Raw genomic sequence first — 141,827 nt, forward strand, 5'->3', positions numbered from 1 at the left:
CCTGCAAGGTAAGGAGAAAGCAGCTTTCTGAGGCTGTTAAAAGTGCAGGCAAAACTCCTCTCTGTATCCCCTCTCCCCTTGCATGGGTAAGATGTCTCACACATAATATATGTTGCACATGTTACTGACTCATTTTCCTTCTCTTACTAAGATCACTTTTAAAGCAAAATTTCAGTCTTTAAAAGCCAGTCCCTGCCCTTTTATATTTAGCAAAAGTAAACGACTTCTCTAAAATCTGTCTGAATTTCTCTGCAGTGGGTTTGTGGAGATTATATCACAGATCTGACAGTCATAGCGAAAGAGGAATATGACCTGCTCCATATATGAACCAGGAAGTCTACTCTTTTATGTAGAGTTAGTGAATTTCAGATGAAAGATCTGAATAACTTCCTTTTTCCACTTCAAGCTAAAAATAACATAGCCCAGCCCAGAAGCCAGAGGGATACAGAGGGATGGGGATGAAGTAGGAGACGGTCAATCCTATGGCTCAAGAGGTCAAAACACTGCAAGAACATCATATGCTGATACTGTAAACCAGACCCAATGAAAGTCTTGCAAGTGCTTATTGTGCTATTTAAACATACTCTTAAACCTTTCTGCACTGTTACTCTGCCTCTGTCCCACTTCATGTTGGTTCTTTTAGCAATATATTTTCCAGAAAAGAGGTCTTGATGTAAGAATTGTTAATTAAATGATCTGTGCCTGGTGCTATAAAGAAGCATAACTATGTCATTCTTATTGAAGTCAGTTACATTTTGCCTGCCCTTCATGCCTAGTTTTGAGAGATCTCATATTGGAAGATGAAAAGACTGTGTTTTTAGGCTATTTTCTCTCTGTGAGCCATATGGCTACAGTTTTGGGCCTCTAAACGAGTCTGAATGACTCTCTGGATATGTTTAAATCGTAGAGCGGGTACGTGCTGTGAAGCACCTCAAGGCTGTAGTTGTCCACTTCAAGTACATGGCTGAGCTGTGTGTTGGCTCCTGCCTGCCCACGAGTCCCTCCCAGGAGCCGGTGGGGAGACAGCGAGCATCTGAATCTCACTGAACTGCGACCTGGCCTGTGGATGTGCGGGTCGACATGCCTTTTGCACGGCTGGGGAACATATGTCTCATATTTGTGGGCCTTTGATGAGAATCTCAGAGACGATTGATAACCTCATTGATTATTCTCTGCCTCTTAGCAGGAAGGTGGAGCTAAGTGGTGGAATTCAGTATTTAAAACATCAACCTGAGAAGACAAGTGAGCTGCCTAAAAGTTTCTGTACTTGGCATTGCTTCAGTAGCTCTAGAATAGTGCAGTTCTTGTTTTTGCCATTCAAGAACGATCTCAAAAAATTGGAGAGAACTCAAAGTGGATCCACAGCAATGGTAAAAGAACTGGAGGACGTACAAAGACTCATAGGAGCTCAAGCTATGTATTAGATAGGTGATAAAGTTAGGGGAGAGTCTGGAAGTCATGCTCATTGAGGAAGAAACAATTTGATGATAAAGGGCTTTCCGATCCAATAAACAAAGTACAAGACCTAGTAGATGCGATCTGAGGCCTCCCCTAAAAGCCCAACCGAAAGGAAAGTCCTTCCCAACAGCTCCACTTTGGTCCAACTAAGGTGGTCGTGGAGGGAACTGTTCCTTCTTCTGAATCCAGTGCAGGTGCTGCCTCCAGCAAGACAAGCTGTGGTCATGGCCCTGGTTCGGCCTCGGTGGCAAGGACGTGCTATTGCATCAAATGCATTGTGCATTAGAGAAGAAGCCAGGCAAGATAATGGCTATATAGCTGACGGGTCACCTCTGAATTGCTGAGAGATTCTCAAGAAGCCTGGATTGATTTTAGTATCATGGACTGTGCCTGGTAAAGCAGTCTTTTTAATGTGTATTAGGATTGAACAAACAGGGGCAAAAGGGAAATAAATCTCATTTTAGCCCTTGGGGAAAGAACTTTTTTTTTTTTCTTCATTTTTGGGTGTTCCTATCATTGAATTTGGCAAAGTAGGGTCAGAGGCAGAGACACGGAAATCCCATGATACAGCTTGCCCCCCCAGATGTCTGACAAATTCTAGAGCAATAAGGAAATTATTTCTGCTCTCATGATAATTCAGAATCAGCATTTCAGGTAAAAGTGCGTTAGAGCATTTCAGATATCTAGCCAAACTTAGAATAAAATGTTAAAGAATCTTCTATCACATAGCACTTCAAACTGATAACAGGTCCTGCCATCAAAACTGGCATTGATCACAACTCAGGCAGCAGATCCCAATGGCTGCAGGAAGTGCTGGGCTTACAAAACTGGCTGAAAATTTTCTTGTACAGTAAAGAAAGAGGGCCACTTACTTTTGAACATTTTCCCTCCTTTTCTTGAAATGATTAGATTTGGTGATGAAAAACTTACATTTAACTGAGTGTACACTGGAAAGGTTTTCTGGAATAATGCAAGAACTTTTAGAGAATGGAAAAAGTAATCACAAAATCTTTAAAGGAACTCTATAACAGCAGCTCTACTGATGCATCTCTTCACTCTGGTTGTCCTAATGTAGGGTAAAGCAGGCTTCCAAAATTATATTCTCCATATCAAGGGAAGACTAAGCAAAACCAAGTGCAGGATATTTATTGTCATTAAATTTTCTCCATCGGTTTTTGGAAGAGTAACTTTTAACTGGTCAAATTCCAACCCATAATTAAATTCCACCTGAAATCCACCTCTTGCCTAAACTGACACCATCATACCACTTCATACCTCACTGCGTTCTTTTATTGAATAAAATAATTCTGATGTGCAGCTGGAATGTTTGTATGTTTGTAAATTACTTTTGAATTCTTTAAGGAAAAAGTTGCTTAATGAAAATTATAAAGGCAGGTACACATAGAGTGCATAAATTCCTCAGTTTTAGTTTGATGCAAACCTAGCTTATTAATAAAATAGTCACACAGAACTATTGTATCATCATGATAGATATTGTCTCATCAAGATAAAATCTATGGAATGAATATGTCACTTCATAGATTATTATAAGTGCAGCAGTTTACTATAAGAGCAAGACCCTTAAATTATAATGGATTAACATCTTTAACAACTTAATTTTTATAATGTGATTCATAATCCATTTTCATCAGCAATAATTTACAATAGTAAAAAACTTGAAACAGCACATTTTTTTTTCTAAAAAATAAACTTGATCCTGAAGTGAAAGTGAAGCCATTTAATAAAGGACAGTCCATTGGAAAAATTTTCTATATATATCATCAAAAAGTATATGTTACTTTGTATATCCTTGGTAGTAGGAGCTGTTTTATCTCCTTTGTGTGGCCTTAAGAAATAATTGGTTTGGATGTTAAAAATTAAGAAAATATCCTTGGTTCTGGATAGGATGGGGGAAGGGACAATTCCCATACATCATAGATATGTAATTACAAATTTTGTATATCTATATATAAAATTAAGGGCCAAAAGTAATGACCAGAGAGGCCCACAAACAGTGTATTTAGCCATTATTAGAGGAAAATTAGAAACAATGCAGAAAATCCAAAAATGTTCAGTAAGTGGTTTTGTTCTTTTCTAGGGGACAGGGAATACGATACTGTTTTCACATAATCTATTGACGAGATACTTTCCACCATAGCAGTTCTCAAAAGGCATCTCTATTCAACATATAGAAATGGGAGCTTTTTGCTGCTCATTTATCCCACCTGTCTTGGGCTCCTCTCTCACTAAATCACTTTCTGAAAGTGCCTAAAGACAGAGGAGGTGTATTCCACCCTCTGGGTAAAAGAACACGAATTTATGTTGTAAAGTGGCATTCCTCATCAGGGCACAATTAAAAAAAAAACGAAAAGGCTTGTCAGCCGCGGGATGCAGTCAGGGGAACAAAGTGACCTGAACGCAAAAAGGGACAAGTAATCTCAGGATGAATCAGGTGAGGGAAGTTCTTTTTAAAAATGGGAAAATATTAATGCTATTTGCCAAGACTATTGGTAAGATGTTATCTGGAAACTCTGTTCACTCATGTTTGAGAATTCAAACTTGCGCATGGGTAGAGCAGGCACCTGGACGAAATGGGGAAAATTGCTCTTGTAGAGCAGGCATGAAGGAGCTTGTCTTGTTTACCATAGCAAAAGAAAGGCTGGGATGCGATATGATTGCTTTTTGGAAATACATCAGAGGGCTGAGCACCACGAGAGGAGAAAGATATGTGAACTAACAGCATATACAGGAAATGGGAGATAAGTAGGTAGATAGATAGATGTACAGGTAGATGGATAGTCACATTCAAAGTGTCTCTTTCCTGTGGCAGTCGCATCAGAGGCTCAAACAGTTGGAAGCCGAAACAAGAAAAATTCAAATCAAAACGAGATGGAAATTTTAATTGTGATGCTATTTGTAGCAATTTATCAGTTTGCAGTAGATTCTGTCTCAATGGAAAGTAGCACATTTTCTCTAAAAGATATATTTTTGTTCATTCATCGCACTGGTCTTGAATCAGGAACTGATTCATGGAAATCATATGGCTCCTATTTTGCTGTGTGTCAACTAGGTAATTCCCATAGTGCCTAAAATCTTCTTGCTATCATTCTACTTACTTAATTTATAGCTCCTTTTAAATTGCAAGAGCAGTGTAAATCAGACTCAATGGAAATAAGAATTCGGTCCCATGCTCTAGCACTTCTGTGAAACAAAAATCCATTGTTTTATATGTCTTTAATCTTTCTTCTTCAATGGTTTTATTTCATACATGGTGATAGCTCAGCAGAAGGCTGTTGTTAGCTCACAATAATAGATTATATTCCAGTATTTTTTATGCAGCTTCCTTTGCTGAGGAGGCCAGCCTCTAGGTTAACTTCTGGAAGTAACTTTGGAAACTAATTTTCAGGCAATGCTCCAAGAAAAAGAGGCACATGTTGAGGAACTGACATAACTTTTTAACACCACAACCAGCATATTTCTTCAGGCAAACCCAGCCAAAACAAGTTGCCAAAATCAATATTGATCTAGTCCTTCATCCAATCAACAAATGGCATTGTTTATAAGATATAACTTTTCTTGGTTAAAGTTCAAAGCTAAACGCCAAGGATTTTCAAAACTATTAAAATGAGAGGATTTAGGTTTTCAGAAACTCTGGCTTGCTCTCAGCCTCAGTGGGTATTCTGAGCCATCAGAAATTATCCAAAGAACCTCCACAGTTTTTATATAGAACCTAATGGTGAAATGACAGCAAAGGAACGTCGGTGCGTGCACACGTGCATGTGCGTGTGATATATGTACACAAAAAGGTGCTTTACAAATCTTGTATCAAAAAATGGCACTTCAGATTTTTCTGGATCACTGAAATTTAGTTTGAGGCTAAGAAAAGAGAACTATGCAGTAAGATTAAATGAAATCGGCAGGATCTCCTGTGTGTTGATAAAATGTCTGCTCTTCCAATCCAGCAAAATAAAAATTGTGTTGGGTTCAAAATTCCATGAGGTTGGGTTTTATAATCGTAAATCCATTGAATCATTGCATAGGCATGAGATTTATTTAACCTTTTCTTTAAGATGTTTCTTTAACAGAACCAGTCAAATATTCCTGAATTTTCCATGGTAATAATATGTCCAGAACTACACAAACCCAGAAGAGCAAGTGTTTATCTCTCTTAGCAAGATATTTGCACAATTCCAGTCAAGGATTATATTCCAGAATATGGGCTTCATTTTGTGAGACACCCTATAGGAGCTTTAGATAACATGTAGACAGGTAGGCCACATGGCAAGAAGCCAAGTTTTCAACTAATCTTCAGAAACCTCAATAAGTGGGAGCTGCACTTTTGAAAGTTTTGAGTAATAATCTGTGTTCTAAATAGCAGTATCAAGGTGTTCTTGAAACATTAGTGTGTACCGCTACCTAGCTTTGGCAGGCCATTTAGGTAATGATGAAGCCTCTTGCTTAGATATTGAATTGTAAAATTGGGTTTATTTTTATAGCCTTTAAATTCCTGGAACCATAGCATAGACATCTGATTTTTAACAGGCTTATATGGTACTCTGAGGCTCCTGCTTTGCTTTTTCCTTAGATTTAGGATTTTTGCTTTCCTAGCTTGAGGGTGAAGTGGTTGGAACCGATTATAATTTCCAGTGTTAACTCGCTCCTAAAAAAAAAACCCCTACGTGCCTATTTGCTAAAAATTCTGGTTATTCATTGCGCTGAGTGGAGATAATGCTGCCTTCTCCTCACTTTTACCATTTCAGTGGCCCAAGACAGTCTAAAGGATCGTAGCAGTTCCTTTTTGTGCCTCTGCATGCATGGGACTTAAAGTTTCTATCTTGTGACACAACAGACAGCAGTGGCTTAAATTCCCCCTTACTGAGTGTGTTACATGGTAATCCTGGATGTGACAGGGCACTGTGCCATTTTCTTACTGTCTTCTTAAAACTCAGAGGTATGTTTTTGTAAACAGGAATGCCCCTGATTATGACAAAATGAACGCAAATTGCATTAGTTTCACGTAGCTTTTTTGAAGTATTCTCCCTAAAAAATAAAAAGTGGTGGGTGATATAGTCTGGTGTCTGGTAATCAGGCTGTAAAAGGAATAACCTAGCATATTACAGAGTGGGAATTTGGTACAAAAATACAAAAAAGGTATTGCCTATTTAGGTATTCTGAGAATCCTTTGGGTCTTCTTCTAAGCAGAAAAAATGTGCTGTGCTGTTTACTGATGAACACTCATAGAGGATAGGTCTAGTTCTTCCAGAAATTGTGCATTATTGTGGTCTTAAGCTATGCCACGCTTTAACTTTTGGGCTTCATAGTCCTGGCATAGACTCAGTGGTAGGACATACATTTCATGCAGCTAGTGCCACAATTTACCAAAAAAAACAAACCCAAGACCCAAAGCATTTTCTCAAAGAACCCCCCCTTGTCCCTACGTGCTGGGTTATTAAACTCCGTCAAACTAACTTTTAAGTGTAGCTTCAAAATGAGCATCCCACTTGGATGTTATTAGGCAGAGAAATACCTACTTATCCTTAGTCTTTACCTGCAGGTCAATCATCTTTTCTTTATTAGGTGTAACTTCTTCTGGTTTTATGGCAAGCAAAGATAAGGACCTCTTCCTCTACCCCACCGGCAGAGCCAAGCCCTCCCTCCGTCTGACAACGTAGGCATTTTCTACCAACCTCCGCCCAGAACTCTGACCCATCCCACAAAACGAGGAGTAGGGTGTAGTACCATGAAAAGCTCTCAGCAGCACCTTGGATACACCACCACCAAGTATTTGGTGGGGAAGGGACAGACGGGAGGACAAGCTCCTACTCTGAACAGGTCAGAAGGGGCATTTCATAGCAGGAGAGGGCTCTGATGGCCAGCCTGGTTGATAGGGGGCAATCCAGTCTTCTGTTGCGGTTACATGTGCTGCCTTGCAGATTGAGTGGTTTGCACTGCGGTGGCCTCGTCTGAAAGTTTCACACGGTTGAAAGTGATGAGGAGACACTGCTGTCATATTTCAGCCCTTACGGTTGTGAGGTGCTATGAGCCAGTTGGACCTGTGGGACCTGGGAAGCAGTGGTGGACTGGGTACATACCAGAGCGTGGCTACACTTCCCACATTTATCTGCTAATAAACTATTATTCTCTACCTGTTCTTACTTGATCCAGGGTTTTTTAAAGGGCTCCTACATAACGACTTCACTGTGATGAACAATGATTTATACAGCTACATTGGGTTCGTTTGCTCAGTGTTTTAGGATCAACTGTGTCTGTACAGCAAAACCAGAAAACCCTACCCTCCTCAGCCTTTGCTCTTTTGAAAATCTTCCTGGATCTCACTTAAAAGTAGGTGTACTGTTCACTTTTTTCTCCTCTCAGATACAGAAGGCCATTCTGGAGTGGACATCCAGTGAATGACGTATTTTGTTTTCAGGGAGATGTTTAAAAATATTTGAAATCTATTGCCAGTAAATATTCATAATATTCCCTGCAGAAAAGCTTGTTCCCAGAAGTTGCCATAGGTGACATGGAAGTTCAGGAATTATAAATGTTTCTTTTTGCTGACGATTTCACATTTTCTTCTTGCTGCTGACATTTAGACAAAGTTTTCTGCTGACATTAGAAAAAAAAAATTATTTTCCCTGTCCAGACGTTCCTGGCCAAAACATCACTTTTGTGCTTGCTTTTACATTCTTAAGTTCCCAGTTGTCCTGAATGAATTCTTTTTTATTGATCTAATGATTACTAGGTTCAAATTCTCCCTGATTATTCTTTCACTTTATGCCTTATATCTGTAGTTGTAGCAGGAAAGCTCAGCTGTTTCATTTTAATACTTTCAGTAATCTTCCTTTCTGTCTGTCTAGCCACACTATAACTTTCACTTGACTTTAGGTTAGCTAATGGCAGGTGGCTGCACAAATTCACTTGGGGTTTTTTCCATCTCTTCTGCAATCCGAATTAGCGATACTTTCCTTCACACACAATTCTCGAAAGTGCATCTGCCCCATCTGTTTGGTGCCTTTGTTTATGTGTTGTTTTACAGCAATATGGTTGCAATTTCTTCACCGCTCTTACATTGTCAGGCGTCTCTGTTTCCCTGATCACATCTAGCATTGTCCATCCTCTTGAGTTCTGGGCTTGGCTTCTCTCTTAACATCATACATAACGTCCCTCAGTTCTGTACAAAGTCAACTCAGGCCAAAACTTAAGGCTGCAATGGCCACAAATGAATACATTTTGAAATGGCCTTCCTTTCTAGAACTAATATTCAGTACAAGCCTTATTAGTTCCAGATTTGCACAGATTTTTAAATGCTGCTAATTCAAAACTTTTGAATTTACTTTTATAACACTCAGACAATTAAAAGCAGGCTGGACAACAATGAACAAATCTGGGACTTGTTATGAAACCATTATTGTTATAACAGTTCTGGTTGTTTGTACTTTAAAGTGAGAAAATTGAAAGTTATTCTGAGTAAAACCAATGCTTGTGAATGCTAAACTTTTAAACTCAATTTCACTGCCTTTGGTTTTTCTACCATGGAAAAAAAATATTCCTAAAAAAAAAAAGTCACAAAAAATCAGTTCTTGAGTGTCATTATCTGGCTGCCAATCAATAAGCAAGCAAGAAGGGCACAAATCTGCAATAACACAGGAAAAGGAAAACAAAACACGCAGGCCAAATCCTAGCAGAGCTGAGAAATTAAACCAGTCTTACCTCAAAAGCCAGAACAGTTGGGGAAAGGCAATGAGAACGGTCTGTATAAAAGCCCACTGCACCTTTGTAAGTTGGAAAGATTTGTTCCATCTGTTGCTGCCAAGGGAGAGGGAAGGGAGGACATGCAGAGTTTTGCAGGAAACACACGCTTGTGCAGGGCTTTTTGATACTCTTCTTCTCGTTTATCACTTAAAACGACAGGAACCTGTACACAGCTGTTCCTGACGAGCAAACCTCGTATAGTGGTAGTACAGACCAAGAAAAATACCTTAGTTTGGGTTCGTACCTTCATTCCCTAAAGAAAAGCCACAGCACAGACACCTGCTGGTTGCTGTTTCTCGGGGTTCTGGATTCCTTGGATCCGCACCAGTAAAACAGTACTTTGCCCATGGAGCCAGATTGCCCATTTCCACGCTTGCACCTTTGTAAATTCAGATGCAGTCTGTGGCAATGGAATTGCTTTGCAGTAGGAGGATCCACACTGTACTTTCTGTCCTGCTACTCCAAACACCCTGTAATTGCCTTCATTCTACTGATGACACAGGGATGGGAGGTGTAATGCGTAATGAAGACACACTTGCCAAGAAAATTAAAATATTAAAGAGGCAGAAAAAATAACAGGGTCTCCTAATTTTTAGCCCCATCATCTCACAGTGCCAAATACCATTCCAGCCATACCACACTGTTCTCTTCTACCTTAACACGCGAAAGAAGTAATATTCTACCATGTCTTGTTTACAGCCTTGAAGCTTTAAATATCTGCAAGGTTAAAGGCCTTATTCCTGAAGGCTTGGTTAGAGGCAAAGTAGAGAGCTGAAAGCACATGCAGCATGTTGAAGGTGCATTACGTGAGAGACTCTCTTCCCCCTTCACAAAATTCCTTTGGATGAGAACTTCTAGCAGAGAACAGTCATCCCAAAACGTCCTCATTTTGTTCATGCCACTTTTGCCACCTTTTCTGTTCGTGCCACTCCTAGTAGTGCACATGAGAATGAAGCAACGGAAATGAGAATTGCTTCAGCTTCATGAAGGTATAATACTTGATACATCAAATTTCAGTTAAAAACTTGACACCCTGCATTAGGTGACAGGACTACATAAATAACAGGAAGTTTCCTGCTAAAGCAGGAAGCTATTTTTAATTTTTTTTCCAGAAGCCCTGCAGAGAGATATGGTAGTTACCAAGTGATGCTTTGCTCTCTTTTTGCTACTATCTGACCCAGCACAATGGCTGCAGGGGCTTCCTGGTTTGGAAACCATAGCACCCCACCGTCATCTAAAAATATACATTGTTAACTGCAGAAGGTAGCTAAAACCAGTACTAAAACTAAGGCAACACTAGATGTTCAGGCAAATGCCAGCTTTGGAGCCTTCTAAAACTGCATTTAGGTGTATCCTTAAATGACGGTGTAATCCCAAGCTCAGACAGGTACCACTGGGAACGTGCTTTCTTTCTCAACACAATTCTATATTGTTCAGCCACAGGAGCACAGGAAGTTTAAGAATTAGGAAGGACTTTTCCTTATGCATCGACATTAACTTTTTTTTCATGAGCAATTAGGCACTTGTTTGTCAGCCTTAAAAGGAGATATTTTACAAAACAACCCACAAAGGAGAGCATTAAAAATTACAGCTGCTGTCTTCACAAAGGCTAGTGAGGGTTCTACAACTGGGCAGAGACCTTACCAGAGGTGCAGAGGGAGCAAAAATTGCTTTTCTGAATTTCCAGGTCTTGTTCAGCATAAAGAATATGGAAAACCAAAGAACCTGGCTACAATCCCTTCATGGGGTGAATTTTCTCAAGTTTTAAACATAAAGAAGCTGGACCTTGTCAGCAGAGTGCTACTATTCCCTCTGCTAGGGTAACCCTGTGCAATCTGCTACATTTTGAGAGCCTCTCCCTTTGAATCTATTAAATCTTTCTTGGGATTTAAGTACCAACATTTACACTGGAGGTGGCCAAACCCCAGCATATCTGAAGGGATGAAATTTTGGCATTTTGAAATTTGTGTATGTGCAGATTAGAGGGTAAAAAAGCCTGCAAAATTTCCCATTGAGCAGGCAAAGTGAAAAAATAATTCTGGAAATACCAGCACACATAATTTCCAAAATGAAGGGTGCTCTCCAGAGATCACAGCAACAGTTTTGAGAAAGCAGCTGCTAGTCAGGGTAAGCAGTAGTGAAATCAACAGGAATCATGTCAGCATCTGCCACGGCTTCGAGACTCCAGGCGGGCTTGGGCAGCCTAGAAAGCCAGCTGGACTGGGAGCCTGGAAACCCTGGGACCCTCAGCCCAGGTCAGTCTGAATTAGCAATAAACCTCTGCAGCCTCCTCCATGGCAGGACGCCTGGCGGGCAGGCAAATTTTGGCTTGAGCTGGGTTGCAAGCTGACTGCTACAGAGAGGAGGCCAAAATAAAGTTAAAGCCAGAGCTTCCAAGGCTTCCTTGCTCTTGGCTCAAGTAGGATCCCAAACCCCCCAGCCCCTGGCCCCAGGACTGCTTGTGCAGAGGTCTGTTCGGGAGCTGCGAGCTCTGGGAGCGCGGGCTCCCAGACGGAAACCGCACAGCAGTGCCGCCGCAGCCCATCAGGACCAGGAGGGAGCACTTCAGGTTTGACAGATTTGTAGAAAAATTTTGTAACTTTTTTTTTTTTTTTAAACTGACGAGCTAACCTCTGAACCAATGCTTCCATCCTGGCCACAGGGATGTCGTGTGTAAGAGGAAAATACAAATGTCTCAATCTCTATTGTAATTTCACAAAGTTAGTAAATGTGTCTCTAAAATGCCAGAAGAGGTGTTTGCTGTCATGCCATCGATCCCATGGCTTTTAAACCTACAAAAGAGGATAAAAACTCTTCCTTCTCATCTTAATTATCTTGCTGAGGCCAAGACTGGGATTTTCTTTCTAATAACTGGGTCATAGCACATTAACAACTATCTATACATCACGTGTCAGCTGGAAGTGAACTAGTAGAAGGACAACATTGTAAAAACTTGCCTGAACCAGAAACCTCTCTGGGTCATTTTGCCTTTGACTTTACTACCACTATAATTATTTTTTTTCAATGTCAGTGTACAAAGGATCCAATTAAAGCAGGTCTGCACTTTGACCTGGGAACCAAGTACAACCTGAAGAGCGATTGTACTCCTGAATCTAAACTGCAAAGTACGTTGGCGCACAACACATCTTGTTCTTTAAGATGATAGAGTTGTACCCTTACACTGAGACAACGAAAGCTGTATATCAAAAACATTATGAAACATCACACTGAAATACAGTGATTCAATTTAAGACCCAGATTGGCATAAATAAAAAACAGATGCTAAAACTGCACTCTTGTGGAGAAGGCTAAGCTAATGCTCTTATCTCTGAAGGTAACCAATACCACTTTCTCTGAAGGTATAATACTCTGCTGCTTCTAATTTCATACTTCTGTAAGTAAGAGAAGTTTTGTCTTCACCGAGCTAGGGATCAGCCTGTGAAGCAGGACTGATGCTTCCAGAGTCTCTCCCCAGCTGGTAGTGTAGCAGTGGAGACAGACGCAAAGACATTATGGAACGTAACATCCATCAGTTTATTGACTCACCTTTATTCCTTTGGTTTGGTATATGAACAAATATACAAGAAACATTGCCCTTACAAACAGAACAAATAATTAGCAGGCAAGAGGAAAAGCTGAAGTTCATATGCAATCATAGTTCCTTTTTTTTCCCTTTCCACAAGATACATTTTGTTAAACATTGACCAAGCTTATTATTCACACGCAGCGTGAACCCCACGCTGTAGTCTCTCTCCCCCCTTCCCCATATGCCTATAAAGCACAAAGTGGTGGGAAAATACTGTGGCTGCTTCTTACTGATTACTGTACATTTTTGTGATAAAATGGTTTGTGGGACTATCAGGATGAACTCCAGCTGACTGCTTTCAGCCCAGCAATATTCCATATAGCCCGGAACTAACTCTTGAAGCATTTCCTTCTTTCCTTGAGCTCTGCAGTGAGGAACACTGGCTAGTTATCTGTACGTCTTGAGTGCTTCTCTGTATTTCTTTAAAGCAAGACAAAGAGGCATTCAATAGGAATTTGCCTGTATTATATAGCTTCTACTTCTGTTTTTGCCATTATCACGTATCAGCTCTGTTTTTGTTCCCCAGCCAAGTTCTTTTCATATTTTCCAGATCATTCAAGTGCCTGCACCCAGTGCCCCAACAAGGTTTAATGAACAAGTCAGTATTCCTTTTTAAGCGAGCAATTATTTTTGATTCATTTCTTTTCAGGTCTGTAAGGGAAACAGTGAATTAAAGAAACTAATGGAAAGGAGTTCTTGCTGCCACTACCATGTGCTGGCTCTGAGACTAACGTTTGCAGGAGAGGTTGTGAAATGAAGGTGGACAACAGCTTTTCTGTAAAATGATTAACAGTGTTGGTCCTCTTTCACTCTTCTCATGGAAAGAAGTCAGACAGTTCTTGCAGAAGAGCTAAACTCAAAAATATTCCCCGTTGGCCTGCAACAGGGAACCAGGATATCCTCAGCCAGAATTAGCTCATCCAATCTTTCCCCCTACTCCCAAACGTGTAAAAAAATTCATAGATGGGGGTAAGTTTGGGAGTCTGGCACAAATGATTGTTGCCATCTGAAGTAGCTCTGATCAGGATTAGGTCTTCTGGATGATGTTTTGGGCACCAAAGTCCATTTATTTCAAGGTTGTTTTCTTTTCCACTTCTGTTGGTCTAGAATGGCTCCAGATATGGAATTTCTGCATGCCAATGTCCTACCACTGTCAGTCTTTAGGAGAAAACATCTTCGTCCCTCTCACAAGAAAAATACATCAGAAGCTGGTAGTTTCCCACCAAATTCTGACTGAATAACATCACTTTTTTGGTTTCCGTTTCAGCTATGCTTTTCATCATCTCTCTGACATCTCAGCCTGCTTTGGTTTTCCTGTGTCACTGACAACTTTTTATGCCTTGCACTGGTGTATTGGGGCATGTGATCTAACAGCCAGAATCTCTGACGTGACTGTATCTCTAGCGGCCGTGGAGGGCAGTAGCACGTGCTGTAACCTGTAGGCAACTTCATCATCTGACAGGGGCTCTTTGGTCTTCCCTTATCTAGGGATGACACAGTAAACCTAGGATCCTAAATGTAGTCTCCTCAGTGTATCTCATTTAGATGTCAAAAGCAGATAGCTTTTGTCACTTTTCTACGTTCTTACAATGACAGAAGATAATCCTTGTGTTTTGGTTTTGCATCTGGAATCTGACACTGGACGTGAAGTGAATTCATCACTGCCCTACTGCCACTGCAGCATGAGAGCTGCCATCCTTGTGCTCCTGATGACTACGATGTCAAAAGAAATGCTGATGCTAATAACATACAGAATTTGTGCTAGAGGTCTTTAGCACTGTGATTGCTTGCACTTGAACTTCCTTTTTTTTTTTCTCTCTGGATGGTGCTGGTATGAATGCCTAAGACTTATGCTGATACTAAAGTTTGCATTTTATTTTTGCTTATGTTGTATCTCTTCAGGCAGAGTTAATATTAAGGCTGTTATTGGCAAATGAGTCAGTACTTTCAAAAACTGCAGTCTTGAGTCCCCAAATGCTTAACCTTATGGGAATAGTTTTATATTGAAGCCCAAGGACTCCCGAAGCTTGGGCCTGGACTAGCTGGGATTGTAGTACTTGAGATGCTGATGTAAGTTTGCAACTTTTATTTCACCCTCATAAAGTTTCCAGTATTGCCTGTACATGTGAACGGGCACAGATCAGCTGATACAACACAGATTTCAACACATTTCAGAGAATCTGAGTTAGACTCTAATTAAACTTGCTTTGGTATCTATTCCCTCTAATATTTTATTTTCAAAAAAGCCATGAGCTCTTCTGGCTTAGCTGGCCAAGGACACATTCCCTCTGCTAAAGGCGATCCGTAGATGCAGGCAGCTGGAGTCCCAGTCCTCCAGCACTCATCCTTTTTAGTCCCATTGCAGAGCTTGACCTGAAGATGAGAAACATGCCTAGGTCCTGAACTTTATCGCATTGTTCCTTCTTCTTTTGGCATCGATTTCTATTTGCATCACAAGTCCCTTATTTCATTATCATTAAAAGGCCTTTACCACACAGAACCGTGATCACAGCTCCAAGCAGCATTGCATATTTTGAACTTGTATAAAGCACGGCATCTTACCACACCTTCCACTTTCTGTCTGGAAGCATCTCCTGACGTTGCCTGCTTTGGTCGTAAGGACAGGAATCATTGCAAGTATTCCTCTGCACTGACTGCAACGGAGAAAAAAGAACAGTGCAGCAACTTTCTACGAAGGGCTTTTTTTAAAATGAAAACAAAGCCTATTGACTGGAAATGATCTGAATGTGATTCTAGCCACTGCCAGGTCTCTTGGCAGCGTGAGCTGCCAGCTTTCCTTTCCTGTTTTTTTTCCCTCTGATAACATATGTAAACAATCAGTAGTACACATCAGAAGGTTTTTCTTAGGCTTACGTAGGACCTGCAGCATAAAGCACACACACGATACGGGATGGCGAAATCTATTCCACCAGAGGTAGGACTCATTCTGTCATAGGGCAAATTTGCATTCGTAGGATAGTAAAACATCATGATGGTAATGGAACTATTTGCAATTCGGGGAAACAGATGCTGAGGACAGGGTCAGATGATTGCAAGCCTCTGCCCAAGGCACAGCGTGACATGAAGATTGCGTGGTCCTGGCTTCTCACGCCCATCCCACGGTTCATTCCCATTTGCCCCTCATAGGCTGACGGGGGCAAAGAGGTCATTACTGCAAAAGCCAAGGTTTTGGGGGGTTTAATAGGGTCTTCACATTGGCACGTGGAGTCATTTGATAAAGTTGTCAGGGAGCCCTGAAGGTACTGAACACCTCTCCTTGAAGTATTAACTCCGTGATGCAGATCAGCATCGCTCACAGCTATTGTTTCAGACTGCACACTCAGGCATCAGTATGGGCATAAATATTTCTTCACAGGGACTTATTTTTAAATGGAAACTGAGACTGTGATACAATAAATGAATCTCAAGAGGTTTTGGCTCTATAAAAAGAAATTATACATACACTGGCACGTAGGTCTTTCCCATCTTCTCATCTTAAATCCTCCATCAGTTCTACACACACTCTTAACTTAGTTGAAGTCCTTTAAATGTCTGTGCTTGCCAGACTACCTATTTGGAGCAGGGAAGGAATCTGATATAAAAAGACAGAAAAGACTGGAAATTAGAGGTGAAATACAGAAAAGAATAAAAAATTGTAAAAAGATGGGCAAAAGGAGACCCCAAATCCTTCCCTTCTGAAATGAAATCTAGGAATCGGGGGACAATGAAACTTGAGTTGGGTAGTTAAGCCTTCTGCCCTGGAAGCTCGACCTGGGAGGCTCCAGGGTAGTCCTGGAACTTACCGGGTTTGATCACTGAAAGACTTCACTGACATCAGAGAGTGTGAACAAAAATACATTGTACTGCCTTGTTTGTTTTCTCCACCAATATCTATCACACAGAATTATGCCTAGTAAGAGTAATTTCTTGAATTGTCTGTTCTGTCATTGAAAGTGGTACCTCGCACAGAGCAACACTGAAACGTCTGTTTCTTAGCTCCTGTGCTGCAAGGGCTCCCAGAGACTGTAACATGTGCCAGCAGTGGAATATATAGCACAGCACAATAACAGGCAAACAAGCAGCTTCTAAGCAAGATACACTTGGGAACTTATAAGGGATAAAATAAAAGTTTAGCCTTTTCACATAAAAATAAACATTTCTCCTATATACTTTAAAAATCCGATTCCTTTTAACTAATGGTGTCATTTAATGGAGAAACATGTTTGGCTTTTTTTTTCTGAAGGTACTGTGGATGTTAAAATTGGCCTCATGACTACCACTTCCCTATGATAATGCATAAAGCTGGAGAAGGACACTTTTAGTCTTCTAACTCCAAAATACAGATTTCCCTGTGAAGAGAGGGGCTGTTAGCCATAGACAAACCCACTTTTTTTTTCTGAGCGTACAACAAACATTCTATAGTCATACGTGTAACTACCTCCTCAGAGATGCTGACCTGGTGAATATCCTTGATATTAAAGGAATTGTGAATGATGCTATCAAATGAACCCCTGGCTCAAACAGCCAATCCTTCATTATCTTAAGAATTATTTAAACAGAAGTGAACCATACCATTTTAACACAGTAGGAAGTTCACTAGTATCCAGATAATTCTCACTCACTGAATTATTAAGCAGAAAAATAGGTTGCATTATTAAACGTCATTTGCCAGAATATTTAACACTGTGATGTCGGACAGAGAGCAAGGCGAGTACACGGCAAAGTGATATGCAAGTCATAAGTCACGGACAAAATATACTGTCCCTATACTAAGAAAGTAGTATATAAGTCATCCACCACTTCATCCTCCCAGCACCTCTGTATTGTAGGCTGGAAAGCAGGGGTATAAAGAAGAGGCTTGAGCACCCAAAAGGACACGCAACATGTGTTCTTCTCTCTAAAGAGCTTTGAAAACATTTCACCCACTAGCTGCAGAGCACACCTACTTTGTAATTGACTGTAGGCAGCAGTAAACGTGATGTCCACACGGCCATGCTGCCCCATATTCAAGTCCACTGTTCCTGGTCACTAAATCTTTGTCGCAAATTGTAAAGCCAAGCTATCCACATGCACACCTTCACTCCTATTTTAAAACCTAGCAAGCAATCAGGTTTCTGCTGCTCGTTCTCGATGGCCTGCTCTCCTCCATAAGGTAAGAACAAGGCAAAGTCACTAAAAGCTGGGCTGTTTTTATTTCATTTCTTCAGACTGACTCATACTCTCCAATCCCTTGTCCTTAGGGAAGATACAAGGAAATGATGTAATTCTTTTTTTGGTTTTTTTTTTCATGCTTTGGACTTTTTCTTTTGGCATCATCTGCACTGGGCCTGTTTTTTAATTAATCTGTATGGACTGAGCTAAAGTAAAAGCCCCCACCGTCTGTCTCTGTGTACTCACTTGTAATAGGGATGTAATGGTTGAGGATAAGAAGGATTGATCTCCATGACTTATCAGGTGACCCATTAACAATTGCTCAGGAGTTCTGCAAGCTTTCTTTAGAGATCAAATTTAAAAAGGCTGACCAAATTTAAATTTTAAAAACCTGATCAAATTTTAAAAAACCATCTGTTTGAGAGATGCAGTTGTTATAACTCCTGCAACTCTAAACTTGTCGTAAACCTGGGGTGGAAGGGAAGATACTTTACATTTCTGTGTTAAATTGAGAGAAGAAAATCAGAAACACCTGGGAGATGTTCAAAATCTGGATGACGGTTTTACAAACAGCTCCTGGTCTTTTATCAGACTGAACTGAGACCTTATCTCTGAACACCCCTGTGGACCACCTCCAGTCCAGATTAAAAACTAAATCTAAGGCTATCTGTAGTGTCTGACTATGAGGAAACTTCTAATTTTGCAAAAAAGAGGTGGAAAGCTTTACAAAAATACCTTCTGATCACAAAACAAATACACTTGGGGTCTTCCAGGACCAGAACTAGAAAGGGAGATAAGGTGCGCTGAGGCAGAGGAAGCCCAGGTTTGAGTCCTCTCAGACTCAGAAAGGAGCTGAGCATGGCTGTCTCTGAAAGTTTCCTAAACTAGAATGACATTTCAAGGCATAAGTGCAAAAGACATTCTAGAAGCAGGTTTTAATTAGCGTGTGACGTGCCAGGAGTTTGGAGCCACAGCTGACTGACATCTTAGCTCCCCAGGAAGCAGCATCTCCCAGCTCCCTGGGCAATTTTAGCCTCTAATCTGAGGATAGGAAAATTACAGCTTGGGACACTATCCTCAAAATATTATTGGCAGAAACTGGGTATTGCACAAAAGTGGATGGCAGCAATTCCTACTTCTGCCTTTTACAAAGAGAAATCTGTCCTGCTCCTGCCGCTCATACCAAACGCAGCCCTTACGAGAGCCCCGGTGTCGCTGCACCGAAGCTGGTCAGGTCTCGATGGCAGTAAGCTGCAAGTTGACAGACGCAGCTCTGCATATGTGCAAATGCAAAACCACAGGTGCCAAAGGAGCCTCCAGGTCAAAATAAGGAGGCCCTCAGGGAGCTCGGTCACCTCCATGGCAGCGGAGCACGTTTGCCTGGATTTCCTGCATTGCCCATGGTTTTAGGTGCCACCATTCCCTTTGGCAGCTAGCAAAGCAACCAGGAAGGCAGGTTGTGGGTATAATCCGCGGTGTAAACGTGGGTGGTCTCTATTAAGCTTAAACAGAAGCTGAGCTGAAGTTCTAACAGCACATACTCTGAACTTTAGGACTTAATTGCTATTTTAAGTGACCAAATCCCTTTATGGATCAGACCCCAGTGGAAGAAATTAAGGAGTATTAGAGCAAAGCCAATAGAGTACACTACTGTAGGAATTCTCTTTTTTAGCAGTCAAATGCTTTTTCACTATTCACTTTACATTCCTTTCTATTGGCTTTCTGGAAACATGCATTCACTCAAAATGTGCCTGATCATTTGTTGAGAGCAAATGTGAAAATCATATATGCAAGAATTAACTGAAACTAGATCTTGTACTCGTACCAGCAGCTGCACTAGAAACTTGCCTGAGCTCTGGCAATCCAGCCAGGGAAGTGAAATTACACAAATGAATGTGACTAATCAAAATTAAAACATTCAGTGCAAAAAGTTAGCCAGCAGTAGTAAGTGAAATTCAGAGCAGTGTTTTAAGAGCAAAGTAATGATTCATTCAAATAAATAAACTACAAATCAGAAAGGTAAATTGTTAAGTGTTGAACTCTTTCTTCTGCTCCTCGAAGCATTCATATTCCTTTGCTCGGGTGGGAAACTTCAAATAGTAACGACTTGACAAAAGCTAAAAATCATTGACAAAGTCAGAATTAGCATTCAGGAGTTCTGACTTCTAATCTCCTGATCAATACACTGATGTACTGCATTGTATCTGCATTTCTAATGTTACTTGTAATCACTTCTGGTGAGCTAACTACTATTTTCAGATTTCAGAGCTGATTCTTTCCAGGTTTTGACTGATGCTTTTGGTTAACTTTTTCCTTGAGAAATGTAGAAGCAGAAGACAGAGGTTGCTTTTCCTGGAATTTTAGAATGTATCAACTTGCTTTTCAAGTTTAAGTATCAAAATAAGTGAGTTGAAAAGAAAATTCTCTTTCGTTCTCTTTCGTTTAGATGCTGAAATATATTTATGTGCTGTACTCATTGCTTAAAACAAAAATGAAAAGAGAAGTCTATGATATGAGCTGAAAGATATGATCCTAGCAGCAAAACCAAACTTTTAATGTGGGTGAAGTTTTAAATATCAGCTGCTTAAAGATCCCAAGAATCATCATTTCGAGTTACTACATCTGTGTCCTTTTTCCCACAGACTGCCCGAAGTTTGTCAGCTTAGGGGAAGCAATCAGTATTGTGGGGTTTTTCCAACTGAGAAGACAGAAGGGACTTACTTAATTTATTTTAATATCCAACATTTAAGTGAATGAATTTTCAAGCACATTGTGTTAAATGAAGCCTACGTGATGCCAGACTTTTTCTTTTCCTTCACCCTTTATGAGTTCTCCTGAAATCCTGTGTAGAGCAGGACCTTCTTCAATCACAGACAGTTAGTCTCTTTTCCTGATTTGGCAAACCCATCACTTTCTCTTTTTTTGAGAATTGCAGTAAAACTTCCTCAATTTACATTGCAGTTATTTCATCACGCAGCTTGGAAACCAGTTTTTCGTATTGTTTATGTGAGGACCACAATTGTTATCACTTGATAAAATAAAATCTGTTCTTCTTGTTGCATGTGAAGTACATATGTAAGGATTTCTCTACTTACATGATGATTCAGTGTAGCTGGCTTCGGTCTTTGCATCGTTAAACACAGAGAACTTACCAGAGGTTGCTGGCCATAGAAGTATACAAGCAGATATACAAGCATTACCATGCAAAATTGCTGGGTTTGCATACAACAGAAAAGTATGCAGTGTCTTCCCAAAGCCACAAAAATATATATGGTTGCCTATACATTAGCATTTTGGTTCAGAGCAGTAGCGCAGTTTTGAAACAAATCCCATCCCCTGACCATCCACATTTATTGCACGTTGGTTTGGTTCACGGAGCAGTTTTGGTGCAGAAAGCACTGAATTCCCTTCGCAGGGAACTAACCCAGAGGCTCTGCCCAGTGCACGTGAAATGCACTCCAGCCTCCAAGGGGGATGTAAGAGTCCAAACCGACCAGTGGGCCTTTGGGCAGCTTTAAACCACTTGCATGGTGAGAAGAGCCAATCCAAGGGATCACGTTAAAGGTAGCCTGAAGTTCAAACCCTTGAAGTGCTCAAAACAAACATCCTGATTCTCAGCACTAACTACTTCAATATGGTGATCTATTTCTGTTATGAGGAATTACTTATTAATGTAGACACAGCCAGCCTGTGAGACACCCAAAAAAAGAAAAAAAAAATCCCTAAAAGTATCAAATAGGTTTTCGCACAACATTTTGAGAGGTATCTCTCTGTATGTTTGTTTATCGTGCTGGTGGTCCCTCTGCAGCCCTTGCTGTCACTTCTTCCTTCGACATAAAAGGTACAGCTAAGATTTTACAGATGAAGCAAGATACCTTTACTTTAAATTAACTTACAGTTCAGATGGAAAAATCTTGAAATGGTAAATTTGAAAATACGGTATTAATTTTGGTCTACTCTATGTGAACCGAAGAGGTGAAATAATAAACACTACCCCATCCTTTTAAACTACTATACAATGGGGGATTACTGATGAGAGAGACGTGATGGTGGTGTAATTTTACAACTGCTAAAGCATCTTTCTCTAGGTTCTTTCAAAATTGTAACATGCAGTAACTCGCTAGTATAAATATCAAAGAAAATCAGTTCCATTCTACACTGCCCACCATTCCTACAGAGAAAGACAAATTGATCACTGATCTACAAATTGGGGATTATGTAGATGCCATCTGTCATGCTCAAATAAAGTTTGCTTTGGAGAAGCAGACTATTTTTTTGACCTAAGCAGTAACCTACTTTACCAGAGTAATTTCTCAAGACTGAAAGTAACTGCCAACTTACAGAGCAAATAGAAGCATTTTCTTTTAAACGTGAATGATAACTGAGAATTTTTTAAGAAGGCTTTATTAACTTCAAAACTCCTGTCATCAGGACAGGAGCCTTCCTTTGGTTAAAAAGAAAAACTCATTTAAGATGATGACAGCCGGGTGCTCAAAGGCAAATGCAGGTAAAATTGAGCTTACCCACTTCCAACTTGGGCAATATAGAATTTACCCTCTTCTCGGTTCCTGGCTGATATGCCTCTTGAAACTAACAACAGCATTTCTATTCTTCTATCTCAATTTTTACGGTGCACTTCTCTGACCTTTCAGAAAGTACCAAGAATTCCCAGAAAATCTGTAGACATTAATGCTCTGTCCCAAGGAATATTCTCTTTTGCATGTCTACATTGCCAAGCTATTCCCAGTAAGAGCAGCTATCTGGAGTGAAACCGCTGGTGATGAAGACCTTGCATTCACCCTGTATATGTGTCAGCCAATTTTACGTTGAAGTAGCTCGAGCTGGACCCGTGGACTGAAAAGCCATGAGCCATGTGAGGGCATTTGGGGAGCTCCTTCCGATTTAGTTGCTTTGTAACAAAATTCAGCTATTGCATCCCCAGACCACCCTTCACCCTGAACAAGCACCGCAAGCGGGGACAGGTGGGAGATTACAAAAACGCTACCACAGGCACATTCCGTGAGCTCTTGGATGCCCCTCTTAGATGTCCCACCACATGGCCGGGCAGACAGTGGTAAAAGAAATAAAACCTAGCCATGCTGCTTCGGTCTGAGCTATCGGTGGTACTTGGGTTTCTACTCTCTTAGCCGACGCAGTGAAGTACAAGGGAAAGGAGAAAATGAGCCAGCATGGCTTTGTTTCGGGCAGCATTTGTTTTCTCTCCCGGTTGTTCTGAGCAACAGAAAGACATACCGTCCTCCTGGCTTCCAGGGCTCTTTAACTCTTTCTGCTTCTCTCTGAAACGGAGGATGAGGATGTGAACTGTCCTGTTTGCAGCGCCACATGGTCCCCGGTGTGGGACCTGGCGTCTTCCAGTCGCTCTGTACTTCCTAACAGCATTTGTGAAAGCGGGGGACTAAAGTAAGCATGTCTGTATCTCAGAGAGGCGGTGAGAGCAAACATTAGTAAAGTTTTACTTTGTCTCCTTGAGTCTTGCTATTGCAACTATATTCTTTGATAAAGCAGTGCAGAGGTGTCGAATATGATGATGACGATTTATTTTTATCACCCCTTTTGCAGTGATTAGCATATTTTTCTTTTGATTTTTGTCCTCCTGCCTTCGGCTTGCTCCCACATTCCCTTTTAATTCTTCGCCCTCCCTCTTTTCTCCCCCTTCCTTGTTTTGTCTCCCTCAGGTTCTTTCATTGTCACATTGTGCTCCTTCAAATGCCGCACACATTTTGTCAATGGAGCCTCTGTAGTGGCTGGAAACCGAGAAGACCCTGTACTGCTGCTTGCCAGGCAGCAGGGGACCAGGGTTTTCTCAGTTTCCAGCTGCTTTTGAAGCAGCACTGATTGGTTTCTCTCGCTGCTGCAGAAAAGGCTGGCACACGGGAGCAACAAATTCAGCATGTCCTTCTGGCCTGTTTTCAATAGACGCGCAAGTGCCAGAACAGAGATGGGGAGCAATTTGATGCTGTCTGCTCAGCCATCCCTCTCTCTATTTATCGAAGCAACAGTCTCTCCCTTTTTCTTTCTACCCCTTTTTCCTTCACTACTTCTGTGATTTCTCTCTCTGCCACATCTCTTTCCCACTCGGCCATTAACACACTGCAATGGCTGGAAAGGTGCAAGTAAAATGGAGTAATGTCAGCTGCTTTTGTAAGCAACATAAAGGACAAAACAAAAGTTTACTAAGTTGACTAAAGCAAGACAACCCTTTCAATAATCCTTTCAGAAGATTTCTACAACTACAAAAAGTAACACCATAAACAATGGAAAGAAATATATTTAAATATTAAAAGCTTTAAATATATTTGTCTCCCTCCTGAAGTTTTAAGCATCTCCAGTATGCCTGGTGAACCTCCTGCATTATATGCTTAGGAAATACCACTGCAAAGACTTATTCAGTCAGGCAAATTCAGGGAACTAAAATACAATGCTGTAAGTGGGTAGAGCAAGCAGTGAGAAGGGATGGAGGACAAAAGCAGCAGAAGTCCACAATAACTGTATGTGTGCCCTAGGCCAGCTGCAAATCACTAAAATATTGCTTTCATAGAGCTACATAATTGTATTTTATGAATCCATTATTTCCTAATGGTCATTTACCTGGCCATTAGGCATTAGAAGCTTCTGGCAGACGTTACTGCAGAAGCCATTCAGAGAAAAGATTTGGAAGAAGATAGGTTAGTAGATTTGTAAATGAGTTCAAGGCAGACACGTTAAGAAACAGCATATAAGTGGTTTGGGGGTAAAAATTAGGCCAAGGCTCCACCAGGCAGTAAATCCAAAGTTACAGCAGTTAATCCCGAATCAAAAATGTCACCGCCACTTGATGCAATGTACCCAACTGGTACAGCTTAAGGTAATAGATTAAAAAGGCAAAACCTTGCCGCTGTGCAATTTGGGTTTGATCAAATATCACCTTTTCTCCGATAGTTGTCACTGAGGCAGCACAAAGAATAAAGCTGGCATAAACAGTCATTATCTGTATGTATTATGAGCTCTGGCTGATTCAATATACATTTCATTGTGCCTGATCTGGACTGAGTATGTATTGCCCAGAGATCTGGTAACTCGCAGAACTGGTCTTTATAAAAACATATGTACAGCCTCAGAGATAAAGGGTGATGTTGATGAAGTAAAGAGGCAATATAAAAAATAAAACTGTTATTCTGGCCTAGATTTTCCCCACAGCTCGTCTCCCACTTAAGTACCTAAACAAAAAGTTTCCAGTGCAGCCCCTGGATACTGTGTGGTTTCAGCATTAGATTCCTAAACTGTGTGCCTAACTGGATACCCATTGGGCCGGGCACTATATAAATTCATTTCATCTAGGCAAAAAAAAAAACCCCTGAACTCTTTTGTTCACACAATGACAGATTTACAAAATAGAAGTTAAGAATACAGTTTATCCAGGGCACCATTTTTTTTAGGTATGCCACAAATGGTTGAGGAAGAGGGAGTATTCCATAAAAAAGCATGGTTTAGCAGAAACGTGCCAGAGAACGAGAGTACCAACACGGTTATTCAATTGCTCGTCTAGTAAAAGCTTTATTTTTACCAGAAAAGTTATTTATTAAGCAGAATGTATCTATTCTTGTGTTTTGCATTTGTTAGTAAACACAAGACTTGTAAAATATCTCCTGAATACTGAAGTCCCTTAGTTATCTGCAGAAAACATGAAACTAGCCCTAAATTTCCCCAGCATTATTTGAAGAATATGTCTGAACTGTGCCCAGACGCATGACAGAAACCCAGTCGATTCCCCGTGCTAATCTAGTCACTGGCCGCTAGAATAAAGCTGCCATCACAGGTGCAAGCAAGTGCCAAAAGGGATGATTTCCACGACGTAGCACCTGTCTATTGTGGACCAGACACATAGGACAACACATCACTTCTCTTGGACTACTGATGGGAATGACTTTCAAGTCCCTACACATTTGGGGTAGATTTACTTCAATTACCTACACGTTACAGGGTCTTTATCCTTTCATTTTATTACTAGTGTCCTGAGAAAGCCACTCTGCCAGCTTCCCATCCCCTGCCTTCCCCTCTCCAAAATTAGAGACATCAAGTTATGTACACTTCACATACATTTTAATATGTATCTAAACTATACATTGACTACTCTTCTGCAAGTTTTTGCTTCAAACTCAGTTCCACAGCACTAGATTGGGAAAAAAAAAAATCCTTCTTTTAGTTCTGATCCGACACAAAGGCTGCCTGGTTGCAGTACGAACCTGTGCAGTTCAGCTCCGTGCCGAATGGCTCAGGGCAAGTGCCCTCCAAGTACAAATATGTAACCGAGCCTGGTGACGTTTCCCAAGGGAGCATGGCAAAGGCTGCTCTGCATGTCCCCGCAGGCTCCAGAACCAGCTCTGCGGCTCCAGCAGCTGGGGTGTCCTGGTGCCAGCAAGGCCGGGGAGGTGGAGTCTGGAAGGCATGTGGGTGCAGCTACCTGGAGGTCTCCTCTTCCATATTATGTTTCAGGCAAAGCATCTGAGAAGGCTGTCAAACGTTACATGGACTAGAAAGGCTTTATGCAAAAATGCCCAGAGTGGAGCTTAGTAAAAAGCAACTGAGTATAGGACCTAACAAGATCGGGTTTGCTTGTGCCAAAGCCTCTAATTACCAGATGAAATGTCAAAGATTATGTATGTGGTAGTGCTGTGACAGACACTGCAGCTATGTGAGGCAGGGAGTACAGCAGTCCTTCATGTGTTTTTGCTAGTACAGCACAGTTTCTAGTTATTTGGCAATAAGCCTCACTTAAAAAATATTCTGGGTCCAGCTCCACCTGCCCTTTTCATAGCTTTCCAGGGCTGCTGCCCATTCCTCTCACCCCATGCTGGCACTGCTGCCTGTATTAACAGTGCTGACGCTGAGACAAAACTAATAAACTCAGCCGAATACCCCTGAGTTTGTCCCAAGCAATGCAGACGTCCTTGCACTGGGCTCCATTGCTCCCCTGCTTCCATTGTGATGCAGTGCAGAAACATTGGACTTAGCCCTGCAGCAAAGATAGCCCAGATCAAAAAGAAAAGTTGTGCTTTACCGCTATGCTTTAATGTACAGCAAGGAGACCTACCTCCAGTTCTAGGCACCAAAGGTGTCATGTCTGCTTATGTTCAGCCAAGGGTGCAGAACAGCACTAAGTGAAAGGTTTGCAATACCCTACAGTAACACCTCATGTGTCACACTGGTGTTGTTGAAGCAGCCGTTTTTAGCAGAAATGCATTACTCACTAGTTGTTGTTTGGGCCAAAGAGATGCTAAAACTGCTCATTCGGTTTCAACATCACAGTGACACAGTTGTACTCGTCCTGTTTCCAGGAACTGTTCAGTTTACGTCAGTCAGGGCTCTCTGCACCTCGCTCCAGCACATGGCACAAGCCCCGTAAAAAGAGATATGCACGGACAAGCTGGGGTAAGTGGCAGAGATCATCTTGCTGCTGTTACAGAACAATATATCCAAGTGTTTAACATTTATCGTCAAAGCTTTTCCCATTCAACTATCTATCTTCTGCAGAGGACTTTGTAAATAGGAAAAGGGGAAACATAGAGACCTAGGCACTGTTTTAGCGATGCTACGTCAATTACAAATACAATGATCACTAGGTTTGGGCTTATTGGTGACAGTTTTTCTTCCCTTCAATTTGTGTTACGGCCTGAAATCACAAAGCTGTGATCCCCGAGAACCTCCTTTGTAATGCATATCAACTTTCGTTGTGCGCCTTTGTTCCCAATGTGACGGAGCATTGTGGTGCCTGTGTCCAGGGAGCAGGTTTGCTTTATTGTTCTTGTAAATATGTACTGCTGGGCGCAGCTCGGTGGAAGGCATTGAGTTTGTGCATGACTGACGCCGACCCGGACAACTGCTCTGACCCCCAGCAGATGGTGGTGCAGGGACTGCAATGATCTGGAAGTAATAGCATGTGCCATTTCTTTTTGTTTGGAACAGACAGCCAGACCCTGCGTTTCCCTCCCCTGCGCAGCAACAGCTGTATATACAGTACAAACTGGCGAAACCCTAACTGTCACTCCAGCCTTCCTCCTCTGCCATTAATCAGAAAACCTTGGGCACTGAGACTTCATCGAGATTAAACACTGTATGAATGCCACATGGCTCTTTCCAACGTTAATAAAACTGTGTGCATTGGGGCATAGATCAGTTGCTTTCCTAGAAAAAAGTGAGTAATAGTTAAAGATATCCACCTCCCCCAATATTAGAGTCGGTAGTGGTGGATTTGCTGGTTTTTTAACCTCTACCGAGAAAAAGCCAGGGTACGGGAGTCAGTATAAACTGAATATCTTAACTTTTAGACTACAAATAGCCTCTACTGTAGCTTTAACAAATTTTCATTGTAATTTGTATTTGTTTTTATCAGGGAACAAAATAAGTGTTTGTTTTGAAAGGAAGGTATAAAATGGGTGAAAGTCCACAAGTGATGTTTTTTTCCAAGGCCACAGGAGATTTATTGCTTCAGAATGATAGCGGAACAGTTGGTATTTGTTTTTGTAAGTGAGAGGCCAGATTTTTTATAATTCATAGTATATGGGGCGTCTCATCAGAGGTCAAAAATGACAAATAATAGCGTGTTGGAGTTAATAATCATCCACTGTGTGTTTGGCCTGTGTTACCAATGGCCATAAAGTTGTCCTGACGGTCCAGAAGGGAACTTCCTTGGGATGGATGGAATAAATGCTCCCTGCCCCTCCTCTCCCAGCCCCAGCCGAGACAGCTATCAAAGAAAGGGGCTGAAAACCAGCTGCGCTCTAAACATTGTATTTCTGGCTGCTATAATGCTTCTGCCAAGCTTTCAGCGGGCAGGTCAAAGAAAGGCAGGCTTGCAGTGCTCAAAATGAGGAAAAAGGTAGGGCAGGAGTACTGGCAAGGAAATGCATTTATTTTTCCACAAAAATTCTTCAGACTTTTTCCCCACTCTATACCGGCATAAACACCTCTTGAAGGTTTCACACAAAAGACCCTCGACCTATAAGCCCACGTCCAACCTGTCAGGCCATTCCTCTGGGTCAGTGGGCACCTTTACATTGTTTCATTCAGAGCAATCTCCCTCTTTCTGTGCAGGGGAAACCTGTCCTGGGTTTACCCCTCTCAAACTCCCCACGTTAATGAAATATTCCTCGGGGGGACCCAAAGTCTCCCAGGTCGCAGCATTGCGACATTGCTGTCAGGTTACAGTCAGCCTCTGCTGCTGGGCCGTTGGCTGAGATGCATATTTCTCACTATCTTTCATTTAGAAATTTCATCCTAGACTTGAGAAATGACCTCATAAAGTTTGCTGAGACCAGCTTCAGTTCTGACAAGCCCCCATCTTCTGAAGAAAAAACAATGTTAGAAAATCCCTGTTTGCCTCCAGTGTGAAACCGCCTTGTGTTCATCACCCGTCAGGGTTGGGTCAAGGGAAAAATGTTTGAATTCCTCTTTATATGACTTTTAATGAAAATTATTGTTCAGTCTGAATTCCTTCCAGACTTTCCTGATCTTGTTTCTAGTCGCGCTACCTCAAACGACAAACACTTAAACAGAAGTAGCTTTACTTTCTTGACTAATCCCATTAGCTTTAATGAGTCTAATCGCATGAGTAAAATTATGCATGTGCTTAGCTCTTGGCAAGGTCAGTGCCAGTAATGAGCAGAAAAACAAACTGATAATGAAGCCATGAGTAATAAGAATGGCTGGATATCTGGATTTTTAGGAAAAAGATATAGCTGTCTGGAACATTAAAAATGAAACACAGCTTCTTAAGATTACAGAAGAGAGAGTGAATTCTGAACCGAGACTGACATAAATAAAATCATACAGAAATACTCCAATTAATTAGCATCCATGACACGTCGTCAGTTACCTCCATAACAGCTATAAGCTCATTACCTTAGTTATGACTTATCTGTTCATCCATTCATTTATACAAAGCTCATCAATATGATATCCAAGCACTAATGAACTTTAGCATTAAAAGGTCATGTGTAATCCCCTAAAAGGAAAAAATTCAAAAGGTTATTTTATTCACAAGTGTCAGCCACCCTGGATCTGAGCAATGAAATATTTTCAGGCAATTTGTATGGAATTTATTTTCATTAATTACTGCCAGAAATAGTCTTTCTTTTTTCAGGATGAGGATTACAGAAAATGGGCTACAGAACAGCAGAGGTTCAAAATGAGAATGGTATGAAAGTTAGACTAAGTCCACAACAACTAGAATTTGTGCAACTGTTCTTGACAAAAGAAATAATTCAAATAGATGTCAACATGGCAGTATTCGAAGATAATTATTTTTTAGGATTACGTGTTCTTTGACTATGTCTTTAGACTACTTTTAAAAATCTTCTGTTTCAGGCATGTATAACTTCCTCAATATTTTAAATAAAGAAACAGCCCAAATCCAAGTATTATCTTCATAGCCTGAGGCATGGACAGCCTCTGTAAGCCACTAAACACAAAAAATTACTTTGACTTCTTCATACAGGACCAGCATGAGGCTTAACCGTCACTAAATTCTTCAAATAGTGTTTACGCAGTACCTAGCTTTATACTTCTTGTGAAGCAATTAATTTCTTAACTCCTCTCTCTACTCATAACTAGGAAAATTCCTGTGTGCACGTATTTGTATGTAGAATTACAGGTTAAGGATTTCTGCCTGTATTTCCTCCCATTCAACATAGTGTGTGGTTATGACTGGGACCTAGACTTTCCTAGTACATAGAAAAATGGGCTGGTTTATAATGTCAAATAGGTTTTTAGTGGTAGTTTTATCAAGGGGTTATGTGCAGTTTGTGGTTTTCTTTTAGAGGAGGCTGCTGAGCTCTTTTTTTGTACCTTGTTATACTTAGTCTGAAATTCCCTTAAGCACTATATCCAGCAGAAAAATGCGTACAATCCAGAGTGTGGGTTTCTCTCGTGTTTTGCTGAACCAAATGAGTTTTCATTCTTTGGAGGCTTTTCCAAAAACACATTTTACTTGCAGGTAAAAGTGAAGCATGTCAGCATACATTTTTTCAAAGAGCCTCATGAATGGGAGAGCAGACTAGCTGAAAAAATCGGCTCTAACTCAGTCACCAAATTACAGGCTTGGGTGTGAGACGTCTCTGGCAGTGTAGATGGTAAACTAATATACATCATGAAAACAACAGAACTGAGACAGCAGCTCTGGTTAAATAGTCTTTCTGCAGAAAGATATCTGTTTTCACATTGGTTCAAAACTGTAGCATTGCAAACTCAATTTGTACTTATATATGAATAAAATTGATAAAACATGTGGAGCCATATCATAATCTTTAAATCTTCCATTTGCTTTGTTAATTACTTGTGATAATTCACAGTCTAACTGACTAGTTCAATCTTTCCTGTCCTCTTGATTTCAGTGGAATGCAACTAATTTCCTTTGGCGTACTCTGCTACAGGGAGACAGACTGAAAAGGAGCTGTATCGTCTCCAGCATGTTTTGGAAGCGCGGAGGAGATTTTGACAGTCTATCCTGCTGTACTCCCTGTCAGTAACGACTTCGTAATCCTGCGTACTGCAGTTTAATCTAAGAACTGGTTTGGTGGGTACACACGCTAACCATGGCACGAGGTCAGGGCGGCGCGGGAGCCATGCTCCTGGCAGCACCAAGGTGGGGCCCGGTGAACCTCCACTCCCACCGGTGTCTGTGGTTGTGAATGCTGGGGTGCAGTGGCCGGAGGTGCCTGGTGGGTGGTGGGCAGGCTCTGCCAGCCTCCAGGACATTTTGCTCTCCAGCTGATTCACAGGTTCACTGAAGTCTGGTGGCACCTGCAGGGGCACCCTGAGGATGGGGAGGCTGATGGCACCAGCCACGGCTGCAGAAGAGGGCTGCATGTGGAGAGCAGGGCTAAGGGAATGACCTGGTGCCACACGTAACTAGTGGACAGGCACCATGTGCATGAGTGGAGAGGAGAGCTGTGTACGAGAGGTTCAGAGATGGATAGCTGTTTCTTTGAAGAGCTCTTTGAAAACTAAGGAGAAGAGCGATGCAGGATAGTTTACATGCAAACAGAAAGAAAACTTCACCTAACAGAAAACAACTGAAGATACTTTTCTGGGGTAGGGTGAGGAGCAAAATTTAATATAATGCAATATGTCTTAACTGTGTTCTAGAAAAGTATTTAAAAATAAAAGGTTACAGAAGTCAGTCATCAAGCTGTTCACACTGTTAACCTACATAACCACATGATGTTATTACTGTTAACCTCATCTTCCCTCCCCCTCTTCCTTCCTATTGTTCGCTGTACTCACTTCTTGCATCTTGCCTTTACATTATAAAAATGCTCTGTGAAGGGACTCTACTTGTTTGCAAGGCACATTAGAGCGAGGCCCAAGCCCGACTGTAGCTTTTGAGAACTATCACACTAAGGCATACCTACACCTTAACTGGCATAAAGATGCAGATTCAGATTTTTCTTTGCGCTACCGTCCTCTCTGAGGTTGTGACACACAAGCAAAAACTATTTAACAACACTCCTGCTGCAGACTGCTAACTAGCCTATCCTTTATCTCTATCATCCTCAAGACAACGTTGCAAATCCTCTGAGCTATGTTGAACAATAGCTTCCATTTCAAATAGCAGAGGCACTTCTGACATCGAGTTGTCCAGCCAGCAGCTGAAGCGATAAGTTTTGTTGGCATGTACACTGAAGTTCAGATGTAAGATATGTTCTGTGGGCAACTGCCTGTTTATTTTCTTTCCTAGACACGCGGTTAAACCACATTGTACATCCTGTGCTTATAAAATTCCAGCAGGGTTGTATCACAGTACCTACTACTAGAATGTGTGATTTACACCATCAGATACAAACTGCAACATCTTGAGATAAACCTGCTGCTTATAATGAAGATGCAGATAATGGTGTGGTTCTACTACCTACCATGCTTTTTAAGGTCACTTTTTTTTTAATTGGATTTTATAAATAGCTAGAATTTTACAATACACACTATGAGTTATTTTTTATAAAAAGACACTTAGCTGGGAAGGGGACTCTTGTCCCCTTGCGTGTCTCTTTCTTACATGCTTGTGCTAAGCACGTAAGAGACATGGGGTGCTTCTACACAAATGAGTGCAGGTCTGTTGTCTTCTCATCTTTCTCCAAGCCAGCGAGGCGGGAGGCAGTTGCCAAACAAGAAGTCAGACAGCACGTTAGCTAGTGCTGTGCCCAAAGGAATGAGCTTAGGGGAAGTCCAGAGCCAAGGCTGAGCTGGAGAAAGTTTGGTCCAGACTGGTCGAACAAGCTGTTGAAATCTTCAGTCCAGTTATCACATCTTGCATCCAGCACTCCTTACTCCCATCTGCCCTTCTGTTCCAGAGCTGGGCTGCTCGTGCTCTGCTGGCCGGCAGTTCCTTCAGCACCATCAGTGAGACAAAACTCCGGGCCAAAAGACCTCCTCCCAGTCCACATAGAGGGCCTGATCCCTAATGACTCTGTGGGCTCTTGCTAGGCTCCCTGTCTTTTCTCCTCTTTCCACCCAAAGTAAGATCCTGACAGGATGGGGGAACCATATGAATCCCCAAATGAAGCTGCTGGCATCCACTTAGCACAGACGTGCGGACCTGGCTCTGTCCACATCTGCACGTGTCAGTGAATCCAAAGAAGTAGATCCTGTCCGCCAGTTTACAAGTGAGAGTAAACTGGATTTCCTTCTTTAACAGCCTTCCATTTTCGAAGGTGGCTAATGATTCTGAGCACCCAGCTGGAGTCACCTGGCAGAGCTCCTGCTTGGAAGAGCCAAGCCCAACATTTGTTGAAATCACGTCCTTCAAAGGCGCCTCCAAGCCGTGCTTCGCCAAATCGTCTCTGAAGCGCCGGGCCTGATTCAGAATCCTTCCACCAACCTCAGCAGGGCTTAAATCAAAAAGTCAAACTACCAATTTGCATAGCAAAGACAAAATTTTAAATGGTGCAAACCTTGTATTTAAATTTGTTTTTCTACCTCAGCTCTGGAAGTGTTTACATTCATTACAGACCAGAAAGCAGGGCCTAGTTCCCCGAGGTACTAGATGCTTTCAGTTTCCAATAGAGTCAACAGGAATTGCTCACACTCTACTACATGAAATACAAACTTTTAGCAGCAAGAAGAAAATTCAATGCATGAACAATATTAAAAAACCCTCTGTGGTTTTATTATCTTTCCTTCCACCAGCTACTCACATAATTTCAGGCTATTGTTTTTGATTTGAACAGTATTCCTGGCCTTTTGAACTACAGATTGATTATAATCAAAAAAAAAAAAAAATTCAATGGTTATTTGTTTTATGATGTACCTCTGTCAGTGACGGAAAGGACTACAATAGTTTTTGTGATTATTAATTCTTCGAAATAATATACCTGCTCCAGTATCCAATTAATCTGGTTATTGATCAAAATGCCTTCTTTGTATAATATTAAAAGAGTCTAGACACTGCAGATTATTGTGTGCTATATTTTTAGATTTTCCAGTTTGATTCAAAACACACTAAAAGAGGGGCCCCAGAAAATGACCATCTAGAGACAGTCCATGGCAAATATCCAGAAACCGTTCTTAATGCAATGGAGCTAGCACGAGCTGAGATCATTCTTTAGCCTTGGGAGGAGAAAAAAAAAAAGGGAAAAAAAAACAAGAGCGAGAAGATGTTTTTAGGAAGAGATTTCCAAAGGGATTATGAGTTGCTCTTTGCAAACAATACAGAGGATTTCCAGTATGTATTGTGCTTTTGCCGAGAACTGCGCCTATGAGGGAGCCAATCAAAGTCCTTTCATACCTAATGAGGAGGGGGAAATCACGATGGGGAAAGTCCCCTAATGACAGCAAACAATAGCTGTTTGTACAGCGAGTAGAAGTACAGCAAACTTTGTTGCCAAGCAATCTCTTAAAACATGATTTTACTCATCTGAGACATTATGCACTGAATTAGTATTAGCAGTGGAGAGCGTATGTGGGAGAGAAACCCAAAATCATATTCATGGGATTACCGAAATGTTATCTTTTTCCCTAATGTGGGAGACAGCAGAGGTACGGAGGTGAAGTAATGAAAATGATGCGGGTTTTGGAATCTCAGTGGATCTTTAAATCAATGTTGCATTTGTGCTTGAAGTTAGATTGACATGTTATACTAAAGACATAGAGGAAGTTGAACGGCCAGGACAGAAAGAATCCTTGATGTAGAAGGATCAGATTTCAAACAGTCTTCTAGTGGACGATCAGACCGTCACCTTAAAACAGTAATGTTGTTAAATGAATCCAAAAACTGGGGTCTTCTTTTTTTTTAATATCAAAACGTTGCAGCACATTCAGGTAATTTTGTTTTGCGGATACCTTCTGTTCCCGTGCCTACATTCATCCGTCTATCTGAGAGGTCACCAAAAGGTTCGCTTTATGGGTTGGAGTCTTAGACTCAACAATTTTTGTTTGGTAAACAAATGTGTCACACGCATTTTGGTTGCAGATAACAACAAAATTATGAAAACAGGCTTTTCATTTAAAACTAATTTTTCAAAAAAGTGATGTAACATTTCTATGAAACAAATCTAATAGATCTTTTTAATAGCTGTGCCTCTAGATCCCAGCCTCCTACTGTTAGTTTTTATTCACTATTTGGAAAAGAATTTCTTTTCCATTTCCCGCTGGTTTCCGAGCTCTGTATGAATCAATTTCTAAACTCAATAAACAGGAATGAAGAAGCACTTGGTCTGTACTGCCTGAGAGAGCTGTCAAAAGCAACGATCCAGGTTGCCTCCAGCCGGTGGGTCTGACTTTCTTCACAGCTCCAGTAGGAAACCCGAGCTGCTCAACAGTTACCGTTACCAACTGTTACCAACCTGTAATGTTTTTTTGTATGATTTCAGTGGTTCAGATAGAGCAGGCACATCACTTGCTGACAAACCTTCACAAAAGCTCCGGTTTGAACTCCTGAGAGAACGTTCGTTTCATACTGGGGAAAAAAACTTCTCCGTCTTCCCAGCACGCTCCCCCCGCCGCTGACCAAAGGCCCCGCGTCCCTGCTGACAGGGCCGGCAGCGGCCTGGAGACCTCGCGGGGCCCGGCCGCGGCGGGCAGGGGAAGCCACGACGCCGGGCCCGACGGCGGGCCCCGGGCCCCGCACCGCGGCTGGGCGCGGCGGGGCAGCCCGCACCCGCCGAGGCCGCGCATGTGCCCGGCCCACAGACAGCACGAGGCGGGCGGCCCCACACGCGCTTCCCGCGGTGTGTGGGGGGGGGGGGGGAAGGAGGCGGCGGCCGCGAGTTCCCCCCGCCGGCGCTCCCGGCCAATCCCGCGACCGCCCCGACCCCGCGCGCTGGCAGCCACCTCTCCCCGCCCTCCTCGCCCCGAATGGTTTCTCCCCCGCCACCGCCCCCCGCGTTAGTCCGTCCCTCCCCGCCGGCGGGGGCAGGAGTAGGAGCGAGACGCGCGAGCGGGCAGAGGGAATCCCTCGGTCCCCCCCCCTCCGCGCGCTCTGGTCTCGCGAGAGCTGCCCCGCGCTCCGCTCTGCCCGCCGGCCGGCGGCGCCCCGCTCTCGCGAGAGCGGCGCGGTTCCCACGCCTCGGCTGTTGTGTCTGAGGGGAGAGCCCAGGCGCTGAGTGGGCGGTGCGCGCCGCCCCCCCGCCCCGCGCGTGTCTCACGGGCCCGCGCACGCGCGCTCCGGGCGCGGGGAGGGGGGCGCTCTCGCGAGAGTAGGAGTTTTGGCGAGAGTTTGTGGAAGATGGCGCCTGTTGTGACAGGGTAAGTGCGGGGGGTTCGCAGCGCCGCGCCGGGAGCCGTCTGTTTCTGGGGGTGCCGGGGCGCCGGCCGCTCCGCTCCCGCCCGTCGGCGCCTCTGCCGCCGCTCTGGGGAAGTGAGGGTTGCCTTCCGGACGGCCCGGCGGCAGGCCCCGAGACGCAAACCCCGGGGGGCTGGGATCCCCCCCGGGTGGGCACACGGGAGGAGGCCCCCCGCGCCCCGGGTGACGGGCGGCGAGCGGCCGGGCTGTCCGGCGGCCCCTCGGCGCGGAGGTCCCGGTGGGGCCGGGCGCTTCCTTTGCTCTCCTTCTCTCCGGCACGGGCACACCGGTCGGGACTGCGTGCAGGGTCCGTGCTCATCCCCGCTGCTCCGGAGGGAGTCCCTCTTTGAGGGCTTCCTAGAGAGCGGCGGAGCCCAGCGGGGAGGGGGCCCGGGGCTGGCACAGGCCCTTCCCCCTTCTCTGTCGCCCCAGCTGCTCCTGCCGCAGGAGGGGGACCCCCGGGCTCCCTCGGCCACAGACCGGGAGCGCTCGGACAAAGGCTTTTGCCCCTCTGGTTAGGAGGAGGTGAGCGCAGCGTTCCTGCTGTGTCGCAGCTCCCCTCGCACGGCGGGGGCCGGCTGGAGGCCCCCGGCCCGGGCTGCGGAGCGGAGCGGCTCTGTCACTGTCGCGGCTGCGGTGGAGCGCTCTCCGTCGCGCCGAGTGCGGTCAGGCTTTCCACCCCTGCTAGCAGGACACCCGTTCTCTTAGGCTGGGGGACTGAGGTTCCCTTTCTCTCCTCCCTGTGCACCGTTGCCAGGGCTTTGTTGAGTTTTAGCTGCCTTCCGCTTAATATTGCATTGCAGTGAAGGCTAGCAGCCTCCCCACCCCACTAAGCCACGCTGGATCATAATGAATGGTAGTTGCCAGCCCTTTCAGCCACACTGGGTAATACTTAATCATGGCTAGCCAGCTGCAGCCTGTGTCACTGTAATAAGTGACACCCTCTTAGCAACCTACAGCTGACAGATAATAACAGATCCACTGCTGGTATACAATACGTAGTCTCACCTGCAGTGTTACATTGCATATTGCCATCCTCACCACATTTTGAATTCTGCTGCTTATTCTAAGTGCCGCATCCTTAATTTTGGACTATGCTGAGCATGTGTGACTTCCCTCTATATGCTGAGGGAAGGGACAGTCAAGAGAAGAACAGGCCTGTTCTATACTCCACCTGTTTGTTCCAAATGAAATCTTGACTGGTGAAAGTACTGCTGTGTCTTTCTAAAACGTGGACCTTATTTTATGATTTCACAGTGTGTCCGTGACCTTCTGTCTTCCCTCTGGGATTACATTGTCTACAGCATTGGCTCTGTGGTTAGAGAGCAACAGCCTGCTTGGGGGTGGGGTGGAGTTGGTGGTTGATCTTTTGTTCTCATGGAGAAGGTAGCATTATGGTATTTTGTTGTTTTGTTTGGCTGCAGTAGTGTTTCCAATTCCTCACTCTTGTTTGTCGAAAACTAAATCGAAGCTTTTGCTTGATTTCTCTCCTGATAAAGGCATCTTGCAGCTCATACACATTTTCCCAATTAAATGTTCTTTAGGGAAGCTGGGCTTGTTTGTTATGGTTCCTGGAGTGCTGTTTTAGAGGTTAGAGTTGAAGGAAGGGAATAAATGCTTTTGAAGTTTGCTATAAGTATTAGTCTGCGCTCTACTTGGGGATTAAGTTTTTCCACGTTTCTGTTAGTTTACTCATCTGAATATTTGGGCTTCATTTCCTTTTGTTTGTTGATTATTACAGGTTTGTCAGAAGTGTTTGCATGTTTGTGATGTTACTTTTATCCTTCTCAGAGATCTGTTAAAATGTTGACAATAAAAACTGTAGATTTTTTTTTTTTTAATAAATGATCAAATAATTTGAGCATTAGAAAAAATAGCATTTTAACAAGAGTGAAAAAAGTTTAGGATTTTAATGCTTAAATTTATTGTTCAAAACCTGTAAGTTGAATAATTCTCTGAAAAAGTAGTCTTGTTTTCTTATTGTTACATATTTTAAAATATTTTTAGCATTGGTAAAATGAAGTCAGTTAACTTTGGTTAATGGTATAGTTAGATTACATTAAGGAGCCTGATTTTTTTTTTATTATATGACCTGTTTTTGGACTACAGCTCTGATGCTGAGTTGTCTGTGTATATTAGTGTTAAAAATTGATGATACTCCAGTAGCTGAATTTTTTTTCAAAATAGTCAGTAAAGACAGTTTTCTTTCTAGGCTGTTCTGTAAAAGCTGACTTGCACAGAAAGAAAGTGCTTGAAATTAAAAAGCTGTAACTGAAGAATGTAGTGCCCAAATACCGCATTGTATTTTAATTGGCAGCTTGCCGTTCTTATGGGTGCTCAAACTTTGAGATAAAGCTTTTCTGCAGTCAGTGTAAGCTGAATGTAAAACCACAGTTTTTTCCTGTGAAAACTGTATGCCCAAGCCTAAATTACGGTACATAGCTTTATGCTGTGTTGGAATGGAATAGTAGGAATTTACTGCAGTAATTTTGGGGGGCAGTCAGAGTACATTACCAGTTTTTTGTTTGCAGCCTGTGGCACACTCCTGCCACTTGCATCACAGGGAACGTTTTGGTCAAAATTGCTTGTATGTACAGTATGACTGAACCTAAATTGCACAGTGGCAGAACTAGATATAATGTGAAAGTACACAGAAACGTGAAACAAGTAACTGAAAATGAATTATTAACTATTTGAACTATTATTTAAAATGAAGTGGCTAATTTATGGCTGGGATAATAGGATAGTATTTTGGGCTTTTGTGGAGTATTTTTGGTTTTGCTTGTGAACGGTTTAGGGAGACATCATTTTAAGATGACAAAATCAACGGGAATGTTATTTAATTAGAGAAGCACGTTTTGAGTGCAAAACACTTTGTTTTAAATAATTCCTGATACTATAAAAATACCCGTAGGCCTCAATTAGTTTGAAAATTGCTGTGCTAGGCCTAATATAACCATATGACAGAGAGAATTTCTAATCTGAAGAACTTAATTTTGTGTCATTGTAAAATGACATAAAATATGGAATGGTGTCTTCTCTGTAGCTTGGGACAACCTGATCTTTAAAATACTAGAAAATAATGTGAGAAGCCATTGCAAAAAACCCTTGCAAAGATTCCTATACCAGCAAACAAGTGAACGAAGTTTAGAAAGGGTAGATAAAAATGCTAAATGCTAGACATAGGGTTGACTACTTGATTAGCAGTGAAAACCTCTGTAATAGCAGTATACAAGATAGTATTTGGATTATTTTTCAAATAGGTTGAGAAGCCTTGAAAAAGACAAAAATAACTGAGTGGGCTTATCACAGGTATGATGTTTTCCATAGGCACTGTGAAGTAGAAAATTGTTTTAGTAACACTTTTTTAAGTATCAGACTATTTAAGTTATATGTCTGAATTAGTCATCCTATCTGTGGTTAAGAGGTGTTTCCTGACCCACAATACTAAACGATTTAAGGGTAAGAGAAGACACGTCAGATGTGTGATGACACAGGAGAATGTTTGGCATCAGTGCAGTGAATTTTAGCGTAGTGGTCTAGGTGCGCCAGCCGTCTGGTCATTTTTGTTTGTTTGTTTGTTTTTAATGAGAACTATGGAAAAACTTGTAGGAGGTGTTTGAAAGAAGAAGGTACTGCTTTATGGAGCTCTCCCAACCACGAGGGCAACAGGAGAGAAATTCAGAGATGAAAATATAGCAATTTATCAAAACTTTAACCTCATCTACATCCTGATCAATAATTTTAGGATAAGGACATTGGCCAGGAAGGGTCTTGAAGTAGAGAGCGAAGCAGACGCTGCTCAAGAGATGGGGGGGGGGAAGACTTGTGTGATCTGACCTTGGGCTAAAAAAGCTAGAGAGGAATGTTCAGAATAAATAGAACAGGGTCAACTCTGGATTTTGAAGATGAAGAAGGATGCTTCACTAGTTCAGATATGAACTGCTGTGGTCACAGGATAAAATTTAAGCTACTAAAGGCATGTCTTAGTGATGTGGTGGGCATTGCCAGGATCTCAAAACCAGGTTATTTCTAGGAGCTATAGAGAACCATGGTTTGAGAGCTGATGCGTAGTTAAGAGTCCTGAAAGTTAATGACTTGCAGTGGTGGGAAGGAGACTGAAGCAATGATAGAAAAAGTAAGACCCGTGTTTTGTCTGTGCTGAGACTGAGCTGAGAGTGAGGCATCTGTACGGAGAAAGAGAGACGCAAGCTGAGGTGTTAGCTTGCACAAACACAGGAGGTACGAAGTAGAAAGTATGTTTCTGATTAATGGCAGGGAATTAATAGTTGAATTTGAATCCTGTCCCTGGATAAAGTGAAGGAGAATGGAAAGGGATGCAAGACAGAAACCTATTAAATGATTCATAAAATAGTACAGGTGAATGAGGAGGCTTCTTCAGGAGGATACACTGAAAGAACAATTAGAATGATAAGGGATGAATCATGAGAGCAACAATGCCAAGGAAACCAGGGAGAATATTTCTGGAAAAGAAGCATTCCTGGTAGTCTTGGGTGATTGACAGGTCTAGGAAGGTAAGAATTACATATTGATTCTGAGCCTTATCGTAGGGTTAGGCTGCAAGAGATGTTAGTGAGAATGGTTTCAGTGAAGCTCAAGGAGTGGGAACAGGGTTATATAGACTACAGGAGTAGAATTCAAGGATGGGATCTTCAGGCTACAGTTTTTACTGTCACTGGAGGTTTAAGCATAGTCCTTATTAAGATTTGAGTAATAGCATAACTACAGCTCTTGTATTGTGTATATGCATATGATGAGTGTTAAAGGTTGGGAAAAACCCGTTTACAATCAAATGAGTAGATGGTTTTGTGTGACTAACATTTAAATCATTATCAAGGAGCATGTCAGTGTCTTAAGTCTGGATATTGGGAAATCTTTGTGAGCGCTATATTCTTGAAGGAGTCTTATGAGATGCTTGCAAATATTCTTTTAACCTTTTGTAGTTTCAGTAGGAGCAATTTTATGAAGTTAAGCTCTTGATTTGGATTTTATTTGCTTTCATTGTTTATTCGTATTAAGTAGCTCTTTGTCATTTCTGATTTATTCTGGTTGATATAGGGCACAAAGAAACTTTGAAAATAATCTTTTTATAGCTTGATTTCTCCAGAAATAATCTGTAGACTCTTTTATTAGGCATAATATGTGTGCGTTTTTTACTGCTAGTTAAAAGGCAATATCCTTTGCTGATATCTCTTTGCAGAGATAACTCTGTTTTAAGTATGCTATTCCCTACTATGAATTGCATAAATGATCATGGGTTTGTGAATGAGAGTTTCCTTCCTCTGACTTGCTAATTTCTACTTTGCAGTAATAATTCATTCTAGGGTTGCTTTCCATTATTTTGAACTTAAGCAATTTCTATATTTAAAAAGAATGTGAAAAGAAGCTAAAGTTAGCCTATAGCTACTTATAAAGCATTCCTAAAAGACCTGTGATGCCTTCATGGGCAAAGATTTTGAAAAAAGGTTTTATAGTTAGTAACTCATTTTTGGTGAAGAGTACAGTTAAGGTGCAATACATACTTATTCTACGCTCTGTTTGTTTTTTGATAAAATTGAAGAGAGAAATTGTAATTTTAGGTTTGTAACATACATACTTAATACAAACAAGTATTGCATCTTATGCAATACATTTGAATCTCTGTTGGGAATGAAGAATGTAGTTTATGCAAAATATTAGTTTTGCATTTGGAGAGCAAATCATGTCAGCAGAATTTTAAAGTTTCAGGACATCTTTTCTATGTTTGTAATACTTGTCACCCTAAATTCTTTGGATGTTAATTGCAAGCACATTATTAACTGACCTATATGGCGCTGTAATGTGCTGAATCACTGCCTCCCAAGAGCATTTCTCAGGGAAGGTGTACTTTTAAGTAGATTTTTTTTTTTTTTAATTTACGTTTTTGTAGTATTTTAAAAAATTGAGCAATGATGGTGTCTGCCTGCTTTTGAAGAGTTGCTTATTTTTTCCCGTGTATTTAGGTGAAGAAGGGAAAAAGGTAAACATCACTAGCTGTTCTGTCAGATGAAATCTTCTGTTGACAAAACTGGATATGCCTTTTAGATCTATAGTATTTTAAGTCTATAGTATTTCAAGGCAAGTTTATAATTATAGGGGTAAAATTATATTCTGAATTTCCATTATTTTTATGTGGAAATGCTTATAATGTTCTAATATTGTACACTTTTCATACTTGTCTTGAACATAATTGCAATAATTCAGATTATATGAGACAAGGAAATAATGTGGAATTATGGTCATTTCTTTCCAATGTAAAATCTCGGAGAAGGAAACAGCTGATAAATTTATTTGAAGAGAAAATTATTAATAGAAAGTAGCAATTTCCATATCATTATGTTCTTACTGAGTCTTGGAAAAGTAAGTGCTAAACTTAGAGTTTGACATTATCTCATTTCCTGGGGTTCTACTTATGTTGTGGTGCTCTTTACTCATAATTCGCGCGTGTGTGTGTGTGTATTTTGTGGTTGCTACCTTTTTTAAAAAAAAATGTGAAGTACCCTTTATAAACTAAAGAAACTCTCTTTCATTGCCTGTTTCTATGTGACATCATAGGCCACTTTTCAGAGCCTATGTATACTATTTAAAATAATTTCATTTTCTGAAAAATACTTCATACTCTTCAACTGGAGTTTAGTTAGCGAAGTAGTGATATATGGCCATGTATCTTCATGCTCTTTTGCTTGTAAATGCATAAACTACGTATTTGCAGTGGTAAACTTTTTTACCAAGAAAGGAAAGAAGGTAGGGGTTTCGGTATGTAAAGTGTGAGAAATCTCTTGATTAAAGTTGCAGTTTTACATCCTTACAATAGACAGAGGCTATAACTTTACAAAGATAAACACTATTTTTGTGTTCCATTTAATATTTTTTGTAATTTTTGAAAAGCTTGACTGATCCATAAAATTTTACCATAAGATATAATCATTATAATGTTTTACTATTTTGATTAATCAGATTATTCAATGAATAACATGCTGCTGGGGCATGATATGTTCTTTCTAAAGCAATCTGAACACTTCAGTCAACAGCATGTTTCTTCAGTAAGTTTGTGAGGCTCTTTTTTGAACATGTCATTTTGTGTAGATAAGTCTTGAAAACATTCTTGCTGAATTTAAGTATATATTTCTGTAATTATTTAAATAAAGTCATTTTCATTGCTTCACTTGGAAGACATGAAGACATTAAGGTGGTTGTGTTAAGATATAACTTTACCTCATTTGTTTCTTATTCAGGAACAAGAATTGTCTCCTTTTCATTGTAGTTGCATGACTGACTTCTACGAAGTGACATTTAATCAGTATATTCAAAATCCGGAACACTTGTAGTAATAGGCAACAAGCTGTATTGGCAAGTGGTCATTTTTGACTGCTGTGCGTGAGATTACACCTGTTACTTCATTTAATTTTTCTACTTCTGGTAGGTGAGATTCAAGGGTATATATTGCAATGGATCCTAGTCAGTCTTTTGATTGTTAATCTAATTACAGTTATTTGAATAGCAGAACGAACATTTATAATTTTCCCTTTATGAGTATGGACAAATGTAGACATTTTTCTGTATGTGCCAGAAAAAAGTCTTTCTACTGGTGTTCTTGATAACATTGCTTGGTCTGTAGAACATTTCATCTGCGCTTTTTTCCAGAGCTATGCTTGTGGCATATTTCCAGCGTGTGGTGCTTTGGGAGATTACCAGGAAACTTGGTATCAGAATGAAACTTGATCAGGCAGCCATGAAATTCACAATTTTCTAAGCCTGAGAGAGGGAATTGAATTGTGTAAAATACTGGTCCCTAATTTTTGCCGGACCATGGAAATGGCACAGAGTGAAAAATACTCTCTAGGCAATATCCTACTTTCCTTTTTGTGGCAGCTCTTAATTTTAACTCCATAATTTAATTTTGTTTGGGAGCACTGGCAGAGGATCTTGCAGGCAGTGTTTCTTTTGCAAGCTGTGGATTAGGAACTGCCGGTGTAGAAAATAAGGTTAAACTTGTTTGCTTAGCGGAAGAATTTGTGAAACTAAGCTTTTATCAGTTTTTGATACACTGTGGGGGGTCTCTCGTAATGGGTTACTGCTTTCACCAGTGCTCTTACATAAAGGGAACTTCAAAATGAAGGTCGAGAGAATCAGAGGTGCTTGCACTCACTCTGAATTTATGCCATTGCGGAAGAGTTCTAAGGCCTGGCATAATAGAATAAATAATAATTAAACTTACTCAGTTATTGTGTGTTGTTGTTGTTCCAGCCATCTGCGTAAAAGCCCTTCATGTCCTGAACATGAAAAAACAAGCACAAAAACCCAGTGACTTGCCAAGGTCAAATGCAGAGTCCATGGAGAGGTGGAAATAGAATTACTGTCTCCTGATTTGGTTCTCATTGCTCTGTGTGGTTACGGGCCGTTCGCGGTTCAGAGTTTGCTGGGTTTTGACAGGTGGCATCATGTCTTCTCTCCCTACTGCGACTGTGAAAGATGGTCAGAAGATTATCAGACTTACTTAGGTTTTTAATCTGCGTAACAGAAAGGTATGGTAAGGAAGACTAAGAGTGACTGTATTCATAATTAATGTATGTTGGTAATAGTGAGGGATGTTAGAATAGACACTAGAAAGATGCTGCTCTTACATAATTGAGACATAAAAGCAATCGATAGGGCATGACCAGTGCATAAATGTGGCATGAAGAAAAATGAAGTGGCGCTGCAGTGTGCTGTAGCCGTGTCTTTATAGTACTGAAGAAATTATTCTGTATAGGTATTTATTTTAAAAATTCAAAATATTTTACCACTTTCCAAATCAGCCAGCCAGTTCTGGCTTCAGTAGTGAGTGTAAGAATTCAGAAGAGAAAAAGCTTTATTGAAAGACTGGTGTTATTCTGCATGTGTGTGTTTCTTTTCACGCTCCCTTAGTTTGTAGTAGATATACAGTGATGACTAGTAAAATCCTTAATAATTTAATATCTTCCAGAAGTGAGGGGGATATGCAAAACTATTTTGGACGTGTCTTTTCTGTCCAAGTATTTTTCTGGCCAAATTTTTTTCTTCTGCTGTTCAGCACTTCTTTGCCAGCACTGAATCCTGGGGTGCTGGTTTTGGCTTTGTTTTTTTTTCTTTTGCATTCCAATTTTTTTTTTTAATATTACATGGGTGGTGTTGTTTTTGTTTTGTTTTGTTTACATGTGCATTACAAATCTCTCATTAATAAGCTATGCAGAACCGTTAATCAAAATAAGTATTTGGGATTGGGCTTCCTCTTTGGAAAAGGCTTGTAGCACGCTTGATGCATTGTGACAAACTCTTTCAGTCAGCACAGATGATACTAACTTTGAATCCTAATCAGGATGTAAAAGTTTGAGAGATCTTCATATAAGTACTAAATTTACAAGGGTGGCTTCCAATAGTAATTGTTTTGCTGCTGATTATGAAGGTGAATGTACCTCTTAGTTTGTCTGCTAGAGTGATAGAAGAATATATTACGTGGAGGTAGAAAATAGGGAGTTCTCTAGAACTGAAGTAATTTTTTGCCATAAAGGTCATCAGAAACAGTAAAGTTAAGGCATAAAAACTTATTCTAATATCTATTTTAATTAATAATACAGACGGCGAGGTTCATATTCAGTTTTGATAATACAATAAATAAGTGTTTGCAGTTCTTGCGTTTAGATAGCAGCACTCTCAAAATACTAAGAACAGTGTTAAAACAAATGTGAAAAGTACACTAAAACAAACGTCAGAACTTTTTGCATTTTTATTTGCAATGGGCAAAATACCTATATTTCACAAGAGTTAACAGGCAAAACAAAGGAGTCGTTATGAAAAAATGTTTAAAAAAGGTCTTATTGGGAAGTTTTGCTCACAATTAGCTTGTTGAAGTGATAAATCATACTTCAAATGGTAGCAAAGGAAAAGTGGACCAGGCTCTTGCAGTCATTTGCAAGTGTTAAAGGCTACTAGAAAGTATAGGACAACTCTTTTTATTGGATCCCTTGAGTTGTAAGGGTAATTGTTCTTCTTCTTGACTAGCTGCTGCATCTACATGTAGCTTTTGAGACTGCAGTAAATAAAAGGTGACCTCAGAAGATATGCTGAAGGTAGCTGTCAAGGCAGAGTTTGAAGCCAGTCCTTGTGTGAGTGTTCTCTGAATCTAGGATGAATTTCCATATGGAAATAAAATATATAAGAAAGAACTCTCTGGACATATCCAATGGTTTTCCAGTGTTTCATCCAGATAGTTTTTCTGTAAAAAATCTTAATTTTTTTTTTATATTGTTCAATACTTAGCAAGCAATTGGAAAAACTGAACTGACTCTTAGCTGTTCCACCTTATTGCTCTATGGCGCTTAAAGTTAGCAGTAGACTGGTTAGACTTGTCAGTTTGCATAGTGATGAAAGTTGTATTGCAACAGTTCAAATTTGAAAGTTTATCTTTTTCGGTTGGAACAGTTCTTAAAAAAACCCAAAAAGCAACAGACCTGTGTTTGCTAGAAGTTACTAGGCAGTGATAAGTATTACATCTGTAGAGATGAGAGACTTCTTCACTTGCTAGAAGTTTTCCTCTGTGTTTCTGGTGCATAGGATTCAAATTGTGAATATTGTTGTTTAAGGAACTTTCTGAACATAGATTTTACTGGTGGTACTTTTGATACTTTCTCTGTTGTATTCAGTATTCTACTTAATGTCCTGATTTTAGGCAATTTCCTTCAGTAATGATACTAATTTTTTTTTTTTTAATGGAAGATACTATTTTGCCAGTGTCCAAATTGTTTTCCTAACTAGTGTTTTCTCCTTTTTGTTTTGACATTAGTTGAAAAATGTGTATAGCCACTGCTTGACATTCCTTTCCTCTGATTCCAATTTAGATCCAGTCAATTCTGCTTCCTCTTGTTATATATACAGCATATTGAAATAATGTTGGGTTTTTTTATTTTACTTAGTTGCTTTCAGTCTTGTTCTTTCCTGAATTTTGTGACCCGCCCTCAATTAGTTTTGCATCTACATCTCTTTTTTTTTTTTTAATGAATTAGTACACCAGAATACTTTCTCTCCCCTTTTTTTCTGTGAAGTTTCTGTAGAAGCCCTATTCTCTTTGTTCTTGTTCAGTCTGTGTTCGCTTGCCTTTGTCTAGAGTAGTACTTCCAGAGTACTTCCCAACAGTGTTGCTCCTTACTCTGGATCTGTCATGTTCCTTTTTTTCCCCCAATTTTTGCTGTTACTAGCCCTGTAAGGCTTGTGGTGTGCTTACAGTATCACCACCATTATCTAGAGAATGGGGAAGTCACTGTTACTACTCAACCAATGTGATAATCTAACAACTGTATGTTTTAAGTCAAGTCCAAACCCTATTCCTTGCTCTTTGGAGCTTGGCCATATTGGTGTCTTTGATCGTGAGAGGGGATGTCTAATGAGCACTGGTATGCTGCTTGTCTCCCAGCTAAAGAACTGCTGAGGATTGGAGAGAAAATAGAGTCTAAAGAATTCAAGGACCCCAGATATATATTGTGTAACAAAAGACAAAACCCCTTGATACAGAGAGATTAAGAAAACTAAGTTATATGGGGAAAGCCAAAGAAAGATCCTAAGTGTTAATATTGTGAAGGCAGGAAATGTATTTTGGAAGGTGTAGGAAGAAGATTTAGTGGAGGATCCCTTTGTTTTGGAGGAGTTTTGTTACTTCCTTTCACTACCCTTCTCTCTTTTGACATGTTGCGGTCCTCTTCATCATCTTAAAAGTGTATGGGAAGCTATTACTATTTTATTATCCTTTTGCTACTCCAAGAGGGATGGATAAAATAGAACTTTGAGGGAATTCAGAGACTGCAATCTGTTGCTAGTGGCTTTGTAGGGAGTATATTGAAAGCTGTGAAGAAACAGGACACTTTGTTCTTACTAACATGGTTCATTTCTAAAGCAACAGAAGTGGGAGAAAGGATTGTTTTTGAAGTGATGAAAGCAAACAAAGGAAAGCTGAGAACAGGTTTTGAAAGCTGAATTCTGTAAATAAGCATTGCCCAAAAAGGGGAATGTGTGTGTATACAAATAAACTTCAGGTTGTTTGTTATACAGCTTTGTTATACAACTTGAATTAGTATTTATTATACAGAAAGTTTCTCCTAACATGAGATGGGTTAAAAGAGTACGTGTAACTTACTGCATCAAATTGTAACTTTTCTTTTTGCCTGGTTCAGGGATTGAATACAAACATTAGATTTGCTTTTCTTAATACCTTTTCAGAACCTTAGAGAAATAGTATTCATACTGGAGTGTTTTAATATAGGTTAAAAACTACCAGTTCGATTGAAATAGTTCTCTCCTACATTTGTTCTCATCAGAGGAGGAATCTTTAGATTAGTACTCTGTAGCACTAATCTACATCTTTGTAGATTTTGTGATACACTTGTCATGAACTTGTCTGCTGTTGTTGCGTCACAAAAAAAAAAGGTATTTGAAAGGTTAACATCAAGATATTCTTGAAGTAGATGTGTAATACTGATGCACTTTTTCTTTCAACGGTGAGCTTCAGTTTAGTCTCAGTGATTAAGCTGCTCATGTAGCCCTTTGGCTAAAACACTCCTTCCCCCTTCATTTTGCAACAAAATCTAAAAAGTCAAATAGGCATGTCCTTTGGATATCAGAATTGAACAATAGTTCCAGCCAACGAGGCTCAATGCGTGCAACCTTTCTCCTTTGGTAAAAGGAACCTTCGAACATTCAGTCTTGCAACACTTGACGGGAGAAACAGGAAGCAAGCACTTAGGCTTTGTCCCAGATCTTCATTGCTCCTTGTGTCTGTGGCCTCTTCCTTTTTTCAGCTGCTTTCTTAGTTTCTGTCTTGGAAGCCAAAAGTAACTTCATGCTGTTCTCCTAAGAGTTGAGTCATTTATCAGCTTCTCCTTTGCCAAATAATCTGTAATGGAATCCACTACATTTTCTTCTGCTGGAGGCCACTTATTGCATTGTCCACTTGCTTTTGCCTTTCTGTCTCAGTCCTCTTGATTCCTTATTCTGTCCATTTTCTACAGTGTCTACAGTTAATTGTAGTTGTTAGAAACATCTCCTTGAGGACTCTGAGTGCCCACACTCAAAGTGCACTAAGTCTTGGCACAGTATTGTTCCTGTAAGTAGCCTGTATTCACCTATAACTCATACTGCTTGCAAACTTTATCTGTTGGGTGGCATGCAGGTTCAGGGATCCCTTTTAACAGGGGCTCTAGTATACCTGAAAGGATGGACTCTGTTGGTTTTCATTACAAAACCAGTCGGGATAACTGGAGCTCTCGGGACTTCTCTGTACTCCTTGTGTATTGTGAAGAGTGGTGCCCTGACAGTGAGTATACTTTAGGTTTGTGCCAAGGTGTGCTGGCATGGTCGACCAGATCTTGTAACTATTAAAAGTAGCATAGTTGAGCAGCTGTTGGGTGCCTGTCATGGCATTGTTTGTGTAGTTAATGAAGATATATTTCCTAAAGGACATTGTGCTTTGTAGTTGCCAATCTCCAGGGAAAACTGGAAAATCCTTTCTTTGGGAAAAAAAAAAAAACTTAAATAAACCAAACAAAACAAAACCAAAAAACCCCCACAACTCCCCCCCAAAAAACTCAGCTGGATCTGCAGCTTCTTTTTTTGGTCTTTAAAAAACGATCTTATTTTGTTCTCCAAAGTTAGAAACATCTGGTAGCAGGGCTGTATTGCATGGTACCAAAGCAAAACTGCTTGGGACCCTCAAATGTAGAAGCTCTATTTTCTTATTTATTTAAATTAGCTTTCTGAAAAACAAATACATGAGTAGTAGAGATTCATTATGCTTTCCCTTACTGTTTGTAGTTAATTTTATTAAAAAACATTTGTATTATCATTCCACACTTGACAGCTGGCTTTCTGTGCATACCTTTGGACAGCTGTGGCATTCTGTTGCAGTGCTCGGGTCAGCGGTGAGCTTCTGTGGCTTCTGAGCCATGTGATTTGCAGGCTTTTCCAGTGTCATTCCAATATGACACTGGCTTGGCTGACGTCTTAAAACTGAATTTTAGTTCTGGGGTGGGGTGACCCTTCGAGGCTGATCATACTGATGATGCCAAGTTGCCTTGGGATTCCCTTGCACATCTAGTGTAGCCCTCTTCTATAGCAGGACTCTCCCTTGGTCTCTTCTCTGCCCCACTGGTCTCCAAAGCACATAGTATGTGTCCTTTACTATCCACAGTACGCTTGGACCATGTGAGGTCCAGTTATTAATAAAAGCTGTGTTCATTCCTAGCATCAACATTGGGCTCAGAAATCCCCTGAACTGAACATAGTCATAGACAGGAGAATGTTCAGGGGAAGTAACAATTTAGGCTTGTCTGGTTCTTACTCTTCTTCAGCTGTCTATTAATCCTGCTGTTGGAGGTGAACAAATGGGTTGCTGGAGCCTTGGCCTGAATAAGAATAACCTCTGCATCCACTAGCCGTGGGAGCAGAAGGCCCTGCACCTCTGGGTGGACTGTCTTAACTCTGCCCTTCTTCCTCATCGTTGCCTCACTTGCTTTACAGCAGCAATAGGGAGTGGAGGGGAATGGATGGACAGTAGTCTGGGGTTGGGGAAGAGAATGAACTCTCTAAATGTGAAGGTAGATGATGATGTGTGTATGTGTGTGTGTAGACATCCTAATCTTTTGTCTCTTGACTTTTCTACTACTGCAAAGACTTTGTTGTCTGAAGAAATTTTGGAGGTGGGAAAATTAGATTTTGCTACCTTAGCGTTGAAGTTTTTGTCTGATTCTGTAAATTTTTTTTGTTAAGGTGTGGAAACATTGAAGACTTTATGGCTTTTCTGTTTTACACATGTTCTTGTATTTAGCTGAAGGGAAGTTGGTCTTTCTCCCCCCAAGGGAGTTTTCTGTGTATATGGAAAAAATACAAAACAGAAGTGAAAAATACCTCAGGCTTCCAAACCTGCTGCTCACATTTCACTTCTCCCACTACCCTTCTCGTCATAGAAACAGTCCAGCAGTTCTTCCTCCATCCCCATAGCAATACAATCTATTTAAAGAGCTAGACACCATGATAGCCAATATGGTAGGTAACTTGGCACACAATTATTACAACAACCTGTGAACCACTTGGGAAGTGAAAAAAAAAAATTAAGTTACACAGTGAAATACTTTTCTGGTGTTTATCTTTAATTGCCAGAATGTTTTATTAGCTTTCTTCAGGCTAGTAAACATAACATAATTTGATACCTGTTCTAAGAAGTTTATAGTCATAAATAAATTTAGTATGCAACTCATGTTTTTTTTTCTTTAAAAATCCACTTAAGGCAGGGGCCCTAAAATTGTGTGTAACTCAACAGTTAAGTTGCATTTTGTGATTTATTATTGTCGTTAGAAATTCTGGAGACCCTCTGCTTATGATCTGACTGAGCTAACAGTTGGTTTCTATATTTCTTATGCCTGGGTGAACAGCATGCAGATAACAAATTGAAAGGACTTGTAAGATGAAATGCTGGTATTGTATTCTATAAGTGTGAATGCTGTTTTGACAGTATTTAAACTTTCCCGTAACCATATAAGAAAATTTAAGCACTTTAAAATTGACATTCTGAATTTTCTTCATTTGTTTACACTGCATTTTGCATATCCTATTGTCAAGTAACAGGGTTTTCTTTGGTCTCCAAGTTGTTCTATAAGCAGCAGGACTAAAGAACTGTACATTTGTGTCCTGTATGGTGAGGAAAGTTTACAGGACAATACCATGAGTTCCTTCATCCCTAATGGGCAAAGTGTAGCTGTAGTATAGCTAAGGCATATGCTTACTATCTATCCAAATGGCATATGCAAAGTGACCAGCTGTGAAACAGTATGTAATTTCCAAGTTCTGCTTGTCTTTTTCAATGACATCAGTACTTTGGAAATGTCTATCCAGCTTCCAGTTTTCATAAAACACATAGCAACTTAATTGTCTTTATAAACTCTTTTCTTCTTTTTAAACTTAGAACTGATTTATGGGTTCCAAAGTTATTGCAAGGATGGCTAATCAGTTTTATAGCATAAGCTTCAGTTTTTGGTAAACTGGGAAACTAAAGCGATTAGCTAATACTAAGACTGCTCTGTGGACACATTAGCGTGTCCGTATTTTCCAGAATGCATTAATGCCTTGGAAGAATAGATACCATCTCTCTAAAATGCTGAATTCTAAGCTATAACTTTTAATATAGGTCATCCCCCAATTTTTTTTAGGATAAGACTTTTTTTGTTCATTTATCTTGGCTGCACAGGCTTCTGCATGTTTTAATTCAGCAGTTCAGCTTACCTATCTGATTGCTGGACCTTAATGATCGCATTTGTCCATGATTTTCCCATTTTTCTTGGAGAGCTCAGTCTGCCCTGTTTGAAGCAGCAATAGGCAGGAATTGCAGGAAGGAAATCTCCGTATTGATTAGTGTGTTCCACATACTACACGCTTGGCAGTCCTGTGTTGGCAATCATTCTTAAACCAGTCAAGATACGAGTGAGACAGCGGTAGCTGCTAACTGAAATGACTTCTTAAATTTGGTTGTTTAGTACTTCAAAACAGTTTTGACAATTTACTTTCTCTTCTGGCCTGAATGTACTTGAAAGGATGAGACAATGTTTTGAAAAGAGGTTGGGTTCAGAGCTTAGCAGTTGGGAGTCTTCACAACACTGCTTAGGCATGCTTATCATGCAGTAAAATCCTTACGCAAAAATTGGTGCCAGCACAGGCATTATTCTGGGAAACTAGTGTTGTAGCAGTCACAGGTTCAAGATCATGCAGAAGTTAAGTGCTGTAAAACTTTCTTTTAAATTACTAGTTCCTTAAACACTTAAAATACCTAGGTCAAGTAAAATTTGTCTCAAACATTCTTGTTTTCAAGTTAGCTTCGTAGTTTATAGAGTACCTCATTACGATGCAGGGAGAAGTTTTACCAGTAATTTGCATCTGTGTGGAGTTTAAACTTGACAAACCTGAAAAGCAAGCCTCCTTGAATTAAGTATGATTCACACAATTTCCATTTAAAAAAATGGACAGTAATAACTGCTTTGCATTTGTGCTCTGCAGATTTTTTTTTTTAATGAAAAATGCCCCATAGAAGCTATTTGGGCACAATAGGAGCATGTGTAACTACGTAAAAGAACTGCAATATTATAATACCAGAAGAAAGGATGATAAGGTGTTAGCCTGCTGACATCCCAGACCCATAATCTAATCTTTTCATGTGGTTGTAAATATACTGTGATAAGGAGGAGTAAAAGTGTATTTTTGGAATGTCCGTTTAATTATCTTGTTCAGGGATCATTGACCCATTTACCACAACAGTTATTAAAATTATTATCGTATTTGATGATAGGCATTGTGGAGATTATGTTTCTCTAGCAATTTGTTTCTAAATACTTGAGTTTTGCAATTGAAAATAGCAGTAATTGAAAGTAACTTCTAGCTTATATCATTTAAACAGAAATATACTTGTTGAAATACATACCCTATTTTCCTTTTTCAGTAGTCAAGTATTGTTAAACGGGAATCTGAATTTCTGTGTCTGTCTTATGTGGGAATGCTCTATTAATTATTGCAGGGCTGTAGCCGAAGTATAGATTAATCTCTTAGAAACATAGAAATAATTTACTGATGAATCACTTCAACAACAACAACAAAAAATCTTTTAAAACATTTACTATTTTATTAAAACACAGATTTGTAAACTGCAGAGGGAATATCACCTAACTTTGCTGTCTAGTTATGTGACTTTAAAGGTTTAAGAATAATTTGCTTATATAAAATGGTCCCTAGTTGGAGACCGTTAGCACAACCACAGTGAAAAAGATTGATGATGAAGAATGGCCTCCAAATGATTTAGCTGTCCTAGAAAGTTGAAAAAGAGCCTTCTAATTCTCCTTCTTTTCTGGGATGTGTGTTTATTGCTACTGTTTTTATATTCATGGGATGATGTATTCATAAGCTTAATTACGAAACAATATACTTGAGATTGATTAATTCTAGGATACTGACAGCTCATTTTGCAACTGTGCCCGGTTAATGTTAGTGTAACCATGTAATTCCTGGGTGATGCAATAAGAAAACATCTGAAATCTAGGAAAACCTGTAATTTTGTAAAACAGGTTGGTATGTTAATATGGCTTTGTTAAAAAGTATATGTATTCACAGGTTTTGTGTCATCATTTTAATCTACTGAAGAGATGAATTTTATTTGCCAGTTTGGAAATTAATGTGTGCATGGAAACCTGCTTATGAGCTGACAACCTATTCTCTACTTACATACTGGTATAATTTGGGAATTGTTTTACAAGTCTAGAATCAGTGGATGAGACATAGTTGCAAGAAGTAAGCTTATATAAGTGTAGCAGTTTCCTTTTAGTGAATATAAGGAGCTGCTTCCATTTGCCTTGTGAAGGATTACAGCAGTATGGAAGTTGGAGGAAGAAAGGGAATGGAAGGAGAGGGTACAGACTGTAAAAATACTGTGTTTCAAAAAAAAAAAAAAGAAATATTCTAAAATATAAAAAGTTGACTCAACTGACTGAGTTGCTGGAGGAAAGAGATGATAGGGAATTGTTCCTATTTCCTAAAGGTGTTGTTCAGAAGTATAAAAATATAGGAAATATTTTTAAAAATGACTCTTGAAACTTTTGCTTTGGTGGGCTAAGCACTGTATATACTATTGCTGTCAGAGCTTACAGTTCCTAAAAAAAAAAAAAAATTAGTAAAGGGAATGTATTAATTTTTTTTTATTATTACATTATTTAAAATAAAATGAAGTGGGTCTAAACTGAAGCTATGGGTGCACCAGATTTCTAATGGTGTGCTGCTACTGAAGTGGGAGGTCACGTTCTCCTCTTGAGTGTTCCTGTTGATTGCATTGTGGTGGCGCTGGCACTCACTGGGTTCGTGACTGAATCAATAAAATTCACTTTCCTTCCTTCCTTTCATCCCCCTCCTCCCCAAAAAAGACAGTTTTTGTTCTGGGTTACTGATTTGAATCTCTCTGTGGAAAGGTCTGATGAGTGCTGGAGTTTGGTGAAGGGTAGGTCAGTTTAGCCAGGGGGAAGCTGGCAGGCAAGACCTGTGTTTGGTGGTGACAAATCAGCTCAGCTGCCTGTGAAGCCACAGTCCAACTGTGAACTGGAGCAGCTGGGACACAGACACGTTTGCTCACCCTGACCTAGCAGAGAGGTGGGAGAGGCATTTGAGACTGTGGTGACTTAAACTGTCACAGCAAGGCTTGTCAGAGTTGGTCTGCTTAAACCTTGGAGATGTTAGTGTACTTAGCTGTCGTTTTGCATTAAGTTCTGACTGCATTTGGGGTGACAGTCTTATAACTATCCTAAGCTAAACTGACTAAGGATGTTAGTCTGCTGGTAAGATCTCTTAATTACGCTTAAGACTTGTTTTTTGCAAGTCATTTTCCTTAAACAAAAGGAAACAACTGACTCAAGTCATTAAAAATTAGTGTAGTGCATACACTTTTTTAACTTTCTAGGTTACAGAATTCTTCTGTGTTTTATTTTCTTACATATAATTCTTTTCCATGAGAGTTACGGGCTCGCTAGAATGTAAGAGAAAACAAGCTTAGCTGCTCCTTCTGTGTAATCTTTTTTGGCTTCTGTTAAAGTTGAATTCGCTGAGGTGACCGAACAGCTTTCTGCAACCAAAACCTCTGGTTTCCCTCTCTCTCCTGCTTCCCAATGTATTAGTGATGTGACAGATTGATGGGCTGAGTTGTCTCCCTCTGAAGGTTTGAGCTCTGCAGGTGGTGCCGGGGAAGCTGGTTGAGGAGCTTGGAGCAGGACAGTAAGCCCCTTAGAGACAGATTAATACGTTCTCCTTGTTTTTCTGCCGATAGGAAGCAGTTGCTGTAGTAATGAAGCTCCTTTGTTTATGTGGGTATAGAGTAAGGAAAAGCACATGGAAAAGTGATTAACCTATTAGTTTAATAAAGCAGTGGTTAGAAATTTTAAGCTGACCAATGACTACCCCTGTCAAGAACCTGTTACCTCTTTAAGAGGTGTTCAAAAGAAATACATATTTACCTTTATGGTTAATGAGGTTAGGCTGGCTTTTTGAGAATCTTCCTCCTTTGCAAGTTCGGTATGGTTCTTTGTGACTTCCTTGCAAAATCATTCACAATTTCGGCTTCTATTATGTATTTTTGGCATTACAGTGAATGGTGGCAATTCAAAGAAAACCATGAACCTTAAGTTTTTGTGCTGCTTTTTTATTCACTTTTTTTTAAAGTTGCCTTCTGCACAGAAGATGAATGCTTATCTTCCAGTTAAGGATGGAAGGTATATTTAAAGAGGGGAAACTGCTCTCTAAACACTGCACACATTCAATCATTGAAAGCAAGGGTGAGCAAATCCTCAGGTACTATATTATAGTGGACGGTTCCTATATTGTCAGTGAAGTGGTCTAAAAAGTCTCATCTTGTTCCAATTTGTGACTTTTGTCAAGTAATCAGGCAACAGAGGCAACAATCAATAGGTTTATTAAAGTTGATTCCTCATGCATCTAAAAAAAATCCTTCTTCAGACTAGATCTTATTTGCAATTATGGGCAGATGGTAACCGTAAAAAGCACTGCTTTGTTACTCAATAGCTCTGTTCTTACCATATTTAGAAATTTAATTTCTTAAAAGGTAGCTGCTTGTTTTTTAAAGGCCCACTGGTACTTAAATTATGGTTTAGTAGGGGACATAAAATCACTTTCTTAGGAAATAAAAGTCAAGTTCACTTGTGAAATACAGATTCACAGATGATGTGCAAGGTGAGATCCAGGGGGAATTTACTGTGCTAGGTGGACAAGAAGAATCCTAATAACCATACACTGAGCAAAGTAGTTGTCACTGAAAGCTGTGAATGTGGGACATTACATGTCGAAGCATGCTTCAGACTGTTTTTATGTATTTAGCAGTTTACAATTATTTTAGTAACCAATTTTGTGAACTACGTGCAGTTGTTTTGCTTTTTCCTAGCAGTCACTCTTTTTTGGTTTGAGTGGATGTAGATAAAATTAATGAGCCTTATATTGCACATTCCCTATGCAGTTACAATAGCTGGGCCAAATTATATTGTGTTTTAGGGACTGAGGTTCTGTTGGCATGCTGATTTTTCAAGCTGATAACTCTTTCAGTTGCTAAGGTAAGCACGTGCAAATCTGCATTTTCCACTGAACATTCAAGCCAATGTTATTAGGGAGTCAATCAAAAAGAAATAATAGCTTCTGAATATAAAGGAATCTTAATAAATGGAGTAATTTTTGATCATGTTTCTCACATTCTACACCATTCTAACATTTTAATGGCATACTTCAAATTGACAATATCTGAGTTCTTTAGTATACTTAAGATCTTTGGGCCACTGTAGCTTCTTGCAGCAGGTACCTACAGCAAAAAGCAAAAGCAGGGAAAACCCATGTCCAGATATATGTTTAGGCACTTTCTTGTTCATAAATAAGCTGTCATTACTGACTTTCTTGCCTTAGTGTGGCAGAGTTGTGCGAGTTCTATCTGGATCAAAATTATGTTCATTTTGGACTAAACCTTTGATTTTTAGAATCATGTACAAGTATAGTGATTTACTGGATGAAGTTTTTTTCCAAATGTAGGTAGACTAGTATAAAGAAGTGAATTTGTTTAATTCTGTAAGTTTTTTAAAAGTGAGCCTATTTACTGATACAGTGCAAGCTGTATTTAAATTGCAGTTGCGGTTCTGTGATTTTCTTTTTATGGGGATTGGAAAAGAGAGAGGACAATAATGAAAGCAACGTGGGAGGATGAAAGCGGGTCAGAAAAGGGAGAGGGAGTTTCTAATTGAACCAGTGACTTCCAGTGAGAGGGCGTGACTAAATGAAGCTGAGCTTTTTCTGTTGTATTTATGTCAGTATTATTTGATATAGTGCCAAAAGTGTATATAGTGCTGTACAGTAGAAGACTTGTTTCAAACACGTAACATGTTTCCTGTGCTGGAGGACTTAAATTCTTTAAGTATAGGCCGGAGCAGTACAGGATCATGCAGTACAAAGATGTAATAGTGCATGGTTGGTGGCATTCACCCTGGAGCAGGTGGGTCTTTTTTTTTTTTTTTTTTTTCCTTGGAGAGAGGGAATGTTTTGTGTATCGATCAAAAACTTTCTGGGTTTGTGATTTCAGGGGTTGCTGTGCCCCCTACTTCCAAAGAGCCACAGTGCAGTTCACCACCCATCATTCGCTCTTTACAGGAGAGGAAAGGACTTTAGGAGTAGGAGAAACGCTAGCATTGTTCATATCCCTTAGATATTCTTGATTGGTGAGGTTTTAATTAATTTTATCTCCTTTTGTAGGATGGATAAGAAAGAGGGTGTGTGGGGTCAGTGGTATTTCGAAGCAGATTGGCTGAGGTTGGCTCTTTGTACATTACGTGTGGATATGAAAACTGTATTTATTTTTTAAAATGGGTTAGCTTTTAGTTCAACTCCTAATCTTCAGGACAAAGTCTTTATAGCAATATTTATTACAATAGACACCCTAACGAGAATCAGGGCCTAAGTGCCCCTGGCAGGTGAAAGTGAGAGTGAGTTGATGACTGCATGTGACTCTGTTAGTGCATGTGTTCATCCTGAATGATGAACCAGTCTGCGGTGTGATGGGTGATCTGGAAACTGTCATTTTGGTGACTTCATCAGCTCTAGAGGATCATGCTTTCAAACACAGTTGCACCTGGAGGAAGCAACAGGGGAGATAGGTGTCATTTATTCAGCAGTTTCCATACCTCAGGTGTGTGATATTATAGAAAGAATAAGAGCCTCTGAAATGCATAATTTATCTGTGTATTTAGTTGCATATGTCGTGTTACATAAACCTAAGTATGTTCATAGCAAAAAAAAGAACACTCCTAAGATACATATATCACTGCAAAGTAATGGATCTACATAATCTTCAGTGTCTTCTGCCCCTTTCATAGAACTGAGTAACGGCTACAGCGGGATTTTTATTGAGGAAGTAGCAACAACTTCTGTGGTTCTGCTAAGTGAAGGGAAATAGTAGAAGACCATAAAATGTTTAGGGTATGAGTAGTCTAAGGATTTAAAAACTCCTCTCTCTAAGATGCTACACAGATAAAGCCACAGTAGTTAGGGACACTCACAGTATAGGTTGGGTCATATTTGGCTGTATGGCATTAGGTTACAACTATAAAGATCAGTGAAGTACAAAGAAAAAGTATGTGTGGGACATGGAGGTGGGTAGCCTGAGAAAAGTAAATCTGCTCAGAACTTCATGAAGAATTAAGGCTGTGTGGAATCGTAGGCTGTGGAGTGTAGGGTGGCTGAGAGAAGAATTACTTCCATCACCTGTCCTTTCTTTTGACAATATAAGTTTGTTTATTTTAGTTCTTTCCATTTAGGTTGTGTTTCCAGTGTGCTGTTTGTTTAGCAATGGATGTTACTGGTAGTACAACTGTCTGTTTCCCTTAATGATCAGACCTGTGGATATTGAACCCATTTTTATTTTGGAGAAGATAAAATTTTCCTTTTGTTTTAGGCATTTGTATGGTTCATTTATTCATCCTCATCCATGGAAAAGATAGATGTGAAATGTTCTATTTGAGCATAAGTAATATTAATTGCTTGTGTTTACTTCCATCTTAATTCATATATCCAATTATATGTCTTTTGCATTAATCTCTTAGAAATTGTGTCCTTTAGGTGTTTTGGTTTTTTAATCATGTGTTAAACCTGTAGAACATCACTTTTTTGAGCTGTGCATTTTTGCCATTGGCAAATCATAACAGTACCCTATTTTCAGCTACATTTAAAAAATAAAGGATATCAGTGTGGAATAAGTTGCACTTATAGAAACCAAATGCATGAGTTATCTCCAACAGCAAACAAATTAACAGCTACATTTAATGTGTATTTCATAGACCAATCATAGCAGAAACCACTGTATGAAATTTTGTGGTCTTTTTTATATGCCAGCTCATGCCGGATCATAAATGGCCATTTTTTTAATATGTAGGAATTCTCTTTGTGTCTGTGAAACCACCAGATGGGATAATGTTTCCTAGTGATAGATGATCTTTTCCCTTGGGAGTTGTGTTCTAAAATGTTTGTAAGAGAATATGGTTGTGTACGTGAATGCACAGAAATATTTTCAGTATTTGCATCTTGTCTTCACAGAAATCTGTGCGCAGGAAAATATACTTACATTAACAGAAAATTCCTGTGTTTTAAAATGTACATCTGCTGCTTTGCTTTTACTGTTGATGTAACATGTTATTCTAAATGTAGAAATCTGCAAAAACAAAACAAGGTCGATGTGGAGTAGCTGAGTCTTACCATGTAGGTTGAAGTATACTGCATGAAACGTTTTTAACAAATGGAAGATTAAGGGATAGCTCCTGAGAACTATTAAGTGAGTCCTGTACATGGCCACTGTTGTATATATGTTGGCTTTGATAATTTTAAACATGTTTAAAGTCCATGAGTGTGAACTTTCCTCAGTGCTTCCAGTTCCTCACTAATTTGTCTGTGGTAAGCAAATTGAAGCTGGAAATGGGCAGAGGATAGAGGATTAAAAGAAAGAGAAAAAATAGAGTCCCAGCATGATACTTGAATCTTTCTTTTTCAGCTTTTCTCAGATGATGTCTCTGTTAAAGGCTGAAAAGGAATACTTCTATATTAATCCTCAAACTTTAAATATAAAACTAGAAAACACAGTATTTCACTTTCCAAGATCTTAGATAACCCCAGTAGGCAAACCTAGTGAGCTCACATACTGGTAAGCTTGTAGTACACCACGTTTAATAGGTTTGTGATAACTGATCACATAGCAAGTTGAAATGAATGCTTTGAAAAGTATGTTTGTTTTTTACGGTAGAAGCAATAGGCCCTGTTATGACGAGGGTCATCTTGTGCTAAAGGCTGAACATACATTTGAAAGACTTTCTAGCTTTCCAGATATGTAGCAGTTATTTTAAAGTTGAGGGAGAATGATAAAAAATACCTGTAAATGACTTGTCTTATTTTAATTTCTTTCTTTAAAACGCTTCACATTCTTTCACAAGTTTCATGGCTATGTAAGAGGTCTAGGAGAAGGTTGCATCTGACAGTTGACTGTGTTTTTGTGTTGACATAACTGTGTTTTTATGATTAAGTGAAGCACAGAGGTTTCTTTTGCTACACTCCTAACTACAATATACCTATAGTAGTTGAAATGGCAGTTTTTCTTCCTCTACAAGCCTGTCACACTTAATGACTTTTGGGATACCAGCTATTTGTTAGATACTAGAAATGTTGGAACTCCAGCCTCTCACCAAACTTCATTGTCACTTCATACTGTTGGAGAGCAGAGGTTGGAATTTCTTATGTTCTTTCTTTCTGAATTGCATAGTATATTCTGAAACTTCTCCAGAGATTATATAAAAATCTGAAATTCTTTTCATTAGACTCCTCCTGTTTAAAGCATTGTTTCCCTCAGACCTCCTCTGAGGAAGTAATAACTTTCTTTAGTCACTCTATTCTATATTTAATTTAGTATTCTTAATCATCTCTATCCCCTGGTAAGCCTATGCAAAGCACACTGTATTTGTCTCAAAACCCATTTATTTGACAGCTTTGTTTAAGGCAAGTGGGACTTGCCACTCAATCAGTCTCCAGGTCTTATACTGCCCTGGATTAGTGATTGCCATATCTTATTTCTGACAATGTTGAGAGGTTTGTGCTTCAGGAGAAGGAGCTGGAATGATTGCACTGAACAGTTATGGGATAACTTCCTTCCAGGGAAGTTTCCTTCTGAGTACTTGTCTGAGGATTGTTTCCAGAATCCATACTGAGGTATTACGGTCATCTCTTGTAGCTTATTAAAGAGTTCCTCTAACATGTTCTGCAGCAAGTACTGTGATATGTGCTGTCATATAACTGGACTAATAAAGAATTGGTTTTGCTATTCAGGAAAAATGTTAGGCCCTTGCTAGATCAGTCAAAAGCACTAACAAGTATGTAGGTCCAGTTGGAAATGATTCGACAGTCAGACATTTGGGAGTGAAACTTTTCCAATGAACAGGCACTCTGTGCCTTTTCAAAATCTGGCACTTGTTTCCCATGTAGAAAGCATCCGTTTTTCTTTCGTTTTCTCATTGTACTGGGTCTGGCTGGGATGGAGTTAATTTTCTTCATAGCAGCTGGTGTGGTGCTGTGTTCTTTGTGACCAAAACAGTGTTGATAACACTAATGTTTTAGCTCTTGCTGAACAGTGTTTGCACAGTCAAGGCCTTCTCTGTTTCTCACTCTGTCCTGTGTCCGTCCCCCCACAGTGATTAGGGGAGTGCACAAGAGGTTGGGAGGGGACACAACCAGGCAGATGACCCGAACTAACCAAAGAGATATTCCATGCCATATAATGTCATGCTCAGCAATAAAATGCGGAGGAGGGGGCTTTAGGAAGGTTACCCAGCTTTTGCTTGGGAACTGGCTGGGCATCGATCTACCTGTGGGAGCTGGTGAGTGATTGGTGAGTGTTTCATTTCTCCCTTCTTCCACTTCTCCTTTGTTTGTTAAACAATTTTTATCTTGACCTACAAGTTTTCTTGCTTTTTACTCCTGCTTTTCTCATCGCCTGTCTGATGGCGGGGGGAGTAAGCGGTTGTGTGGTGCTTAGCTGCCTACCCCCCCAACACTCATGATGATCTCTTCACGCTTGTGTAAGGCAAAAAGAAAATAAAGAGATCTCAACTCAGATCTGAACACATGGATATCTGCTATAATATGGTTTTGGATTCTTCAGGGTAAGGCAAGTGTTTTGGTTTTATTTTCAATGTTGAAATTTTTAAGATACCATGAAAACTTATATCACAAAAAAAGACGACAGAGAAAACAGTAACTGTAGTGTATTTTTACTAGTCTTTGTATAATCTGGAATTAATTCTGAATGTTTTGCCTTGCCACAGGCTTTTCTAGTGCCTCGTATCCCATGATGTTCTCAGGCCCGTTCTTCTCACCTAGCAAGTCTTAGTTTGCTGCTTATGTCTTCCTGTTCTCACTCCTCACTCTTCCTGCTATTCCCCCCATGTTGGCCTCTCTAACATGCTTGCTTTCTGCTCAGCTGTTATTCCTACTGTATTCAAATTTGACAACTCCCTTTTGCTTTTTGCCTTTCTGGAGAGCATTATTTATGGAAAGATCCATGCTATTCCTACTAGATGCCAAAAATTGTGTCAGTCTATAGGCCAGGTGAAGATAGAATTCTTAAGGCAATTTGCTAAAGTTTGCCTCTATTTGAATGTTGTGGAAATATTTTTTTTAAGGCTTCTGTGCTTGGTAAATAAAGGTGAATGGACTTTCTCAGGGACTGTAAAAAGGATATTCTTGGCTGAAGGTCAATACCGGAAAAATTTGAAGTTCATATTCCAGGCAGGAGGATGCTAGAGCAGTTTAGTGACTACAGATCTTCAGTCAAAGTTGAGGATGGGACAGCATGTGATTTTTAATTTCTTTTTTTTTAATAATTTTGTTCTTGCAAATGGCAAAACCGTCTTGGTTAATCTTAATTTATTTATTTTTGCTTCCAAAGTAAATGCCGGAAACATGGAAATTCATACTCCTGCAGCCATAGAAAACTATAGTATAGTACGTATTGTATCTGAGCTAGGAATTCCAAATACGATTTGGCATTCTGCTATTTTCTGAAAATATTTGAAACTTAGCCTATATGTTGTGTCACGTTTTTACCTAACCTGAGAATATTAAAAGTTTGAGTAAAACTAGTTAGTGTACTTGTTCATTTCCATAGTTACTTGAGGGACAGTAAAGAGGTAAAAAGAAAAAGAATAAGTTCACTTCCCATTGTGAATGGGGAAAAAGAAGTTTGAATAAAAGTTTGAATGGCAAACTGGAACTTGCTAAATGAAAAGGATGGACTTGAAAAGAAGAATGATTTGGGACATGATGTGGGAGAAAAGTTATTCCTACAGTGCAAAATGTGGAAGTGAAATTAATTTACGCAAAGCATCAGAAGACAAAATACATTAAATAGTAGCATACGAACTAGCGGCTGAAAAAAATACAGGACTGGGAAAAGAATTATTAGAACAAGTATAACTTGCTGCAACAGCAAGTGATTATGGTATGACTAATGCTCACACTCACGTTTGCAGTGCAGTTTGTTAGGGAAATACTAATAAAATACAGTTTGCACTGAATTAGTTTTGTGAATTGAAATGGCAATTGACTGGACATCGACTGTATGTCCAGAATTACAATACAGTACACCTGAAACACTGCTTAGTCTTGTATAGTAAAATAAAAACAAGAAAGGAAAGGAACTTGGTGAGCATTCAGAATGATATATAACTTATAATTAGGATTTCAAATTAAATATATATTTAGCTTGTTTAATAACCACTATAGGAATAGAACTGTGATACATTTTTAGTTTCCTCTCCTGTATATTTTTGTTATCCATCAATCTGCATATTTTCAAGATGTAAACAAAGAGGAGACATAGAAATACTGAATATAAAAAGAAATTCCAGAACAGTGAAACCCAGGGAAAACCTACGCAAGAAAAATGTTGCAGTCTCTGTCATCTCTGACGGGTAACCTTGAAAAGTCTGAACTGGCTCATTTTTCAACATGCCAGTCAAATACGAAAGTTTGAAATAGCAGCAATCATAGCTTGTACAATGTCTGTCATTTAGTACAAAACTATAGATAGTGTGTTTCTTGCACTTTCAAATGGGCTGTCTTAACATCAGAAAAATTAAAAAGCCTCAGTCTTTTCTTCTACGTGGTAGTTACTGATAGTTTTTGTGCTTCAGGTTGTGTTGTCAATACAGGTGTCCTACATCAAGTTGCAAATTTATGTAAAGAGTAAACTAGAAGAACCATTAAATGAAATACATGGGATACTTTTTTTTTTTAAATTTTCATGTCTTGTTTGTATATCTTGAGTTTTGCAATGTGACCGAAAATCTGGCATCCTGGATGCAATTGCCTCTGTGGAATATATCAGGATCATAGGAGCATACATACTGGACCGTGCCTGCTAGTCATCAGTAGTGGATGATTAAGGAAAGAATATGAAAGATAGGGTAAATGTAGACTGTTGTTTTTTCCTCCTGGTAACTTCTTTGCTGCTGGTAGAACATGGTTTAGGTTTTCCTGAGAACAAGGTTGTAAAAAATAGGTCATTATGCTTAATAGAAGCTAATGGAGTTCTGTACCAGACTTTGGTTTAATCTTTTGAGTCCATTTTTGCTTTCAGCCTCCACAATATCCTCTAGCAATATGTTTCACAACTTAGTTATAACAGTGTTTGTAGAGCAAGGAAAAAGAATTTTATTCTAAAATGAAATTTTCAGAAATTAGATATAATTCCCAATTCCCGTGTTTGTGTGAGAGAGAGAATAACCATTTCCTTTTCACATTTTGCGTATCTTTTATTAGTCTCTTAGGTCTCTGCCTTAGTTTGTCACTTTTCTCTTGTGCTCTCACTCTCACTAAAGGCTAAAGAGTTTTAGCCGATTGCATATGAAAGCTATTGATCAGCCATATTGACTTTTGTGGTATCTTTTATTACTCTGAGATAACTTTTTTCCACTACGTTTTCAGTGAACTTCAGGCAGTTTTCAGAATTGTGGGTGCGTGGCAGAATAATGCTATGACATGGTAATATTTGTGTTTCCTATTCCATTCTTAATCATTCTTAAATTCTAACTTCTTTGACTATTGCTATTGAGCTAGGGAGGTTTTTTACTGGATGTGTAAGAATGCAATGCCAATCAACCTTATTCATGTACATATTGGTCACTTATTTAAATAATTTGATTTATAGCATTCCTGTACAAGTCACATTAATTTTTCCTAAAATATAGTTACCCCTGTGAAAATGTCTACTAATCTAAGTGGTTTGTAGGTCAAGTCTTAGAGTTCTTAGTTCTGAAGAACATTTATGGGATCTTTGAAATGATTTTGAGATGGTACAGGAAAGTGCTGTTCATTGACACAAAGACTAGGGTATATAACCATCAGTCATCTGTAAAGATGACATTATTGAGGAAAAAGTAGCTGATTTTTAATTTAGAAACAGTAAAACATTGGACTTAAAGTAAATAAATATGAATATGTAATTTATTCCTATTCTACCTCTTCCTGTAATGTGTCTTGAAAGAATAATACAAGATCTACCAAATTTAGTTTGCATCATCTCTTTGGAAGGTTCATGTTGCTAAGAGTAACATTTAAATGTGTTCACAAGTTGATTACAGTGACATCATTAACTTTATTTTGGATGGAGGAGGCTAGGGAAAGCTGGCATGTGATTTATAAAGGTACTGCACTGAGCATGAGATGATCAGAGTTTACCCTGTGCATCTCCAGAATGACCTCAGTGCTTTAGCTCTGCCTCTGAAGAATGGGGATTTTGGTACTTTTTCCTGTGCTGTATATTCAGGATTTGACTAAAGAAAAAGATAGGGTTTATTTCTTTAAGTAATTGCAACTGGTTTGTGTAGATGCCTTGTTAATAAAGCTCTTTTTAGGCAGCAATAAGCGTATATGCAAGGGGAATGTATCTGCTGTGCTCAGGAGTTCTGCATGGGTAGATATTGCCTTAGGGGAGTGTAAGATTTTGTCTGGGAGGTTTCTTTGTGTTAATGCAGTTTCTGATGTACTAGTGTCCTCATTTTGGATTGGATCTGTTGGCCACAGTACAAGCAAGTGTGGTGTATGTAATGCCTCCTTTACTCCAAAATAGGCACCTCTTGATTTTTTTCATGGTGAATTAAAATGTGCAGAGGGATTGAAACAAAGACTGTAGTTCTACTCAGAATCAGGGAGCTAATCTATAGGGATGTTGTTTGTCTGTAGAGTATTGCTTAGAGGTAATCTGTTGTCTAGTCAGTGAGTCACAGACAGGTGAATCCTCTGCCAGATATAATGATCCTAGGTCTTCAGGGGAGAACAGTAACTACATAGATAGTACCGGGGAGGGTGGGGTGATACGCACACCTACTCACACTGTTATCCAAGGAGAATCAGAGGCACAGGGCGTGCTCAGGAGATGAAGCTAGGCAGATCCTGAAAAGATAAGTGGTAGAAGCAGAAAGGCTTTGGGATATAACTTTCCTGCTGCCAGACTGCAAAGCTGTTTGGGTTTTCTAGTTACCTGTCTGCATTATAAATATGACAACGCAGTGATACATACCACAGAGAAAAATATAAATGAAGTACGTGTGCAATAGACCTCGAAATTTAAAATATATAAAAACAAATCTTGCACCAAGAATTTTAGTTTCATTGTTTCATTTAAAGTTAAAATAAAGCCACACATGTGAACAGTATACTAACAACAACAAAGTAAAACATGAAAGGAACTTATGTCTGGTTGGAAAAATAAATTTCAATCTAATTGTTTAAATGGAAAAAAAAATTTGGCTTAATCTTGTTTATTCAATTCTTCTACGTAGAGTGGACTAATAGTACTTTAGAAGTCTAATTTCTCAAGTCTTGAAAAATAACTTCAAAATTTGCTGAATGTTCTTGTCACTCTCTTTTCAGGAGAGTGCTATTCTGCTCAACTATATAAATGGCAATAGCTGTGTATTTTTACTTTGTACATTTCTAGAATTACTCAAATGAAATTGGAAGGTATCACCAGTTGCTGTAGAGTTAGGACAGATCCACTGCACGAACAGGGGAATTTCTTGTCCCATCATTTAATGATCAAGTTCTTGTCCTCGGGAGCCTCCAACACTGTTGTAGGGCAATATTAGGTGAGGGTTTTTTTCACTGTCCAGGAAGCATAAAGGTAAAGATATGCCTGCTTATCAAAGAGTTTGGCAAGTCATAGAGATATTTATGAACACTGGCAGCAGAAGGACAATCTTTTATGCTTCAGTTTATTTTTAGATAGAAGGGTGTTAAGCTAAGCCTGTTTTTTTTTTTTCTTCTTCTTTGTCCTCATTTTAGCTTGTGGTTATACTTCCTTACCAGGTTGAGCAGATGTACATTGCAGATGTATGTTGCTGGGTACAACCTTCCTTTTTTCAGATCTTTTACCTGACCATTTTGGTTTAATCTGAAGATGTTTTTGTTAATGAAAATGTTTCTGTCCTGTGTAAATTCAGTGTCTTATGTAAATAAAGACTTTTGTGGAAAATCTTAACCTAGTGTAAAGCATGTACTTTCTCTCAAGAAGAGTGTTAAAGCACTGAAAGAAATACAGCTGTCTCAAAACACTTTATGGCTAAAAAAATGTTAAGTGTATAGCAGGCTAGTTCTGGATCATGCCTGCTTACATTCCATGAGAGAGATTTTTTTTATAATTCTGTACCAGCATGTATGAAATATGTTGTCATCCTTTTTGTAAGAAGTCATTAAGGAAAAACAGATTTCTGAGAAACTGTCCTGATGGGAAGCATTCACTGTGATTTGTCAACTCGGAGATAAGTCTGTTAATTTCTGTATGTTGATAATAACTGCTTTTGTTGGCACTTCTGGTCAATGCTATGGCAAAGATCTCCTAGTTATTTACATACTTGTGATATCTGAACTTTTCAAAAGTGATTCAGAGAGAAAATAAATGTGACTTTAGCAAAGAAAGTTACCTAATTAAAAAAGCCTCTGCTATTGTGGGAAAAGCTGTTGCAAGGAGGTGGTTGATATTTTAATAGTAATCTATCTGGGAAATTACGAAGAAAAGACACCAAATTCCAATACATTTTCAAAAATTGTAGAATTGGGATAGTATTTCACTGTAAAATTATGACTAAACACTTTTGTTTTAAATTAGCAACTACTTCTTTTTTCAGGAAATTTGGAGAGCGACCTCAACCGAAGCGGCTCACCAGGTAAGCATGAAAGAAATACTGTTTTTAACAATTTTCTAAAGTTACCCTTTTCATTCTCAGGATTTCTAAGTTAAAAAATTAGAATGCTTGCTAATCCTAGAATTTTAAATAACAAAGCTTTTCAATTATTGTATGCAGTCAGCAGCCAGAAGTAAAATTTTGAACAAGTGGCTTGTTTTTAATGAGATTCTCAAAATGCCTTTTTAGAAGTGGTATTGACTTGACATATCAGTTATTGTAGATTCTTCAGTAGGATGTGAATCTGCTTAGTTTTAAATCACCAGGAATGAACCAGATTACTTTTCTTGGGTAAAAGTGTCTTGTGAGGTCACGTGGAATAACACTTTTTACTGCCAAAACTCAGCTATTACATTACTGCTGTCATGCAGCAGGTAAGAGCAAAATGAACACGGTGCTGTCAAGGAGTGATCTTAACCCATTTTTGGTGAAACCTAAACAGTCAGAGATAGCATCAAATAGGACCATCAAGTCAATCCATTCTGAAAAGTGTTTAGAGTGACTGGAGTACCATGCCTGATTTGCTCCTGGTCTGCCTGGGAAGTATTTATACTAGAAGCTCTTAAGTAGTCACCATTTTTTCAAACTGTTGTAACACAGTCTATGCAAATATTTATTACTCTGTGCCACAAACTGTGCCAATTATAAATAGCTCCCGAGTCTAAAATCCACTGTTTGCTTGAAGTAGAAAAGATGTGCAATTTTTTTATAGTTTTGTGTGCTGCATAACGGCATGGAAACCCATTGTCACTCTGGCCTACTTCTGTTTTGAATGAAATTATGATGTCTCATGTAAAGCACGGGGTTGCGGGGAGCATTTACATTTTGTGTTGGGGATATCTTGTCTCATTGCATTTCTGGATAAGCTTCAGGTTAGCTTGTGTCATTGTCAAACTTCATTTCAATGCAAAATTGTTCTATACTGACATAAGTAATTGAACAAACATTGCTGTTTCCTGTTGGCCTACCTGTTTTCAGATACCAAGTTTTAAGTAATGAACTGTTTTCCATCTCGAGCAGTAATACTTGTTAGTATCACCCTGAAGTTACTGATAGAATTTATCTTCTATGATTTAAAAAGAAGAACAAAACTAATGACTATTCAGTGTAAGGTGTTTTAACGAAGTTGTCTATTAATTATAGTGATTCTAAATTTCATGTGCAGGATTTTAGCTACTAGATGTGCCAGGTACTCTTTCCTGTGAGTACGGGGTAGGCATCGGGGAACTGCTAGCCATCCTTCAAAGCAGTAGCTTGTAAACCTTTTCTGTACAGGTAGAGGCTGGAAACAAGCAACCTAACTTTTTTCCTCTGAAGAGAAAAATGCTGAAACGGAAAAACTATCACACAGATTTTTAGGAGTATGATTTGTTTAGGTAATGCTAAAAAATTTATCTGTAAACCTTAAAGGCATTTAGTTCAATTATTGGAAAATTATTCTGCTTTTTTGTGTAAAGGCAGTCCTGTTTGTCTAATTATCCATCGTCATGCAAGCTCCAGCGGAACAACATTACTTTGTTCATACTGTGCTAGTTGTTTTTAGATGTAAACTATAACAGTACTACCTTCGTGGAGAGTTTTAATATTTAATAATGAAAAATGTCATGTAAGAATTGCAATGGTTGTGTTTTCTTTATCAGTGGGAGGGGTTGGAGGGGAACATTCCTACTTCTCCTAGGATCTTGGATTGTACAAGTCCACTGTAGCAGCAGACCAGTAGAAAAGGCAGAATTTCTTCCTCATACAATGCTAAATAACCATTAGATAGTACCTAGCATTTTTTGCGTGGGTTGCTGGTTTTGAGTGGGTTTTTTTATGGTAGTCAAGTCAAAAGTTCTTAGTATGACACATGTTCTTAATTTAGTATGACAGTACTTTTAATAGAGTATTTCAAATTGTCAGGAAAAAAGTTTTTAAACCACTTGAATGCAGCTAATATATATCATAATGAAATGTGTAATAATAATTTCACAGTGAATTATGTTTTGTGGTTTAAAATATATTCTTAAACAATGGTTGTAAATAAAGTAAGTCTGTGTGCTTTGAGACAGTTCATGGATAAACATCTGTTTTACCAATGTCAGATGTAAATAGATCAAGTTAGTCCAAATTTAAAACAGTAATTCAGGTCTTTGCTCTGCTCTTCTATCCTGCTATTTACACAAAAAATCTGATGACCACGCTGATGACTGTCTTATGCAGGCATCTCAAATGCAAGAACTTAGAAAACATCATCAGCAAAGCTGGATTGTTGTTGTTGTCGTCCCCTCCCCCCTCCAGTCTACTTGCTTTCCTCTCTGAAACTTTATGTGGGGATTTCTTTTGGAAAAAGTTTTGTCAACAAAATACTGCTTTTTATCTTCCATCTTTTTTCACTGAGAATGTTTGGTTTTCTAGATCTGTCCAAAGGGAATTCAACAGTTGGGTGCGGTTCATTTTAAAAAAAAAAAAAAAACAAAACAAAACAAAAAAACCCAAAAAAACCCCCCCCAAACCCCACAAAAAACCCCAAACAAAACAAAACAAAACAAAAAAACAAAACCAAAATCCCTCTTCTGTAGGGTTTCATCTCTTCATATAACTTCCTGTTAAATTCATAATTTGTTTCTCTGGTTGATTACTTTGAAGATGAGGGCATTGGTGGGCATTCAACCTGCAAAAGATCCTCCAGGGACTGAAAAGTGTTCCTATCAGCACTCTGACACAGCTAAACCCTAGGGTGTTGAATTTGGCATGCTGTTTAATGAACAGTTAGATTATTATACAGAAGAATGATAGGGTATATTGTTCTCTTACTTCTCTCAAGGAATTGCTGTTGGTGTGTTTGAGGTAATTATAGCTTTTATATGACGTCTGTCATTACAGTGATGATCAACGATAGAAAATCTAAATTTTTTTTTTTAACCTGACTGTGTGCAGGAATTAGAGGCTTTCTCTAGAAAACTAGATGAAGAAGCTGAAGAATTTAACTTTTTCTTAGTATCTTCACAACCAAAAGAAAACTTTTATATAAACATTGCATTGATTTAGTTAATAGCTTAAACAAAATTTCAGAACAATTTGTCATTATCATGAGAGACTAAACTGGTTAAGGAGACAATATTGAATTAATAAAGTGTGTTCTAATCAAATATTTGTGGCACGGTACTTTATAAAATTGGGCTTTGAACATGGTGTAGTGATTGGCATTGGTACGATTTTACATCACAAGCATCTTTTTTTCTGGAAAATGTGGTAATTGTAAATGACCGCAGACCCCTACTGCTAGCTTCATGCAAGATAGTTGCTGCTTTTTGCTGTGAAATTGTTTTAAAAAACTCGTCTTGACCCTATTAATGGTTGCCTTTTTCAAATTTCAGGTGTTTGGGGGTTTTTTGTCCCAAAGCTGTCTTTGGATTACTATCATTATAAACAAAACCAAAAGAACTTTCAAAGCTTATTTTGTCTTTCAATTTTTAGGGAAGCAATGCGAAATTACCTAAAGGAGAGAGGCGATCAAACAGTGCTAATACTCCATGCAAAAGTTGCGCAGAAATCATATGGAAATGAAAAAAGGTAAGTCTCTATTCTTTTCTGGCTTCCCTTTACAGTTCCCAGCTAGGGAAACTATAGTGTGTAGTCTGGTGCATAGTACATTGCAGAATTCCTCAGATTGTACTGTAGTCTGAAGAAATGTAAAACAAAATGTGTTCTCGTAAATCATTTAATTATGTAACAAGTGCTGCAAACCTGTGACATTCAATGTAGCGATGCCTGTTTCTGCCAATAGGTTCTTTATCTGTGGGTGAAGTTTTTCTTCCATTGAACTAAAATGGCTCTAATTTTAAACCTTCCATTTTAAGTCTGGAGTAAACAAGGTGATTAATGATGACTATTTGTAGAAGAGTGTTTTACTGAGTAATTTTGAATTAATATGAAAGGGAAATTGCTAGCCTCAGTAAAATACTTTTCTGAATCAGATCTGTAATAGCTTTAAAAAGAATGACAGGTCAGTCATAACCATATTTATGATAAACATTCTCGTAAAAATCAATATAGTACAAGTTACAATAGTAGGTAGTTTTCTAAGGGACAGGATCTACAGGAAGATGTGAGGATGAATGCTTTTTAGGCAAAGGTGAATTTCCTGCAGTCTTCTCTATGTGATGTTTTTATTGCATGACTAGTAGAAGCAGATAGGATGGTCCTTCATATGCAGATTTCTAGTCCTCTCACGATGAAATAGAAGTATAAATGATACTTTTCTACTTTAAATTTCACTAAAATAAATAGCGCAGTATTTGGTTAGTTTTCAGGTATTTTGTATTATTAATATTCGTTCACCATAAAAGACCACATACTCAGCACATTAATGGTTTTGAAGTTTTAACCTTTTTTTCACCACTGTTGTGAAGTCCTGTTACATCATTGTTTTTTACACTTTTCTGAGATTTCAGATTTTAACATCTTTATGTATGAAAGTGTTAGAAAACAGGAATGTTAGAATTAAGCCTGCAAAGTTCTCAGTTAGTTGCTACCAATCTAAATCACACTGCCTGATGTCTGTGAATCACAGAGATGCAGACTATATTTTCAACTGTTCTTCAGTATTCTGTGCCTGAGTACTTGTCTTTCAATATGTGTCATCTTTTCTGTTAGCCAGTCTCAAGTCCTTTCTTTTGGGCAGTGTCCAGGTTCTGCAGCTCCATGGAATTGTTTACTCAAAGTGCTTTTTAGATTTTTCTGAAATTCTTGATGAGAAGCAAATGGGAAGTCAGTGAAAGAGGAAGGAGGAAGGGCACGGAAGCAGACAAATATGCTGTCTATCTGCTATATAACTATACAGCCCTCTTGCTCACTGCCATGCTTAAATGCAAAAGGGTTACAATGCAAGACCTTACTAGCAGTAAATGATAACTTTAACACTTTGCAGCAAACTCAACAGCCAAAAAGATTTATCATGACAATATAGGGACCTCTGATGGTTATCTTCTGTTAGTTAGCTCATCTCTGCAGATGAGTTAAGCTTACTCCCAAAAAATGAGGGGTGTGCCTGCAGATAAGAAAGTGACTTTCTAAACAGTGTATCTGTAACTTCAGTCAGTTTGTTCTCCTGGGGCTAGAGCAGTTCATGAGGGCAGGAACATTTTGCAAAGCTGTCCTGTGCATCATTATTTTGGAGAACAAATTGCATCAAAAGAAGGGAGAAAATAAAAAGATAAAGTACGTAATTTTGATTATTAAAAGTTCCATTATTGTTTGGAAAACTTACATAAGTATTCTGAAGAATACAGGGCAAAGCTTCAAATTGTTATTTGCTAACAGTTTCTGAAAGCTCCTATGTGCATTTCATAGCATTGCCATATATTGCTTTGAATATATCTGTATACTTCACTTGATGCTGTTAAAGTCACTGTGGCGCATACGTTACTGGTAATGTTTGGTACAGTAGTCATTGGTTTCTTACTGCTTCAAACAATTGCTAACTGGAATGAGGCATTCTTTTACCAGTTTAGATTTTGTGAGGTGCAGTTCAGTTGCCTATCTCAGCACAACTGCATTTGTTCATGAAAAGTATCTCAGATTCACCTCTAAAAATGGAAGCATGTCAAATGAGTGTAGAGAATTTCAGAGCTTTGCAAAAGACAACTAGGAATAAAAATGTTTGGATGTTTGTTATAAAATAACATGATGGTGAAATTATTGCCGTTCTGGTATGGGTATGAAACAAAAGTTTGGAATACATACTAAGATTTCATTTTTCAGTTTAAATATTTTAGTTTTTCTTACATTTTAATGCACCATTTAGACTTTCTTTGGTACTGTTCTGCTAGTTCCCAGACTGTTGGCATCAGTAATGATGTCCTGTTGTTATCAGTGTAAAGAAAAATGCCAGTTATTAAATCCTTGGATCCGCATGTGCCGTAAGGTACTTAGTGAAACTGGATGATGAATTAGCTGCTTTCTTTTTTTCCCTTTTTTTTTTTTAATTGCTTCTGTTTTATTCGTAGCAGAATGTACCCTTTGGTTCTTCTTACTATTGGACTGAGTGAAATTAGTAAAGGTTTAAGGCTGCTTTATGCAACTGGTCAATCAAGCTTTCACCATTTTTACATTAAATACCTTTTCTGAACTGAGTTGTTCTGTATACATCTGCTTTGTAGACGGAAATCTATTTCATACCTGTTTTTATTGAGAAATTTTGTTTTCCATGGGACTTCATTATGGCATGGATATAATCTGGTTAATTTTTGATCCATAAAGAAGAAGTTAAATGGCACTATCTTTGTAACTAAGAATTCAAGTTACAAAAGGAATTATTTCTTAAATTTGACATGTCTTTCAAGTAAATATAGAACCTAAAAAACCCCTAAATAACTTCCACCTTTTGTTCCAATCTTTAAACCTTGTTTGTTGTGAGGTCATGGAAAATATTTATCATTAATAAACTTTGCATAGCATAATTAAAAGGTTACACAATAACTACCTTTCAGTGTTTTGATGAGTCTTAGTGGATGGTGAAATACTCTGTTGAAAACTCACTGTAGTCGGCACAGATCTCGCGTAGTGTGGTCTGGTTTAAAATAGGCCTCACAGAAACACAAATCCAGGTTATTGCCACATGGATGGAGACTTTCTTGATACTTGTCCCCAAATAACAATAATGAAAGGAGGCTTCTTTCTTTTTTGAGTGGACTCTTCTTATTAGCCTTGCTCTTCCCAAAGTTAATGTTGTTTAGTTTAACGAAGAAGCCAGGAGGTAAGAAGCTCAGGGATGGACTTTAGTTGAATTTAAGACTTTTTGCCTGATGTTTCCTGTTGGATGGCTGTCATCTTTCAACGGCATTCAGCTGATAGAGACTCAGGTGATGTTTAGTCCTGATGAGCGTGGGTGTTTGGCTTGTGCTTCTTGTATTTTTTCCATATTTACTATTCACTGAGACTTCTCTCTCCAGAGTCTGAACAGTGTGAACATTCAACAGTTTAAAGGACTGAAGTGTTTTGCGTTCCAAGACATAGTTCATCAAAGACTGTGAGACAGATTGGTGTTTGTGGATTACATTCTGTTCTGAGTTTAAACATTATCACTACTGATTAGCCTGAGAATGGTCTAGCTGCATCTTGTTTTACGGCTGCTAGTGAAGGAGCTCCTGTAATTTCTGCTCAAATACTTCTCTTCACTGAACTGAGTGTGCCTGCCCTCTGGCTAATGCTCTTGTTATTGAGAGCATAGCCTTTTCCAGGGTTTACCCCATGGCTCCAATACTTCATCCTTAGCACTCTAGCACCTAATGATTTTTCATTTGTTTGCTGTTGTATTGAATTCTTTAGTGGATGTTGTTAGTTCTTTCAGCTCCTAAGAAGGAAGGAAGACTGCTGAGTAGTTTCATGCTCAGAACAACACAGGTAATTGACACACACACCTCCCGCCTTGACCAACTCAGAATTGACCAACAGGTACAAAGGAAAAACTTCCCTGCTAATGTCACCCTGAACATAAAGAAAACCAGCTGGTAGATGCTTCTAAATCTTCCTGAAGGCAAAGACTTCTGCAAGATGAACACAGGGGTGACTTGTATGATTTGTAAAAGCAAACTTTTGTGAACAGAAGCCTGTTGTTCAAAAAGAGCATTGAGTGCATCAGAACTAGGTAGCAATTACATGAGCTGATTTTGTTTTACTTTCTGCCCCTTGTTTCCTGGCAAGTTCAGTTAGGGTAGCTTCTGTACTTAAAGTACCATGTTTTCTCTGTATTGATTGGCCTGAATTGACTGAAGGGACTAAAGGAATATTGTTCTCTTCATCGGTGATTGTCTGATTTAAAACAATATTCCAGGTGGTGCCAAAGACTCAATCTATTCCACTTTCTGTTGTTGCAGTCAAGATTCAGAAACCACTAGAAATTATCTTGTTCTTTTCTTCAAGTCATTTGGAATAAAGGGGAGCATCCTTAGACAAATCTCAGCTTGGTTTTCTTGCCATGGAAAAAAGTTCTGTTTCCAGTTGTCTGACGGAACAGATCTGTCAGAGCAAATGAGTAACAGCTTGCTTCTGTTTGCTGTACTGGGTTACTGAGCCTGGAGTCTAACGTGAGGTTGGTCTAACATGAGTCTGTCCTCACTTGAGCGGCCCATGAAATTATAATGTGAGCAGGCACTGTGGGGACACCCTTTAATTTTTGAAGATTGATCCTCTGACCTTTCCTGGCTAGTATCAGTCCCAACGTTAGCTTCATTTAAAACTGTGCTTTTAATTACACTGATCACAAATTCTTGGAAGATGCATAGGAGGAGCATCACAGAGAGCCTCTTCTGAGAAACTAGGAGTCCACAACAAAGTGTTGTAGAAGTATGTTAAATACATGAAGTATTTGCAGAGACCCGGTATCCCAAAATGTTACCCTGGTTCAGTCACTGTGCTTTATATCAGCAAGTAGAAAGCACTGAATCTGCATCTCATCATGCAGCTCTAACAAGTGTGGAATAGGTTTTGTCCAGGAAAGACATTCCTGGTTGTTATACTTCCAGAATGAAAGAGCTCATAGTTATCCTAACAGATCTCATGTGTTTTTTAGATCAAGTTACTAGGTCTTTACCTCATGGAAGAATGTCCTGTGTTGTTTTACTGCTCATTCAGCAAGGAATTGCCAGTCTGCTCATGGCATAGAGAAGAGGTATTAAGAGAACATGTTACAAATCCAGTGAAGAGATTACATCCTACATGATTTTCCATCATTACTTCTTGTAATGAAAATTCTGAACAAGCTCAGAAGAACCAGCCACAGCTGCCTTTCCCTCCAACATAATTTTCTTTTTACTATAGGTCAGATTAATACTTCAGAAGAATTTTTACCTCCTACTCAGTCTTACTTTAGTTTTGTGGTTAAAGAAAAAAGAGAGGTAGGCCTTGTAAATCAAAGGTCGAAGGAAGAGTATTTTCATTTGTTCCACCAAACATTGTCCTACCTTATTTCCCATACATCAGTAATACTGGAAATTACTTTACTGAAATTACTTTACTTATTTTGGGGAGGTGATTTTCTTTTTCTCTTTTCCTCTTTATAGTTATCTGAAAGCCAGCCTCTCACATAAACATTTACATTCCTATTTACATCGGAAATGTTTTATTAATGAGAGAACCTGTTTCCAGCAGTTATTTTATACACATCAAAGACACTTACTTTAATCCTCTGTGAAAATTAGAAATATGAGGATACTCATGGTTTACTCGCACTATATTGGAAAGAAAATTTATATATACTCTCTTGTATACATGAGTTCCTGGGACTGTAAAAATGAAGTAAAAATCTCCCAGATTGTACTTGTCTATATCTGAAGGGTGAGTAAGAGGCTGACACATAAGAAAACCCATTCAAATTGTGAATGTCCAGACTCTTTCTTCTTGTATGGTAGTTTTAACCAAACTTAAAATTGTCTCAGCTTCAAAAGTTTCTTTCTTCGTTCAGTAAGTCATCGTTTTCCAAGGTGTTTCTCTGTGTTCTAATTTAGAAAGAGCACTTTAATTGTTGTGGCTTGTTTTCTCTTCATCAATGGGTTAAAACTTGTTTCTTGCAGGTCTTCATTGCCATCTAGTGGCCATAAGTATTCAAAGGACTTAGTTTAGAATAAAGCTGAAATGAAAAAGGATATGAAAAAAGTTTGGGATTTTTTTCTTGTGTTCTAACCAGTAAGATAAATACAAAAGAGTACACGAGGAAGAAAGGTAAATGTGCAATGTTTGTTTTATGGTGTTATACCTACTTGGAATACAAGGGGTTTGGTTTCTTTTTTGCAAAGCATTGCTCCGTTGATAAAGGCTGATATTAATTTTTAGTCTGTGTATAATTTCTTTGTTGGAAATAGCTTATAATTGTTGAGACGAAAATTAGTGGGATACATCCATTAATACTGAAAGGATCTTGTATTGTTATTTGAGTTTAAGAGTTCAGAAGCTGACTAGATAAGTGGTGTGCTTTTTCTGGCAATCTGAGTTTGTTTCCAGAAATCAACTCTTGAACAAATACATCTGTTACTTGAAGTTTCTTCCCCAAAAAATTGCATTTCCTAACCTTGGAGTTAGTTCATAACCCTCATTTGAAAAGTATTGTTCATAGAGGACCACCATTATGTTTCCCCTACCTGGGATGGCAAAGTAGAGTAGGCCTCCTAAACAGTACTTGGGCATGATCATTGCCCTCGCTTGACCCCTTGCCAGTCTAATAAAAATGTGACTCTCTCTTATCCTCTTGCTTCCTTCCCACCCACATATATATTTGTGTATATGTATATATTTTTTAAAATGTGATCACAGTTGTCTACAGTAAAAATTTTCTCAGTGTAATGCTAAAGCTTATTTCTTGCTTTGTGTTGGTTTTCTGTTTTCCTAAAACATGCCAAAAGTTGCAGCAACCAGTAGATGAGCCTCAGAATAGATTTTTAACAACAATTACGGTATTTACATCTAGATGTGGGGTGATATAGGGCATATAAATTAGACTGGTCATGTAGAAAGTAAATGTACACTTTGTACTTTAATATGAATTTTATGATCTTGACCATTGTCATTGCACTGTCTCCCTCACAAACATAAGTCCTCGTAAAATCATTTTTCCTTTACGGTAGAGAAGCATTTGAGGGAAATTAGGTCATGTCATCTGTGCTGTTTGAAATAACTGCAATGGAAAAGAAGGAAATGCATTCCTGGTTTTGAGATCAGAAATTTGTAGTAGGAAGGGGAGGATTTAATTGGCATGTAACAAAAACTCATGGTGTTCTTAAACATACCCCTATTGCATTATTCAGCATCTTCTTGAAGAAAGCTGGAACAGAGGTCAGGTAGCAGAAGATAAGAAGCAAAAGACATAATAGCAAGCAAAAAGGGGATACACAGTGTGTGCTGTTTGGTAACATTTATTACTGCTTACTCTTTCTATTCGTGGTGATTTTCAAATTTCAGAACTTCTGTTCTTACAGCAATAAAGTTATAATAACCCATTCTAATGTCAGATAACTATAAATTTCAGCTTTAAGATTCATAGCTGGGATAGTGGAAGTATTCTTTTGTGCTGCTACTGCGAAAGTGTTGAATTTTATTTTTAAGGTAGTTTATTGTGTAGTTTCTCAAGTTGACAGTTCCATCAGAAAACATCTGCTTTGCAAATTGGCAAATTTCTACCTGTTGCCTTGGTTCTCTGTGTTCTGCATTTTCAATTGGAAGAAAAGAATTCCAGAGCCTTCATATGACCCATAATTACCCCAAAGAACAAAATACAAATAATTAAAACTGGTGCAATAAGCACATGAAAAAATGTTAGTTGTTAAACTTTGCTTCTACAAGTTTGCTTCTACAAGTGGCTTTCTGTTAATTCATAATTCCATATTTATCAAAATTTCTATGCTTCAGAACAGTGTGAAGGCAATAAAAGGAGCAAATAATTGCATTTCTTTCTATTTCTTTAGAATTACTAAGTTTAAAAAGTAATCTGTAGGAGCAGTTTCCCAAATTAATTTAATGTGCTTCTCAAACATGCAGATCTTTTGATGTTACATAGCGAGCTACTTTCTACAAATTCTCTTTTGTAGGCAGTCTTTTTTCAAAGCAGAGCATGATGCTTTTGAAAGACGTTCATAGATATTTAAGCTGTGTGCATACTGGTGTATCATCAGTTTTGTTGTGTTTTTTAAAAAAGCTAAATTAAGTGAAAAATTTTCACTGTGAATTTATTGGCAAGGTAGAAAGTTTGATTTTTTTTTTTTTTTTTTTTGCCTGCAGGGGGTAATTTTTGCTCATTATCATAACCACTGAGACGTTTTGAATTGCAGTAAAACTTAAAATTTGGTTGGTTGTTTGTCTAACAAAGGATATACATTAATTGTGTGTAATGACTGAAATGATTACAAATCTTTGCATTTATATGGATTCTTAATATTTAAAATTTATTATTATGTGATTATTAACTCAGGACATCGGTTTCATCTATTAAGAATTCTGTTACTTAGAAAAGCATTTTATATCTGTTAAATAAAGGTAATTTTGCTGAATAGGTGAGATAAAGAAGTGTATTAGACTTGCTTTTATACTAAAGCTGACTTCCGCTAATCAAGGTTTATGTGGCATTTAATGGAAATAATCCATTAATTCAGTTGTCCCAAGCCAAATTTAAAAAAAAAATCCCACCTACCTACCTGTATAAGGTAGGAGTTGTCTTTGGATTTCAGAAGTGCCAAGTTAAGCACTACTCTCCAATTTGAAATAAATAGAATAATTAAAAACTTTTTCAGTTATCCTGTCCCTTCATGCCTCTTTTGCTACCTCACAACTAGGTGTACTCATTCTGCTTTTTTAACTTTGATCCTAACTAAATGATGACAAAAACACTGCAGCTGTTGGCTAAACTAAAACCAAAAGTGATTAGGATTTGTATTTTAACAATTTGCAGAAACTTCAAGACCAATACATTGTATTATAATGCTGCATTTAATTTTGAACATGTTGCTGTAAGTATCATCTAGGCTGATTTCAGTCAGTGCTGCTAAAGACTAGATCATATCTTACAGTTATTGATGAAGATGTAAAATCATCTATTCCATTTAAAAACTAAAGGGAGATTTATGCTTGGATGGAATAGACTTCCTTCTTGCTAATGATGAAACACTAAATGTTTAGGAATTGTAGTCAGCAGTTGTCCATTGAATTAGTTTGTGGAACTGTTCTGTGTATATTAATTGCTGCAAAACACTGTCATCACTTTCAAGGCCTTTTTACTTTCTTTGAGAATCTCTTCTTTGTAAGGGTAGAAAGTGTTTTAATTTTATAGAGATGCAGACTGTTACATATCATATATTGAACTGGAAAGATACTCAGTGACAGTGCATCTAATGCTGATTTTCCTTGCTTTTTCTCTTTTTTTGATTTGCATTTTAGAAAATCTTCAAGGCAAATGAAGGGCGTGCATGTATAAACTTGAATGCAAAGTGTGGGCTGAGAAGGCTTGGGGTACGCAACAGTTTCTGTCTCAAGAATTTTCTTGAAAGCTGTGTGTAATCTCATAATGCATTTTTCATTTTCAGGTTCTTTTGTCCTCCTCCATGTGTGTATCTTATGGGCAGTGGATGGAAGAAAAAAAAAGAGCAAATGGAACGGGATGGTTGCACTGAGCAAGAGTCACAACCTTGCGCCTTCATTGGAATAGGAAACAGCGACCAAGAAATGCAGCAGCTGAACTTGGAAGGAAAGGTAGAAGAGTTGTAATAAACCACTCAGATTACTGCCAAGGGTATTACAGCTACATGGTGCATATTTCAAGGAATACCCGTGCTTGTTTTTGATAACTTTTGTTACACTGTAGCAGATACTACATAAGTGGTTTAAAAAAATCCCTCAAAAATACCTAGGACAATTGAATAGGTGGATTTAATTCATGGGATCATAGCAGGGTACTAATCTTTCATTTGTAGGTTGTTGATTCAGAGTCAGTAAACTGTTAGGTTATTTGGTAGGCATCAATGGTTAACTGAAGTAAGGCTTCTGGCGCAAACTCCATGAGCCTCTCCCTGGCTTGCATGAATGGATAATCTCATCAAGGAAGTATCTGAACAACATCTGCTGCTAGAAGTGGTCTTTAAGTCCCTTTGCATAAAAAATACAATTAAAATAACATCTTAATAAATTTAGTAGATTTTTTTTTACAGGGATATAAATTGCTACAAGATTTTTTTTAAAGATATTTGTGATGACTTAAACAGTTGGAATAGAACTGGCAGCACGAGAGTGCTCATTTTAGCTGGTTGTCTTATTAAGCAATACTTTATAGCTACTTAGTATTACCAGCACAGTGTACTTAGGAATGCTTCATATGTTGCTGAATAGGAAAAGAATAATAAAACTTTGTTTTGAGATCTTTTTTTAAGCCCCTGTTGTCACCTAGCATAAACATGTAGCTGAAAGTAACTTTCTAGTGTTTTAAAACCCAAGCATCTCCTATCCTTTCAAGAAAAGTTTGGCACATTTTCTGTACAGGCAGCGTCTTGTGCACACCCAGTGCACTGCCTGTATAGCTCTACTCAAATGTAATTTTTAGTAGCGCTCTTAGCCACTTGGAGATGGCTCTTACACAGCTATAGCCTCTAATCATCTGTTTTCCAGTCCTGGTAAGGGTCTTTAGAAAGACACTGAAGTACTGAAATCGGGTGCTAAACTTCACAAAGCTAAACAGTAGTCATAAAAGATACCCATATGGAAGAGATGGAAAAAAGCAGTTTCTGATCTGTTTTAGAAACTGTTGCATCGGTTTTCCTATTTTGTTCATAATTAAATATACATAGTTTCTTGAACTGGGTTGACTTGAAAGAAGAAACAACAGTATGTTTTCACCTACAGAATTATTGCACTGCCAAAACATTATACATATCAGACTCAGACAAGAGAAAGCACTTCATGTTATCGGTAAAAATGTTCTATGGCAATAGTGATGACATCGGTGTGTTCCTCAGTAAACGGATCAAAGTCATCTCCAAACCTTCTAAAAAGAAACAGTCACTGAAAAATGCAGACTGTAAGTATTTTACAATTCTCTTCTTTATGTAGCAATTCCTTTTGCCTTCTGCCAATTTTTCCTTATGTATTCTGGGGTCTGACTACAAAGTAAATACAATGAAATTTTCAATTTCTTTTTTTTTCTAATGTATTTCAGAACTATACACATCAGTGTATTTTAAAATATTCCAATATAGATAGGTTACACTGTTGAGTTTTATGCAGTCACAGTTAATTATTTAGTAAATATAAAAGGTCCACCAAAAAAACTTTATTCAGAGGAGTGAATCCTTGTAAACAAATGCATAAAGAATGCTCTACCTCAGCTTTCTAAGCTGTTGGATCTCTTAAGCTGCCACAATCTGGTGCGTAGGATGTTTTGATCAGTATCAGAGATAGCGTTCAGATTGTGATAAATGAGGAGCATCATGTTACCTAAACTGCACTTTGTCACACCACAGCCACCTTCTTACTATCTCATGCCATTTTCATGTTGTTTTTATTTTTAATATCTTTTGCATGGTTCCTTTTAAGCAATTGGTTAAGAAATCTGTATGGTGATATTTCACCCAGATTTATTTGCTTACTGTGTTTTTCAACTAAAGAGATCTCTGGTGCTAATGTATAATTGGGAGCGTTTTTGCTTTTCCTCCGAAGTTTTTGCCTGCATACCACTGGAGCACCTCAAGAGATACCCTTTTTTGTTTGTTTGTTTTTCTCTCTCTCTTCACTAGTGCTTTAAAAGGCTCTTCCATCTGTGTTGGGCTGGAACCCATTCACCTATGGAATGTGGATCTCGGGGCCGCTAGCTTGCCACATGACTAAAGGCAATCTGTTGCTGTGCAGTTCACGCCCGTGGGCTCAGAGTATGCACTGTTGACTTTGTATTCAGACAGATAGTTTTGATGGACAGTGAATATGAACCAAGCATTCTTCGATAGTAAATATGAACCAAGTAGAAGAAATATGCCCATTTTGATGGCAAAATGCTAGTTGCTGTTTTTTTTTTAGGGGAGCAGACTTAGCATTTCTCTCTCTTGAATGATAAGTAAGTTCAGATCTGAGAAAATGTTAAGTTGCATGGTTGCAATTTTACATATTATGTCTGTCTTCCTTTCAATTGATTGTGATTTGTAAGAATAATTTTTCGTTATACTTCAAATAGCCTTCAAATGATCACTGAAAGTTGTCTAAGTACTTTACAAGGGCAAGCTAAAGCTTCTGCTCAAATAATCAGTTGTTGGAGAACTATGAATAGAAGGAGTTTTCAGCTGGCAAGCACTGGCCCATTTGGCTAAGTGGCAAAATTCTGTGAACTAGCATGCCTTTGGAGAACAACCACTATGTATGTTATTGCACTTGTAATTTTGTGATTGTTTTTGGTGTGTCACAAATATAAATATTTTCTAAATTAACCAATAGTTGAGAATTATTTCTTGATTTCCAGTATTCATCAGTTTATTCTATTGTATTTGTGACTTTTTGTTACTTATCTATGTAATAATGAAGTAATTTTATAATCTCAAGTCTGTATGTGTTCCTTGCAGTATGTATTGCGTCAGGGACAAAAGTGGCACTATTTAATAGACTTCGATCCCAAACAGTTAGCACCAGATATTTGCACGTAGAAGGTGGTAATTTCCATGCCAGTTCACAACAGTGGGGAGCATTTTACATTCACCTCTGTAAGTAAAAATGAAGCAATATATTTTTTCACCTCCCTCCCTCCATCCCCACAAAAAGAAGTCCTGCATTTTTTCCTCCATATTAATTACCCATATGCAGATTTGTTTTGTTACTGACTGTATATTTTATGTAATATATTTGATGTAATAGTGTGATGTTAAATGTTCCTGCTATCGAGGTAAACAGTGATGAAAACAAATAATGTGAAAATTCCTGTTTCATGCAGTGGATGATGATGAATCGGAAGGAGAAGAATTCACAGTGAGAGACGGCTACATTCATTATGGGCAGACTGTCAAACTTGTATGCTCAGTTACTGGCATGGCACTCCCAAGACTGGTACAGTTTAATTTCTCCAATGCTGTAATTAATTTGTAGATAGCTACTTAGTGTAATTGCATAGTTGGGTTTGCATTGTTTACAATTTTTGGCTTAGTATGTTTCCTTTTGGTAATACATGTTTTATATGAAAATGGCATTCATTTTAATAAAAGCATATTTTTATGTCTGCAGATTAATTCTGTAAGCAAAGAACAGCTTGTAAAATAAGCATAGGGAATTTTTCAGAATTGACACCTGCCAAAGTAGGTTCATCTGCAAGCTGTCCTTAAGAAAATGTCTATTTTAAAAACAGTAATGTAGGTCTCAGTGTAGCAAACTACTTTAAATATTGATATTGACTAGATGACTAAAGTCTTTGCAGCCAGTAGGACTATTCCACTTGTTGAGTTCATCACAGCTTTAAAAATGCTCTACTGATTTGAATCTAAAAGCACTTCTGTGTACTTCTAAGGATACGCAATTATACCAATATCAGCTTGCAAAAGCATTTTGGACATTTATTAATACTGTCTGTTTTAAATAGGAAATATTGGAAATGCCTTTGGAATAACTTTTTTTTAGAAAGAGACAATTTCAGCCCTTGTCTCTGTCACAGATACAAAATTGATTATGACCAGTTAAGGTTTGTGAACCAAAAAAATTACTTTATTGCTGGATATGAAATAATGGTTTTTAGAAATAAATTTAAGTATAATTATAGAATTTTTTCTCCTGTTTTATGCACTTAATGCCAGCCTAAGTGGAATTTTATGTGACTGATAATAAACAATGCTTCATGTGAGATCTTCTGTGAAATTGTGGTTTGTCAACCCATTACGAATTTCATACAAGGCTTTGCTAATGCCACTTCTAACTAGAAACAATTTTTAGAATGCGCCAATGTAAAACCAACCTTCCCTGCAGGCAGGTTTTTGCTCCCCTTCCCCTAAAAAAAGACTTATTTTACTAGGACTGTAATGAGAAATTCTCTCCCAATATCAAACTTAGCTAAAAAAGAAGATAGCCTGCTCAGAGTACATGGTAGAAAATTATCATTGAAATAGATCATCTTTTTTTTTTTTTTTTTTTAAAAATCACATTATTTGACAGAAAAATCCAGACTTGATTACTACTGATCTGGTTCAGTGCACATGAAATTCCGTAAAAGGATCTCACTTTATTTGTGGGCTTCATATTAATATTTTCTTATTGCCAAAAGGAGATGCCATCATTTACGATTCCAGAAACCTTATTTGTAGGTGGAAATAGATTAAAACAAATTAGGCTAAAGGTTCCTGTTTTGTTTGCTGTTGGGAATATTTGTCATGCTGCCTTGCAAGATTGATTGAAGGTGAGGTGATTAAAAGGTATCTTGCAGACGTTTTATAGGTTAATGCAAAGAACTTTGAAGAAACAAGTTAACCTTGAAACTTATATTGCTAATAATGCCATTTATTATCATTAGAAATCCCAGAGGACATGGTTGGCTTTCTGATTGTCGGCTTAGAAATCTTCAAGCACTTTGGCTGCTGCTTCTGCTGATGTTGCATAAAATGAAGTGTTAAACTTTTTTCTAGAAGTTGAGTTAAAATTCCAAGCCACAGATTTCCACTGTCTGTAAGGGAATAACTTTTTTAATTTTTAAAAATAAATCAGTATAACAGCTCTGAATTAAGTCAGCAGATATTTTTTCACTGAACTGCCAGATGTAAGGAACAATTGTTCTTTGCAGTTGTCTTTAAGTAATATTTAATGACCAACTATTGCTAAGATATGCTATGATTGTTGTGTTAGCAAAAATGTACTTAAGGACATCTCAATACCTTTAAACTAAATCCTTATTTTCAACTGTTCTCGTTCAGCAACCAGTCTGCCACAGAATGTTGTTGATGCTATCAGTTGTGGAAGCTTCTGTAGAAGTCTATTAATACTTGACCTACTGTTCTTTTGTGCCAGGAAATGGATCAAAAGTAGATTTTGCTGAAGCTTCAAGTTTTTCCCCCACTCTTACAGCAAAAAAGATAAAATATATATGCATGCAGCACATTGAAGCTGTATTTCTGAGTGTCATTTCAATGTTGTGTTCTTGTTTGAAAAGCATTGGGAATTATGACTCTAATGTTGGTATTAAAACAGGAGGCATGGAAATTTAAAAAAAAAAAAAAAGACCTTTACTTCCTTTACTAACAGTACATATGTAATCTCCAATGTAATGAAGTACAGAAATTGTCCTAAATATATATATGTACAATTTTCATTCACAGATAATTCGAAAAGTAGATAAACAAACAGCGTTATTGGATGCAGATGATCCAGTATCGCAGCTCCATAAATGTGCATTTTACCTTAAAGACACTGAGAGAATGTATTTGTGCCTTTCCCAGGAGAGAATTATCCAATTTCAAGTGAGTTGTTTAAAACTATTTCAATAGATGAGAAGCGTGGTTGCAAAGTTTTCCCAAATATTCCCAAAATATGTATGACTGCCAGTTTTGCAGTTGGTTTTGAATGCGAGTCTAATATTTTGTTTTGAAAAAACAGAGGATGGAAAGTAACACACTTCATCTGTCCTTTTCCAAACCTTTCCTCATAACCTTCTTCCGTGTCTGTCTAAACAATGAATTCTATTTTCTCCAATGGAGGAAATGGAAACGCAGTAGGAACTTGTGCATGCAATCATGATACTGTGGCTTACATGTTGACATATGCCAGTGGAGTTGCACCACTTCCTTGTGTGTCCACTTCTAGATTACAGCAAGTAGGAAATGATACAGTTCATGATAGTCTTATTTCATGGTGAACTTAGCAGAGTTGCATTGTCTTGCTCTTGGCTAAAAGCATAAACATAGACAGCTATGGCAGTTGACCACAGTAATTAGTAAAGCCACAGAAATTTGATTTGTCTGTAAAGAATGTAGCTGTCTCAGTCTTCAAGTATTTATTTCTCCAGCAGGTGTGGAAAAATATCCCTAACAAGTTACTGTAACAGGAATGAACCCCTAAGGAGAGCTGTAAAAAAATACCACAGTGTAGAATTGTTCTGACAGCTTATACAATATGCTAACAAATTGTGGTTTTTAGTCTCGTGTATGTTAGCATGTTTTTAGCAGACTTTCAGCATGGTAATTCCCATCAGAGTAACAAGACTACGACCAAGTTCAGGCCTACTGTTAAACCACGACACCTACCTAAGTATTGCAATTTTCTTTAAGCATCCAGGGGAGCTCAAATAGCAAAGGGTGTTGAGAGATAATGCTGTGCTCCAGGAAGATGGCCACACTCGGGAAAAACTTGGGACTTCCTTAGGAGAACAGCTGTAGCTTCTTGGGTAAGAAAGGTAGAGGTAGGAAAGGGGGAAGCTAACTTTTTAAAGGTTTCCCTTAATTTAAGGAAAGGGACAAGAAGGATTGGTAAAGGCTCAGTTGACTTCTATCCTGAGTTGGGACAATGGAAAGAGAACATGAGAAGCTTTGTTCATATTTCAGGAAACATATTCATGACTTGTGGGTCAGAAGGAACCAGATCTATTGGTTCTACCCACAGCACATAGCAGAGAGATATCTATCAATATTCTTTCTTGTAAAGCAGAATGGACCTTCGTGAAGAAGAGGAGAAAGCTATGAAATGGGAATTGCAATAACTCAGGATCAGCCTTGCTATTTGATTTCTCAAAGTACTTTATGGGAAGGGCTGAATGAAGAAGCAACTCCTGCTTCTCTGACAGCTGCCCTAGTTCAACGTCCTGGAATGGCCTGTGGGACTACCAGGACTCTTCAGTTTCTGCAGCTCTCATGGAGCCCCATCTGATAAGAGCTCTGAACTTTCCACGTGGGTAGGGCTTAGATAAAAGGAGAACCCACTGTTCTGAATTCTTTTAGTGGAGTAGGTACCTGCTGCTTCTACTTGTTGAATAAAATCTGTTAACTTGCACATCAGGCTCTTACCACTCTTTGGTGAGTAAAATCATTATGGAAGATAAACTCTTTCTACCAGTGGCAGGAGAGAAATCCTGTTTTAACTGTTTTAACTGTTTTTTCCTTTGGACCAGAAGACCAAGACCAGAGAAACAGGCATGTGTAGCAACTTTCACCTACCTGCTCTTAAGCATTTACTGTTGAATACAGTTCCTACAGTAGGAGCCTAGACAGACTGTGGTCACTGTAAAAAAAAGAAAAAAAAAAATGAAAAAACCCCAAACTTTACTTTAGGATGACAAGTCTCTCTTGTGTGAATGGAAATAACCCAATATAGAGTCCTTAGAGGCTTAAAGCAGAGAGGCTGTAAAAAGTCAGCAGATCAGCACGAACCCACAAAAACTTTGAAATTCAGTTGCTGAATCTGTTTTTAAGGATGTCCATGTATTCTGGAGAATACAGAAAGAATATAAATAATGCCTTACTGGATCAGAGCATAGTCCCGATCTATGTCTAACAGCAGCAATAGGACATGGTTGCTTTATGCAGTCCAATGCAGTTGTACTCTAACAGCATCCACACTTTTTGTATTAAGGGTTGTTAAAGGCTGCATTCCTAACTCTTACCTTTTAGTATCATTTTGTAGATGTGTAGTCCATCAGTTTGATTCCTTTTGAATGTGCTGATGCTCTCTTTTTCTGCAGTATTCTGTGGCAGAAAGTTCAAGAGGTTTCCTGTCCTCTGTGTAGTAAACCTTTGCTGTATGTGTTTTGAATGATCTAATAGTTTCTGTGAGTGATTCCTAGTTCCAGTTTTGCAGGATTTAGTGAGCAACAGTTCTGCATTCACCTTACCCATCAACATCTTAATTTCCTCTCTCCAAATTGGAGAGTCACGGTCTTTTCAATTTCTTCTCATAAGGTCAGCAGCTCCTTGGTGATTTTACTTGCCCCTTCTGTACCTTCTCTTTTTTCACCATGGCTTTCTTAGACGGGAAGACCAGAACTGCACACAGTATTCCAGAATTAGGTGAACAAAGGATTTACACTGGCAAAATAATACCTGATACCTTGTTCTCAGTATTTTTTTCTGATGAGTGTCCAACATTGTGTTGTCACTTGCGGCTGCTGCTGCACATTGAGCTGGTGATTTCAGAAAACTGTCAGTGGTGACTCCAGGATCCTGAGTTGTAACTACCAGTTCCAAGTTCAGTATTTTATGGGCATCATTTAAAGAATTTTTCTTTGGAAACCTCGCTTTTATCTAAATTGCAGCTCATTACCACTTTTTTGCTGTCTATGTTCATTTGGATATCTTTCTGGACATAAAATCCTTGCAGTTGTAACAGCATTTAACTACCTGAAAAACTTAGGATCATGCAGAAGTTTGAAGATTTGACTTTACCAGCACACTGGGAAAGACATTTAATAAAACTGATCACACCACCAGTCTCAGGGAGGGGACTGCACTGTTGGCCTTTGTGCATTTTGAAAGGAGAATGACTGTTAAGTTCTACCTTTTACTTTTTGCTTTCCTTTAATTAGCTTTCTCTTAAAAAAAAACACCAAACAACTTTTTCTAATCCATTATAATTTCATTTCTTTAATATCCTTTGATATAGAGCTTTCTTGAGAGTTTTTTTCGGGGGAGGGGTTAGTGGTGTTTGGTTGGTTGTTTTTTTTTTTTTTTAAATCCAAATGTATTATATTCCTTGGATTCCTTTTGTCTGTGTCCTTGTGCTTACCAGTTCTTGGGGAATTCTGTTCTTTATCTGTTAATGTTATACAATTGTTTGTTTCCCATCCTGTTTCCACGTGAAGCCAGTCAATACATGAGGTACTAAGCATGGTATGAAGGCATTTCAATCTTTCAGTGCCACCTGTTGAGAAAGTTTAGTTATGAAAGGAAAGGAAAGAGGTGGGGAAAAAGTGCCTGGATGTAAACTGCTGTATTTGGAAGTGACAAGGAGGAATGCTTCTCTAGAAGAGGAATCATTATCTTTCAAGGATTTATGTGACAGAAGGAGTAATGTGTTCCTGAAATGATTCTTGACATAGCAGGACTTTCAGAACAAATTCTGTAGCATTTGCCTTCTGCTTTGTGGCAGGAGTTTAGCAGATTTGAAGAAGCCAGTCAAGAATCTTGTACAGGGTCATTCATTTTTGATATCCATTGTTTTATTTGTCATGAGTTGAAGTACATCAGTCCATGCCAACAGGAATTGTAGTCAAACGTTTTTGTAGGAAAAATGTCATGCATCGAAACAATATACAACAGTTTCTCTTTTGAAGCTGGGCTAGTAATTTAGAAGCTCCATATGTTTCTAATAAAAATATCAGTTGGTCTTGAGCTTGGAAGGATCTGTAGTTACTATCCTTGTTGCATACTTCCCTTGCAAGCTGTTTTCAGTGTTTTTTTACATGATCATATCAGAATGAAGAGACCACATGAGAATGCAGCTTTGATCTTAACTTCCTTTCATCTGAACTGTTAAAATGAAGTTTATCTAACAGTTTTGAAGAGTGAAGGTTATGGTTACATACCTAGATATCCTTAAAGCTTAATGGAAGAAAACAGAATTTAGGTATTAAAATCGGAATTTTTGAGTCCCATTTTTTTTTCTGTGCCTGTATTTAACCTATACATAATTTCCGTATTGGTTGCTAGATGGAATTGTTCAGAGAGGCTTTTGTTGCCATAAAAAATAGTTGTCAGTGTATTTTCTATCTATGTATATATGTATGTATACTAATGTAGTAATGTTTAGTAGTATTACAAGGAGACAGTGAAAGTTTCTGACTAATTTGCAAGGTTGTCATTGTGGCTTCTCTCCCATGTCTTTGCGCAAACACTGAAATATAAGCTTGTGTTTTCCATCATTTTGTGGATGGTGAAGAACTTTCTAAAATGAAAAAAAAAATCTTGGCCAGATGTAAATCATAACTAATCGAAAGTATTCCACTTCAGTCTGTTGCTGTTTTAGTCACTTTGCATTAATAAAACAAGATCTATTTTAAAGTAGCTACTTCTAGTTGCTGTAGTTTGTTGGTTAATGGCTATTGAATAATGTTAAAACTTAGAAAGCTGAACTAAAATAAAACCCAATAATAAATGGAAGGTTGGAAAGGTGACATAGGTGAGATTTACAGTGTTTTCACAAGTTTTAGTTTTCTACTAGTTTTGCTGAAATGTGACTGTTTCTTTTGGTCATTTTGTTAGAGGAAAAACATAAGGAAACGTGTTTTTGAAATACTAGACATTGTTACTGGCTGAGTTGGTTTTTAGCTCTGTGACTTGGCAAACGAATGTACAGATTAGATTTAAAACTTTTCTTTCTTTCTAAGGCCACTCCATGCCCGAAAGAACCAAATAAAGAAATGATTAATGATGGAGCTTCTTGGACAATCATTAGCACAGATAAAGCAGAATACACATTTTATGAGGGGATGGGACCGGTCCATGCTCCAGTGACACCTGTGCCTGTTGTAGAAAGTCTTCAAGTAAGTTTATTTTTATTGAATAAACTCTTTTATGTGAGATTATTTTTGTCATACTGATTTAACCTTCTTGGTACCTTTGTGGAATACTGTAGGAAAACATTCTTACTAGCTTTATAAATAGGAAAATTACTTTATGTTGCAATAATTTTTTGTACCTACATTTCAGAATACATGAGCCTATATATAACAGGAATAATATTAATATTGATCTATATGTTAAGAGTTTTATTTCTTAAAATACCATGGTAATGATATCCTTAGGACTTCTGTTTGATTATTTAGAAATTGATTTTGGCTCTTAAAACAGCCAATTATAGATCAAAGAGAGCCGGGACTGAAACCTTATTAAGAAAATCAGCATTCTGCTGTGGAAAAACTTGAAGCTTTCCTAACACGTTCTCTGAAAGATTCTTTGTTCTTTGTTTTCAAAGCCTTGTTGACTACTATTCTAAGTGGCCACTATCAAAACTTAGAAGTTCCTTCAGGATATCAAATTAATTGGCAGTATCTTTTAGATGTGTTACTTCTTTACAGTTCAGTTGCATAGGTGTGTTTCTTTCAGTTTTATCCAGCTGATAGAAACAGCACTGTTTATGGTTCTTGTATGCATGTGAAGAATTTTCTTCTGTTTTTTTTCTGAGAGGGGGGTATTTGTTTTTATTAATACATGTGTGTTTGTGGATTTTCATCTTTTTTCTATTCACTGCCTTTCCAGTTGAATGGTGGTGGGGATGTAGCAATGTTGGAACTTACAGGACAGAACTTCACTCCAAATTTACGTGTCTGGTTTGGGGATGTGGAAGCTGAAACCATGTACAGGTGCAGTATTTCCAACTACTTTTATGGTTGATTACGTTTTGCTGGATGCTTTGAAGAGTGTATGCTAGTGTGTATACACTCAAGTGTATACTTTCTGCCCTGCAGAAAAGGATCTAGGAGTGCTGGTTGACAGCAGGCTCAATACGAGTCAGCAGTGTGCCCTGGCAGGCAAGAGGGCAAACTGCATCCAGCCGGTCAAAAGAGGTGATTATCCTGCTGTATTCAGCGTTGGTGCAGCCTCACCTTGAGTATTGTGTGCAGTTCAGGGCCCCACAATTTAAGAAGGATGTGAAGGTCCTTGAATGCCTCGAGAGGAGGGCAACAAAGCTGGTGGAAGGCATGTCCTGTGAGGAGTGGCTTGGGTTTGTCTAGTTTGGAGAAAAGGAGGCTGAGAGGTGACCTCATTGCTCTCTACAGCTTCCTGAGGAGGGGAAGTGGAGAGGGAGGTGCTGATCTCTTCTCCCTGCTATCCAGTGATAGGACACGTGGGAATGGTTCAAAGCTGCATAAGAGGAGGTTCAGACTTGACATTAGGAAACATTTCTTTACCGAGAGGGCAGTCAGACACTGGAAAAAACTTCCTAGAGAGGTGGTCGATGCCCCATGCCTGTCAGTGTTTAAGAGGCATTTGGGCAATGCCCTTAATAATATGCTTTAACTTTTGGTCAGCCCTGAAGTGGTCAGGCAGTTGCACTAGATGATTGTTGTAGGTCCCTTCCAACTGAACTATTCTCTTTTGTTCTATTCTATTCTTTATGCTTAAGTTTTATTATGCTCTGTTGACTCTCCTGTTTTTCAGATGCGCAGAGAGCATGCTATGTGTTGTTCCAGACATTTCTGCATTTCGAGAGGGTTGGAGGTGGGTCCGTCAGCCAGTCCAGGTTCCAGTAACTTTGGTCCGTAACGATGGCATAATTTACTCCACCAGCCTTACCTTTACATACACACCGGAACCAGGGCCACGACCACACTGCAGTGCTGCTGGAGCAATCCTCAGAGCCAACTCAAGCCTCATGGCTTCCAGTGAAACAAATACAAACAGCGAGGGAAGTTACACAAACGTCAGCACAAATCCAACCAATGTCACATCATCTACAGCAACTGTAGTTTCCTAACTACTGTTGTTTGTCTGGACTTTAACTGACTTTAAAGTGCTACATTCAAGAGAACTGAACAATTTTTGTGGTTTCATGGGAAAACACCTTTCCATTTTAGGTGATATTATTTGAACCTTGTTACCTGCAAGTGCTGATCTTAAATATAGAAGCCACAATAAAAAAAAAAAAAACATCCGAAACGTAAGAACTTTATTGAAAATCTATTTTTCAGCTGTTTTTTTTAATGGGCAAGAAACAAAAAATGTGGCTGGGATACATGTTGAGCAAACTAGAAAACATGAACACAACATAGTTTTTATGGACCAAGGAACTTGTATAAGCTTTAGTATAAAAGGTACATTTTCACCATACCTTTTTTGTATCACAACATATAGTACACTTTTGTTACCAAATAGTTTATATTTTTTTTTCCTCTGAGCTTTTGCTCTGAAGTATATTCAGGTTCCAAGCCTGACCATGCTTGTATAATCTAATTACCATACTCTTCCAGTTTTAAAAAAATATATATATTTTTGGTCTGTGGCTGGAACTGTTCCTTTTTTTAAACTGAAGTCTTGTGACTTTTTATGAACTGAAATTGTTTTTATTTCAGCAAGTAGAACCTTGTAAAGGCCAGCATATTTTTTTTAAGATTATATGAAGTCTGTGCAAAAGCTTTAAAAAATGCCTCTGCCTTGCCTGCAATACATGCAATGTATGTTAACTTTAGTGCTCTGTTTTCAGTCATTGTTAATAGTTATTTCTGTTTTCCTTTTTTAAATATGTATTTATAGTGATAATTCATGAGGTTCTAACGTTACATGAGTTCTTTTTAAAGTGGCATCTCAAGCAGTCATATTAATGATTGTTCATGTCACAGGCATTCATTGGTGTTTTTGAAGGGTTGTTACTGGGTTACACCCCCTCTTCCTTGCTCAGTCATATTGCATCTGAAAATGTTTCAGGATCTGTTCAGGTTTTTCTGATCTTGTACATAATTTGTATTAAGTGTAAGTTAAATGTTTTATTTCGAAAGTGGAATGTTCCCAATAACTTCATTTGGCAGCATGTCTTCTGTCTTGTTGGCATGTAACTAAAATACCATGAGAAGTATGTGCTACAAATGGGATTGATAGGTGATGCCCTTCATCACTTGAGAATCACAACAAGCATGATTTTCTTCAGACTGTTCAGTAAATTAGGCCAGACTTTGGTGTAACACTTGTATTGAGAACGTGCTTTCATTGTGAAGTGATCATACCATAATAACTAGAAGTAAATTTTATTACTTAGAAATGGGCAAATAGAAAATCGTAAAAGCACTATGAAGATGTCAACTCCTCCCATCCTTATTTCCTGTGGGTTTCTCTTTCCCTGCCAACAGCTTGTGCAACGTTCAAGTCTTCTCTCCATCATAAATTCAAGGCTCATTTGCACTTTGACTTTGTTGGTTGTTGCATTTGTTTTTCACTTTGACTTTGCCATGTTTTGTCCCTCCTTGTAGACCTGCCTGCTTCATTTGTATTTGAAAGTATACCCCAGTAGTTCATTTGTAGTCACAGAACTAGACATAGACTCATAGGACAAGTTCTGATAGCGTGATCTTCCTCTTTGAAAGCCAAAATACAAATTTTATGGTGTGTTCAGCCTTTTCTATATCCTGAAGCAAGAGCCACAACTGCTGTGTAAATGTGAACCTGTGGCTTCCTACAGTGCATTGCTTGCAAGCTTATCTGTTGACCATTTTCATAGGGTTTTTATTTCTGACCACTTATTCCAGTTTCAACACGCACCACCATTTTAAAGCATTGTCTCTGCACCATATTTGTGTACTCTGACGCTCCATTCTATTTGTTTGCTTTAGTGCTTCGTTGTGTGTGTAAAAACAATGTGGTTAAAGGAAGAAATCGGTTATAAAGCATATTTAGCTAATAGTAAAATCAGTGCCACTGTCCTTTTAAAATGTGCTTGTATTCTACCACAGGCCTTCATATTTGCTATTCTGTATTACGAAACTTACTCCCATGACATAGTCGCAATGCTGGTTCTTAGCACTAGTGAATACTGCCTCACCTCATCTCTGTTTCAGTGACCAAGGGCAGAATTCATTGTGGCCTTATCTCTGTTTTAAACTGTTTACTGGCATTTACTTGCAAATCTGTTTACCTTTGTATGTGCTATAAAATTTTGTTTTAATTGTGTTGTGGCAGGAATCATTTCACAGTGGTTTTGTTAGAAGCACATAAGTATCTTACAGTATGGCTTAATTCAAGAGCCACAGATTTTCATCACTAATTAGACTGAGAATTAAAATAAGCGAAATATATATCAGATAAGGAGGATATTCAAGAACAAACCATGATATACACACAGTAGGCAAACCATAACAAGGCTTTTAACCTTCAAAGACTATTTAAAATAGCTTTTCGGAACTTGACACCTGCTTTTATACTCATTATTTTAAAATTTTTACGTATAAATGCAATACTTTTTATATTCAGTTTCTTGACTTGCAATAATTTTGCCCAATAGATATAATATTCCTTGACTTGTGAAGAACCTAATGACTTAGCCTAATTTCTGCTGTTTACACTACAGCCAAGTGGGTGAAAACGATATTAAGTTCTGCTTACAAGACATTTTAAACCCCATTTTTCCCTTGGGCTTGTGGCTCCATTGTTACCAGTAGTTATTCTGTAGTACAGAAATGGTCTTCCAGGTCCTTACTGTTGTTAAGATGTCCAGTTGTTCAGATATATTATCTTCCTGAACTTTTTCCTGTGGGGTGATATTGTTACATTTATTGGCCTTGTGAGCTGTTAATCAATTTTCATTATATTAACAATATCTCAAGATTTTGATAAAACTACTTTTAGAATGTTTCAGTATGAAACTATTATAACTGTTCAAGTCTAGCTGTTAAGTCTGCTGTTAATTCTATATACATAGAAATTGAGTCTGTGTTCAGAATGTTGTTATAGTTCCAACTATAGGAAGAAAAAGCAAATTAAGTGCTCAAATTTAGCTATGCCTTTTCTTGTTTTCTTTTGTTTGGAACCGCATTTCAGAATTCAACACTAGCGTAGTCTTTAATAATCTGCTGCTGCTGTTTCTCCTAATTATTTGCCCTGAGGGCATCCCACAACTGTGTTAATAATGGTATTCTGTACTACTTTTCATTGCACAGACTTGTAAGATCAGAATGGTTACCTGAAAAGACATGAACTCAAGACATAAATCAGTGAATTCCCCATATACAAAATATTAATGCCAAGTGAAACAAATTATCTATTAGAAGTAAGCTACCCACATGTAGATTAATGACTCCATAGAGGTGTCCATCTTGAAACTAAGATGCTCTTCAATTATTAACCATATTATTTACTTTCTTTCAAAAGCAGCTGTGTTTATGAGTACTGAACAAATGTGTATACTTCCCTGTGCCAGACTTTTGACTTTGTTTTCAAGCACTGTACTGTGGGATTGAGTGGCAGCTTTGTTAGAAAAAGGAGTATATTAGGGTTTCAACTTAACCCTTTTAGGACTGAACAATTTCTTCCCTTTAGAAGCTGTAAAATAAATGAGCAGTTCTAACTTTGTAAACGTTCTGTCTGTGTTCAGCACTGCATTTGCCCCATCTGGAGGTGCTATGCTAATGTCATTTTTTTAAAATCCTGTAGCATGTGTATACATTCAGTCTTAAAAGGGTTATTTTTACAAACTGTGCACCTGTAAAGTTTCTTAGCAATAAGGTAGAAAAATGAGCAAGTTTTTACCATAATTTTGTAGAATTAATTGCTCAGTTCCATATTTCATCAAGAAAAACCCTGCAATATGGGCAGTTTTGAGGATTAAATAAAAGTGAAATGTAAACCACATAAAAGTGTTTTTGTCAAGTGTACTCTGTGTGTGTATGTGCATATACTATTGGCTTTCATTTTTTTTCTAAAAGGCTAAAGATAAAATGCCATGGTACTGTTGATGTGACAAACGTAATTGAACATCTGTATGATGAGATCATAAAAGCAGTTATGATTTGATCAGGTGTTGAAACTTGCCATGTTTTTGTGGATTTTTTTTCAATGTTAACCAAGGAATATGATTTTTTGTTTCGTTTTGTTTGCGAATGAACAGTGAGGTCATCTATGGAACCAGAACAACACAAAAGACGACCAACCCCAGGAGTGGAAAAGTCATCAGCAGTTGTGAGGCTATGCACACTGGACTCCACTTAAACGGGATATGGAATGTCCACCCAAAAATCTAAATCGGTTTCATCATTGCTTGTATTATTGCTGGAGTTAGATAAGAAACTGTTTTTTCCAATAATGTAAAAAAAACCCAACCCAAACAAACAAACAAACAAAAAAAACACAACAAAAAACCCCACAAAAACCGGTTCACTTTTTTATATTATTTATTAAATAAGAAAAAATGAACTGTGTTTAATTGTTTAACTTTAGCAACTTTATTAATGCAACTAGTATACCTGACTTATTTTCATCCTTTTTTTAGTTGCAGACTGTCTGATATTTCTTTCAGTTGGTTAATAATTTAAACTAGAAATTTAGCAAGCTAGCTTATTTCTTGCTTTGACAGAGTACTCTAGTAGGGCCACAACTAGAAATTATGCACTCTTTTAGTTTGCAAGCACAAGTGATGCAGTCACTTGGCAAAAGTTTCTGAGATGGTAAGTGGACACGGCAGAGAGAGAATTTGGAGTGGCAGAAACCTACCAGTACTAGTATTGTATTAAACTAATACAAGAATTACTAGTTTATCCATAAGACTGCAAAGGGGCCAGAAGTGGTTGTTAAGAAGGTGTGGCAAGAGCAAGAGAGAGAGAAATTTCATTGGAAAAAATAGATCATTTGACTGTAAGGAAGCATTACAGATTTTTATTGAAACATCTGCAAAGGTGATGGATTTTATGCCGTTTTTCATAAAATAGCACACATAAAATAGCCACAAACTCAACACTGGTAGAGCTTCTGCTGTTTGAAATAGGGACAGTATGGGCAGCTTACATTTCAAAATTATTTTAAAGACTCTTGCAGTCTGTTTCTGGAATGATAAATTGATTCTTCTGGAACAGAATAGAAATTAGATCTGAAGTTCTGGCAAAGAGAACAGTCACTTGCTAAACTTTAGTGTTGGTATGGTTGGAAGAAACTGCGTGGGATGGTGCTGGTCTTAGATGAAGAACTACAGATATAAAAAAATCTCTTCATCTAAACCTTGGCAATTAGCTATATAGATAATCTCAATAATAAATTCTGTTAAAATCCAGATTAGAGGATTAAAAGGAGAATGGTGTGAAATTATTTGGCTAGAGGAAAGGATTCATTTGGAGGATTACATCCAATATATGCCATTTCAGAACATTCAGAATTACAGAACTGGGACAGGTAGTTTACCTTTCACAGTGCCCTGTTTAGATCAGAGTTGCATGCTTCTGGGAAGGGTAGGAAAAACCTGTATGTGCTCAATTAGTGTGTCCGTAAAGGATATTTATTTCTGATACCCAGTAGCACATGCTTAGTGTGAAGCCAAAAGCATGAAGAGTTACAGCCCATATTATTTATTTAAAAATACTTTTGTATTGAATATCAACATTAATTATGTACGCTAAAGAGAAATAAGTTGAGGAAGTCTTGATTCTCTGTAGAAGTAAACTTGCAAGCTAACTGCTGTCTGAAAAATATCTGATAAAGCCTTCTGAATCTGACATCTTTCAGGTTCTGCATCTCCTTCAAGTATGGAAAAGGATGGTTAAAAGTTTGCTCTCGTCTTTTCCATGTGCTATTGCCTGTGTATTGTAGTCTTAGTTCCCTTACTTTTCATGGGTACTTTTCCAGATCCTTAATTAGTTCACATTTTTTCTCAGAATGTGTAAGTTTTGCTGCATAATTTAGGAGAAGGAGTCGGTGTTAAGTAAGGTGAACTATAACTTCTGACACTACGTGCTGTCATCTCTCTGTGCTGTTTCTACTGTTGTGCTGTGGGGTGGGGGAGAAGGAAATGCTAGTAGATTGTTTTTTAAGCTGCTTGTAGGGACATTGAATGGAAGTTTCTACAGACCTGGCCTTAATGATCTGCAGGTCTTTATCTGAAGATGACACACGTAATTTGGAACTATATAAAGGTGTCTGTGAATCTTTATCTGAATTTAGAAATTCTTTGCTTATTACTCATCTTTTAATTATATTTGCTGTCATGTTGCCCCCTCGTCTATGTTCATTAAAACCTTAAATCTTCTCTGCTTCTAACTAAAATATCTTTATTCTACTTGCTGATTTGTTCACTGGGAAATTTGTCCATTTCCTCCTCTGCGAATGCCCACAGATGTGTTTCACAGGCAAGATTGGACCTTGTGCCATTCAAGCTACTTCTGTGCGTTACCTCCATCCCTTACTTTCTACTTTAGCTTCTCCTGAGTGACTTGACTTTGAGGCCTTTGACATATAAATAATAGCAACTGCATTCATTTGTTCATTGCTATACTAATACATTAAGACATTTATAATAAATTGCTATCCATTGGCCATCCTTTACAGAAGGAAGGATTTTGTTAAGAAACTGCAGCCTTACAGACCATAGCATCAGAATCTTTTTAAGAACTTCATAGTTTTCAACAATTGTATAAAAGATAGAAGCACATGTCTATACATACTATGTTTTCTGTCTTGAAATTGTCTGTTTTAATAGCCAACTGGTCACAAACATATAATTAGTTTTTAAAATCTCTGATTGAGTTTAATTCTGTTTTGAACCCAGTGACTTTTTTTGAGTTGAGCCAGTTTGTTCTAGTGTTTCTTCTTGATTTTGACAATTCTGATAGAATTGTAGGTAACCTGTTCAGAGCTAATCCAGCCAAGGTGTCTGTGCTGTGAAATGGGATGTGATCCTGAGGTCCACATTGGTGTGTTCGTTACACATAGCGAATGTGACAGCAGTGACTTCAAACTTGTTTTTTTGGTCTCTATCCAAGACAACTTTGCATGATACTCCTGTATGTGTATGTAGTTGCTGAGTTTAGTTCAGTGTGAACTCTAAATATTTCTTTACCTGCATACACATCTCATGCAGCACCATATAGATACAGACTCCAAAAAAAAAAAACCCACCAAAGACACAAATGGTTGGTTTGTATCTTGTTAGCTTCCATTGTTCCCTTTTGTTCCCAGTAATCTATTACTGTAATGTCTTAAATCATGTCTTTTTCCTATTTTTGTACTTTTTTTCTGTTTGTTCTCAATTTGGTGTGCTTCAAATTCCATTTCAGTTCTCTCGCTGCCCACAATTTTACTTTGTGGAAATTGGGAAAGGGCAGATAGAAGATTCATGGTGATTGAATTTACTGCCTTAAAAAACATAATTGGGAATTCCCAAAAAATGTGAGAGAGAGATTCAGCAACATTATTGGATTTTAACATGAAAAAAATCATTAGGATAGGAAATGATATATCTGATTTTTTTTTTTTAATGTACTCATACCTTGGTGTTAACGAAAGTGTTTCTGTGCTTTGCCTTTGAAAGCAAGAATTTTAAATTTCTCGCACTGTTTAACATAATTCTGTGGAATTCTTTATTTATAAGATTGAGAAAACAAGCACCTCAACATTACAGAGAACGCAACTGCAGATTTGCCTCTTGATGTCAATGCGGTTTCTAATACAGCATCTACTTACTTCTTTTGAGGGAAGAAAGTAAGCGGTCCCATTGTTCCTTTATCCTGCTCGGATTTTATAGGTGTTGCACCCTGATTTGTGTAACAGTCATTTCAAGCATTGTGATTAAGTATAGTTGCTAAGGTGGCACAGTCTGGCAATCTGCAGTAATACAAAGCAGAATGCCATACGAAACCATTTAAAAAAAAAAAAAGTGTTAAAGTAGGCAACCAACATAAAATTCTTGGATGAACTAGGAGTTTGGTTTATTTTTTTACAAATGAAAATGTCTCGTGACAGCACTATGCAGATTACTGATTACTTATTACAAATTTCAGAATAGAGTTCCAAGTAAATTAAATTATTTCTGAAGGGCCTGGTGTGGATTAACCTTTGTGTGGGCATGTGTATCTGGTTTGACAGTCCTTTTGCCACTCCATACTGCTTTTTACAGCGTGTCTGGGTTTAAGGAGCCGTCTGGGTTTTGGACTCCACTTGATATGATGACCTCAGTTGTAAGACTGATGTTTATGTCATATTCCCAGTTTCACACATTCAGAAAGTTTCGGACTTCTAAATCAATTTTTGGTAAACAGTTTTACCCTGGAGATTTAATAGACATACAAATCAAAGAATGGTCTGAAAAAATGGTTTATTCTTTATTTAATTTACAAATAGTGTTGATAAGGAAAATTCTTTTCCTTATTTTGGAAAGATAAATGTAATCAGTGAGTGTTTAAGCTTTCAAATACATCTGCGCTTTCTACCAAGTGGTTCATTTTTCAAGTTAACAATTTTATGCTATTCATTCAAAGAAAAAATGTGATGTGATTTTTATTGTTGTTTTGTATTTCTACCTTCAGGTACCTTGTTCTTTATCTGAGCTGCCATGAGCCAAGTGTGTTTCATCCTAAAACTTATGATCTGGGTGTCATTATATCCTGGACTTCTTCGAAATTCAGAGCTTGAAATGATAAATTTTGATAAAATTCTACTTTGGCACAACGCTTTACTGTCAGCTTACAGGTAAACTTACAGAAAACGGATATCAGCTACCAATATAAATGTGTTAAATTAGAAAACAAAAAAAATCTGTCTCCTCTCACTGGATATTGCGATGGCAAAACAGTAAACTAGGCTTACTACCTGCATGGGATTATCTTCACAGCAAGGAGAAAATTTAAGTATGTCATGCAGTCATAGCTTTTAAAAATCACATGTGAATCTCTGTTTGCAGCTTGTTCCTCCAGCTACCTTGAAGAATACAGTTGTGAAACATGGGTAGAGTTTTGCCATTCATCTGCCGGGATCTGAGAAAAGTTTATTAACCAGTTTCACATTGTATTACAATCTAACTTCTCTTTCATCTGTACTTTCATCTTGTTTTAACAAGTAAGTTCTTTGCAGCTGGTCATATTAGAGAGCACACTAACAATATTGATGTTTATCTTGTTTTTCAATTAATTCAGTGTTTATGTGCCTATGAAAATGTTCCTTTCTTTTAAAAATTATGTTTAAATGCTAGTCAGCTTGTGAAGTGTTCTCTGCAAAAGCACTATGGCATGGTCAATGCAAATTGAACTGTTTTAATTATTCTGATGCAGGAAATTCACAGTCCCAATACAGTAATATCCTGATGCAAAGGACATTTGTCCAGGTCCCCAGTGGGGGTGGAAAAAACGAGTTTAGACCTTAAGTTAAACGTAAGCACTGCCAAATTATTACATAAGATGGAAGGAAAGAGGTAACAGCAAAGGTGAACGCTAGTTTTTAAGCCAAACTGCTGGAAATTTCAGGGCTGATGGGAGTTATGAATCATGTAATGGATGCAGTCATTAACGTCTGAGTGTTACTTGTCATATAGGCCAAGAGGATATGCTGTTTGTTAGGTTTTTTTCCCACTGGCCAACAGTGTTACTGGCTCAGAAGGACAAATGATCACACGTGAAACGCCTCTGTCAAGTAGCAGTTAAGGTGTCGCCTTGATGGCCAGACAAACTCTTGCTGATGACAACAGACTCTGCAAATGTAAGCCCAAAATTGTTTGCAGCAGCTGCTGTTTGGCAACAAACAGGATCAGATGGGACTGACCCCAGACTGGGTTTGAAGCAGAACTAGCTAATGAAGTATACGAGGTTTCCAAGTCGTCAGCAGCACCTCAGGTGTTCTGCATCTTTATTTAGACCATTTCTTGCAAGATTTATCCCTTTCTGAAGATTTCTGTTGCAGGTGTAAACTACCTCATCCACTCACCCAGGCCAAAAGACACTTAAATATCTACATTTTAAACTAATTTCCTCTTATTTCCATACAGACATAACCTACATACTCATTCAGTGGCCTGAAAATGCTGCTGCTACTTTACCAGGTGCCAAAAATTTTAATCTACTCTTGCCTTGCTGCCCAAACCTCCACTTCCCTTAACAATACATATATATATATATGTGCTGTCTGTCCTTAAAATGTCTTGCAAAAAGTGAAATCTAGAAAATACATCTGTGCCTCCCCTTATTTTCAGTGCCGTTGGTAGGCCACTCCGTAAGAGGTAGAGTTGTCACATCTCGCTTCAGGCCATGGAAAGGGCTGAAGGGCCCAACTGCAAGAAACCAAAATGTGCAAGATGATCCAACATTTTCAAAAGTCAGCTTGTCAGAGAGGACATGGAAATCCTGAAATATTAATAAAATTAACCTCAGAGTTTGAAGCCAACCAAAATGCATCAGGAGGAGCAATCAAAAATTGCTTTAATTTTCTGGATGCAAAACAACAATAGTTTTGTTGGTGACATATGTGTGAGAGTGTAGGATCTGACATACTCCACATGGAAAAGGGGAACTGCCAGAATTAGAGATCAGTCATAGGAGGTGAAAGAGAAAGGTTTATAATAAATCTATGAAAAAAGTAAAGAGAACTCAAGCCAGATATGAAATTTTGCAGTATTTAAAAAAAAAAATAAAAAAAGTGGATGTAAAGTTACTTGATCGTGTAACTAAGAAGCAGGTGTTTTCAAGTATCTCTTCTTCAAAAGCCCTCCCGACTGCTATCGACGATAACTGATCACACAGGTGGAGAGAGTCTCACAGACACAGGAAAGTACTCAAAAGCACTTGCACAAATATGTTCCTCCAGAGAGGACCAAGGACAAATGTAAGTAAATAACAATTCTTGGCTCAGAAGCAGAGCCTGAAGTTGCGCAGATGGCTACATTGGAGCCCGCAGGCACGTGGAAATAATATCAAAGTTCTTCAGTTTGTTTTATGTAGTAGTAGATTAGAAAGCATTATTCAAACTAAATTTGGAAGAAGCACAGATGCAACATGAATCAGTTATAAAATTGCATTTTGGTAAGTTTATATTAATTTAGAAACATGTTGCTCTTGGTAGAGTTAGGAGAATAATTGAATGTACGAGGCATTGTAGTCTAAGCAGACACGTAGATTTGGAAATTATTATGTAGCACAGCCAACTGGTAGCACCCAGATGCAGAACAGACGGCTGCTGTCATTCGCCAGGATGAGGACAGAGAAGCTCTGTGGTGAAAAAGAGCTTTAGCAAAAGTGAGCTGGAGCTGGGGCAGGAGAGGCAATACCTATTTCCTCCCAGCAGAGAGTACCGCTCTTTTTAAGTTCCTTTACGGGATGCTAGTGAAGAGTAGACTCTTTCCATTACTGGTAACTATTAAATGCAAGCACCGCAGTTTGGGGGGGGGAGGAGGGGGGTGGTTGTGGGCGGGTTTTGGTTTCTTTTTTAAATAATCCCTTGCTTATTTAGGTACTTGTTTTTCTACTTACCTGACTGCAACTGGGTTTTATGGTTTCTAAAACCTTTTGTCGCTTCTAGCGCTCTCTGACGGAATATAGGGTCCCTATAGGCTGCCTGCCAGTGGTAGCAGAGGCGAGGTCTGTGTTGGCCGGTGGACGAGACGTGGAGGTGCAGCTCTCAATAGGTCCCACGGATGCACAGTGTTCTGGGGTATGAGGCTTTGGGGACAGAGGAACATAGCGTTACGTTCTCTTAACCTGTCAGCTAGACTGGAACATAACAATATTGTGGCAGTGTAGTTTAAAGTCCTCACATGAGATGCCTGACTCGTACGGGTGTAGCACAGCACGCTCTGCCTGCTAGCAGTACTTTGTAGGCAGCAGGTTCTCCCTGGCCCTGAGAGCACTTCTCCTTCTGGCTTCCTTGCTTGGGGCACGCTGCAGAGACCCCAGCTCCACTTGCCTGGTCTGTCCTGCTGTCAGAATCCCATCGGCAGTAAAACCCTATGCAAAGCCTGTAGAAAAGAAATTCATTACCGAGTAGTTGTTTTCTTTTCAAATCTCCACCTAAGTTCAACCTTGCCTAAAAGGAATGCTTTCGTACCCCAGACGAAGTTTGATTTTCCTTCCATCCTGTTGCCTAGGGAAACTTTTGTCTGCCCCCCACGTGCCTCCTTCACTTACAGGGTACAGCTGCCTTTTCTCTTGCTCTCAAGAGGGTCTTGACAATCCAAAACCAGAGAGTGTTTGCAATGATTTTCTCTCTCCACAGATCAGATCACATTGTCCTTTCCTCCTCATTATATTTTTTTTTCCCCTGCTCAACAAGGCCGAAATATTTCCCGTTCACCTTCCCTTCCATTCCTCCTCCAGTCCTGTATTTGGGCTCTGCAGGACCATGTTTCCAGCTGCAAGTGCATCGGACTCAGCTTTGGCTTCAGTCACCGTCTTTCTAAATATTTGCTCTTCTACCAGTCTCATTAATCTCTTAAAAATCTCACAAAAGCAATATAGGAGAAAGCTGTACACCTGCAGCTTGCTCTTTCTCGCTCTTCCTCTCCCTCTCTACGCAGCCTCTGTCATGGGAGGCTTGTCAGTCCTTGCTTCAGTGTGTAGCAAAGAAAGTCTATCCCGGTTTTAATAAATATTTGACAAATTAGTGCAGCGGAGGAGTCACATTGGATGGTAATAAATATTTGATGTCTCATGGAAAACCTTGCCTTTCAATAAGTCCAAGTTTTTTTGAACGTCCGCCAGCTTTTCCTTTTCACTGCTTGAAAAAAGGAAGGGAATAAATAAAAAAGGAAAAAAATGCTTGAAAAATACCAGGGAACACACAGCTATGCCTGACAGTCTCTCCTGGACTGTATTGTTTTGCTTCAGTCAGTTGACACTATTTAAACAGGTTTCCTATTTAATAAACACAAGGGTGCTGAGATATGTTTTCTGTATCCTTTTCCTAGATCTGCAATCCCAGTGAAGCAAGGGCTTTGATGTTAGCAGAACTTCCTTCTAGTTAAAAATCCAGTGTGAGAACCAGTCTTACAGCCGAAAGTTTGCTTTAGTCACTACTGATTTCCTTGTAACTCAGTTGAACACTGACCACATCTGCACTGCCAATAAAAAAAAAAAAAAAGCTCTTTGTCTTCAAGACAGGGCAGCCCCCTCATCCTGCGATGACTTCTGTCCTTCCCCACCAGATGACCAGAGGTGCGTTAAATGGTCGTAGCACCCTGGGAAGCTGGAAGGGACGTGAGGTGGGGTTTTCAGCAGAAGCAGCAGCTGCGCCCTCTCTGATACGATGGATTCGTTTCAGTGCCATAACCATAGTGTTATTTTTCCTATTTGCATGTGGACTGTGGCAGGACCATCTTTTGGGAAGCTGCCAGAAAAAGCAACTCCAAAGAGAGAGGGTCTTGGATGACATTACTATCCTTATATCCCTTTACAATAATAGCAAGCCAGTCACAGCAACGCTGCCAGATGCCACCACAGGGATGTGGACTGAGTTTTGAGCCAGTTTCAGAGCAAGGAAGCAGCTCTGGTTACTCCGCATCTTCCTTCACTTTAGCTATGAAATCCTGAAGATCTCGGGTGTTAGAAGGCCCACAGCAGGTTTGTAAGAGTCAATGCAGCGTTCCCAGCTGGCTGGCCAGTTCGCTCGCGGGTATTGTCATCTGTTTATTGCGGTTGCCCCTGTGGTTTCACCTCTGTGTGTCATTCTTCACTTGGTCATGAATGAAGCCTCTTACCAGTTGCTAAATATTCTCAGAACAAGGCCCTGAGCCACGGTTCGTTTAATAAAAAAAAAAAATTGGCTCTGACAGCAAGCCAAGAGCATGAGCAACCCCTCGTCTTTCCTACGGACTTGGGTTCTGTACGTGTGACTGTTCTTCTTGTTGTGTAGCACTGGTCTTTGTACGATGTTCACAGGAGCTATGCAGTGGTTTGTCCACTGTTTTAAATCAAACTCAGTATACAAGTTGCATTTCTTCATTCTATAAGGAGATATTTTTAAAATTTTTAATAACTGCCAAAATAGCAGGAAATCAATTAAATGGTGTTTACCCCTACGGGATGATTCCTACTTGATGTTTGCTACCTGCTGATGCTAATGAAGATGTTTTGTTATCATCTCACAGTACAGTGGACCACTGACATCTCACTAGCTCAAAATTAGTGCTTTTTGGACACAACTGGGAGCGGAAGCCAAAGAAAACTCTTAATGCCGTAATTATCTGTACAGATGCAGACAAATAACTCCTAGCAGGGATGATTTGCTATTAAGCAAGCAAAGCAGGAGCTTTACAATTCATGAACATTTCCTTTGCATTTTTTTTTTCTTTGGTAGGTACCCAAAGCAGCCTAATAAGCGTTTCAGGAGGAAAAAATAAAAAGGTAATGCTAGAAATGGGTCTTTTATAAAACACGTAGACAGAAATTCTGGCATCTTTAAGGCACACATTACTATGATGTGGATGTAACTGATGAGAGAAGAGCCAGGGATGGATTGTGCATAAGAAGCTGGAGCTGTTTAACAGAAATTAATAATGCATATAGAAAAATGGATATGAAAACTATGTCAGAAGGCGAGCAAACTGCTGACCTACATGCACACCTGAGTGAGGTGTGATTTGGTTGGTCTGTGTCACATTTTAAATGGAAGAGCAAGACATTTTGTTAAAAAAAAAAACCAAAACCCAACCCAAAAAATCCCAACCTTTTTTTTATACTCTCTACCACCCTGTCTCTGATGCTGTAATAAAAAGATCACAGCCTCTCCTTTCATACAATCCCTACTCAAAGTCCTTAAGTTTTATCTTTCTTCGCTTTCCTCTTGAGAATAGGCACCTTTTGCCACTAGGAACCCTAAGTTTAGCTCAACATCCATTCAATTTAGACTGAGGAAAAAAAGAGGCATGTTCAGCAAAGTCCTGAGAAATGGAAGAGGAAGTAAGTACAGTCCTTGAATCTGAAGATACTCTTCGTTTGTGTATCTTGATTAGTATAAAAAAGCATCAGCTATGGAAAAATGGGCATCTGAGAAAATAAAGGAGATGAGTAGCTATTAAAATCCTCTCAGCACCTAAATGAATACTTCCAAGATTAATGCTTCATGAGGAAAAAACTTAAAAACCTGCATTCACCATTGCAATCATAAGATTACAAGATGGTTCGACTGCAGTCAGTAAATGCCCACCACGTTCTGCCCTGTGCATAGTGTGAGTGTATCTGACTGTAGATTAGCTTTGATTCAGAAGCATTAGCAGTGTTACACCCTGCGCTGTATGGCTGTTCATCCAGATCTTCCTGGCAGCCTCCCTCCGTGAGGTCCCGCGAAAAGCAGCTATCTTCAGGTCAGCCTTCTGCCCTAGCACGGTTGCGCGTGTGCTCTGAGCAAGGGCCCGCTTTTAAGGGAAATCCTGCTAACTGTGAGCGTGTGTTTATTTGCTATGCTTTGGCTGCAATATTTCTGTATTGTATTGTATTACTTCAGTATCGTCCGATCCTGAAATAATCTATTCCAAGCCAGGAAAGCGTCGTGATGAGCCACGATGCGTGAACGTGGGTTGCACCATCCCTGGGCTCGGAGGCAGGAGGAGCAGGAGGGGATGGAGGAGCAGGCAGGGATGGAGGAGCAGCGGGACCCCGGACAGCCTCACCACCTTGCCAAGAAGGGCTTGGTGGCACCCGAAGAGAGGCCACGACTCGTGTAAGGGGGGTGTAAACCTTTAGTGGCTGCAGTTCCACACCCACATGCCGCTTTTCATTCAGAGCACCTGTATTTTGCCTTGGCAACAGTGAAATATCTCCTTAATTGGACCCCCCACCAAGTGCTGTATTTAGCAGTATTTTAGGCATCTGTCTTAAAGCGCGCCCTAATAATAGAGGTTGCAAGTAACAATGACAGAAGTAGCAAAGGAGGACTTGGACGGTATTTAGTGCTATGGTTTTGTTTTATGAACTAGTGTATACCGCTAGTTTGAGCATGCCAGGAGAGAGGCGATGTGTGAACTCAAGACGTAGGGTTGTAAGAGGCGACTGTTGCGTTGTGGGCAGGGTATATTGCTCGGAGCAATGTGTTTCAGGAGTCTGTCAACTGGAGATGATAGGGGGAAATGAAGATGAGCGTGCTATCTGGGAAAGTAAATCTGGGAAGGAAAATAAACCTGTCAAAGAGGAAAAAAAAATCTAGCAATTGTTGATGGGGAGAAAGGAACCTAGAGACTGGGAAGGGTACAGAAGAAAAAAAGATGGTGACATGCAGCTGAAAGAGGTAAGAGAAAGATAAAGGGAGAAAAAAACGCAGGAGTCGGGAGAAAGGGGAAGAAGAGAAAAACTTCAGAGATTTATGAGTATTATACACCTGAAATTTATTGGTTTGCCATTTGTCTGCTACATCTGGGAAATAGTTTGCCTTTAGGTACTGCCCATTGTAGAAGTAGACTTTTAGGATAGGATTTCTCCTCCCAAACCCTATAAACTAATGTTAAAATAAGGAGACTTCATGGGCTCTTTTATTTTGCTGTTTATTCCACCCACTTTTGTTGTTGAAGATACATTTCCACTAACAGCAGTATCTGAATTAAAGGTGCTGGGAGGATTCCACAACTCTTTAGCAATGAAAGGGCAACATTCGGAGCCAGGAATGACTTTTGCAATGCACATATCAGGGAAAATGGCATTAAGATGCATGCAGGATGCAGAAAGGCTGAAATTTCCTGTGCTAGGAGATGAGGGCAGAAGAAGACAAAATGACTGGATTGCAATATTGCGTTTTTAAGAATTCCTACTCTTTGCTGGAATCTGGCTTAAGGCTCTGACTTTGGGAGCTTGATCAAAGAGTTAATGCATTGGTTTAAAAAGAAAAAAGGTGCGTAGGGGGCAATGGAGCGGAAGAGTGACACATGCTCAGATGAGCCTTGGACAAAAGGAAACGTGTCCGTTCTGGCACATTTCTAACCCTTCCCTGATTGTCGCCCGACCGCCAGTCCATCAGGATCTTCTTCTCCCGCCTCCCTCACTTCATCACCTCCAAATTGTGCTCCCTATAGTAACGAGTGGGGAATCAATCAGAGACTCTGCTCCTTTCAGCTGCAGGTACTGGAGGCCACGGGGGGCTGTGATCTGATTAAGGCATTGTTGAAAACAGCTTTTGCCTTTCATGTGAAACCACTATCCTCGCACTAAATCAGTGGGAGCAGGTGAACGGTGCACGTACTGCTACGCGGGCTCTGGAGGAACCAGAGAATCTACATCTACAAAAAGGAATTTGCCTTTTAAAGTGCATACAGAGCTGTGAAGTAGGCTGTCTCGCTACACAGTGCGTAGTCAGCCATATTCACATCCAGTATATTATTAAAATGTGATTTTTTTTTTTTACTTAAACAACAATCTTTAAACTATGTCCTATAATAAAGCCAGACTTTCAAATGGTACAAAATACTTCACAAGTATTTTCTGTGCTCTCACTGTTCCACATAAATCCAAAAGCAGCTAAGTTTGTTTCTTCAGTGCCAACATGCAGGACAGGTTTGTAGAGGGTCTCATCCTGCATCCTGAAGTGAAGTAAAATTTTGATTTCATTGTTATGAATGAAATCCTATAATTTAATTTGGTGGGTATTTGCAAAAGGGCAGATCGATGTCAGTAGTCTCAGCACCATTCCAGGAACAGTGCTACTTTATTAACGTGGCAGGTAAAACATTGTTTCTATGGATTGTGCATAAATAGTACTTCGAAATTTTTTTTAATTTCCTGTCTGTGGACAAGCTGGATGCAAAAAAACATAATAGCCGAAGTTGTGTGTTAAGTTGTATGGGTAAACCCTTTCAGGCAATAACGGAGTACAGAACATGCATCTGGGTGCCTGGAACTCAAAATGTATTTCCAATTTAAACTCATTCTGTAAAGAGATCAGATTTTCTTGATTAAAAAACTTGAGAGGAGTTATATTTAATATCCACATCTACATTCCATGCTGTGCTCAAATTTAATCTCTGTCTAATAACAAGTTTTTTAAATGATATTGATTCAGCTAGAAGATAGAAGCATCTCCCACAGGATATTTTTCACAAAACAAAACAAATGATATAACTTCTCCTGCTGAGCTCCACAGCGCAAAGGGCATGACCTGAACACCCCCACGCACCTGTGCGCTGCACAGGAAAGAGACTGGATTCCTTGCTCAATAAAACACAATAATTACATCTTTCAAAGGTTTTTTTTTCTATGTTAAGTCTGTTTACAAATATGTGTCGTTGGAGAAAATAATTGTTCCAAAGTTTAGAAAAACTATGTTTTCTGACAAAGACCTTCAGCCTTTGCTCGCTGTGTCTGCTCTTTCTGCCTTTCTACATCCAAAGGCTTCTATTTCCACGGGGGCAGCACCACGCCAGGAGTGACTATGAATATGTGAAATGTACGACTACTGTGGGCATCGTCCTGCGTCTTCAGTTCTGTGTCTTTTGTAAAATCACCTCTTTGCCTTTATCCCAAGCATTTACCCCTGTGCTTCCCAGTATGAGCCTCTGGGGCTCATCGAAGACCCTGCCACGTGCACGTGTGGGTGCTTGCAGCTGCACAGAAGAAAGCCACTTCTTTGTGCTTGTTCTATGAGGTTTATTTAAACCAGAAGTACATTAAATTATGTTAATTTAGGTTATTGCCTAAGTGTAGAATGCATTCCATCCACAAAGTCACCAATATTTATTTTCATTTTATTAAAAAAAAAGATGAAATTATTTTACTTAAAAGCATTATTTTCACATGGACAAGCCCATTCTCCCCACCCCAAAATTCTTCTTTTAATTGACTGTGACACCAAAATGATCTCAACATGTATTATCTCAGCTAAAATAATGTGAAAAAATACTACAAAGGTAACTGAAAGATTTTGATTATGAGGCATAGATATTGAAGTGAAGACTGCAATATATGTATTCATATTTGAGGAGAATCTATTAGCGTCTTGGAAATTTTAAGAGACACTCAGACCTGCAGCCGAAAACTGAGCAAAACTGTTGATGTGAAGGACACCAATTTTTACAGGAGAATTTATGACAAATAGAGCATCTTCTAAGGCTTTTTATAAAGTCCCTTATCTTCAAAGAGCCCTCTTCCTCCTTTGTACTTTTGAAGGGAAAGTGATATAAAGCTCAGACAGTGACAGCATCCATTTCCCATAAAATTCTCACTGCGTTCAACTGTCAGCTGAAGTGTTTCATTACCTCAGAACTAAATCATGTTCAGCTGATGCCACAGTCACTTTCCAAGACCAGATGATAGATACTTGAATTTCTGTAGGCCACTCGTTGCCTCTTCTGACACAGCTCAGGGGGGCGCAGATGCATTCATGTGCATGTAAGAACATTTGGAGAGTGAAGCCCCTGTCGTCTTCCCCTCCTCTTCATCTCCAACCTCTCCCCGTATTGCAGGGGGCTTTTGCTTTGCACAACAGCTGAAAGTGGCTAGAAAACCCATGCGGAAACGCTTGTTCATAAAGCAGTATATGATAGGGTTCACGCAGGCAGAAGTGTAGGACAACAAGTGGATAAAGGAGATAGGAGCCCCTGAGAGACGCTGGTCTGCTGAGGTGGTGTCAAACGCGCGCCAGGCATTGACACTGAAGATGGGAGTCCAGCAAAGGAAAAACAAAATCACTATCACCATCAACATGCGGATGACAAGTTTCTTGGCCATTAAGTTGGCAGAAGAGCTGCTGCTTCTCACCCTGTCTATTTTGCTATGGCTAGCAGCAGAGAGCTGCTGCAATGGCATTTGCCTTTTTCTTTTGGTTTTGTTGAGGTAGCATCCATCTCCATCCTCGTATTTGGCGCTGCAGGTACTTATTTTTCTTTCTGTACATATAAATTAGCGCTTAAGTAGTTGGCAAAATATCTCTGAACAGTGATTCAAAATAAAAAACGAAGAATGGAGTCTAAGTCTAAATAAATTACATAATTCATGGCTGAACAACCGCTGCAAAGAAAGCACTGGCCTACTTCTGAGTCGGTCGTGCATCAGCTGCTCTGCGTCCGCTATCTCCCAATATTCTCACGTCTTAACTCTATACAAATTGATGCAAAAGTGTCAAGTATTCGCTGAAGATAGTTTTCAAAATTATATGCTTCTATCTTAATTTGACATTTTTTATTGTGCTGTTTATTGAGACAAATGGTCCTCGTCCATCACCAGAAAAAAAATCTTGGTATTTCTATAATAAGCAAATTAGAAATTTAATGTATCCTGCCCAGAGTCTTTGCAAACAAGCCATAGGTGAGGAATTATTTGCTAGCGAATGATGGAATAAGTTCAATCAACAAATGCATCTGGCAGGTTCAAGACCATAACTGACCATAATGATCATTTTTGCAAATAGAAAATTTTGCTTTCAGTAGCCTCGTATCTTTAACTCTAACTTAAGAAAAAACCCAATCCTAAATGTATTGTTACCTCGTGAAGATTTTCTCTGGCTGGCATCAAATTTTATTCCTCTGTAGAGTTCCAAAGAAATTAGGCCATACGCAACCATCATTATAATCCCAGGTATAAGAAAGAGTATGAGTAGCAAGAAAGTGTACCTAAAGAATCAAAAGACAAACTGAGACCAAGGAACAGCACAAAACCAGAAAAACTCCTTTTTCTCCAGGTGAGAATTGGTGGCAGGCAGGATTTCAAGATTTTTCTGAAATTTTTTCATGCTAATATGAAACATCATTTTGACAGCTCTGGAAGTTAGAAGCTTCCCACCTCTTCTCCTCCTTCTTCCCCCCAGAAAAGTACAGCAGGAACAAGGCTATTGTGGCTGCAAAACATCCGTCACCCAACCTCCGCAGGCCCGGAGGAGATGGGCACTCCCGTGGTGGTCAGAGGGGGCAGAAGGTCTCTCTGCCCATGAGTGGGGCTCCCTGCTGTAACCAGATGAGCGTCGGATGCCCTGTAGCTTTGCATGATGTACAAATTGCCTTGCAGAAGCCAAATGAGCAGCTGCTGATTCTCAAAGGAGCCCCTGGTACTGGCAGTCACTGCCCCAGTGAGGTCTGACTTGCCAAGGGTCGTGGCACACGTGGGCAGGGACAGAGGAGCCAGACCGGGGCTTTCAGCCCTGGGGTCATGCAGAGCCCCCGGGGAGGGATCCCAGGGCCGGCAACCCCTTTGCTAAAGGAAGCAGCTTCTCCTTGGTTGCACATCTGTTACTCTCCTAGGCAGCTTCTCTAATGCGATTACAAGTTGGGGAAATAATTCTGTTTAAATGCATTCACGAGCCTACGTCTCTTCTGCTCCCTGGGACTTTGGTGCAAACTCACTAACGCGCCTGGAAATCTGCAGCGGCACCACGGAGAAGAGAATTTCACCCTGCACCCTCCCTCCTCATCTGTACTCATACTGCCAAATACCTGAGACTACCAAAAGCATTAATACAAATTTACTGTGTTTGCGGATACGCCATACTGAAGTGGTGCATACTTTAATCTTGTTCCCAGTTCCAACTGACTTTCAGTATCCAAAAAAATCTTACATCTTCTCAGCGCCAGTTAAACTGTTTAGTCATCGTGCAAGGACACAATGAATAAGTAATATTGCTGCTTGACAGTGCTACTATTTACTTACTCTGCCTGGACGTGTAGGGCTCGGAGCACCGTCTCTCCCCTCATCTCTCTACCCCTATTCTCTATACGTGACCAGAAGGGTTCAGTTCTCAAGAAGGGCATTTGCAACCTCTCCAAGTTCTCATATTCTACTTCTCTGCTTCAGAGGACCTTCAGACAAACAAATTGACGGGCAAGGCAGCACACAGAGGGGTGCTTGTATGTGTCTGCGTTTCTCAAAGATTAATCAAGGATTTCTCTGCAAATATTTAAGTTTATATACAAATGAGTGAAAGCAGTATTCCCACTTGAAGAGTGACAGATGCTTTCTTTACAGTGACAGTAGGGGCTTAGCAGACTATAGTGTGAGAATCATTGCCATGTCGGGTATCATTCCTACAAGGGAGAGGTCATACAAGTGTCAAAATGTAAACAGCTTAAAAATATGATTTTTTTTTGTTGTTACTTCTTAAATAAGCATGACAGAAGTGTAAATGTTTGCTGAAGTTTAATACTTGATTTTCAATAGGATAATGCTACCATGAAATCCTCTCTTCCACCAGATAATTCTGCATTTGCTAACAGTCAGTTATGTCTTACCAAGACTGCTGAATGACATCACTTGGCCAAAGGAGCCGACACATATTTGCTGTGGTGTTGTTATACTTGGTAAAAGGTACCAGTTTGCTGTAAATTGGGTATGGTGACATGATAGTAAAGGAAACACACCAGGTAGCAGCAATCACTCTCAAGGCATGAGATTTTGTCTGCCAGACCCTGGACTGCAGAGGTTTGCAAATGGCACTGTATCTCTCCAAAGATATGGCAACCAGGTTGAATGTAGATACACTTACAGAGACACCTATATATATAAAATAAAGAAAAAGGTTATTCTCTTGTTTTAAAGGTTCATGTTATTTGCAAATAGTCTTGCTAACTTTCTATATGCATATAGAAAATTAAAAACATACCGAACTATTTATAAGCTAAAATATTTATAAATATCATAGTCAGTGAAGAATGTGTGGGTAATGGGTCTGGGTCTCCAGACTGGGGATCCTGCTCTGCGCTTCTCTAACTCCAGAAGTCCAAGAGAAAAGATTCATTCTGTCAAACCACGAAATTCTGATAACAGGGAAAGACGACACTTTTCCTCCTAATTCTTCTCTTTGCTACTGTGGTTTATCCACTCCACTAATTGCACTGAAATTCAAACAAGCGTTTGAAATCAGTGGGATTATGCTGTTAATTACTCTTTTAATGCAGAAGTTCGTAGTCCCTCTTAATTTTTTAAAGTGTCCTGCTTGACTGGTGATCCGATTTTCTCATTCAAGAGAATTAAATATGTTATCGCTTTTAAAATAAGATGCTAATGGAGTTACAAAGCAGGAGAAATGAAGTCATGAAGCAGAATCTTTGTCCTTCAAGTGCCCTTAATTTCTCCTGTTCATATGTTATGAAATATAACGCAATGGTCTGTATTTCTGTCACTGAGATGCCCCAGTTTATCACTGCAACATTATAAATATTTCTTCTTAACTTTTTCACAAATTTTTCTTTCAGTGAATGAGCTTTCATTTAATAGTCCTTGTGAATGTTCTAATGTGGGTCAAAATACAAGATGCCAATATCTCTACAGTTTGCTTTACACAAATTATCTGTAATTTAAAATAAGTCTTCCTACACCTTAAAATGAAAAATTGAGCATAGGTGATGCAATGGATGTCAGTGTCTGTTTGTCAATTGAAGCCTCTGTTAGCCTGAACTGCTAATGGGAAATATCCACATTCTGACTCTTAAAATAAAACACCTTCACAACGAAAAACTTCGTGTTCGAAAATATTTCACTGAATTTTTTTTATAAAGTAATTTACACAGTGTGAAAGAAGAGTGTGAAGATGATAATGCTTCAGTAATATTTTATGGTATTTATGGCAGCAATTCGTTATAATTGTTTAAACATGGCCTTTAGTTTTATTGGTTTTATCTACAAAAAGGTGTTGATTTCCCATTCGCACACTTTAGGTGTGTACTTTCACATTACATCAAAGTTCTCAAGGGCACGGGTTGAAAGGGGACCTAAGTTTTCTGTAATTAACCGAGGGTCTCCCAAGGTAGCAAAAACTTTACGTAATGTTCTCCTTTCTTTTTTTTTTTTTAAGAAACAAGCAAACGCACAGGAATTATTGGAAGTGAGACAAAATCACTTACACAGACACATAATCCAGGCATTTTGAAACTCCTGGCTCCACAACCAAAGGGGGGATGGCAAGGCATATAAAAGTGATGCTTCTTAAAGTCAGCCTCTAAAACCTGTACCTGTATTTTGTGGTCTCCTGGTGAGCTCTGATCACACCTGGTCTGTTCTCAAAAAGTGCTTGCTCTGACTTCCAGCTCCGCAAATGACACCTACTTTGGCCTATTTTTTTTTCATGTATTACTGCTACCAAAAACCTGTGGGCAAAATCTGCCCTTCGTGAGGATTGTACAACCCTGTAATTTCTGATGGGTGATCTGAACGCTGCTAATAACTCTCTCAGCGATGGGTAAGCGAGCGCATGTGCCGGGTTCCTCATTAAAGCTTGATCATGCAACGTACTTAGCCTGGTCCAGTGAAACACTTCTGTGTGCAGTTAACATTAAGTGGTGCCTCTGTGTTTTGCTGGATCATTTGAAGGAAACTAGAACCACAAAGATTTGCACTATGAAGTTGTTTCTTTGTGATTTTGGTAACTGTTCGATGGCAGATGGAAACGATCAGCTTTTTACTGGTCTTTAATGACCTTCTCACCTATCTCATCAGTCAGTCTTCAGAATAAGTATAAACTTCCAAGACTTACCCATGAAATAAGTGGCAGTTTTGCAAACAGCGCTACCAAAAATAAAATCTTTCAGCAGGTTGGGAATGAGGGTGAACGGCATGCAGAAAAGGCAGAGCATCAGGTCGCTGACTGCTAGTGACAGCAGAAATGTATTGGTGACTGTTCTCATCCGCTTGTTTCTTATCAGCACTGTAATTACCAGAATGTTCCCCAAAACGCTGAGCAGAAATATCAAACAATACAGCAGAATCCGAATTATCTGATGCAAATCTGAAAATTGTCATAAAGAAAAAATCAGTTATGCAATATACAGATCATAGACCAGTATGTTTCCTCCTTTAATCAAAAGGTAAAGGCTTTCAAAAACCTTTCTGTATTCAGTTTTACTAAGGTTTATGTCTTTACACCAATATAAAATCAATGGAAGTTCTGAAATTCTTAAACTTATTCTGATCTGCCCGAATTGCATAAAATTAAAATACAATACATGCAATACAACGTCCCTCTGGAGAGCCAAATACGACTTCTTAAAAGCACGTTCTGCTCACACTACTTCGTGTGCACCGCTCAGTCACCGTGGGAGTTCCTCTTTTTGCAGAAGTAAGAAATGATACAGCAATCAAAAATATTTTAATACATGAATGATTTTGTTCAGCCTCAGAGTGCTATGATTTCATACTTAATCACTTTCACACACAGTATCAGATCAGGTAACTCCATTGCTACTGAATTGCTCAAAGAGTAACAATCATGTTTCTCCAAGTCCTTAGCAGAGCTGTTTACATTTTGTGCCCATAGTGCTACTGTTTTAGTTTTCCATTATATCCAAATTTTGTTCTAGCTGAAATTTTGACTTGGAAAACCAGCACATACTAAATTCTTTCCTGCCTGTTTCTCACCCTAACTTATCAGCAAGCAGTTGATTTTGCACTCCCTCACAGAGAAAGCCTTGTGTAGCTGTTTCTTTCCATAGTATCTCTACTTCCAGCTCGAACTAAAACTGCCTGAAAAAATCTATTTTTCTATACATACCTCTAGAAGAGAAAGGTGGATCATCCACACAGAAAAAAGTGTCATTTTCCAGGATGATATTGCACAGGAAAGCAGTAATATTGGTACCGTTCCCGAGGAAGCTAGCATCAACTATTTCCATTCTTCAGTATCCGCAGGTTAGCTTTGATGAAGAGGAGGGTGGGTTTGTAACTATTTGCCCATTCCTTCAGTAAACAAACACATCTCTGAATGAAATCTTCAGGAGAAATACGAGAGAGGCAGTTGTGCAAGGAAGCTCTTCTAGCTCTCCGTCAGGAACACCTGGCACACAGAGTCCTGTTCAGCTGAACAAGATTTATTCCAGTGGCACACAAGGCAGTTCAGAAAAGCAAAGCATGCGTGCACATACACGCTCACACGTATGCACGCACATCCACACACACACACACATCCCCTCCGGTACTTCTTTAGATCCACCCTCTTCTGTTACTGGCCTACTGTTGGGATTATAAACAGGCTAGAAAAAGATTACAGCATTAACCCCTTGTAAGATTGCTTCTACTCACATCTCCGCAATATTTCTCAGAGGGAGTCTGTACTGCCACGGCCACTAAATCACAACCAGTGAGTGATGAGAGAGATAAATCCGTCTCTCAAACAACAACATACAAAGTGGTAACAGGAGCTGAATAAAAGGGCAGAGAAGAGAAAAACATAGTGAAGATTTCACACGCCTTACGTGAAAATGATTCTTATCTTCACATTTTTCAGAGCAGACTGAAGACTGGGTATGCTCAGAAAAACAAGAGCTGTTACATTTATCACATTTGGTGAAGTGCTAACTTCATCCGAAAGCGCTGTACATGCCTGATCAAACCCCAGTAAGTCAACAGAAAGATTCACTAATTTCAGCGTTCTTGGATCAAACCTTACGAAAGTATGATTGAAAGTGGAATTGCTGGTCAATATAAGCAGAAGCCTACACGTTTTCTCAGTGCGAGGGCTTGTATATGACTTGAATACAAACTTGACAAACTGATAAACTGCGGCACATTAGTTACACATTAGTGTAAAACACAACGATCTCTATTGTTTAAAAGAAACCCTTTCTTCTGAGTTCTGCTTTTCGAATACATAAACATCATCCTCTCTGGTGTTTCCACAAAGTCATGAGCTTTTAAATTCCAGTATACAGCTTGTTTATGGCCAAAAATGTAAATTAATATTATAAATGAATCCTGCTACAGCTCGACAGAAAACAAATTTCACATTTAAAATCTCTTCTAGTTAAATAAGCAGAGCAATAACAGGTTCCTAATAACAGGTTCGGACCACTTAAAGTTGATATACACAGACTGGAAGGCCTGGATTTCTTTTCCAGTCTCTCCAGCCTTGCTCTATAGTGCCATTAAATGGACTGGGTATGTAGGAGAGTAGCTTGGAAAGTTACATCCAAAGTTCTAATTTCTAAATTATCTTTTCTTTAGTAAAGTAATTTTTTTTTCCATTTCTTGTACAGATTTTTTGCAGTTTTTAAAACTGCTCGTTTTAAAATGACTCAAGCTGGCAATCGGGTGTATACAACGTGTAATTGTGTCAGCTGAAAAAAACATTCAGTCCAGCAGGACTCAATTCCAGTTTCAAAGGTATAACATACTGGTAGGAAATTAATCCAGAATGATATGTTCTGGTTTATTTTTCCACTCATGAATCTCAAAATGGGAGAAAATCATACTGAAGAAGTAAAAGTTAAAATATGTTTCCATTTTTGAATTGACTAAGCATTAAGTTTGAACATTAGGCACCAATGTCTCTGAAACCCTGATTTTCTCTTAGCTGCCTAAATCACCTTTATTTTTTAATATGTTTTCTACGATTAAATTGATGGGTGTTACTAATCAACCCCTCTATTGAATGACAGATGTTGCCCATTTAATTAAACGTAGAAAATTTTTTTTGTTGTTTTAGTTTTGAATTTATTTTTAATTATTCCAGTATTTTCAGAACATTTTCTCTGACAATTTCAAATTATTATAATATCCCAAACAGCTGAAATGGCAGCCAGGACAGGCGCTGATTTAGTAGTGGCAATGCATAAGAAAAGTAACGGATGCTTTTTGGAAAGGACTGCTGAACTTAGGTTGCTTTTTTGCTGTTCTTCACAGACAACAAAAAGATGCAGACTAGTCTAAGCTGCCAAAACTTCTGGTTAACAACTTCTCTTTTCTTTGAAAATTAGTTTTTTGTTGCTGAAGAAAAATCAGCAACAAACCAATTCAGACCAAATTTTGTAGCCTATGTCTGCCTTTCTAAGGTCTTCTTTACACTTGAGATACTGATCCTGCTTTCCGTATCCATATGCGACTCACTTCAACGAAGTCTTTTAGAACATTTTCTTCTGTCGTAAAGTAGCATTAAATCTGAATGATTTTGAGCTTTAAGAGACCTTTCTGTATCAAAAGAAGCTATTATAATTATTCATAATTATTATAATGGTCCAACCTGCTGCAAAACACAGGCCGGGTAATTGGTTTAGCAATTCCTTTACTGAATTAAATAGCCTGTAATGGAGTTTGAGTCTTTCTGTAAGCAAGATGTCAAATTGTTGTTCTGGGCTTATTCTTAATGTGGAAGAGATCTTTCTGGATTCCTGGCACCTTCTATTAGATCTGCATTAGAGAAATCAGTTTCAGTTGTGCTGAATATTAGCCATTATATTTCCTCTATTACTTTTTACCCCATGCTATTTGGGTTTGGATTCTCTCTCAATTCATTTTTCAGCTACAGTTTTTATACCGATTATACCACTATACTTTTGGCATGAGGGATTAATTGCTGGTGTTCTAATGAGTTATAGCTTGATTATTCCTGTACCATGAAGAAGCAACTATACTATATTATAGTTACACTAAACTATATACATAGTTTATGTATACATATGTATATCTATAACTATACTTTAGTTATACTAAAGGGAGACATTAATTTTTATTTATGTTGTCAGACACAGACTGAGACTGTGCACTTGTCATCATCCGCTGGACTTCCAGGATTGCGTAGAGTCTTCCATGAAGTCTCCAGGACCCGGTTAAAAAGAAGAGAAGAAACAGAATGAATGGAAGTCTGGGGGAGACACAGTTAGTGATCAGGAGGAAAGACAAGATTAGGGGGATCGTTGCAACCAAAGAGATTGCACTGGGGCTGTTGTACTGTATCCTGTATCGTGACAGAGAGTAAATTATCATTCTGAAGTCAACTTCTCTGTACCTGCCATGATTTTGTCATACCTAAAGAACATCAGGTTGGTTATTCATTTCTTCTAAACAAGCATTTTCATACCTTCCATGAGCATTGTGGCCCAGGTCTAAAATCTTTTCTAGTTATTCTACAGTCTTTCACAGATGCTAACACATAAAGATGAACCAAGGATTTAAATAATGGCATATTGAGTTTTTGTGTTGTTTTTTCCTCTGTTCCTTTCCTAATAATTCCTGTAATCCTATTTGCCTTTTTTATGACTTCTGAGAATTGAACTGATGTTTTCATGGGAGAACCTACCGTAAGTTCAGTAGACTCTTTCCTGCATAGTAATGTCTAATTTAGAGCCCTACACTGTTCATGAAAAATTATAGTTGTTTTCTACTTTACAGTGATTTTTATTCTCCCATTTCCTCAGAAAGAGCTTTCTGCAGTTCTTCAAAGTCAGTTTTTGCTTCTCCTCTCCTTGAATGACTTAGCATCAGCAGAAAACTCTTTTACCTCACCCCTCTTCCCATTTTTTGGAGCATTTATGAAAGTGATGAACAGCTGTAGCAAAGCTTCCTGTGGGGCTCCATTCATAATCGCCTTTCACTCCTACTTTTCGTTCCTACTTTTTATTTCTAATCATGCTGTTCCCTGTTTCACTCCAGATCAGTGGTCTCCTGCTTGTCCATGATGTTAAATTGCTCCTGAACTCCTGCTTCCATGATTCTTCTAGTTCTTTCTGGCATGCAGATCCATGCCAGCTTCGCTCCCTCAGCCCAGGTAAGTCTTCCAGAACTGTTTGTGAACATTGATTGCCATGTGTTGAATCATCCCAGGCCTTGGGAAGCTCCCCCTAGAGAAGCAATGAAGAAACAAACCAAGAAGTGACACAGCAGCTCAGTGATGTGGGTTGTGCCCATAGCATAAATGAATAATGTTTTAAGTTAAAGAAAAAAAAACACGAAGCCTGAAGCACGCATGCAAGTCATTGAAAAACTCAGCATGTATTCTAGTGAGTTATTAAGATCTTTAGCAGCATGGCCACCACTGAATCACCAGTTACTCATGGCTCACTGGCTCTGTGTCCACATGATGCTCACGGATGCCAGAAACTTGGCTTCCAAGTAATTGCCTCTGATTGCCAGCCTAAGGAGAGAGTGCCTTTATGACTTTTTTTTTTTCCTGGGGGGAGAAGGAAATCAGACCTTTCCATTCCACTTTTGCAAAGGTAGCCCAGAGCCATGTTTGCATTGGAGCTCAGTTTTTCTGGATGTGCAAATTCAGATGACATTTGTCAGGCTTATTGTCCTGAATTTCATGTGAGCAGATGGCTTCACCCCTTGCCGTTCATATCTTCCCGATGCAAGCCCACTGGTGGTGGCAGCGGCAGACCTCGCCTGTGCATAAAAAAGCCTGCCATGACCATGCCACGCAGGAAAGGCTGAACTGTCAGAGAGCAGTGGGCTCTTATGGAGGACTCGGCATAATGTTCTTCTCCTCTGGAAGTCCTGGATGCAGCTGGTCATCAGTGGTACGTACCACTGCATGGTCCCACTAACCCCCTTGCTCTCAAGGGGGTGAGAGGCCGGCAGGGCTGCAGGTCAGTACAACAAACACTACAAAGCCAGTGCATGTCTCTCACACTGGTCTCAACTGTATGTGGGAAGGTGTGAAGGACCAGCTTCCCCAGGACGGTAGGAGCCCCTCACCCAGCCCCATCCCGTCGTGGGCCCGCTACAGGGGCGAGGCATGCTTCCTGAGCCCGTGCTAGAGGGCTGAAGCCAATGAGGCCAGCAGCCATGGCCGGAGGCTTCAGGTAGTCAGCAGAAATGCAGAACAGACCAAAGTGCCTTGGATGCAGGCTGCTTTGCGGAGCTCTCGGCTTAGTCACGTTCTGTGCAGACAGCAAATGAGCGGAGAGCAGTGGAGGGAGGCAGAGGGCAGAGCATAGACACGAAGGGGTGAGGGATAAGTACTAAGCCATGATTCACTCCAGAGGGTACTAATTTCAACCAAAAGCAGAATGAGTGAGGGAATGCTATCTTGAGCAAATCCCCAAAACTGTGTAGTTACAGTTTAAAACAATCTGGATCATCTTGTTCACAAGCTCAGATCTCTAAATCTGCAAGGTGTGGCCTTCCCCTACAAAATTTTTGCAGACCATGTGTCCAGAGATTTTTATCTGTTATTATCATACCCACCAGTTTTCCTTCTGTGGGTGCCAGGCTTACAAATGGGCTTGTAACTCCAAGGGTTTAGTTCCCCTGGAGCCCTTTTTAAACATTGGCATCACATTTGCACAATTTTTTTCTCTGGAAACAACGTAGTTCTGAGCAAGAGATTACACATCATGTTTAATAATTTTACTACTTCCTTTAGAAGTTCTGGATAAATACCATCTGGTCCAGGGCTGAGCTGGATTCAGTGTCTGCTGGTTAAACTGCCAGACTAAATGAGTAAGAATTTGCTATGAACTCTTGACTCCCCTTTTGGAGTGGATTTCTGCATGAAACATATTAAGATCAAAGAGTTTTGTTTTTCTAGGCATTTTTTTTGCACAGATTTACTCAAATGTACAGCCAATAATCTTAATGTTTGGACAGTTCTGAGTTGCCTTTTTAACATCATTTCTCTCTCCACTGCATTTAGCTAATTGCATGATAGATCACTCTCTCATGTAGATCAGTATCACCTCATTGTCTTCCGGCAAGCTTTAAGAAAGAGAAAAAAAGGAAGCTGTTTTATGAAATGCTTGCTAATCACAGATGTAATTTGATTATTTAGGAGAAACAAAAACCTGAATGTCTGTCCCACTTGAACTTAATCATGCATTATTTAGGATGTTGGAAGTTTTAGGCAAGAACTTGTTTTGAGTTGGCTGCTTTATTAGCAACACTAATTTATTAATAAAATTGGCTTTGTTAAGTAAGAAATAATTTAGCTACCATAGTGTACCTGTGTAGACAGTTTGGAGAAAAGTACACAAAAATATTTTTTTCCCTGTGATCGAAGAAGAGGAGGCCTGCTAATCCATCATAACAAAAGAATCTGCCATGTAAAATTTTTTTTTATTTTAGTCTTAATCCTTTTTTCCCCCTGTAACGTCAAATACTGAACACACTGGCTTTGCAGCCAAAACAGTTGCAGTGCTCTGTCATTTCATGCTATGTGTATAACGCTTTTCTCATCCAAAACCAAACCACATCAATTTACAGTTGCCTCATTTTTCCTGAAGAATAAGCATCTGCTCTGTTTTTTCATTAATTTGACAAACATCTTTACTTAAATTTAAATAGAAACTCCACTTGTAAAATGATAAATTTGGAAAAGCTTATCTTTATCTTGTGTCAAACCTACAAATACTTTTGGGTCTGTTGCCAGGTCTTTTTTGTCCTGGCAAATGAAGTAAAATAAATGAATTAGAAGAAATATATATGGGAAATCATGGTCTACTTCTGTTCTCACTTGCCAGGGTTATGCTGGCATTAGGCCACTGATTCAGTGGAGTTACTCACACAGAGACGGGGAGATCTGAATTCGGCCACGCTTTCGGAGAACACACAAAATTCTCAGGAACACATTTATTCTAAGCTTTTTCAATGTGGTCTGAGCTTGAGTCCTATCAGTGTCTCACAGTAACTGCAGTTAAGATCAGTTTATATCATACTCATCTCAACTCGATAACATAAGGATGAAATTTACTTCAGAGCACCTTGTGGTACCATCAATGATTTCTGAAATAGCGTTCGCCAACTGCAGAGGGGATCAAAGGCAAACAAGGTGCTCTTGCTGCCCCTGCAGTGCATCTCCAGTGGTCAGGTATGGCAGTGCTGTGGCACGTAGCTTAATAAATGCCTGGCAGACTCCACAGGTCTTGATAGATGATACTCCATCTGGACACATCTCAAGGTACCTTTTAAATGACTTTGGGGGCAACCACTTTTCTTTCTTTTGAAGTGCCAATTTATAGTATTTTAATTTCTTGGATGTTTGCAGTATCACCCACCTGACCTACCCGTGAGACACATTACAGCTGGCCTAGATGCCTTATGGGCATCCAGTCAGCCTGTCATACCATCTTCCTCAGAAGAGAGGAAATGAGGCCTCCCAGGTGATGGCTGTGACTCTTGTACGACGTTCAAGGCTCACGGATGAACAGGACGAATAAAGCATATTGTCTCTGTAAATCTTCAGGTCCAATTTCATAACCACGTTAAAGTCTCTCTGAGTTTTCTGGGTGAAAGAACAGCCAGAAATTCAGTTTCCTCCAGAGATTGCTATGCAAGTGTTGTATAAAGTTTAGGGAAAACTGCTTCAAAGAAATATGTGTAAATGGTCTGTCCAGTGTAAAAATCCTACACCCTGTGACAGCCAATAAGATACAATTAGTGAGGTCTGGGATGAATCATTATCCACTCATTCCTCCCGCATGGTTTATCGTGCATGTTGCGACTCATGTTGGCACTTCTTGCCCAACGTTGGCCTACCACTAGGCTCAGCTGCATCTCCTCTCTCCATATACCTAGCCCTCTAACTAATTGGTAGAATTGAGGGCAGAAGTTATAATAATGCTTGCTGGAAAACTGAAGCCAACCCTTTTCCTTTTCGTGGCTTATCATAACTGATGCATAAGTGCTTATGAGAAATTAATAGAAACCCATGAGAGAGGAACATGGGTATGTTTAAAAGGTGCTTGTTTCTTTTGTAGGCTATACACTGGGTTGTACAGTCCTGGTTTTTTCTTCACCTTGTGAATATACTAGTTTGCCAGAAAAAACAGTTCAGGATTCAAGCTAGAGATGCAAGGAAATAGCCCTGCACACCCTTATGTTGTGGGTGCTAGAACCACATGCCAACTTACCAGCATGAACACATGGCCCAAGATGTCACTTTTTTTTATTATCTTAACACCATCAGGTGTCGGTACCATTAATGGGCTCCTCTGAGCATATTTTTGCATACTACACCAGCATCAGTCAAAGTCAAAATCCATCACGTGTTCTAAGGTACCAGTCACCTGAGGTACGGTCATGACACGGTTTGTAACAAACAGATAAAAGATCAGGGGCTGCCACCAGGAACAGCCCCCATAGGTTATAAAGCGAGCAACAAAATGGTATAACTGTTCTTGCCGCTACTCAACGGCTTAATAAAGCTCAAAACTGGAACAGACTGCTAAATAAACCCCTACCTGTAACAATCGAGAACTGCAGTCTTTTCTTTTTAAGATTCCAGTTAAGCACATAACAAAGACTCACTACTGTTTTACCACTAGAGATTTTCATTAATAGATCTCACAGAAGTATATGAAAGAAGCTAGTTATGTTAACTGCAGTTGCTATGAGTTTCGATTTAAAGATGAAAAAAATGAAGCACAGGAAAGTGAAATATTTGGCACAGGCCACTCAATGAGCAAGTGGAAGAGTCAGGAAAAGGAAGGCAGTCTCTTCAGACTTGGGCCAGTGCTATATTTGTCAGACAGCTCTGCTCGCAAAAGAAGCCACGCTATCCTCATGACGTTAAGATCAAATAGATTTCCGTATTTCCTCAGAATTAGATAGAGAGATGTTAGTTTCACAACACCAACGAAGTCATTAAGGGACTGGCTGTGCAGTTAGTAGGGAGGAAATAGAGAAAGTCAGCTGATGTATTATTGGGTGAATTGGTACCAGCATGTCTGAAGCCAGGGCTTTAATTTAAGATTCCAAAGTTTATGTGTCGTACCATGCACGGACAGAAGTTACTTTGTGTTTTGTGACATCTGATCTGATATCTACATTTTTGGAGGAGTATCAGTTTCTGTAACAGCTGATAAATACCTTTAAGGTAATACTATTGAAATCTGTTCATTCACATCTGAGGATAATATAATCCTTGGCTTAAAGGAACCTAAGCTATGGGTAGCAAGGGAAGTATTGTCTCTATTAGAAAAATACTGAAAATTAGACTTAAATAAGAAGAATTCATTTAATCAACTACAGCAGTTCTTGAAAGCTTCTGTTTTTATAGGAATCATAAACTTTCTATGAACAGCAGTCCTCTGATTTGACATAAATTTGCACAAGTCTGCACAAGAAATCAAATATAAAAATTGCTTATATTTTGATGAATTCTCAGAATTCTCAGTATTCGCAGTACTCAGTAGCTAAAGAGGGGCACATAGCTTCACTTTTTTCAGAGTAACTAACTGGCTAAGATTTTTATCAGCAACTGAATTTTGAGTATGAATTTTAGTTATCTGAGACAATTCAGACCATGAAGTGAGGGTAAAGAATAAGAAAAAAGGTAGAACAGAAAATGAAGTATTTGCAGTAGGGTATCTGGTTATGAAACAGCTAGCCAGAGAATTCAGAAGAATCTAAAAATTTTAGGAGATACTGCAAAAATTCTCTCCTTTAGAAGACCTTTCTACTATTACTACCGATTACAACATAGACAGCTGCTATTGTCTATAAACCCCTACCAGCAATCCCCACAAAGAAACAATACTCTTTCCTTAAAAGTAATTAACCCAAGTAGGATTTTGATCTAATAAAAAGAAAAGCAAAATATTATGTGACGTCTAGGATTTTGCTGTTTTTCCATTGTCATGATTTTGCGTGGAAGGGTACTCAGACAGTGAGATGATGGGTTGTCCCCTTCAAGTTCTGGGGCTCCTAGAATGAAAGTAAGATTTTAAGTTAGGCATGGCTATGCGTTTCGTTGTATACAATTAAGTATTTTATTGTTTGGCTCTTGTTCTTTTACTGTGACAATCTCCAGGCCAGTTTTTTTTTTTTTTTGTTAACTGGAACTCTGCTAGCTGACAGTTTGGACTAATTATTGAACCAAGTAAGATGAGGTACAGGGAGACCTTCAGGAGCGAAGACAATTTACCCCAGCTGAAGTTCTGTTCTAGGTCTTGATTTCTGGAATGTTTATCTTTATTTGTAAATTAGTCAAATTATCTTTGCATTTTGGACTACTTTGATAGGTATATTGCTGTCCAATAACTGGAGGTAGAAAGCTGCCAGTTATAAGTTTTTGAGAAACTGAGAGAGGCAGGTCAAGCCCACAATGATAACAAATACTCTGATTTATTTCAACTATTGTGCTAAGCTGTCCTGGAGTATTTGATAGTATTTCCATACAGAGTCATTTCAAAATGTTATTCAAACACTGAAACACTGAAAATAATAATTTCCAGAGTTTCGCCACAGATGGGCTTTTAAAAGATAGTATTATTGGCCTTACTTGCCATGCTTTTGTATATATAATTCTTAAGAAAACACACTCCGAGGAACAATTGCCATAGTTAGTCTGGACTGTTTGCCCATGTTTATACAATATTACATTGTGCAGGGAGTTAACGTGACTGAAAGCATGTAAGTTTTAAATTCATTTTCATTGTTTAGTCTTTGCTTACATTACAAAACTGTTTTAAAGCTGCCAAGGAGAAGACTCAACTCTCAAAAGAAGGGAGAAACAAAAGTACAAGGACAAATTCTGTTCTGAATTCTCTACGCTCACTTTTTGGTAGAGCTAGACTCAGTTAGGATGATATGGTATCCCCAAATATCCAGACAAACATATTAGAAGTTGGATCTTTGGGATGTAATCCTTGTATGCAGAAAAGTTATATGATGCACCATCAATTTTGCTTTAACAAACATTTGAAAATTTGCAACTAATGTGGATGATTTCTTTTAATAACTTTTTGTGTGCCTGAAGTCATTATCGTACATTTGCAATCTCATGCATACTGGTTTGGCCCTTTCTGTAATCAACTGCACTGGTGTTAAGTGTGCTTTGTACAGACAAAGCAGTGCAAAACAGTCACAGATCATATGAATTGTGGCTACTGTGTCACTTCTCGGTTACCTTATTTCTTCCCAGTGTTCTCCTTTTATTCTAATGCATTCATTTTGCAATCCTGCAATGTGGGGAAAATGAATAAATTGAGTAGGAAAGGTATTTCTGATGAGACCATGATAAAAGATCAGTGACAATTAGTACTTTATTTCTAAAAGCTTTGTTTATTTAAGTTGCTGAAGCAAGTAAAAGGTTTTTTAAATAATTTAAGTGATATGCTAATGAAATGCTCCCAGATTCTACTCTCGCTCACTCTGATTTTAAACCCAGTAGTACCAAAGTATAATCTTGTTCAAACCATAATCTTACAGTGATCTTATCTCTTTAAATTTCATTTACATTTCAGTCAGAAAGCCAGAAGTGTCAGCTGCAATTTTATACGTCGTAAAGACAGACTCCCCAAAAGTCTCCACTTAATTCTTAATGACTGCTCATAAAAGTTGTTATTAGAAGTCAAATGGGAATACTCTGGCAAAATAAAAAGTAAAGCACTATTTATTTCATTAGCTGTTAAACTGAGTTATTTCATATTGGAATATCTTGTTCACAAGACCTTATATAAAGAAGGCTGGAAATTTAAAATTGGATTCTGTGGGAAATAGTAAAATAAATTCCAAAAAATCAGATCATTATATAAATTGCTAAATAAATTTTGATTTTCTGTGGAAGGAGTAGGTGGTAGGTCATATACAACATTATCCAACCTAAAAGGATAGGAAACTTTTGTTCTTCTGGTCTGATGTGTTACTAAATATCCAAGGCCTTCCAGTATTAATGCTGTTTGTGAAGAAACTGGCAGTCCAAATTGATATTTCTTTGATGAAATCAAGAAGGCAGTAAATTTCGTTTCCCTGAATAGTACAAGGGAATGAGAAACCAAAACAGGATTTTTCCTCGCTTAGACTTTTCCCGTCATCCTGTTCATTACATGCTGGCTCATTTAGTTAGTGACATGATAACAACTTCTTTTCCTCTGTTCCTTCTTTGATGCATCCTCATGAGTGCTTCTTTAGATATTGCCCTTCTTATCTCTGTGCATTTTCTCCTTCTTTAAGCCAACTTAATCAAAACTGTGAATTTGCAAATAGCACCTTAAGTCCGGAGTGTTCACCCCTTAGGCCACGCAACTGAACTGTATTCAGTACCTTCAACAGGGGCATTATTTCCAGTTCTAAGGAGTAAATAAATGGTTAGGTCTCCAAGACTTGTGTCTCTTGGATAAAGTCATGAAAGCTAGTAGTACCTTACTACGTAAGGATATTTTTTAAAAAATACTTTAAATTTTAAAAAAAAAGCATATTAACTCATGTCACAGTTAAAGCTCACTGAAAGTTAAAACCATTGCATGGCTATGGATATTTGGGGGTTTTGGTGTCCTAAACCACTGCATAGTGATGCCAAAGCAAAGTGTTTTTCTAAGTGAATATTTGATTATAAAATCAATGTGCATATATACATTTTCTCCTCCAAATCCCTCATCAGACCTGCTCTATAGGCTATTTTAAGTCTTTGCCCCATTCATATTCTTGCTGCAAACCTTCACAGTTATATTTGGGGAACAAAATTAACTATGTTTTGAAAGTAGCTTCCTTCAAAGAATCAGTGTCATCTCCTGCTATTATTTCCCTGTATGTCAGTACATATGTGGGGGCACGGGCTTATGTGTCACCTATTTGATCTAAGTCTTTATTATGCTGCCTTTATTATTAATCTAATTTTACCCAAATGAAAAGCCTCATAAGCGAGAGTGGGTCCTTCTGCTGTTGAACAACTCCTATGAGGTATTTTAATGCTATATTTTAGGTTGATGCTATACATTCTATCCAGCAGAAATTTACCTTGCTCTATTCTCTCTGAGCTCAAGCCTCAATGCTGTTTCAGACAAAAGACCAGGAAATTTTTATACACACTGGCTGCTAGTGTGTATCCACATATGTATTTAAGCTGGGAGCACCTTTTATCCCACCTGCTGCAGAAAATATGCCCTTTTAGTAAACAGTGGGTAGGAATGTTGGCCGCAGGGATCCTTCCTATGAAGATCAAAAGTGATCAATGACAAAAGTCACGAGGGATGGTAAGGAGGCATCCCACTGAGGAGGATGGACTATGGCAAGCTATTGACGATCTTCAGCTCAGGCATGTGGACTCCTGGAGCTGGATCAGGGAAAATCTGGCTTTAAAATATTCCACACCTTAGCTGTCTAATGTATCACAGTTATTCTTCTGACACGACATATTCCTCCAATTACATTGCTATATGACTGCTTACTCACATTAATGCTGATTGCCTCAGCTATGGCAGATCTCTACAGTTCTGCTGAATTGTTTTACCAGCTTCATATCTTGTCTCTTCACTTTCTTTTTTGCAATGAATACAAATAATTCCAACCTTTCTTCATTTTTTGCAATGAATACAAATAATTCCAACCTTTCTTCAGCCCTTTAGCACTGTGACCCTTGTGAATGTTTTCTAATTTTGCTTCCTGGTATTTCTGGGAACATGTTGCAATATAGATTATAAGATTCAGTCCTGTATCCTGTTAATTAAAAAAAAATACATTATTTTTTATGTAGTACCTCTGTCCCTTTTTTGATTTAGCAAATTTGTTGTGCATTGGAAAGATTTCTTTACTGAGCTCTAAACAGTGATGCAAAACAGAAAACCTGACTGCATTTGTATATTTAAATCTTTTTTGCTTTCACTGTGCAGAGCTTCATCTGAAACCAAGTCATCTGGGTTTGTCTGTGCTCCCTAAAGCTGGGTACAATATTTCAGTGCGATTTTATCTTTAAGGAGATTTGTAAACAAATTTGTATTTTGGGGGTTAGTGAGAGCAGGGTAGCCTGCTATTCAACAGCTCTGTAAACAGCCTTCAGATCTGTGTTTTATACGTGCTTGCTCTTCCACCTCATTGTTTTACTCTTTTCAGGTGGTTGCTTTGAATTCTTGTGCATGTTCTTATTATGAAGTTATTTCCACAGTAAAAAACTGTTCATTTAGTTGCATTTCATATATGCACAACAATTCTTGTAACAGGCAGCATTAGGACTCAATCTTTTCAGATCATTTGTTGCAATAATCTCTTCCTGTATGTAAACAGAGAAATTGTTTTTAGAAATTAGGGTTCAGTTTTACATTTTGAAGTAATCTCTTTTGAACTAATACAGGACGATTGCAAGTATTTCAATATATAATTCTTTAGACCCCTGGCACTGCCTGAGATCTATCAGAGGAGACTCTATTCCATAGTTGGTGAAGATATTTATTCAATGCCCGGTACTCCCTTTTGATGGTACAAAGCATTTGTCCGTACAAGGAAAGAAAAGCACCATCAGTGAAGACAAAACTATGAGAAACTTATGAAGGTTCTGCTTGCTTTGCTCAGTTCATTCAGCAGTTCCATTTTGTAGTTTATCTCATCAGCATTTCTGGCTGTCTTTTTATCAGAGCAGACATCAAGTTAAGAAAGCAGAAGTCAAGGTAAAGGATATCTGAAAAATCCTAGTAATGGAAGTGAGGATCCTGCAACCCAAACTAGAGTGCTCCTTTTAACAGTTAGGGTACCTGACTCTCTTCCACCTACATAACCACCAGGAAAGAATTACAAAAACTCTGCAAGAGTTTCTAGATCCTCTTGGTTTATTCTTCCCTTTTGAATCTTCTATTTGAAAATGTAACAAATAAGGAAACCAATCAGCCTACTAATCCTTCCTAATAAAAAAAAAAAATTAGAAAAAGGATAAATGCACTTTGTCATCAAATCTTAATCTGAGGAATAAAAAGTGCCTAGAATTGATACCCATGGAGAGATCCTTGTTCTGCACTGAAGTTTATAGCTCTGCTTCTTAATGATTAAGAAGAGGAAGGCTATGATTTAGACACTAAGTAATGTATTCAAGGTGATGTACTGGTTGTTGAAGACTTGCGACACACACTGACATAAGTGTAATAAGTAGTAAGTTGTATATACTCCAGGCAGTGAACAAAAGTATAACAGACTACCTTAAAACATTTATTACATTTTCCACAGAAGACAAATTCCCCTCCTGCAATAAGTAGGGACATGGTTTAGTGGTGGACTTGGCAGTGTTAGGTTTACGGTTGGACTCCATGATCTTAAAGGTCTTTTCCAACCTAAATGATTCCATGATTCTGTTCTAAGTAGGATATGGTACCAAGAAGCTATTTCAATGGAGTAACACTCAATACTGTATAATAAATTAATAGAAAATCAGAGTTTTAGATATTTTTAATAGCAGGTATAGAACTCCACCACACACATTTTTTAGATATTTTTAGAAAGGGAGTACTTCCTGTCACAGAAAAATCCAAGTTCTGCTTGTATTTACATCACATAGCCTCACTGAATCAATAGTTTGAAAAGACAACACAAAATCTCACCCTCGCATACCCATATACTAATAAACTCTGACCTGGAGATGTTAACTAAGAATCTCCTAAGAGAGCTTTTTTTAGTGCATTTCTTGCTTACAGACCAATTGGTTAAAATTTGTGAGAACCTTAAAAGAAGTGGCTAAAGTAAGCTGTTACATGTGTACTGGGAAAATGTTTGCTCGTGGATGTTGAATTATATCTTTTAAAAGGTTTGGATATGGACAAGAGTTGTGTCAATTTCCTGACAGACTTGCTGATAGGTGAATACACAATTTAAAATGAAGATATAAAATATATGTCATGTATGAAGTGCATATACTACCCAGTATATAAACTGTATTTGTGATTCAGCATGTGTTTTTCTTCAAAATGGATCTAGATCAACAGACTCCATTTCTGTTTTAAGCCCAAGAAATCCTACATCTGCATAATTATATCTTAATAGTCATGGTAAATGTACACATGGGATTTTACAAACCAGAAGATACAGAATGTTACTGCTAAAGCCCATGTCACTTGATTAAAAATAAAACACAGGAAAAATGGACTAAAACTACTAATACTAGAAAAATTAGGGACTTTTTGTGCATGTTACTTGTTTTACATGCCTGATAACTCACAGTTGCTGCTGTGACTCAGCAATGCTATTAAAAAGTACCGGTAATAGATATTATAACCTGAGATACAGGATCCTCTCCAGGGAGGCTTATAGCTATCTAAAGCCAAGGTCTGGTAGGAAATTACCTAAAATCAAGAACTGAAGCAATGTGAAATTCCTAAAACTAGACTGATAATCCTTGACGTCATTGGTAGTCAAGTCTAGCTCTCAAGTTCATCCACATATTAGATAAAATATATTACTTGTCATGAACAATAGTTTGCAATAAGAGATGTTTTCTGCCCTGATAAGTGAAGATACATCATCCAAGCTTCCTACATTCTTCAGATTGCATCAGTGGTATTTGGGCAAAAAATCTCATTACTCCACAGGAGCTGATTATTTTAAATAAAGTATTGAAACTTGTCAAAATACACACTGTCACTTTTTGGGCAGTAATTTAAATAAAGCTTAAAATTGATGAGGGTGAGTCACTGACAGAAATTTCCTTTTCTTGCATTTCTAGTTTTTGCTACACCTCTCTGTTATCAGCTACAAACAATATATTGTGGTTCTGATTACACAAGGAAACCAGTGGATGTTATAAAGGTAAGCTTGCAGGATTGGCCCATAACTGAGATTAAAGTTTAGTATACATCAGTCTAATACAAAGAGTGAGCACACTTGAGCACAGGACTGAATCTTTCAGGTTCTTCTCTGAAGGAACCTGCTTGGATGAGAAATCCAGAGAGTAGCTGTTTGAACCTGACGCTTTAGTTCACAGGTGAAGTTCTGCTAACAGCTTGAGATGGAAGATCGGGGTTATGGATTTGAAACCCCCATGACTTAAAATGTTTCCAAGTGGAGAAAGAAGAAATGAAGGTTTGGACAAGAGTAGCTTTTTAGATGAAAAAATAACCCAAACAAAAAAAAAATCCAGTTTACCTGAGAGGAGATAAAAGTGCCGTGCTCTCCTGTCTGAAGGAAGGCAAATTTGGAGGGTTTGTGGGGGGATAAGGGTATGTCTGGTTTTTTTTTTTCTTTAATGTCTTATCCTTTTGTTTTGGCAGGGGAAAAAAAAAAACATTGTTGCTTTTCTTTTTTATTTTAAACCTGGGTTTCTGTGACACTTGTTGGCTGGGACACAGCCATCCTTACACGTGACCCAGTCTGCCATTAAGGATTGCACATGCTGTCATTCTCTTGGCAGTGTCTCATATAGCACAAAAAAAGGGAACTTGGAGATATACACAACATTTGTGATACATTATCAGGGTGAATGCAGTGTGTAGCTCCCCCCCGGACAGCATTAACCCCCTATTACTCCGGGTGTCAAGGAAAGGTAAGTCGCTTATCTACAGTAATAAGTGACAATGATTGCATGCTTAGCCCTAGTCTGCACCGTAACTCGTTCCCTTACCCTGCCACACTGACTGCGTGAACGCACCCACCCTCAGCACAGGTAAAGGCGCAGTGTCCCCCCTCCAGTCCCCCCCCAGCAGAGAAAGCAGCCCTTTCATGACTTGGCATTTCTGACAGCAAGAGAATAAAAGATGAAGGTGGGATCAGGGCAGCATGAGTGTTGTGAATTGCTTAGGGGAAGAGTGTCTTGAGAGCAGCTTGAAAGTGCTGGGATTTTGTTGACTGCTGGGATTTTGGGATTGGGACTGCTGGGATTTTGTTGACACTGCTGGGGTTTTGCTGACCTCCCTCACCCATTACTCTGTTATAAAAGGCAACTGCCTCCTTTGGTGATACCTGCAGACAATCCTGGTTATTAGGTCAAATAATATAGTTGTGGGGAAAAAAGACAAGCTTCCAGGCACTCAGTGCTTCCTTTGAATGGTTTTCCTTTTTACTGCCTGCTTTTACACTCCAGGAAATAAACTGGTCTTCAGAATCGTTTGGATTAAATGTATTTTGTCTCATGTGGCCTTAACAATGACAGTATGATGTATCTGTTGCTTCATATCCTCTCCTCTTCCCAATCTAAAACCCACCAGGGGAAAGAGGAGGAGAATATGGGTGAAATATTTCAGATACTGGTTATGTAATTTTTACTTTCCCTTGCCAAATTCTCAATGCTTTCCAGACCTGCAGTAGCAGATAAATATAAGATACTTGGGATACCAGTATCAGTTACAGCTAACTGCAGTAACTTGACACAAAAAACAGTAACGAAATGTATAACATTGTAGGGCACTGCAGCTGTAAAAGGAGGCGTGACACAACGGGGAAGAGAATTGGTGTTCTGGGTGTAGGACAGAGATGAAGAGAGGAAAAGACCACAAAAAACCCAACAGAGAAACAATGATACTTATACCAGACCTTCTGATAAAACCAGCAAGCTACCTTTGGTATGTGGTACTGGACATCATAAAACCACTCTACGCTGACTGTACTGCAGTTGCTTACTTGCAATTTAAAAGTAAATCACGATGAAAAAGCAGTAATTGTCAAACACTTGCCACATGAACCAAGTTAAACCAGTCATGTGATACTAGGGGGACAGGCTAAAGAGTTGGTTGGGATTTCTGCCAGTGCCTGTTATTTAAGTGATATTTTTTAACAATGACCCTGTATTTCTCAAGCTCCTATGCGGTAAGCTCCCTGTAAGGAAAAAAAAAGAAGCACGTGCTTAAGCACGAGATTTCTTAACTGGATGTGGTAAGGATACACAAGAAGCAGTTAGCAGCACTCGGTGAGATGCTGTAAAGATTATCTCTTTATATCACCTTGCTTTTTAGCTTTGATTGGCATTTACAAGAAGTAAGTTTTCCTACCCATAGTGGAGCATAACTGACCAGAGAGAAATCCAGTGCATACGAGGAAGGAAACCAGACTGGAAATAGCCTGGAAAAACAGGGAATGAAAAGTGACAGATGTGCAGAGGATAACAAACAAAGGCAGATTTGCAGCGGAGGTAGTCAGCTGCAGGAAATTACTCATCTGCAGCTGACATTAGCTTTTTCTCCCGTTTTGTTGACCTATAGAAGATAAGGATGGCTTTTGCAGACCTGCGAAGTCTTATGCATTGCATGTGAAACTCACCTGACGTATCATTTCCCCACATTCCCCAGGAGTAGGGGAACTCACACTTCTAACCAGCAAGGTGTCGTGGTTCCGTCCCGCTCCACGACCTGCCATCTGGCTGGACGTGGTGCCTGCAGATCACAGCATGGAAAACAGCCAGACACCGTGCTGCGCTACCGATGGGAACATACCCAACCTCTGAGTCCCCACATATCAAGCAGTCCTGATAAGTGACACACTCGCCAAATGCAATGTAAGATTGCTGTCCCAGTGGCAGTCCACAAATTTTCCCAAAAACTGGAAAAGAAAACGCTGCTGAGGACTGTGCCAGGCAAGGGGGTAGGGCTTCCTCTCACACTTGCAGCTGCAGTGTAAAACCCTGGACTTACAGACATCGAGCTGCGGGGCTTAGTGGCATGCCCTCGTTTTCTGCATGTGCTTGACTTAGCAGGTAAAGTTCCTACACAAACAAATGATCCTCCTCAACAAAAAAAACAAAACAAAACAAAACAACAGGAGGTACTGTTTCCATGTGAACTCTGCAGAATTTTATTATGAACTAGCACACAAAGCTATTGTACTTTGTATGCTTGTTCAGCTGGGAATGTAGGCAAATATTTCATTAACTCCCAATACACAGAGAAAAAAAATGTTCTCTGTTGCCCCTAACTTCATATATCCATGTAAATGCAGAACTCTCGATGTACATCAGAATAGATATTCAAGGCATTGGTAGACAACTGTGCATTTGTTTTCCCTGTGCTTTCCATGCATTGGGAAGCGAGCTCTCCTCAGTGTTTTGATTTAGCATAAGCGATTTTTTCAGGTTTCTCTACAGTTGGTTAAAGAAATTTTATCTCTGATCTTCTATTACTATTCTTCTTTAAACTTCGTTTTATCCAGAAATGCTCACAGATAAGTCAAAAGAGGTTGAAGAGAGATGAGTTCAGGTGCATTTTTATACCTATTATATCTAGTTGTTTTTTCTAGCAAGGTAACTGATGACATCTGTCTTCATTTCCACACATCTGGGTCACTCACCTGCAGAGCTTATAACAGTGAAAAAGTTACAACCTGACATTTCAGGTTCTTGAAACATTGTTTTACAGAGGTATGGCCATCCGCAGAACTGAAAATGGATATTAATGCTTGGCTTTGGAGGTCAATGATCAGTTTTTCCATGTTACCCCCTTGAACGCTTTTAGCTTATTTATTTATTATTCTGGGATTTTCATAATTAGTATTTCGGCTTAGTAAATTAGTTTATTAAGTGAGAATTTGATTACATAGTCCTGTTACTGATGCACATAGGAATAGATTTTCCCAGAAGGACTAAGTAGATTAAAGTTCCTTGCATTTACATCACCCAATGAGATGTACATGGTGCCATACAGCTGCTCTGCTTAAATGAGGGCTGTGTCAGCTCCTGGTACCGAGCCTGAATTAATGCTTCGTCATGCTGAGCAGACGGGTAAAATATTCAAGAGCGCAATAAAACTTCACCTGGGTACAGGTCAACTAGTATTCCTCAGGAAGCACACAGAAAGGAGCCTTGGGGCTGCATTTGCTGTTCACACTACCTGGATGTGGTACCTCAAGCCCTAAAAAGCAGCTTTTTAAATCTCAAGCTGTAATGATTTGAATCCCACTACATCACACTTAGTGCAAAGCCACTTAAAGCGCAGCTAACTATGTTTTTAAGCTAATCTTTCTGACTACACTGAGATGGGTTTGAAGCCCTTTGACTGTCAGCTCTAGCTGAGAAGCAATTCAAGAAGATGCTGCCAGATTGCAGCAGCTCAGCTGAGGTGCAACAGCTGACTGTAAGAGAAAGCTTAGTCCTTTCCAAGGCAAAGCCAGACAGGTTAGTTAAGCCGTAAGTAATGGTGATGTAAGATACTATTTAAC

The 141,827-nt window shown here is 38.9% G+C and overlaps 2 protein-coding genes across 5 annotated transcripts; one reads left to right on the plus strand and one right to left on the minus strand.

The window, feature by feature from the left end:
• Positions 1-36,591: 36,591 nt before the first annotated feature.
• On the plus strand, positions 36,592-100,720 carry RBPJ (recombination signal binding protein for immunoglobulin kappa J region). Of its 4 annotated transcripts, none has more exons than XM_075148876.1 (11): positions 36,594-36,685; positions 69,551-69,589; positions 73,067-73,162; positions 82,657-82,822; positions 83,966-84,140; positions 85,669-85,806; positions 86,034-86,146; positions 88,393-88,533; positions 93,387-93,542; positions 94,258-94,361; positions 95,161-100,720. In XM_075148876.1, exons 1-11 carry the CDS (start codon positions 36,666-36,668, stop codon positions 95,474-95,476), a joined length of 1,464 nt encoding a protein of 487 aa, XP_075004977.1. In that variant the 5' UTR covers positions 36,594-36,665; the 3' UTR covers positions 95,477-100,720. The 4 variants fall into 4 exon arrangements, 3 of the variants coding, with proteins under 3 accessions (XP_075004980.1, XP_075004977.1, XP_075004978.1); XR_012673472.1 differs by lacking the exon at positions 36,594-36,685 and having other exon boundaries at positions 95,161-95,813; positions 99,593-100,720; XM_075148879.1 differs by lacking the exon at positions 88,393-88,533 and having other exon boundaries at positions 36,592-36,685; positions 95,161-95,813.
• Positions 100,721-114,722: 14,002 nt separating this feature from the next.
• CCKAR (cholecystokinin A receptor) lies at positions 114,723-120,955 on the minus strand. The gene is given in 5 exon segments (XM_075148884.1): positions 114,723-115,291; positions 115,845-115,972; positions 117,581-117,842; positions 119,821-120,072; positions 120,835-120,955. Coding segments are annotated over 5 exon segments (1,332 nt in total).
• Between the last annotated feature and the right edge of the window lie 20,872 nt (positions 120,956-141,827).

The sequence above is a fragment of the Calonectris borealis genome, chromosome 4, assembly GCF_964195595.1.
Source record: "Calonectris borealis chromosome 4, bCalBor7.hap1.2, whole genome shotgun sequence".
Classification (NCBI taxonomy): domain Eukaryota; kingdom Metazoa; phylum Chordata; class Aves; order Procellariiformes; family Procellariidae; genus Calonectris; species Calonectris borealis.

Excerpts from the sequence above, each read along its gene's own strand:
- RBPJ (XM_075148876.1), top strand. The coding sequence starts at position 36,666 with ATGGCGCCTGTTGTGACAGG. Across the intron at positions 85,807-86,033 it reads AGCATTTTACATTCACCTCT|TGGATGATGATGAATCGGAA; the intron begins GTAAGTAAAAAT and ends TGTTTCATGCAG. Across the intron at positions 94,362-95,160 it reads GAAGCTGAAACCATGTACAG|ATGCGCAGAGAGCATGCTAT; the intron begins GTGCAGTATTTC and ends CCTGTTTTTCAG.